Source organism: Lathyrus oleraceus, chromosome 3 (genome assembly GCF_024323335.1).
Source record: "Lathyrus oleraceus cultivar Zhongwan6 chromosome 3, CAAS_Psat_ZW6_1.0, whole genome shotgun sequence".
Taxonomy (NCBI): domain Eukaryota; kingdom Viridiplantae; phylum Streptophyta; class Magnoliopsida; order Fabales; family Fabaceae; genus Lathyrus; species Lathyrus oleraceus.
In genome coordinates, this window is record NC_066581.1 from 512,527,397 (window position 1) to 512,671,575 (window position 144,179).

The 144,179-nt window shown below is 33.5% G+C and overlaps 2 protein-coding genes, 6 long non-coding RNA genes and 2 pseudogenes across 12 annotated transcripts; all 10 read left to right on the plus strand.

Moving 5' to 3' along the window:
• Positions 1 to 45,008: 45,008 nt before the first annotated feature.
• Positions 45,009 to 45,965, plus strand: LOC127128518 (uncharacterized). Its single transcript, XR_007805936.1, has 3 exons — positions 45,009 to 45,086; positions 45,287 to 45,469; positions 45,843 to 45,965. It is a non-coding gene; the product is annotated as an uncharacterized LOC127128518 (long non-coding RNA).
• Positions 45,966 to 55,111: 9,146 nt separating this feature from the next.
• On the plus strand, positions 55,112 to 75,841 carry LOC127128514 (dihydropyrimidinase-like; annotated as a pseudogene).
• On the plus strand, positions 67,149 to 70,081 carry LOC127128515 (RING-H2 finger protein ATL5). The gene is made up of 3 exons (XM_051057866.1): positions 67,149 to 68,762; positions 69,107 to 69,210; positions 69,515 to 70,081. The coding sequence occupies exons 1-3, from the start codon at positions 68,601 to 68,603 to the stop codon at positions 69,597 to 69,599; spliced, it is 351 nt and encodes a 116-aa protein (XP_050913823.1). The 5' UTR covers positions 67,149 to 68,600; the 3' UTR covers positions 69,600 to 70,081.
• Positions 73,204 to 73,860, plus strand: LOC127128519 (uncharacterized). The gene is made up of 2 exons (XR_007805937.1): positions 73,204 to 73,420; positions 73,694 to 73,860. It is a non-coding gene; the product is annotated as an uncharacterized LOC127128519 (long non-coding RNA).
• Positions 75,842 to 76,358: 517 nt separating the features above from the next.
• Positions 76,359 to 77,858, plus strand: LOC127128517 (uncharacterized). The gene is made up of 4 exons (XR_007805935.1): positions 76,359 to 76,464; positions 76,556 to 76,601; positions 77,474 to 77,597; positions 77,742 to 77,858. It is a non-coding gene; the product is annotated as an uncharacterized LOC127128517 (long non-coding RNA).
• A 2,031-nt stretch (positions 77,859 to 79,889) lies between these two features.
• On the plus strand, positions 79,890 to 83,894 carry LOC127128520 (uncharacterized). Its single transcript, XR_007805938.1, has 4 exons — positions 79,890 to 80,462; positions 81,235 to 81,291; positions 81,486 to 83,242; positions 83,363 to 83,894. It is a non-coding gene; the product is annotated as an uncharacterized LOC127128520 (long non-coding RNA).
• Positions 83,895 to 94,280: 10,386 nt separating this feature from the next.
• LOC127128516 (RING-H2 finger protein ATL5) lies at positions 94,281 to 95,821 on the plus strand. The gene is made up of 3 exons (XM_051057867.1): positions 94,281 to 94,923; positions 95,268 to 95,371; positions 95,676 to 95,821. Exons 1-3 carry the CDS (start codon positions 94,762 to 94,764, stop codon positions 95,758 to 95,760), a joined length of 351 nt encoding a protein of 116 aa, XP_050913824.1. The 5' UTR covers positions 94,281 to 94,761; the 3' UTR covers positions 95,761 to 95,821.
• Positions 95,822 to 97,143: 1,322 nt separating this feature from the next.
• Positions 97,144 to 100,415, plus strand: LOC127131897 (dihydropyrimidinase-like; annotated as a pseudogene).
• Positions 100,416 to 104,357: 3,942 nt separating this feature from the next.
• On the plus strand, positions 104,358 to 115,491 carry LOC127128521 (uncharacterized). 5 transcript variants are annotated; one of them, XR_007805943.1, is made up of 5 exons: positions 104,358 to 105,165; positions 107,622 to 107,674; positions 107,869 to 107,886; positions 113,618 to 114,226; positions 114,423 to 114,670. It is a non-coding gene; the product is annotated as an uncharacterized LOC127128521 (long non-coding RNA). The 5 variants fall into 5 exon arrangements; XR_007805939.1 differs by lacking the exon at positions 104,358 to 105,165 and adding an exon at positions 106,502 to 106,574 and having other exon boundaries at positions 107,396 to 107,674; XR_007805942.1 differs by lacking the exons at positions 104,358 to 105,165; positions 113,618 to 114,226 and adding an exon at positions 106,502 to 106,574 and having other exon boundaries at positions 107,396 to 107,674; positions 107,869 to 108,495.
• A 20,061-nt stretch (positions 115,492 to 135,552) lies between these two features.
• On the plus strand, positions 135,553 to 143,388 carry LOC127128524 (uncharacterized). The gene is made up of 3 exons (XR_007805946.1): positions 135,553 to 135,775; positions 139,866 to 140,011; positions 143,288 to 143,388. It is a non-coding gene; the product is annotated as an uncharacterized LOC127128524 (long non-coding RNA).
• The last annotated feature ends 791 nt before the right edge of the window (positions 143,389 to 144,179 follow it).

The window sequence follows — 144,179 nt, forward strand, 5'->3', positions numbered from 1 at the left end:
TACATAAGTTCCTACGGCTAAAGCAACAACCTTTGCTCCATTGCCAACTCGTAGGTCGACTTCACCTTTTGTCAAATCTCTACTCCTTTTTAGTCCCTGCACATTTGTACAAATGTGAGAACCGCATCTAGTATCTAATACCCATGATGCTGAAGTAGATAAATTAATTTCAATAACAAAAATACCTGAAGTTGAAGTCTCTACTCCATTCTTCTTATCTTCCAGGTACTTTGGGCAGTTTCTCTTCCAGTGTCCGGTCTTACCGCAATGGAAGCAGGTGCCTTCTTTTGCTATGCCTCCACTAGGCTTTAAAGCAGTAACGGTGGGTTTGGGTTTGGCAACTTCCTTGCCTTTCCCTTTATCACCCTGCTTAGTGGGCCTTTTGTTCTGTCTCTTTCCATTTCCGATCATCAGAATGGACTTCCCTTTTGACTTCAGATTCTGCTCAGCAGTTCTTAACATGGCGAGCAGTTCAGGAAGAGATTTGTCCATATCATTCATATTGAAATTTAGGACAAATTGACTGAATCTATCTGGCAACGATTGCAAGATCAAATCAGTCGCAAGTTCCTTTCCGAGGGGAAAACCCAATCTCTCAAGGTTTTCCACATACCCAATCATCTTGAGCACATGGGGACCTACAAGGGCTCCCTCAGCTAACTTGCTTTGAAAAAGGGCTTTTGAAACTTCAAACCTCTCATACCTCGCTTGCTCTTGATAGAGCATCTTCAGGTGTTCGATCATATCGAACGCTGCCATGTTCTCATGTTGCTTTTGCAATTCTGAGTTCATGGTAGCTAGCATGAGACAAGCAGTTTCATTGGCATCATCGACATGCTTCTTATAAGCATCTCTTTCTGCCTTAGGTGCAGAACTAGGAGGTTCCTTTTCAGGAACAGGTTTCTCCAAGACATACAACTTTTTATCATGTTTGAGGACAATCCTCAGGTTTCGGTGCCAATCCAGAAAATTTGTCCCAGACAATTTTTCTTTGTCAAGGATTGATCGCAAGATATTGTTAGAGGTGTTTGTTGTCATGGTAATTTACATAATAATTAATGAAAATATAAGTATCATTGATATAATTAATTAGGCTTTTAATTAAATATGCTCCCACTATTTTACTCAAAACAAATGACCCTCATCATTTGATTCGGAAAATCCCGTTGGAAGATTTTCTAGTGGGTCGAGATCCATATTTCACTTCGTTCTAAGTCCGCGTAGGCGGATTACACAAAACTAGGTTATTTAGGTAGGAACTCCTTCCAATTGTATCTAATACAACTCTCGAATATTTTAGTTGGGTGAATAACTCCTTATTTCAATCCATCACATGGATAATTCCCAACTCTTGCTTCTAAACATATATAATCTTATTATAATGTGTTTAGTCAAGTTTGACCCATTGTTTTAACAATTGGATATTACAATTATCCCATCTCACTTTACTAATATAGAACATGCATCTCGCGTAGGCGAAACCTACATTATCTGATACTAGTCTTGATGACTGTTAAAACTTGGAAAGCATAAACTTAATATTTAATTTGAGAGAAATTGCAATTATTCTGATCTCACCGGCTTATTTATCATATAAATCGTCTCTCACATGCATCAACAAACATACACATGTATCAACATACATATATAATGAAACAGTTTTGGCCCCTAGCGCAATTGTTCTCCCAAGTCAATGAGAGAACCTAAGCTAACCTAATAACGATCTAAGCTTCTCCAAACAAGATCTTCAAGGTTGTCCTCCTTTGGCACTGACTTCTTTGCTTTCTTCATAACATTACATTACATAAAGAAACTCGTTTTACATACGAGGGAGTGAGATGAGAAAAGAAGTTACATTGAGAGATTAAAAGAGAGGCACGACACGCAGGTCGTATTTTAAAACCCAAAACAAAATAAAGGAAAACTAAGGCCATAACCGATCACCACAAGACAATAATAAACACATTATTGTTATTATTAATTCTTTTAATTAATTAAAACCAAATTAAATCTCGACAACCGATCACATTACGCAGAGTTAGCCGAACAGGTGAATTTTGCCTTGCGTTAACCGGTTAACCATATGCGTTAACCGGTTAACACTGTTTGAAAATCTGTTCATAATTTGTATTCTGTTTTGCGTTAACCGGTTAACCAAATACGTTAACCGGTTAACACTGTTGAAAAACTGTTAGAAAGTTGTATTTCGTTTTGTGTTAACCAATTAACCATATACGTTAACCGGTTAACACTGTTTGAAAATCTTTTAGAAAACAGTATTCCGTCTTGCGTTAACCGGTTAACCATATGCGTTAACCGGTTAACACTGTACGAAAATTTGTTAGAAAGCACAACTCTTATGCAGTCACAACCCCAATCGCATAACTCTTTGACAACACAACCCTTGTGTCGTCACTAACCCTGATGCACCAATTTCAGATCGTCAAACACATCTCGATTGTTGATTCAGTATGATTGATCAACATGTCATTGCTTCACCATACTAATGTCGGATCAAGAAGCAAACGACCATTGATCGCTAAAAGGAAAACAACCATTGAGTGTTTGAATGAATGAAACAAGAACACTATATCATATATAATGTATTTTGCATCAGGATTACTTATATCATATATATAATTTGATCGATCTCAATTTAATCTTTGATTCATTCTGTTTTAATCGTATTAATACAGAAAAATAAACAGTTATCAGATTCATGGTTTCGTAAGTGGCTCTGATACCACTTAAGGAGAATTGTCATCCAAGGCGCAGCGGAATTTAAAAATTTCTCCATTTAGTGATCCTTACAAATGGGCATGATTAGTGATAGAATCGTTACCTCTTGTGGCGATCACGAACGTTGAACGATGACAACGTCTCTACTCGGTCCACACGAACGCATTCCTTCAATCTCAATGCTAGCTGCTACGAATGAAGGCTTTGATTGAGAGAGAGAGAAACGGAATGCAAGAGTGACAATGCTTCTACCCAAGGGTTCTATTTATAGAACCACTTGTGTGGGCTTCAAGCTAAAAAGCCCACTTAAGTGTATTTTGGCCCATATCTTATAATATGCCCAAAATCACTTAAGTGTGTGGTACCTTACCATATTTCGTATTCCACTTAAGTGCACCGTACCTTACGGTGTTCCTTAGTTACTCTATTTCTCATCAATCCGTCCTTTGTGTGTGACCCTGTAGGTTTTCGCAATGTTGGCAATTATATTAAATCACGCATTTAACATAATAAACAGTGAGCGGTATCTAGCAACACATCATGGCTACCCAAGACACGAAAATGTCATATGATCTGACAAATCCTTCTGTGATAATAATTATGTGTATAATTACCCTTTTCCCTTATATCTATATTGAACATAAGGCATAGACCGTGTCATCCTTGTCCAGTTCAATATTGGGCCTATAGACATTTATCCTGTTACGCAGGATGGGCAAATTCCATCTAGGTCACTCATGTCCCTTAGCATGCTTCATGGAGTACCCATCAACTGTCTTTATGGTTATCCAGTTACGGACAATGTTGGATCAGCAATAAAGCACTCGACTCTACATCTAGGGTCCATAGTGGTTTCAGGTCGAAGAGTGGTATACACCATTATCACAATGAGAATAACTTATGACACTTTGCATAACATTCTATATAGTATTCTCATAGCGGGTCATTCCAGTATGAATATTACTCTTAATATTCATACCTATGTTTAAGACTTGATAACTCTTTATCCATGATCCATGAGACGTGATCATCAGTCTACAAACATAATAGTCTTCATGCTTTAATGTTATCCCACTTTACAATAAAGCTTGAATACGGATACTTTAAGAATAGTGTCCTTATGTTTAATGTGATCTCATGATTAAGTCATACTTGATACATTAAACGGACTATCTATACCAAGGACTTTATTAAACAAACATAATAAAGTATCAGAGCCACTTACGAAACCATGAATCTGATAATCGTTTATTTTCTGTATTAATACGATTAAAGACAGAATGAATCAAAGATTAAATTGAGATCGATCAAGTCATATATATGATATATGTAATCCTGATGCAAAATACATTATATATGATATAGTGTTCTCGTTTCGTTCATTCAAACACTCAATGGTTGTTTTCCTTTGAGCGATCAATGGTCGTTTGCTTCTTGATCCGACATTAGTATGGTAGAGCAATGACGTGTTGATCAATCATACTGAATCAACAATCGAGATGTGTTTAACGGTCTGAAATTGGGGCATCAGGGTTAGTGACGGCACAAGGGTTGTGTTGTTAGAGAGTTATGCGATTAGGGTTGTGACTGCACAAGAGTTGTGCTTTCTAAACGCTTTTTTGAACAGTGTTAACCGGTTAACGCATATGGTTAACCGGTTAACGCAATACGAAATAAACATTTTAAGTTTTTCAAACAGTGTTAACCGGTTAACGCATTTGGTTAACCGGTTAACGCAAGACAGAATACAGTTTTCCAAGAGATTTTCAAACAGTGTTAACCGGTTAACGCATTTGGTTAACAGGTTAACGCAAGGCAGAAAACAATTTTGAACATATTTTCAAACAGTGTTAACTGGTTAACGCATATGGTTAACCAGTTAACGCAAGGCAAAATTCACCCGTTCGGCTAACTCTGTGTAATGTGATCGGTCGTCGAGATTTAATTTGGTTTTAATTAATTAAAGGAATTAATTAATACTAATAATGTGTTTATTATTGTCTTGTGGTGATCGATTATGGCCTTAGTTTTCCTTTATTTTGTTTTGGGTTTTAAAATACGACCTGTGTGTCGTGCCTCTCTTTTAATCTCTCAATGTAACTTCTTTTCTCATCTCACTCCCTCGTATGTAAAACGAGTTTCTTTATGTAATGTAATGTTATGAAGAAAGCAAAGAAGTCAGTGCCAAAGGAGGACAACCTTGAAGATCTTGCTTGGAGAAGCTTAGATCGTTATTAGGTTAGCTTAGGTTCTCTCATTGGCTTGGGAGAACAATTGCGCTAGGGGCCATAACTGTTTCATTATATATGTATGTTGATGCATGTGTATGTATGTTGATGCATGTGAGAGACGATTTATATGATAAATAAGCTGGTGAGATCAGAATAATTGCAAATTCCCTCAAATTAAATATTAAGTTTATGCTTTCCAAGTTTTAACACTCATCAAGACTAGTATCGGATAATGTAGGTTTCGCCTACGCGAGGTGTAACAGCCCAATTTTTAGGAATTAATTCTTATATTATTTTATTATATTATATTTAATTATTTGGAGTATTAAGTAATTAAGCGGTGGTGAGGTAGTATAATAGTGGATTAATTAATTTAATTAGTGTGGTAATTAATTATTTAGTTAATATGAGAAATAATTAAATAATTATAAATTAACCTAGTGTGCATAGTGAGTGGTTAATTATTTGAATTTAAATAGAGGTATTTAAATATTAAGTATTATTGGGCCTAGTGAGTAAATTAGATGGATGTCATGATTTAAGCCCAACTAGAATACCATTATAAATAGTAAGAGGTGAGGGAAGTGGGAATCAGAATTCACTTGAGCATTGAAGGCAATAGAGAAAGAGGAGAGGAAAAGTAAAGAGGAGCTAGGGTTTCCATCAAATTGACAAGGTAAGGGGGGAATCCTTATTATTATGGGTTAGTATGATTGGGTCAATGGGTAGGAACATGTTTTAGGTTGAAATCCTTAATTGGCGTGGTTTTGGGATTATTAGATCTTGATAAATACTCTTGAATTGTGATGATTAAATTATGATAAAACTGTGAATTAATATATATTTGGATGAGTCATAATTTTCTGAACGTGTAGCTTTTTACGGAATCGAAATCGGAGGTCCGGAAGTCCTCCAACGATGAAAACCGCGGAAAATTCTGCATGCTGTCCGTCACACTCGCGGCCTGTTTTTATGTTTTATTGTCGAAATCGTTTTGGTCATAACTTTTGATCCGTAAGTCCAAATCGAGTGCCGTTCAAAGCGTTGGATAGCTGAAACAGAGGGCTATAACTTTGTTTCAGGAATAAAATAATTTTGGAGATTATTTCATGGACGTTCTGGGGGTTGAAGACAATGAAACTTATGTTAGAAAATTTAATAAACAATAACTTTTAGTAATGCCTTCGTGCACGGTTTTGATCATAATTTTTAACTCGTAAATCCGATTTTGGTGGCGTTTGAAGCGTTAGAAAGCTACTGCTCATACCTAAAACATGGTATTGATTGTTAATATGTTTTAATAATATTCACATGCCTACAGTATTGATAAATATATTAGGTTATACGTTTGGTTGATGAATCGTTGCATTGTTGTAATATGATTGCGTGATAATTATGTTGTTATGTCGATGATGTTAAGATGTTGATGAGTTGTTGTTGTTTGTTGATATTATTCTTGTGGTAACATGAATTGGTTAATTGCATATGTGTTAGTATGTGTGCATTCATTCATAGCATGGTCGACTTTATTGTGGAAGTGGTGAAACGGTGGGTTCACATGGTATTAGACGTTGATCCTTGAATGGAAATAGACGTAGCAGACGTTAATCCTTAATTGGGATTAGGCGTAGTATTAAGCGGTGATCTTTCATTGGAAACAGACGTAGTGCTTTGGTCTTGTCCGGATCGGAAGCGTGGCTTGGATTCTAGATATTGAATCGAAAAACGGTGAAACTTTGGGTTTACATTGAGGTACCGCATGCATGGAGTCACATTGTCTTGCATTGAGTCGTTTATGGTTATGTGATCATTGAATGCATGTATTGATGTGGGTGTGATTTACGTTTGAAATATGTGAGATGATTGTGGTTAATATTTTGAAATGATTATACAAAGTGTGATGAATTCTTGAATTGTTGTTTTCATTCATTGTGCCTTATTATGCTATTTCATAATGATTTAGAATTCTCACCCTTTCTGTTTGAATGTTACCTTTACATGGGTATCGTGCAGATACTACAGAGTAGTATTGCTGGAGTAGGTGGACGGTAGCTCACTCAAGATTAGCTGGAGAGTTTCCGTAGTTAGTTTGAAATTTGGTAATGAGTCAATGCTCTGGTCATGTAACACTGGGTAGATTAGTGGTATTGAACTCGTATCTTATTTGGATATGTTTTATGCTTATTTTAATTTGAAGTGATTATTGAGAGATGATCATGGTATGGGACATGGATCATCTTATGAAATACATGAGTATTCTTTATTTTCCGCTGCGAACGCATATTGCTTGAATATTCATGATGAGTGAAATGTGTTATTTTGAATGACCAGGTGTATTGTTGGTTTTTGAAAGCTTTTAACTTTTGAAAATGTCGATGTGACGCCCTTTTCTTTATATGCGTGCTTATTTACTCTGATTATATGCTAAATAATTTGGGGTAGAAAAAGGGGGGTTACACGAGGTGCATGTCCTATATTAGTAAGGTGCGATGGGATAATTGTAATATCCAATTGTTAAAACAATGGGTCAAACTTGACTAAACAAATTATAATAAGATTATATATGTTTAGAAGCAAGAGTTGGGAATTATCCATGTAATGGATTGAAATAAGGAGTTATTCACCCAACTAAAATATTCGAGAGTTGTATTAGATACAATTGGAAGGAGTTCCTACCTAAATAACCTAGTTTTGTGTAATCCGCCTACGCAGACTTAGAACGAAGTGAAATATGGATCTCGACCCACTAGAAAATCTTCCAACGGGATTTTCCGAATCAAATGATGAGGGTCATTTGTTTTGAGTAAAATAATGGGAGCATATTTAATTAAAGGCCTAATTAAATATGTCAATGATACTTATATTTTCATTAATTCTTATGTAGATTACCATGACAACAAACACCTCTAACAACATCTTGCGATCAATCCTTGACAAACAGAATCCGTAGGAGTTCCATGCCAAACATGTCTGCAATTGGAAAACTCCGATCCATCTTGTTCTCGTCTCAAAATCAAGTGTTCTAATCTTTCAGTTAATTTTTGTATTTTAGAATTAATGACCTTATGAAACTGGTTGAAAGGAGAAGAAAACATGTTTCGCACCTTAATAGTAGGAGTTAGGGTTTGACATGGAGCTTCCACTTGTCGTAATGCCTCAGTGTTGATTTGGTGAAACAGTGTGTCAACTTGATATACAAGATCTATCAGCAAATCCAACCATTTGGTGTCCTCGGCATAATGATGAAGTACAGGTTGAACCCTCGCGAGTGTTTTCTTCAGCTTTATCAACAATGAAACGTCAACCTCTGTATCTTGGAAGTCAGTAGAAATGATATATTCTATGCTTCTGCACAAATGAACAATGGACGATATGTCCTTGATCTTGAAATGCCTATTTATAACATTAATACTAAAAGGATGAAACCTAATGAGTTAAATCCAACTTGCCTTTGGCATTGTCGATTAGGCCACATAAATGAGAAACGCATTTCCAAACTCCATAAAGATGGACTGTTGGACTCTTTTGATTATGAATCATATGAGACATGCAGATCTTGTTTAATTGGAAAGATGGCAAAGTCTCCATTCACAGGAAAAGGTGAAAGAGCTAATGATCTTTTGGCCCTCATACATACTGATGTATGTGGACCACTGAACATACCAGCCAGAGGAGGTTTTCAGTACTTCATCACATTTACTGATGATTTCAGTAGATATGGTTATGTGTATTTAATGAAACACAAATCAGAGTCCTTTGAAAAGTTCAAGGAATTCAAGAATGAAGTACAAAACCAACTAGGTATGAATATTAAAACTCTTCGATCAGATCGAGGTGGTGAGTATTTAAGCCTAGAGTTTGATGACCATCTGAAAGAGTGTGGGATCCTATCCCAACTTACTCCTCCTGGAACACCCCAATGGAATGGTGTATCTGAGATAAAAAATCGAACCCTGTTAGACATGGTCCGATCCATGATGAGTCACGCCGATCTTCCAAACTCCTTTTGGGGACATGCATTATTGACAACAGCTTACACACTTAACCGTGTTCCATCCAAAAAGGTTGAGAAGACACCATATGAGATATGGAGTGGTAAGAAACCACATATGTCTTACATGAAGATTTGGGGTTGCGAAGTTTATGTGAAACAACAAATTTCAACTAAGCTTGAGCCCAAATCTGACAAATGCTTATTTGTGGGGTATCCTAAAGAAACAAGAGGGTATTACTTCTACAATCCTTCAGAGGGCAAAGTGTTTGTCGCTCGAACTGAAGTTTTCCTAGAAAAGGATTTTGTTTCCAAAGGAATCAGTGGGAGGAAAGTAGAGCTTGAAGAAATTCAAGAATCACAAAGCATCAATACACCTATGGAGGAATTAGAGCAGGAAACACAAGTAGTTGTGGAAGAGCAACCTGCTCAAGTAGAACAAGACCAACGTAGGTCAAGTAGGATACGTCACCTACTTGAGAGATGTGGATATCTCATAACAGATCAAGGTAATGTATTACTCATGGATCAAGATGAGCCTGTGACCTACCAAGAGGCCATAACTGGTCCCGAGTCTGAGAAGTGGCTAGAAGCCATGAAATCTGAAATGGATTCCATGTACACAAACCAAGTTTGGACCTTGGTAGAGCCTCCTGTAGGAGTCAACCCTATAGGATGCAAGTGGGTCTTCAAAAAGAAGACTGACATGGATGGTAAGGTACATACCTATAAGGCAAGACTGGTTGCAAAAGGATATAAACAAATTCATGGGGTTGACTATGATGAAACCTTTTCACTAGTTGCAATGCTTAAATCTGTTCGGATTTTACTTGCTATCACTGCATATCATGATTATGAAATATGGCAGATGGATGTCAAAACTGCTTTCCTTAATGGGAATCTTCTTGAGGATGTGTACATGACACAACCTGAAGGATTTGACATACCAGAAGAAGCCCAAAAGATATGTAAGTTACAATGGTCAATCTATGGATTGAAGCAAGCTTCCAGAAGCTGGAATCTTCGTTTTGATGAAACAGTAAAACAATATGGATTCATCAAGAACGAATATGAGCCTTGTGTCTACAAGAAGGTTAGTGGGAGCATGATCATTTTCCTGGTATTATATGTAGATGACATATTACTCATTGGAAACGATATCCCTACCCTGCAACAAGTAAAGTCTTGGTTGGGGAAATGCTTTTCTATGAAGGACCTAGGTGAAGCAGCTTATATATTAGGAATCAAAATCTATAGAGATAGATCACAAAAACTACTTGGCCTAATTCAGAGTACGTACGTAGACAAAGTGCTGAGACGCTTTAATATGCATGATTCCAAGAAAGGATTCATACCTATGCAACATGGCTCGTGTCTATCAAAAACACAATCCCCTTAAACTGAGGAAGAAAGGGATCGCATGAATAAGATTCCATATGCATCTGCAATAGGATCTATCATGTATGCCATGTTATGTACTCGACCAGATGTCTCGTATGCTTTAAGTATAACGAGTAGGTACCAATCTGATCCTGGTGATGCCCATTGAGTAGCTGTCAAGAATATCCTTAAGTACTTGAGAAGGACTAAGGACTCATTCTTGATATATGGAGGTCAGGAAGAGTTGGTTGTACTTGGATACACCGATGCTAGCTTCCAGACAGATAAGGATGACTTTAGATCGCAATCTGGTTATGTGTTTTGTTTAAACGGTGGTGCTGTGAGCTGGAAAAGTTCAAAGCAAGATACAGTTGTTGATTCTACAACCGAGGCTGAGTATATTGCTGCCTCAAGTGCAGCAAAGGAAGTTGTTTGGATCAAAAAGTTCATTAGTGAACTTGACATAGTTCCTAGCATTGTGGATCCCCTTGGTCTCTATTGTGATAACAATGGTGCTATCGCACAAGCTAAGGAGCCTAGATCTCACCAACGATCCAAACACATACTTAGACGTTATCACTCATTCGAGAGATAATAGATAGAGGAGATGTGAAAATATGTAGAGTACCTACACTCGACAATATTGCTGACCCACTGACAAAGCCTCTTGCGCAGCAGAAGCATGATGGCCATACTAGATCTATGGGCATTAGGGATATGCCTGATTGGCTCTAGTGCTAGTGGGAGATTGTTTGTGTAAGCCCTAGAGGCCAATACTTTTGGTACTTGTATCGAATTATTTATTAATAATAAAAGGCATTTTTTCTTTATTATGTTTGTTTAATAAAGTCCCTGGAATAGATAGTCCGTTTAATGTATCAAGTATGACTTAATCATGAGATCACATTAAACATAAGGACACTATTCTTAAAGTATCCGTAGTCAAGCTTTATTGTGAAGTGGGATAACATTAAAGCATGAAGACTATTATGTTTGTAGACTGATGATCACGTCTCATGGATCATGGATAAAGAGTTATCAAGTCTTAAACATAGGTATGAATATTAAGAGTAATATTCATACTGGATTGACCCGCTATGAGAATACTATATAGAATGTTATGCAAAGTGTCATAAGTTATTCTCATGATGATAATGGTGTATACCACTCTTCGACCTGAAACCACAATGGACCCTAGATGTAGAGTCGAGTGCTTTATTGCTTATCCAACGTTGTCCGTAACTGGATAACCATAAAGACAGTTGATGGGTACTCCACGAAGCATGCTAAGGGACATGAGTGACCTAGATGGAATTTGCCCATCTTGCGTAACAGGATAAATGTCTATGGGCCCAATATTGAACTGGACAAGGATGACACGGTCTATATCTTGTGTTCAATATAGACATAAGGGCAAAAGGGTAATTATACACATAATTATTATCACAGAAGGATTTGTTAGATCACATGACATTTTCGTGTCTTGGGTAGCAGTGATGTGTTGCTAGATACCGCTCTCTGTTTATTATGTTAAATGTGTGATTTAATATAATTGCCAATGTCGCGAAAACCTACAGGGTCACACACAAAGGATGAATTGATGAGAAATAGAGTAACTAAGGAACACCGTAAGATACGGTTCACTTAAGTGGAATACGAAATATGGTAAGGTACCACACGCTTAAGTGATTTTGGGCATATTATAAGATATGGGCCAAAATACACTTAAGTGGACTTTTTAGCTTGAAGCCCACACAAGTGGTTCTATAAATAGAACCCTTGGGTAGAAGCATTGTCACTCTTGCATTTCGTTTCTCTCTCTCTCAATCAAAGCCTTCATTTGTAGCAGCTAGCACTGAGATTGAAGGAATCCGTTCGTGTGGACTGAGTAGAGACGTTGTCATCGTTCAACGTTCGTGATCGCCACAAGAGGTAACGATTCTATCACTGATCATGCCCATTCGTAAGGATCACTAAATGGAGAAATTTTTAAATTCCGTTGCGCCTTGGATGGCAATTCTCCTTCACTTTTATTTCCCAATGTTATCTTGCATCCAGATGTTAGGTAAGGTATGCTCTTTTATTTCCCAATATTATTTTGAATCCATATGTTAGGTTAGGTATGTTCTTTTGTTTCCCAATATTATTTTGAATCCATATGTTAGGTTACGTATGTTCTTTTGTTTCCCAATATTATTTTGAATTCATCTGTTAGGTAAGGTATGTCATTTTATTTCCCTAAACTGTTTGAATCTATCTGTTAGGTTAGGTATGCTCTTTTGTTTCCCAAAACAGTTTTTGCTGATTTTATGGTAGTCTGTCATCGGTTCCATGAGATTTAGAATTGAGGTTAATCTCGATTTAGAAAGCACAGACAAGCTACCATGACTAGTCTTGATCACTTGTGGTTCGATGAGTAGTCTTGATCACTTGGAACGGACAAGTAAAGCGGTTCGATGAGTAGTCTTGATCACTCGGAAAGCGGTTAGAATCGTTGGGTTGGATTAAATTGCAGCATGGCTTTGGAGCTAGTTCTTCTAGTTCAGCTCTTTCACACTCCTCACAGGTTTTCTGAAGATTATGTGGTTATTAATATTTTTAGTATGTCTTACATTTATATTTCCAACTCCAAAATTGCACTTTGGCCTTTTCTACCCAATTAGTGATGCTTGTTGTTTTATTGTGCTAGAGATCTAATTAAATATAACTGAAAAAGGATTTGGGCAAGGTAGGGTTTGACACACCCTTTTGTTAATACATATAAGCCATGCTTCATAGTTTCTGAATTGTAGTTTTCCTTCAATCTGGTTGCGCGAATTTGTCATTGTCTCACTCATCTTTACTAGTTGACTTAATATATCATGTTATGGTTTTATGGATAATCTTTCTCAATTATTATTATTATTTGATTATGCAATTGTGAACTTGTCATCGTCTGCTGGAGGATATCTAAGGTAGTATGCTCTTTTATTTTCCAATATTATTTTGAATTCATTACTAACTTGATTGTGGGAGTCTTTGCAGGTACGATACCTTTGTTGTGCTATGCTCATGAGTATGATGAAATAGAAAGGAAATGCAACATCTCAAAAGCATGGTAGGAAGTTTACCTTTGATTTGGGTTGCTGCTCATGCTTAACATGCTGCTAGAGTTATGTCATTGCTTCAATTGATCCAATTATACAAGCTTCTTGCTTCTGTTTTGTGATCTTTTTGTTATGTATACTGCACATATATTATGGAGAAGTGCTATTGTTTAAATATATGGGGAGTAGCTCAGGAGTTTTATGTGCCGTTCTTGGAGGTTTGTTTGGGCGGTATTGTATTTTGTTTTTGAAATGTGATTGTTAACTTGTTGTGGACATGTGGGCCATAAAGAGATTATTGTAAATTTCGAAGAATATTTCTCCGATTTTTTAAGTGTTATTTTTTGGTTTTTTTATGTATATTAAAAAAATTAATTATTATTATTATTTTTTAAATAATAATTCTTTTTTATTTATAATATTTTTAATTATTTTTTAGATACATTTTTTTTCTTTTTAATAATATTTAAAAATAATTTTGATAAAAATACAATTAATAATATCTTAAACTACAAATGACAATTAAAAGAAAATAATACTTAAGAAAGAACGATAGAATATATAGCATGTAATGATTTTGTATTTCTAAATGCGGACCAATTGATTTCTCCCAACAAAATGTTGTGGATGAAATCAGACCTCAAAGATCAATCCACCAACCTATTATCTATGAAAATTGGGATTGTCGGATTTCTTTTGCACTAATGTATAAAAGAATTATGTTGACAACTATTTCTCTTCTGTAGTCTAAGAAAGCTTAATGCATGGTTGACTTAATATACGTTTGTTATGGTTTTATGGATAATTATTATTTGCGTTAATATTTATATATAGAATATTTTATAATAAAATAGAATACATCGTAACATACTTCTGGGATAATCTTTCTCAATTATTATTATTTGTGTTAATATTTACACAGAGAATATTTTATAATAAAATATAATATACTGTAGCATATTCCTTAGGTAATCTTTTTCAATTATAATTATTGCATTAATATTTATATATAAATATTTCATAATAAAATAAAATATATTGTAGCATATTCCTATAAATTTCACTTTACAATATAATTTTTATAGTGTTATTCATAAATACGATTTTTTCAAATGTCTGTCCGTTTCTCATATTTTAAAATTGTATTTAGAGTTTATTGAGTGGAAATCTTTCATCCTGCTATATCCTATTGATCCACTGTCTTTCGATGATAATTTATTTTCGATAAACTATATTTCAACTCTGATTTTCCTTCCTTTCACTATTGTAATTCTTCTAATTCAAACAGATCCTTTTTCACCTAGTTCACATGATATTTTCTATCTTCAAATACTCATGTCTGACCCTCAGAATTTCATTCCAAACTACGATGATTTACTGATGGTATCAGAATTAATAGAGCTCAAATTTTATAACTCCGGTTGCACATAATTGTAATTCATCTATTTTCCTTTCTCAATCATCTTCTCTTGGATCTTGGGTACTTGGGTCTTGTGCATATGGTCAGGTTACCGATAATAAAAGTATTTTATCTTTCCTCTCTGTTGGCTCATATTTTCGACGCCCATTAAGGATTACCAAAAGTGGAAATTATATGCACAACTGTTTTCGGCCATGAAGTAATATTCGACCAGTTGGAGGTGATTCGACTGGGCTAGGTGAATAAGGATCAACATACAACTGAGATTCCAGAGGGATTTTTTAGAGAAAACGGTTGAAAACGGTTTTCGATCAAAGATTCAAAATTCAAATAAGGAAGGGAACTTTGCCTTCATCAGAAACCGTGAGAGCACACATGGAGCATAGTGGATGAATGCGCGCATGCAAGGCTCTATGTGTCTCGACGTGATTGAAGAACCATCAAATCGGTTATCTCGATCCAATATAAATATAGGGCCTTAGTTCTAGAAAAGTGTGTGTCAAATTGTGTACAAATATCTGTAAATTTACCAAGTATTTGTGTGAAGAAGAATCGTAAAACACGGAATGTACGTTGTCTGTACCATTGTTAGTTTTTTTAAAGCAATATAAATTTGTCTTTACTTTTTTCCAGAAATATACTTCCTTACTTCTTCATTTCAAACACCCTCTTTTTACTTTTTCGTTTGCACTTTTAAGATTTCCTTGTTTTTTCCTTGCTTTCAACACTTACTTTACAGTTTTAAGATTCATGCACTTTCGACATTTACTTTGTCATTTATAAATTCTTTACAACTTCTTTCGTTCACATCACCTTTTTTTATTAGTTTTCAAACTCTTATTTGACGCTTATTATTGAGCATTCGTTACTACCACATTTCATTTCAAAACAACTAGCACATGTCCTAGGATCAATCTGATCGATCCTGCACGTAACCAAATTTAGAAATTTGGAAGATCAGCGGTTGTTTACCGATTTTCAAGGTAAACACTCTCTACCTTTGATTTCTTACCTACTATAACTTATGTCAATGATTCTCAAATCAGATCCGAAGAAATTGGTATTGTTCAAGTTCTACCTTTTCTCTTTATTACTTTTGTTCTCTATGTACCTAATACTCCATCTAATTTACTTGCATTCAGTCATTTAACTCGTTCTTGTTGGTGCACAAGGTGATAAAGATGAGTAATTAATAGGATATAGAAGAGAGAATAATAACAAACTTCCACTATTCTTGAAATAGTTACAAAATGGTTGCACACAAAAATGCACACACACTGCAAAAGGAATAAAAGGTACAATTTGTTCTCACCACTCACTTGCTTAAATACAAGTAGGACTTTAGGGAAATACTAAAATATCCTCTAACAAACTTTGTCTATAAGTTTCTCAAAATATGAATTAATTATAACACCATCCCTTTCATCTTAACCAAAACTAACAACACCAATTTCATCCCTCAAGTGGAGAAATTGATCACTCTTGATCGCCTTCGTCAAAATATTTGCCAGCTGCTTCTAGGTGCTACTGTGGACAATTTCTAGCACTCCATTCTAAACCTGATTTCTCAGAAAATGATGGTGTTATACCATGCAACACTGGGTGCTTGGCAAGATTGATTGCAGACTTGTTATCAATCATCAACTTTAGAGGCTTGGTTACCTTAATCTTTATATCCTGTAGTAAATTCAAAAGCCACACAGCTTGACATGCAGACACAATATATTCACAGGTTGACAAAGAAACAGTTGGTTGCTTCTTGGAACACTAAGAAATATGACTTCCCATAAATTTAAACAAGTATCTAGAAGTACTTCTTTTGTCAACTCTATCTCCACACCAATCAAAATCTCAGAAGTTCTGAGCAAGTTTTAACACCAGAAGGGAACAAAACTCCATACTCAGAGTTCCCTTTATATACCTCAGAATTCTGACAACAACTTGGTAATGAGACCACTTAGGTTTACTCATAAACCTACTCACCATTCCAACTGCATAGCAAATTCAGACCTGGTATTACACAAATACCTTAGAGACCCTACCAACTGCTTGAACATTGTCGAATCTACATCATCACCATCAAAATAAGAATCCAATTTATGATTTGTATCAACAGGTGTGACAACAACTTTACAACTCAGCAACTCAAACCTCTTCAGAAGCTCAAGTTCCTATTCCAACTGATGTAAAATTATGCCTTTCTCATAGTACATAATCTCCATCCTTAGAAAATAAACCATATTTCCTAGATCATTCATCTCAAACTCATTCATCAGCTCCTTCTTGAACTTAGCTATCTCATGTTCACAACTTCCTGTTAGAAATATGTCATCAACATACAGACACACCAAAATCATATTGCCTGCAGAAGTATGTTGAACATAGACACCATACTCCATCTCACATTTCCAAAATCCATGCTTCTTGAAAATTGAATCAATTTTCATATTCCAAGCTCTAGGGGTTTGCTTCAGTCCATACAAGGCTTTATGTAATTTGCACACCATGCCTTCCTGATTCTTTTTCTCAAACCCAGGAGGTTGTGACACATAAACCTCTTTTTCTAATGGACCATTAAGAAAAACATATTTCACATCTAAATGCATCATAGGCTAATTCTTGTTAACAGTTATAACAATCACTAACCTGATTGTTTCATGTCTTGTTACAGGCGCAAACACTTCAAAGTAATCTAACCCAGGTTTCTGCAGAAAACCTATTACAACTAACCTTGCTTTGTGCTTTCCAATTGATCCATATGGCTTTAGCTTTACCTTATAAACCCATCTCATGTTGATGGCTTCTTGTTCTTTGGAAGTTTTGTCAGCTTCCAAGTCTTGTTTCTCTCTGTGGCATAAAGTTCTTCTTTCATGGTCTTCAGCCAGACTTTCTGCTTGAGAGCTTCTTCCGTACTCACAGGTTCAGAGTCTACTAACATAACACACTGAATATTTTCCCTTTTGAATCTACCTCAGTATCTTGCAGCATGTCAAACTCTGCAAACCTTCTCAAAATGTTTCCGATTCTTTGGGGACTCTGAACTTGTTCAGAACCTTCTGATTCTGGAATAGTATCAGATGTTGGAACTCCAGAAGTACCGACTTCAGAAGCATGACCACCTTCAGAGTCTGGAATATTCCCAAAATCTTGACTACCACCAGAATCTGAATGACCATCAGAATCTGGATCAGAATCAGATTCTTCCTCAGAGTCATTTCCGCCTTCTAATTCTGACTCACTCTCAGAATCATTTTTAGGCTCTGGCTCATCTTCAGAATCATAATCAATATCTTCAGAAGTTAATTCTGCACCGGAGTTGGATTGAGACTTGCTCAAATCCCATACTTTTGACTCTTTCACAACAACATCTCTGTTGACTTCAACCTTATTAGTGAATGGACAGTAAAGCTTATAAGCACTTGTATTGTGATATCCCACCACTAACATCACCTTGCTTCTAGCATCTAACTTCTTTCTAGTAGCATCTGGAACATGTTTATAACAGACATAACCAAATACTCTGAAATGACTCACACTTTTCTTATCTCCACTCCACCTCTCAAAAGGAACAATTTCCTTCAGCTTCTTAGTTGGACACATGTTGATCACATATGTTGCAGTGGCAACAACTTCTCCCCACAAAGTGTTAGGAAGCTTATTCTCCTTCAGCATGCTCCTTATCATATCAAGAAAAGTTGGGTTTCTCCTTTCAGCAAGAACATTGTGTTGACGAGTATATGGAGCAGTCACTTCATGCTCAATTTCATTCTCCTTACATAACTTCTTGAACTCTATAGAGTTATACTCACCTCCACCATCAGTTCTAAGAATCTTCAGAGTTTGACCACTCTGTTTCTCAGCCTTGATTCTGAATTTCTTAAATTCACCAAACACCTTGTGTTTTAACTTTACAAGGGATACCCATGTGGTCCTTGTGAACTTATCCATAAATGACACAAAGTATTTATTCCCTCCTAGTGAAAGTCCTGGAAATGGTCCACACACATCAGAATGCACTACTCCCAAAGCATGTTTTGCGCTTGGATCTACTTCTGATGCAAATGGAAGTTTTGGTTGCTTCCCTATCATGCACACATTTCCTGACTTTTCTAGTTTCATAATTGCAGGAATTCCACGTACTATTTTCTTTGAATTCAGATGCCCTAAGCTTTTGAAGTTCAAATGACCAAATCTTTTGTGACATAACTCACTTTCCTTCATAACACTTGTTGCGCTAAGACATTCAAAGTCTGCAGTTTTAACATTCACCTTGAATAATATATTCCTTCCCTATTTTGATTCCATAATCAACTTCTGATTACAGTCATGCAGCTTCAAAAGACTGTCCTTCATGGTAACTGAGAATCCATTCTCAATTATATGACCTACACTCATCAGATTGCTCTTCATGCCAGGGACATACCATACATTTTAAATTAACCTAGATTTTTCATTATTCATAATCACTCTAACATTCCCAATTCCTTCAGCATTCAGATACTTATCATCAACACATCTGATATTGGTCCTTTTCCCAGAGTCAAAATCAACCAGCCATTTCTTATTTCCAGTAAAATGGTTTGAACAACCAGTGTCCATATACCACCAGTCTTCTAGAGACACACTATCAGAATCATAAGCCATTAATAACACATGTTCATCATCAGAATTTTTGGCTATATTCGCTTCTTCATATTTCCTCTCCTTGTTTGACCAACAATCTGCAGCTAAGTGGCCAAACTTCTTACAACAATAACATTAAACTTTTCTCTTGTCATACTTCTCCTTTCGCTTCTGACTTCTAGAAGTTGAGGTTTCTGACTTCTGAGGCCTACCATGTCTTTTCTTGGCTTCTGACCAAGACTACTTTTGGACTTTCTTGACAAAAAAAACTTTCAGAGCCTGTTCCACCTCTCTCTCAGAGGTTCTTTCAGTCAGACGCAACTCTTGCGCCTCTAGACTACTTTGTAGCTCTTCTATTCTCATGGTGGTCAGATCCTTATAATGTTCAATTACTACAATGATGTAATCAAGCTAAGGAGTAAGAGATCTAAGTACCTTCTCAATGATAATTTTCTTAGAGAGATTTTCTCCACATGACTTCATCTCATTTGTGATCAGAATCACTCTGGAGATGTAGTCAGGTACCTTCTCATTGTTCTTCATGATGAGATTCTCATACTGCTTTCATAGAGACAAAAGCTTCACCTTATTCACTGATGCATCATCGTCGTAGCACCGCACCAGTGTGTCTCACGCAACTTTCACCGCCGTTAAATCAACGATTTTCTCAAACACGTTCACATGCACACACTGATGGATGTAGAACAACACCATTTGATCCTTCTTCCTCAGATCACGTTGAGCTTTTCTCTACGCACCTGTTGCATTTTCTAGAAGTACAACCTGAAAGTAACCTTTGTTGATAAGATCAAGAACATCTTGAGCTCCAAACAACATACACATCTGAATCATCCAACGGTTCCAATTCTTTCCATCGAACACTGGAAGCTTAGTACTCAGATTACCGTTTCCATTCATTTTCAAACTTGTAGAATACAGTCAGATCTCATCTAACACAATGTTTCCCAATCCCGCATAATCAAGATATGTGATTCTATTACGATTCTGAACATAGATTCAACATGAAATCTCAGAATAGAAATCAATCACACAATGTCTCACCGTTTCACCTGTGTTTCTCGTGGTGTTTCCCTATGGATCTAAACCAGGCTCTAGATACCAATTGTTGGTGCACAAGATGATAAAGTTGAACAATGAACAAGAGAGAGAAGAGAGAATAATAACAAACTTCCATTACTCTTGAAATGGTTACAAAATGGTTGCACGGAAAAATGCACACACATTGCAAAAGGAATAAAAGGTACAATTTGTTCTCACCACTCACTTGCTTAAATACAAATGAGAGTTTAGGGAAATACTAAAATATCTCTAACAAACGTTGTCTACAAGTTTCTCAAAATATGAATTAATTCTAACATTTTCCTTGATTGTATTATCACATTCACTAATAATAATGTTACCCTGTAGGACCAGAGACCGGGTCGGACGATTGGCACTGAATCTGAGTCTCAAGGCCTTTAATACTTGTTGGTGTCATCTAAGACATGATTAACCAAATATTCTCCACTCACTATCCATGTTGAATTAGGTCATCCAGGTTTTTCCGAACTACAAAAGTTGGTGACAAATTTATCAAAGGTATCTAATTTACATTGTTAGTCATGTTAGTTCGGGAAACACAGTCGTAGTCAATTTTCCAATCGAGTCAATAAACGATCTTCGTCCCCTTTTTCTTTAGTTCACTTCGATGTTCGGGTCTTTCGCATATTGTATCTACTCTTGAGTCGAGGTATTTTGTCACCTTTATTGATGATTTTTCACGTTGAACGTGGTTTTATATAATGAAGAATATATATGAATTACTTTCTATTTTTGAATAATTTTATCAAGAAATAAAAACTCAATTTGGCGTGACTATTCATACCTTAAGAAATGATAATGCTCACGAATACTTATCCAAACAATTTCAAACTTTTATGTCCAACAATGGTATACTCCACCAAACATCTTTCCCTCATACACCTTAACAAAATGGGGTAGCCAGACGCAAAAATATGCATCTCGTAGAAACCGCTTGAACCCTAATTCTCCATGGTAATGTTCCATTCCGATTATGGGGGGGATGTTATGCTAATGGAATGTTACCTTATAAACCTCATGCCCTCGTGTGTCCTTAACGATAATATCCCTCACTAAATTATGTTTCCTCATTCCCCCTTCACCTAATTCCTCCTCGTGTCTTCGAGTATACATATTTTGTTCACAATCTCTCTCCTGGACTTGATGATTTATCAGCTCGATTACTTAAGTGTGTCTTTCTTGGTTATCATCAATCACTAAAAAATTTATCGTTTATATTTTCCTACTCTACAATTATAACTCATATCAGCCGTTGTTACCTTCTTTGAGTTTGTTTCATATTTCGAGTTCATTCACGTAACTCCAGAACCCCTTCAAGAAATTACTCCCACACCTCTTCTGAATGTTATTAATATCCTGTCTACCATTATTCTCAATCAGTCCAAGGAGCTTGATCCACTAGATATCACTTCAGTTGATCCTCAAACTTCTCGACAACTACAAACATATCACCGTCATCACTCAACATCTCTCATACTTGTTTGCGAGGTCATTGCAGACTCTCCTTTAAGGTTGTCTCCATCAACAGATTTGATCTTGCAGCCTGAGCTAGATTTTCTGATTGCCCTGTGAAAAGGTATACGTCAAACACGAAATTCCTCTCCATATTATATTAATGTATTCTAGCACCATTTTCCCATTTACATTATACTTGTATGTCTTCTTTGTCTTCTATTTCTATTCTTAACACTCCAGGTGAAGCATTATCTCACCCCTGAGTGGAGGTAATCAATGATTGACGAGATATATTATCTCTAAATAGTGGTACATGGGAATTGGTTCCTCTACCCCCTAAGAAGTCGTTGGTAGGTTGTCGTTGACTTTATATTGTGAAGGTCGGTCTATATGGTAAGATTAATCGATTTAAAGCTTATTTGGTAGCCAAAGGATACACTCAGATTTTTGGGTTGGATTACAGTGATACTTTTTCACCTGTAGCCAATATACGATCAGTTAGATTTCTTCTCACCATTCGACGATGCCTTCTTCATCAACTTGACATAAAAAAAATGCATTTTTACATGGTGATCTTGAAGAGGTTATATGGACCAACTGTTGGTGTAAGCCCTAGAGGCCAATATTTTTGGTACTTGTATTGAATTATTTATTAATAATAAAAGGCTTTTTCTTTATTACGTTTGTTTAATAAAGTCCCTAGAATAGTTAGTCCGTTTAATGTATCAAGTGTGACTTGATCATGAGACCACATTAAACATAAGGACACTATTCTTAAAGTATCCGTAGTCGAGCTTTATTGTGAAGTGGGATAACATTAAAGCATTGAGACTATTATGTTTGTAGACTCATGATCATATCTCATGGATCATGGATAAAGAGTTATCAAGTCTTAAACATAGGTATGAATATTAAGAGTAATATTTATACCGGATTGACCCGCTATGAGAATACTATATAGAAAGCTATGCAAAGTGTCATAAGTTATTCTCATGGTGATAATGGTGTATGCCACTCTTCGACCTGAAACCACTATGGACCCTAGATGTAGAGTCGAGTGCTTTATTGCTGATCCAACATTGTCCGTAACTGGATAACCATAAAGATAGTTGATGGGTACTCCACAAAGCATGCTGAGGGACATGAGTGTCCTAGATGGAATTTGCCCATCCTGCGTAACAGGATAAATGTCTATGGGCCCAATATTGAACTGGACAAGGATGACACGGTTTATACCTTGTGTTCAATATAGACATAAGGGTAAAGGGGTAATTATACACATAATCATTATCACAGGAGGTTTTGTCAGATCACATGACATTTTCGTGTCTTGGGTAGCAGTGATGTGTTGCTAGATACCGCTCACTGTTTATTATGTTAAATACGTGATTTAATATAATTACCAACGCCACGAAAACCTATAGGGTCACACACAAAGGAAGGATTGATAAGAGATAAAATAATTGAGGAATACCATAATGTATGGCGCCCTTAAGTAGAATACGAAATATGGTAAGGTACCAAATACTTAAGTGATTTTGGCATATTATGAGATATGGGCAAAATGCACTTAAGTGGGCTTTTTAGCTTGAAGCCCACACAAGTGGTTCTATAAATAGAACCCTTGGGTAGAAGCATTGTCACTAAGACAGACAACACAACTGAAGAGTTGGAATTTCGTATCTCTCACTCTCTCACTCAAAGCCTTCATTCATAACAGCTAGCACTGCGATTGAAGGAATCCGTTCGTGTGGACTGAGTAGAGACATTGTCATCGTTCAACGTTCGTGATCGCCACAAGAGGTAACGATTCTATCACTGATCATGCCCATTCGTAAGGATCACTAAATGGAGAAATTTTTAAATTCCGCTACGCCTTGGATGGTAATTCTCCTTCACCAACCACATGGGTTTGTTGCTCAGAGGGAGTCATCGACCATGGTTTGTAGGCTACACGGGTCTCTTTATGGTGTTAAGCAATCTCCAAAAGTTTGGTTTGGCAGATTAAGTACTATAGTATAACAGTTTGGTATAGTCCGTAGTGAAGCCGACCATTATGTTTTTTTTATCATCACTCATCCCAAGAGTGTATTAATCTCATTGTGTATGTAGATGATATTTTCATAATTTTTAGTGATTAATAGGGGGTATTCTAGTTAAAATAACATCTATCGAATAAACTTCAGATGAAAACCCTTGGTAAACTCCAATTTTTTTTTTGGGTATTGAGGTAGTCCAATCTAAAGATGATATGGTAATTTCTCCGCAGAAATATGCTATGAATACTTTTGAAGAAACAAGTTTGTAGAATGTTAAACCAGCTAATACTCTTACGGATCCAAGTGATAAAATCCTACCCAATCAGGGGGAGCTTCTATCTAACTTAAGGATGTATAAGAGATTAGTTGGAAATTTGAATTATCTCATAGTCACACGTCTCAACATTTATTTTCCAGTTAGTATGGTAAGCTAGTTCTTAAACTCTCCTTTCCAAGAACACATGAACGTTGTTTTCTGGATTCTGAGATACATCAAAGGTTCTTCAGGAAAAAGGTCTCATTTATGAAAATAAAGGACATACTCAGATAGTTGGATATTCTGACACTGATTGGGAAAACCCACTCATTGTTATACGATCTACCTCTGAGTATTGTGTACTTGTTGGAGGAAACCTAATATCCTATAAAAGTAAGAAACAAAAAATAGTTGCAAGATCAAGTGTTGAGGTAGAATATAAGGTTATGACACTAGTAACATGTGAGCTCGTTTGGTTGAATCAGCTGCTCAAAGAACTTCGATTTGAAAAAACAAGACCAATAACACTTATTTGTGATAACCAAGTTGCATTACATATTGCTTCGAATCCAGGTTCCATGAGAGGACCAAACATTGTCAGAGAGAAGATAGAATCAGGCGACATTGTCACAAGTTTTGTCAACTCTAATGATCAATTAACAGATGTGTTTACAAAATCCTTACGAGGTCCTAAAACTAATTATATATATGGCAAGCTTAGTGCATTTGACTTATGTGCTCAAGTTTGAGGGGGGAGTGTTAATATTTATATATAGAATATTCTTTAACCTATCTAGAAAAGAATAGAATAGAATATACCATTGCATATTCCTTATGTAATTAATATAATACATTGTAAATCTCACTATATAATACAATCTCACTATATAATACAATCTCCATATGTTATTTAGAGATATTGTTTATTTAAGTGTCTCTCACTCTCATATTTCAACAATTTGACTATGAAATTGTGAAATTATCATGATTTATTGGAGGATGTCTAAGGTTTTTTTTACTAATATTATTTTGAATTTACAACTAAGATGATGTCAGAGTTCTTGTAGGTACAACACCTTTGATATGTTCATGATGAGTACCATCAAAATCAGCCTTGAAGTCGTTAGAGATAATGTTGTTCTGTTTGTAACTCTGATTTGGTTTGAGTTTCTTGACTTGATGCAAGAATTATATAGACCCAACGTATTAGTTCATAGGTTGATTTCATTTTTTTTAGGTAATATGTCCTCTTTTTATAAAAATGTGAAGTCTTTTCTTGATTTGAATACTTTTTTATTTAAGGACTTTTTGTCCGTCTTCTTGTGGTAAGCTTATTTATACCATAATAAAGTTAATATTTTTCAGAAGTAAATTGGTCTTCTGTGCAGATATGGATCCAATTGACTTAAAACAAAACATATACTTACTATTAGTATTAAATATTTTTTCTTCCTTTGCAAGATTTATAACAATGCATGCGTGTAGTTTTTTTTAAAATATGATGAGGCTCATTATATAAAATTTTGTTGCTTTTAACTATTTCTCTTTTGTAATTCGTATTAGTATAATACTACAAAAATTTGTTCACAAAATCAGTGAATTTGTTTTCATCTATGTGATTTCCTTGTGTTATCTACCTGTGCCTCTATTTGTTATGATAAAAAGTGTATGTATAGTAAAGCTTTTCACTAAGAGATTGCACGATAATATTTTTAACACAACAAAAAAACAATTTATTAATTCTACTTTGCAAGTTATCTCGTAAGCTAAATTTGTAAAAAAAAAAATTAAGCATTTCTTATCGACTTCTTCAATTCTAAATGACATTTGAAAAAAAATTAAGCATTTCTTATCGACTTCTTCAATTCTTTAGAAGTTTGAAGAGGAAGAGAGATAACTTTGAAAAAATAGAAAGAACCAGATAAAAAGAATGAAACAATTTAGATGAAGAGGTTATCGGTGAATTTAGTTTTATTTTGGAGTTTAAAATTTGTATTAAGGAAGGAATTTGAAGAGATTTAATATATTGTTAAAATATAATTTATATTGTTATAAATATTTTAAAAATTAAAAATACATTAATGATGAAGATTCATTTATTATTATATTATATAAAATTATATTTTGAAAAAAATAAGAGTTAACCAATATAAATTTTTTTATTTTATAAATTATGCGCTCAAATTTTAAAAATATCAATTCTTGAAAATATATATATATTATGAATGTAAAATATTCTTACACGGTCTCCTAACAAAGGACGTGTCTCCCGTCAAATCATCCTTTTAATTTTAAAATATTAATATAATATTATAGTTTTATTAGATGATTATGTAAATTGTTTTACACGAACAATGTACTACTTTAATTTCAAACTTTAAATGAATATATTTTTACCCCCACTCTTTGATTTATCAATTGTTGTCAACTTATACGGTATCATTTGTCTTTATTTAAGGCAAATTCTTAAGTACCTTTGTTGTTTGAGAGGGCACCAAAGCCCATATGATAGGAATATATAGGTGGCACTTGTTTAAAAAAAATAATTTCATTTTTATTATACTCCCATTATGTTATGTAATCAGAAACAGTTTCTGACACTTGACAATGTGAATATCAAGATCTACTTTCTCTGACTTTATTTATAAATAAAAGAATTTTAATTTTTTTAATTTTAAATATAAGTAAATATTAATAAATCTAAACATAATTAATATCTTTATTCTAAAATTAATTAATACATTAATTATTTAATATTGTTAGTGGACGATAATTTAGTTTAAAAAATTAATAATTATGTATTTGTTTTAAATAAATTCGAGACAATTAAATATATTTGATTATCATTCTTAATAAATGTAAAATTTATAGTTTTTATTTATAAATCATACTTGAAATAGCATTCAATATTATGAATCAATGTGAAAGAATATTCTTGAACTAACGTAATTCGCAGTTAAAAGAATGAAAATATTTCATCATATTCACATATTTCTTTGGCAATCGTAAAGGAAGAAATAATCAAATATATATTTTATTTAGGGGTAAAAAATTAAACTTATATCTTATGTATTTTGTTGTTAAATTTAAAGTTATGTTAAAATTAATTTATGATCACGAACGATTTAAGAATGGTCTTGAAACAAATCAAACAATCCTCAAATGAGTAAAAAATTGCGACGGGTGATGGAAAATAATGAACAATATTAGGTAGGACAACGTGGCGGGTCGATTTTTATCTTTCGAAACTCAAATCCAATCTTAAAACAATCCATGTTTCTGCTCTAATCCCTATCCGGACCGAAGAATTAAAACTCAAATTTGTCTCAAAGGGATTCGGATATCCCCACTTCACCACCATTTTATTTATAAAATCAATTTTTTAAATAAAAATATTTATTTTTCTAAAATTAAATTACATTAAAAAATAATAAAATAAAAATATATCAAAAACTTTTCATACATACGTTTCAAATATTTTAAATAATAAATATAAATTAAAATATCAAAACATTAACCACATGTTTAATACTATAAATTATCAAAACTAAAATAATAAAATAAACGGACGAGTTCGATAATGGATTCAAGAAGAGTACTTGTGTCCATATTATCCGACTCGTTCCTATATTTTATATTTGGGAAAAACTCAAATCCAAACTTATTCAAAATGAGTTTTTCCCGTCGAATTCGGGACGAGTTCAAGTGGATACTCGATGTATGTATATGTACGTATTATGTTACCATGCTTAGATAGAAGAAGAAACGTTACTTTGCAATTTAAAAAAACTAAATAATTAATTTTAAAGAAAATAGAATATGCAGTATAAATTACACTGTTAACCAATCTTATGATTGCATGATTTATTTTTATTTAACGATAGTTTAATAATACTATAATTTTCACAAATCATACTATAATTTTCAAATTAATAATATAACATGATTGCATGATTTATTTTTATTTAACGATAATTTAAAACTAATTTACAAAATACATTACCATTAAACTCTTGATTTAACAATGTTGTTTGTTCTACTAACTTGTTGTCTTTCATATAAGTGGATTCTTTTAATCAGTACAACTCACTCGAATATGAGTACCCCATTAAAAATTTAGGTATCAAAGTGTTCACGTAATTTTAAATACGTTCTCGTTTCATAGATGAGATAGAGAGAGGGGGAATGGTTATGAAATCTAATAGTATACTTTTCATTTTTTTTATGGAAGATGTTTGATAAAAATAAATCTAGATTAAGTAAAATATCTTTCTTTGAAGATGAAGTATAGTTTTTACCATATTATTTATAATTTTTTATTTATAAGATAAATATATTTGATAAGTGTAATTTTTTACAAGTTTATAATTTATTTTTATTATTTTTTAACATTTCATATCTTAATTCAAGTAATTTATTATTTATTATTTTTTCTCTTAATTTTATTATAAATTAATTAATTAATTTAGCATAAATATTTAGGTCATCTCATTTTTAGAAAGTAGTTCAATCACTAATTTTATAAAATAATATAAATTTAATTAATTATTTTTTACTTATTCTAGTACAAAATTGAATACCGATGAGATGTAGATATGAATCTCTCCGGTACGAAAGTGCAGATCTCCGGTATGACAAAACAAGGAGAGTTTTTTTTACCAAAATACCCCTGATTTTTAAAAAATTCTCAAAATAATTCTGATTCAAAAAAATTCCCAATATACCCCATTTTTTAGAGGAGGCGACAGACCAATTGGTGACTGCGCTTAAACTTATAGAGGAGGCGCCAATTGGATTGTCTAGTGCTCTTTGTGTTGTCGATCCAATTGGCGCCTATGTGTTAAGCTTTAAGGGAGACGCCAATTGGATTGGCACCTGTGTGTGTTTTGTAATTTTTTTAAAAAACATTCTACATGATAGACAAAGTCGAAATTAGACTAATTCATATTAATATTAATACCCATTTACACAAAAAAGACTGATGTTGATGACCGGGATCACCTAACCGACCTCCGGTCCCACATCCCCTAACTACCCGAACTCGTGGCCCTAACCCATGTTGATGATTCACCTAGGTGTTTGAGTATTTGAGGACCCAGGAACATCACCATCAACTACAGGAGATTGCCTCAGATAGTCAGACAAATCAGCTTAGTATTGTGTATGCATCGAAGGGATACCGTCATAGCTGAGTTCATGACCCATGCCAGAGTAGTTGGGTTGTGTTTGAGTTGTTGGAGGGCGATCGAGACGACTGAAGGGAGACATTGGTGTGAATGATGCATCGAGGAAATGTTGAAATGATTGTTGTGGTATTTGGTAGACATATGGTTGTTGAAGGTTTTGGTTTTGAGATGTTTGGGCTTCTTGGCTATGGTATGAGGAGGGACAGTTGGTGTTAAATGATCGTTGAGTGTTTTGGCTAAGGCGGCTATGGTAGGGTGATGTGTTGGGTGCATAGCGATGTTGGGTCTCTTGATGATGATCTAGTTGTTGGTGGTGGTACGTGGTATGCTCTTGGTATTGTGGTTGAGTGTATGGTATGTTAGGGTTATATGTTTGTGTGTTTGTGGATCAGAAAGTTTGATGGATAAGGGGTTGTGAGTAGCCGGTCTGACAATGTTGTTGAGGGTTAGATGTTGAGCCTTCTGGTGTGTAAGTTGCCTGGCGTGGGTCGTATAGGTACATATCCTCAACGATGACCTTAAATCCAACCGATTTGTACCAAACCATATAATTACGACTTGGTTTTTCTTCAGTTGGCATCACATCGTCAGTTAAGATATGGTCATGGCGGTGCTTCCATTTGCGACACTCAGATCTAGCGAAGCTTTGCCATGGGTTAAAGTTCCATTGGTCGTTAATTTTGCGTAGATGTCATTCTCATAGGTTTTCTGGGGGATCTAGGATGTGTTGAAGCATATCGAACTGCAATTTAACACGATCACTATTGTGCATCTCCATAGTGGTGAATCTTATGATCGGTGTCTTACTATCTACATCCAACAATCATCACAAATTCATTTGCACCAAAAAATTAATTTTCGTCTGCACAAGAAATATTACAATGTCATCTTCACCAAAATATACTATCAATGCTCACTGCAATGGTGAGACATATGAGTCTGAGTTATACGGATTTTGTTTTCGAAATACCGATACTATCCGACTTACGATCAAGAGAAATTCAAATTTCTTGCATTTGAAAAAACGAATTGAATCCTGCATAAGATCTGGTCTTGTGTCAAATACCACGTATCAAAATCCATTTTTTTAGAACAGTCAATGCAATTTTTTCCCGATGAAGGTACGGGATGATGAAGATGTTGAATATATGTTTGTTAGTCACGAACATTCTAGTTGCAACTCTATTGAGTTGTATATTACTCTTCAACCAAGTATACCATCTCAACAATCTCAAATAACTAATCAAGTTGAATCTGATGAATTTGATTCAGAAAACTCAGATGACGCCGATCCAGAAGCAGAAGTCAACGTTATTGATGAAGAAGAAGAAGAGACCAAGATACAGGTCAATCATATGTTGAACAACAACATTGAAGATGATGATCAACCAGCGACATTACCTCCAAGTCATGTATAAAATAATCCTCAATGCACGACGATGAAACATCCAACAATGTTTTTTATAATCCATATCCATGATCAGAGGGTGAGTTAAAAGTGGGAGACATGTTTCGCACTAAAGAAGAATGTGTGCGAGCTATCAAAAATTTTCACATGAATAACTCTGCTGATTTCACTGTGAAACGCACTGATTCGAGAAGGTACGTCATCGAATGTCATAACATCCTTTGTAAGTTTTGGTTGACTGCATCTCACAAAAAGAGAAGCGACTATTGGGAGATAGCTTCTATAGACCCACCTCACAGTTGCATTGCAACTAACGTTGAACAAGATCACCGTAAATTAAGCGATGCATTGATATGTCAAGACATTTTTCCGCTTGTTAACAAAGACCCATCAGTGAATGTGAGTATAATAATATCTCATATCGTCACAAGATATAATTATACTCCATCTTACAAGAAAACATGGATTGCAAGGACAAAGGCTGTTGAACATGTATTCAGAAACTGGGAGGATTCATACAAAGAATTGCCACGGTTTTTATGGGCCCTAATAACATACGTACCAGGAACTATTGCAATTATGGAGACATTGCCAGCATTTACGCCAGACGGAACATGTGTTGCTGGAAATAAAATCTTTCACCGCCTCTTTTGGGCGTTTGAACTGTGCATCAAAGGTTTTGCATTTTGCAAACCTATTATTCAAATTGATGGGACATGGTTATACGACAAATACAAGGGTACTTTGCTTATGGATGTTTCACAATACGGCAACAACAATGTCTTTCCCATTGCCTTTGCTCTGGTTAAAGGTGAAATCGCTGGTGGTTGGGGTTTCTTTCTTCGATATCTCAGAACACATGTCGCTCCACAAGCCAATCTCTATTTGATTTTAGATAGACATGTTGCCATTTAGAGTGCTTACAATAACCATGATAATAAATGACATGATCCTCCTTCTACCCATGTCTATTGCATTAGACATATCACACAAAAATTCATGTGTGCAATCAAAGATAAGAACCTTCGCAAAAAAGAGGTGAATGTTGGGTATGCTCTAACTCAACCGTCATTTCAATATTACCGTGATGAAATTAGATTGTCTAATGCAGATGCAAGAAGATTGGTGGATAACATACCAGTAGAGTAGTGGATAAGGGCATTTCACGGAGGTTGTTGATGGGGCCACATGACAACAAACCTTGTGGAATGCATGAATGACGTATTCAAAGGCATTAGAAATCTACCAACAACCGCTTTAGTCAGAACAACCTATTATAGGTTGGCTTCTACCTTCGCAACCAGAGGTGAAAGATGGAGTGTAATGTTAATGTCGGGTTAAATATTCAGTGAATGTTGTATGAAAGTTATGAAAGAGGAAAGTATCAAAGCTATCACACACGCGGTTACAGTCTTTGACCGTCATAGGCAAAAATTCAGCGTATAGGAAACAATGGACCACAATGAGGGGAGGCCAAATTTATCCTATGTTGTCAAACTAAACAGAAGTTGGTGCAATTGTGGAAAGTTTCAGGCCTTCCGTATTCCTTACTCCCATGTCATTGCGGCATACGCACATACTCGCCAGAACACTTACAACAATCTATCTGATGTTTACAGGGCCATTACTGTCATGAATGTGTATAACAAAAGCTCCTCAGTGCCTACTAATGGAGGAATACTGACCTCCATATGAAGGTGACATAGTTTGGCACAATGATGAGATGCGAAGAAAGAAAAAAAGGACAGCCAAACAACATGCGTATTAGAACAGAAATGGATACGAATGATAAAATGATAAGACTATATAGTATATATCATCAACCAGGACACAATAAGAACAATTGTCCCAATCTAGGAGCAACATCTGCATCATAAGATAGTATCTCCTTTTAATTTTTGTAACCTTGGATTTTTATATATCTTTATCTTTTTGTTACAACAAGGTTAACAACAAACATCACTACAACATAAGAAAACTTAAAACATATCATTTCTAACTGATTGCAATAATCCAGCTGATGTCATCTCGTCCAAACATCATTTCCCTAGCATCCTTATCAGTTTTGACTCGCACCCAACCAAATATACTATCTAGTCTCTAAATACTTCTAATTTTCCCCCTTCTGGTATTTTTCCATCTAACCAACGAATCAACTCCCTCTTCAGTTGATCGAAACTACATATGTTCCAAAAGAGCATCAACATCAGAGGTTTGTCTCTCGAATAAATCACTTTTCCATAGTGGCGACGAACACGAAACATGTTTGCAATACGATAAAATGAGATGTGGAAAAATGATTCACACAACACCTCTATTTATAATACAAAAAATTGTACATTACACTGAGGTGTCAGACCAATTGACACCTCCTCTACCAAATATAACATGGGCGCCAATTGGATTGGAAACACCATGTATTGTAGCCAATCTAATTGACACCTCCTCTCTAAGTTTAAGAGCAGGCGCCAATTGGTCTGGCGCCTCCTCTAAAAAGTGGGGTAGATTGAGAGATTTTTTGAAATCAGGGTTATTTTGGGATTTTTTTTAGAAACCAGGGGTATTTGGGTAAAATTTTTGAACACGGGTGTGTTTGCAAGATTAACACTTCAACGCCAAAGTCAGTTAGACCAGACTTTCAAATTGAGTGAAAATGTATCTCTTATGGAACATATACGAGTTTATATGTGACGAATGGTGAAAACCACTTCCTATTGACGCAAAGAGGAATGCGAGAGATTATTAGATTGAATCCAATGAATGATGATGAACAAGTAGCTCGGGCATGTTATGTGGCCTTCTGACGAGGGTCATCATGTTCGTCGTTCTCCTATAAGGATATTATGGATTGGGTTTTTGGTGTTTGGCCAGTCTTGTTGAGCTGTTTGGCTGGCCTTGAACAATAACCATAAGTCCTTGATATCATGTATGAACCTAGGGTTGTGACAGAGGCTTTGAGGCCGAACTCAAGACCGTTTTTTTATCACAGTGTACTTGGATTGGTCCCAGGGAGACAAGGTCGAAAACATGTTTAGTGGAAATAGGTGACCTCGAGAACACGCACATTAAATTTTTGTCTTGTAATATAAATATTTTTCTATGTAACTTCTCCACATGGCCTTAGGCTCGTAATGTTGGGGAGTTGCGACATTATTATAACAATCGAATGCACTCAAGTTCCTTTACGGGATTGAGGCTAATTTTGAGTCATTGGTATTATACTAAATCTTAATTGTAGATCTTCACTTCCTAGTTAGCTATAAAAAATATATCAAAACATCATAAGTTGCTCTTTTCGTTCCTTTTGAAACAAAGATTTATGTCTCCATTTATTCATGTAATATCAGTTTTATAAGTGATTTGTTATTTGTTTCTTTCGACCTTTACTCTAGATTAGGGAACATTTATTAAACTTTGCAGTTTTCTCAAGGAAATACCTTTTTTCTCTACCTTATAAGTTATTTCCATTTATTTCTAGCTGTTGACAATATAGGAAACCCAAACATTGCTTTCATGGAATTGTCTAGTAGGTATGATATAAGTGATGCTTCTCCGTGAATTAGAGTCTAGACCCTGGAATACTAGAAATGTCTCATTTATAAGTAAGGTATCTTTCTGTAGACTTTATAAACATTAGAGATAGTTTTTGCATAGTATGGGTCTCTAGAGGGTATATTGAAGGGTTGCATGGTCCAGAGGACTATATGGTTAGCTTATTTAGGATTGACATCATGGAATTTTGGACATATTTTTTTATTTCCATGAAATTCTCATAACAAACTTAAAGATGGTAGGGAACATCAGAATGAATTAAAGGTCCGTGATTATATTAAGGCATTTAAGTGTCAGTATAGTCGGGAATCAAATGATGATAAGGTTAGGTGGTGGACTAAGTCAAAAACTCCATTTTGGAAGATGTAAATGGAATCAAAACCCACATCTCATAAATGATGGGGATGTGGACTTAAAAATAGGAAGCAGATGATTCACCGATAATATCAATATTGTCCCTAACCTTCTTGGAACAAGGTTACGTAATTATGTATCTCTCTAACAGTACTGGAAAACATAATTCCATGGTGAAACTTATCGATCATGTCTACAGTAGAGTACATGGATACAATATCTCGAACATGAATATGCTTGTTTTTTCTAGGTGCAGGGAAGGAGAAGTTTTTACTACGTGCGTTTCTAGAAAAAAATAAAGAAGAAGAAAAAGGGGTTTCCAAAATATTATAGGAGAAACCAAGTGGTACAAGCTATGCAGTTACCTAATGGTGTAACTTCCAGGAGAAGTGAGAAAACCCTTACATCTAAAAGATGCGTGAAAGAAATCGAGAACATTGATTCTAAAAAAAATGCCATCATGAGATTCATTAAATGCCATTCACGGTCTTTACCACCAAAGTACTTAAACTTTTAGTAGTGATTGATGTTTTCAAATTTTAGGGATCTAACCTAAAATAAGGTGAACCCTTCTAGTTCATTCACTAAAAGAAGAGTCACCTTCGACTGATATACTCGTCCCAGAGTTGAGGCACTCGCCTTTACATAGTGTCGCCTTCGCCTGAGGGGCTCACCCCAAAGTTGAGGGGCTCATCTTTAAGTATAGTCACCTTCAGCTAAGGGACTCGCCCTAAGTCGAGGGGCTTGCCCACTTTCAGCATAAAGGCATAGCCGACCTATGGAATACCTCTTAAGGAAAAGGGCTCACTTTGAATAAGGGGCTTAAAATCTTTTTGTACTTAGTAAAGCCCTTGTTCTTGAGGGATTATGTAGTGTTTATTTGTGAAGGTCCTAAATTAGGGCTTCATCGCCCCAAAATTGTATCAACCAGACGACATATTAAGGAATCGTCTAGAGGTACCGATGATATGTAAAGATGTCATTCAAAGGAGAGGGAGCCCTCCACTACCTCTAGAAGATAGGTGGTCAATAAAACTTCCCCATTAGGGGGAGCGGATACCACCTTATGGGATTATCCCAAACCCTGGGCCCAAAGGGCCTATGTAAATACTTCTCCCCTAGGGGAGGAAATGACAGATCTTAAGCAATACACATAATTACATCTTAAAGCATAATGCTTATCAAAGATCATATTTCATATGATCACACCTCTCAAAAGCTTATACCTAGGCACATTATCCATCAACAAGGCCTCTCACCTCACCTGAACAGGACCCATAAACCGCCATAAAACACCACCAAATAAGGCTTCTAACTATCGTGGGCAAACCCTAACCACGTACGATTGTTATAAACCTACTAAGAATTATGAGTTCCTCTTCCCTTACAAGAGCAACACACACTTGTAAGATGTGGACTTAAAGCAACAGGAGGAAGATAGATTTGTTTGGTGGATATATCCTAGGGGATTTTTCGGTAAAATCTAACTACCATATGCTTTATGATACACTGAATGTAGGTGCAAAAATGGTAGATATTTTGCATCAGGAATTGGATAAGTTGTGGAAATTGAAAGTGAAAAGTAAGATTCTTATCTTTGGTTGGAGAATATTGCTTGATAGATTGCAAATTATAGTGGAACTAGCTAAAGGGAGTGTGATTAGTGGCAAACAAAAATTAATTTGTCCTCTTTGCTTCAGAGAAGAGGAATCAACTCACCACCTGTTTGTGAATTGCACTTTTTTAAACCAGGCATTGAAGGATGTTTATGTAAGGATTAGATTGGTTTCGTCTGGGCTTGTAGGCTTAATTGCAAAAAGTCTCAGGTCATTTTAGCAGAAAGCTTAAAGGAATGTTCAAGAAAGGCATTAGTGATTTATTGTGAAGGTTTATTTGATGGTCAATCTGGTTGTGTAACGAAGTGTTTTTTTATTAGGGCTTTAAAGATGTGGTCAAGATATTGGATCATGTAAAGTTGTCTTTTTTAGAATTGTTTGTCACTAGTTACAAAAGAGTTTGGTGCTTGTCTTTTGTCATATTGAGGCACTAATCCTTGGTCTTGTATTGTAAGGGTTATTTAGGGTCTGTTTGAAACACTTTTCAATTTTAGTTCTTAAAATTTGTTTTTCAAATTTATTTTAAAAAACTATTTTTAAGAAAATTAAAAAAAAAATTGTTTGATAAACTAGTTTTTAGAAACTGTTTTAAAAATATGAAAATGAAAAAACTTGTATGATAGTCTAATTTTTTAATAGTATTTTAAGAAGAAAATAAAAATATATATTTTGTCATCTACTTTTAAAATCTATTTTATTTTATAAAATATTACAAACTTAAGAAAATTAATTGATATTTGTTCGAATACAAATATTTGGGTTAAAACAATTTTTTTAATTTTACAAATCACATAACACTTGTTTGATGAATATTTTTTTTTATTTTTTTAATTACTATTTTTAATAATGTTTCTCTTAAACAAAATAGGAATTAATTATTTTTATTTTTTTAATTACTATTTTTAATAACGTTTCTCTTAAACAAAATAGAAATTAATTATTTTTAATAACTTTGATAATTTTTAATAGTTAAAATTTTTTTAAAATATATAAAGTTGTAATGACTATGAAGAATGTGATATAAAGTATGGAGGAAACCAAATTTTTTTTAAATAAATTATAAGAACATTAAAAAAAGAAAAAAAAATAGTATTAATAAGATTTAGCTATATAATATTTTAAAGTCGAAGAGATAAATTCAATGTTTTAGAAATTACATTGGACCTGTCGATTGAACCGATGAATAAAAAATCAAAGGGGTCATTGGTATGGTTCAATTGGTGGATCAGATAAGCTATTAATAAGTGAGAATTGGCCAAACTGATCAAAATCGATAAAAAATGAAGAATGAATGATTTTTAAAAATCGACGGATTAATTGCTTGCTTTTTTTCCACAATATACGACTCCACTTTGATAAAAAAAAATAAAATATAATAAGATTTTACTTAAAACTTAATTGGAACACCTTTCACCCCTTAAATCTAATTTGTATGCATTATTTAGTTATTCGAGTTGATTTTATTTAAATTTGTATTATGTACTATTTTGTTGTGTACGATGATTATGTTTAGAATTTGAGTTTAAAGAATGAATTTGTTAAATTATGATATTTTAAAATCTTGAAATTTTATAGGTGTCGTGATTTTTTTAGAGACTTAATCATTTGGTTCGACCAATTTAATAACTATACATTTTCTTCGTATAGACTAGTTTATTCAACCGAATTATCTAGATTAATCTGGATTAATGATGCAGTTCGACCAATAACACAGTGGTTCAACTAATAAATTAGTGATTAAGTACTCTTATTAATTTGATGACCAATCTAATTTTCAAAATAGTGAATAAATTTATTTGAAATGAATTTTTATTACTTTGAGAATTTAAAATAAAATTAAAAAATATAATAATAATTAGAAAAAAAAAAGTAAAAAAGTGGGGTTGCACGTTTAATAGAATAAAAAGTTATATAGTGAAAATAATTAAGAAATACAAAAAAAGCATACATGAATTAAAAAATCATATTTTTTAAAATATGTTTTTTTTTATCTTATTTTAAAAATATAAAAATTATTAAAATTACATTAATAACCAATTATAAATTTTATGTGTTTTTTCTTCAAGTTTTATAATACTAAAAATTGAAAAATAAAAAGCAAAATACAACTAAGCTGTTTCACTTTTTTGCTTTTAAAAATTGGAAAAAAAAACGGGTTTTTAAAAACATTTTTACAAAACATTATATTCAAACAAATTTTTATATTTTAAAATTTTAAAAACTAAAAAGAATTTTTAAGATGTATTTCAAACATGCACTTGGTGTTATCTTGTTTTTGGAATAAGTATCACTTATGCTCTTTTAATATTATCTTTGTTTATAAAAAATAAATTCTAATATTTCACATTTAATTAACAAATATGAGTATAATACAATAAAAAAACACGCAAAACCAATTTTAAAAATTAACAAATTGCAGTTAGGTTTTGGCATGTTATAAATTTGAATTGAAACCAAATTTGAGAGATGTGATTTTCAATACCAAACTTGCAATTTGGTTTTGACACGTTTGTTCAAAGTTTTATAATTGGAGTAAAGCTCATTTATTATATTTTAAGTTTGTATTAACTTTTTTCCTTTTGGATTGAGTATCTCTATTACTCTATTAACTCAATTGCTTATAAAAAAAACTACACCACAAAACCAAGTGATAATCTAAGATACTTTTTAAATTTTCAATTGGATTAATTAGTTTTTATTAATGTGCCGCTTATTTTATATTTTTTTTATAAGAAAGTCTTATATTTAACATGAAAGTTAGTCTACATCATCCTCACTTTATATTAGGGAAAGGTACATGCAACTTCTCACTAAAAACTGGTATATATTTTCTTAGGGAACCTTTAATACAATAAAGTTAGATATTAATATTTATTTATTAAGTGTGTAATTTTTTTATAGATGCATATAAAAAATTACACTAGAGTTTCACTTTCTTATGATTAAAATATATTTATGATTTGATTTGATGACTGTAATTTTGGACAAAATTATCTAAAATAAGAAATGATAAATGTTATTATATATTTTATCTGAATTTTGTCTGAAGACAAATTTGAAAGATAATATTTTAAATATTGACTATCTTTGTAATATGTTAAATTTTTTTAAAGATGTAATATAATTTTAAAATAAAATATTTTGATTGAAATTTTTGTTTTAAATTACTCGGAGATATTCATGTGATTTAATATTTTAAAAAATCATAACAATGTCTAATCTTACGTGAGACATTTCTATCAAGCTATCTCATATGATTCTGGATTTGATTATTTTTCCTTTTAAAAAATTGAAATTTTTTAAAATGAGATTTATAAAAATATTAAATTTTGTTTAAATTTGTTTTTTTATAAATTAAGAGATTAATATTTATATCCTGTAATATAAATATATATTATTAAAAATTAAAATATAATTGAAATTATAATTTTTTAAAAGACACATCTCATTTATTTTTATGAAAATTTATTTAAAATAATTTTTTAAAGTATTAATATTCATAAAAAGTTATATTAAAATGATAAAATATTTAAAATAGTATTATAAAAATAAATATTCAGACGAATTTTTTATTTGAAACATTTTTAAAGGTATTAAACAATCACTATCATTGATTCTCAAACAAATTTAAATATTTTACTAACAAAACCGAATAAAAACAGTCTCTCTCGTTGATCCTCATTTTTTTGGACAAGTTTCTAAACCCATCATAATAAATAAATAAAATATTATAGAAACAACTATTTGGGTCTTGAATTTATGAAGCGATGGGAATATATTTCTATAGGATATTATAATTGTAAATATTTTTTCATGAGTCACTTTATTTGGAGTTATATTATAGTTTGTTGTAAGTTTAGAAAATGTACGTCGCTAGTATCCAAAAATTCATAATTAGAAATACAGACGACAATATAGATGACAAACATTATCAAAAATTTACGCTGAGAATATGAAAGGTCTTTTTGGCAAATAAGAAATTAATGAGAGTTTTAAAATACTTTTTTTTTAATTTTTCAGAATTTTCATTTCATTCTATAAATATAGATTTGTTGAAAAATTCGGTATTTTTTGCATCATTATCATTTTGAATATAAAATAAGCACTAGATTTTGTATGAATTTGTTTTTAGTAAAAAACTTACAAAGGTTAGATAAGTAAAATGATTTATCATGTTATAAGACAATAGATTAAGTAAAGAACACCAATCTCAACCTAAGACTTCTTTTTGCATTTACGATTCATCCTAAAGATGTCATGTTGTTCTACTAATTGCGTACTTTAATTTTGATTAAAATTTCATTCAATTTGGTGGAGAGGTGAGAAAGTTATTTGAGGTAGAAATGAGTTTATTGGAGTCGGGCTTAGGGCTCGTGGTCTCATTTTCGTGCATGCCTGAGGTTGACGACGGAGATGTGGCAGGATTTGGTTGGCTATTGTGGTGTTTTGTCCGTTTGTGTTTTAATGAAATATGATAGGTTGATGAATGTTACACATGATAAAACGTGACAACACATTTTATTTCACTTTTATTTTTCTGATTTACTTTGTAGACTGGGTCATGTGCAACTTGTTTTTCCCACCCCCCTTTATTTTGGCCCATTTCCATTACAACTGGTTGCTTCTTCTTAAATTTGCTAGCATGCACGCCCTGTTTCTTTTTATTTATAATTGTTTCTCTTCCTTTTTAAACTTATATTTAAATACTTCCTTTTATCCAAAAAAATCCTTTAAAAAATTCATGAATGGTATTTTTCTTAGATGAAACGAGTTTGTAAAAATATATGGATGCATGAGTTTTTTTTTTCATTTAGGGAATCATAATACTTGTCGTTTATTGTAGGTATTTCAAAAACGTGTAAGAGTACTTAAGAGTAAAAGACACGATCTTTCCGTATAGTCCTACAATTACATGAAAATAAATGCAATATGCTAAGTTTATTCATGCATATGGATGCCATGCAATATCATGTATATGTTATGAAGACATGGATGATGAAGTCTTAAACGACCTACATGGGTTTCTTATGGTGGAAGGGTTATAATTGCTTTCTAATTAGTGAAAGTCACACATGATGTCTCTAGAGTTTAAACAAGGCTCCTACAACCACATATCCTATTTAGGAATATTATCACCAATAACGGACTAGCCATGATATGATAATACTTACAAAAAATATACTCTAGGCGAGATCTTCGTGCTAACCAAGAGAGATGTACGTCTCGAAGGTCAATATTACACAACCTTTAAACTTAATAACAAATATACAATTCTAAACAAGGTTCTTATACTCACTGACCCTATTGGGAATATTTCCATAATAACGGGATAACCGCTAAACGACAATACCGTCAAGAGGATTTACTCCATGTCAGGTTTTCATGCCGACCAAGCGAGATGTGCATCCCAAAGGCCAACACTACACAACCTCGATCTAAATCTTAATTTATTTAGACTCAGGTATAAAGTCACACTCCAAAGCATGTGTAACGTGAAGACAAATAAAAACCCCAAAATTAATACATTCAAATCATATAATAAATAAATAAAAATAAAAATAACTGGTGAGTTAAAGAAACCAAACAACAATAAAATACAAAAGCAAACATAAGAACATAAATATAGGAGGAGAAGTAAGGATAAATGAGGATCATACTTTTGCAAAATTAATTATGCTAGGTTTGACTCTCTAAAGGTCTTAAGTGAAATCGTCAGTTGTTGTGGCCTAAAATATTCGAGACGTGCTCAAAAAAAATAAAGTCACCATCAAAGTTTATTTGAAAAGGAAAAACACTGATAAAACCCTTAAAGAACAAAAAGATAGTCGTCACAATCAAATTTAGGTTCGGGAATCAATTATGCGTAGAGAATGTATTAACACCCTATGACATTTGTTTAATAAACAGTTACATTTAGTTAATTTTATGAAAAAAATATTAACATTATTAAATCTATTTTCTCCTAATCGTTTAACACAAAAGAAATCATATTTACAAACAAAGGGGAAACTGTTTTATTTATTTATTAATGTGCTTAACAAGATTTGATTCTTACTCCTACGTATCTCCCGATACGATGGAGAATTCCAAACTATTTAGTTCTTGTGTAGAAAAATATTGTGTGTTGGTTGATTGTAAAGAAAAAATGTTTGATCGCGCTAAGGTGGAAAGAAAGTCATTTGATCGGTAATGATTGATTTTTTAGGAAGAAGACAAGTGTTACAATGGGCAAGGAGTACGACTTGTGTTGGAACACTTAGAAAAAACGAATGTACGTCCCCGATTAATATTTTTTAATCCAATTTTTATTTATAAAAAGAAAGTTTTAAATCAATTGAGTTACATTCTCTTAAAGGAGGACACACATTTGAATAACATGTACAATAAGCACTCCAAAGTTCAAAGGGATGTACATCTAATTAAAAATCATGTAAAATAATGGATTTGAAAATAAAGTTATTAAAAAAAATTTGACATAGAGAAGAGCCTTGAACAAGCGAGAATAAAAAGGATGTATACTCCAATTTTAATTTATAAAAAAGATGATATTAAAAATAATTAAGTTGTAGGAAATTCGACAATTAAAATAAAAATAGATGTATGATAATTAAATTAATTATGTTATCAATAAATTAATATTATTATAAATAACTTCTTATGAAAAAAGATTTAACAGTAAGTTGTATACATTGTATCTGAATATTCAGGATTATAAATGGGTAATTTTTAATTCAATTTTAATTTATAAAAAAATGAGATTCAAAATTAAGCCTTAGAAAATTCGAGAACTAAAATAGATGTATCATTATCAATAAATTCATATTATTATAAGTAACTTCTTGATGTAAAAATTATGAAGTTTAGTTATCATAATAGCTATTTAATACTATAATTTAATAGGGGTGTGCAAAAATATGGTTAACCAAATTATATTACTAAACTGAATTGCATTGCACCATAAAATAACTAAACCACTTGAATGGTTAATGAACTGAACCATTTAAATTAACCAATTATAATTAAGTTTAAAACCGGTTCATAACCAGTTTTCTTTTATAAACTGTTTTAGTTATAATTTTTTTTAATAAAAAAAAGAAAAATTATTGAGAGTGAAAAAAAAATAGAAATTAAAAATATTTATAATTATGAAAAGTAAAAAATATTTTATTGAAAATTAAAAATAAAATTATAAAAAAAATATAGCTTTTTTAGAAAAAAAATCTGAAAATAAAATATTTTGTATTCAATAAAATAAAAAATAATTTTTTTCTGAAAATAAATTTTTTGTATTCATTAAAAAAATATAATTTAATTTGAAATAAAAAAAATATTTTTTTAGAAAAAAAATTGAAATAAAAAAATTCTGAATTTTTTTTTTTGAAATATAAAAATTTCAGAATAAATAATTTTTGTTTTTTTCCCAAAATTTTTGAAATATAAAAATAAATTTTTTTTTATTTTTCCAAAAATAAAATTCAAAAAAAATTTATTCTGGATTTTTTCCCCGAAAATTTAAAATTAAAATATTTTTTTTAAATTTTTTTTGCATGAAATTTTAAAAATATCTATTCAGATTTTTTTTTTCAAAAAAGTAAAAATTTTAATTAATTTTTATAAATAAAAGTTTTTTTTTTAAATAAATATTTTCAAATATTCTTTTTTTTTAAATTAATTATTTTTTATGAAATTAAAAAAATTGATTTTAAAAGAGTTCAAATTATAAAATTGGTTTATAATTGCAAACTGATTATAAACTAGTTTATAAATACAAACCGGTTATAAACTAATTTTAAACTGAATTGAAACCATTTTAGCAATTAACTGCATTTTTTGTAAAATGGTTATTATAAACTGAACTGAACTATAAATATGGTTTGGTTCAGTGCAGTTCATGAACCACGAACACCCCTATTTAATACCTAGCGAGTGTTTGTTTCTAGCACCGCCTTAAATAAACTGAATCCGCGTGAATGATTGAGTAGCCGTTGCGCCCAAATCCACCGAACATTACCAATACAACAAACAATCAACGTTGTTTCAATCTTTCTAATAATCTTGTTTCTCAATCTTGGTTATTCTCAATCTTTCTGTCTTCTCAATCTTTTCGTCTTCTCAATCTTTCCGTCTTCTCAATTTTTCTGTGTTCTCTTCTGAACAATTGACAATAACAACAACTTTGTTTCGACCTCTCATTTCACTCTAATAATCTTTTTCTCAATCTTTGATGTGTTCTGTTCTGATGGACTCACCACATTCATCACCATGATCATGCTCAACAAGCTGCTAGAGTGTTCAAGAACTGGTTCCTGGGTCAGGCGGAGTTTGAAGTGTGGAGTCATGCCTCAACCCCAGTGATTCGGTTGATCGAAGATGACGCAAACAATGGAAATTGTGAGTTATTCTTCATCTATTTTAATGCTGTTACTATTCTTGTGTCACGATGACTAGGATCAAACTCCTTCTTTAGGTAAAGTAACTAGAAATAGAATGAATTTAGTATGTATGGTTGAGTATGAATTCCTAACTGTATCTTGTTCTTTTTCCTTTTTCACAGACTTGTTGGTCAATGTCAGTCTTTGCAGGCAGTTACCACAACCTTGGTATGCTCACATCATGAATATATCAAAATCAGTCTTAAAGTCATTACAGGTAATAATCTTCTTGTGTTTTCTCTTTTCATTTGGTTTATGCAGTGGTGAGGGATTTTTTCTTCTATAAATTGTGTTAATTACACTGTCCCTTTCTTACATTCAAGATGAGAAACTTTTACTTGATCTTGCTTCATATTTTCCTAACATTTGTGTTGACACATTCAGCGCCTAAAGGATCTCTTATAACCAACGTTCCAGGCTTCAATGGATCTCTACCTTCAAAGCACTATGGAGGGTATGTAACAATAGATGAAAGTCATGGTAAGAACTTGTATTACTATTTTGTTCAATCAGAAGGCGATTCATCAAAGGACCCTATTGTTCTATGGCTGAATGGTGGACCAGGATGTTCTAGTTTTGATGGTTTTGTATATGAACATGGTAATAAGTCTAACTATTTTTCACTATCATTTTCATTTTGTAATTGTTTCTCAAATCAAATAAATGTAGAGTGAAAATTCATTTTAATATCCAAAACAATTTTTTTATTGTAATATCTAATCTAATATATTATATAAACAATGTGTTCCATTGGTGATGTGTTTCAGGTCCTCTTAATTTTGACAAACCTGTCAATGGATCCTTGCCTAAGTTGCATCTCAATCCATACAGTTGGTCAAAGGTTAGTCATTTTTAATAATAATAATCAGAAATTCAATCTATTAAATTAGTATTTGTAGTATTTAAAATATATGATTTTAGTCTAAATATTAGACTAAACATTTTGAATAATTTTTAATGTGTTTTCTTGCAGGTTTCCAACATTATATATTTGGACTCACCCGTTGGAGTAGGATTTTCGTATTCGAAAAATACATCTCAGTACGAAACTGGAGATGAAAAGACTGCGACTGATTCACATACTTTTCTCCTCAAAGTAAGAAAAAAATTTCTAAAAGATTTGCATCAACAATTCCTTAATCATTGCTCTTGCCATATTGTTAACATATCTACTTTATTTTTGAACAAACAAGTGGTTTTAATTATATCCTGAGTTTCTTGCAAACCCCTTATACCTTGCTGGAGAATCTTATGCTGGAGTTTATGTGCCTACTCTTGCTCAGAAAGTAGTACAAGGTATTAATAAATGTGGTTATGTCATGAAAATGTTGAATTAAATTAATGTACTAGAAAAATAATAACTAATATGCATTATTATTTGTTTGATGTTGTTTAGGAATTGAAGCTAGTATCAAACCTAAACTGAATTTCAAGGTATATATTTTGCCATTCAGTGATTATACATTATTATAGTTTTTTTTTTTACTTTTGTTGCTTAAATATAAAGGTATTTGAATTTGTAGGGTTATTTGATTGGAAATCCTGTTGCTGATGAACAGTTTGATGGCAATGCTCTTGTTCCTTTTGCACACGGAATGGGTCTGATCTCTGATCAAATACTCGAGGTATAAATAAAATATTTAAGAGTCTCATGATTTTTGAACTGTACTGAATCAAACAACATTCGTATGATTGATGTTATGTTATGTGTTACAGAACATAACAAAAGAATGCAACGGGACTTTCTATGCAACAAACTCTAGTGACTGTAACCATTGGTTGTCGAACCTTAATGATGTATGTAAATCGATTACATTATCATTATTACTGTCAATTCATATTTTCTGATTTGTATGACTTCCAAATCATATTTTCTGATTTGTACAAATTTGCTTTAGTGGTTTTTCTTCAATGAAGTTACAACATGGCTACAGTTCATTTAAAATTAGCCATCTTCTTCTTGTGTCGTCTATAAGAAAAATTGCACGGTTGACTTAATATATCCTTGTTATGGTTTTATGTACAATCTTTCTCAATTATTATTATTTGATTGTGCAATTGTGAAGTTGTTATGATCTGCTTGTGATTAGTATGTTCTTTTATTTACCAAAATTATTTTGAATTCATAACTAACTTGATCGTCGGAGTTTTTGCAAGTACTACACCTTTGGTGTGTCATGCTATGCTCATGAGAATGATGAAAGAGAAAGGAAATGCAACATCTTAAAAGCATGGTAGGAAGTTTACCTTTGATTTGAGCTGCTGGCCATGCTTAACAGTCCGGTCTTCAACCGAGCTGAGTGAATGAGATTCATTTTGGTGGTTGGAGATGTTGGGTTCAGGGACAATTTTAGTGACAACTGTTATTGGATTTGGCATGAGTGCCACTTTCATTGTTTTTGTTTGTACAAGAATCATTTGTGGAAGACTTAGAGGTGGTGTTGAATCTAGGATGATGTATCAGATTGAATCAGGATATGATATAGAACAGGTAATTCCACTTTCCATCTCCTTTATTTTGTTGTTTTTGGACTCTTTGTTCTGTTTTTTTTAATTAATCTTTTTTCAATACTACAATCTCAGTTTTATTTGGTTATGAGGACTTCTAGATTATGAATCTGATCCAATACTTGAAGTGTATGTTGAATAAGGAAATCTGTGTCGCACCTCGAAAAATGCGATTCCTCGCGATGGTCGCGGAAAAATTAGTTCAAACAGAGTCGCCACCGAACTTTATTTATCCCAATGAAGGAATAGGAAAATATCGATAAAACCTTTTAGAAAATAGAATAATGGTCGTCGCAACCATATTCAGGTTCGGGAGTCGATTACGCAAGGGGAAGGTATTAGCACCCCTCACGTCCGTTGTACTCAACGGGAACCTTTTAGTCCAATTTGCTATTTGAATATTAGTTTACTGTTATTTGTTTTTCTTCGGGTAATTAGAATTGATGATAGATATGGGTGAAGACCTCAGGAGGGGGAAATAGGAGGTTTTTTATTAGTGTGCTCGCGAAGATACAACAATCTCCTGCCTACGTATCCTTATGGTGCAATAAGGAAATCAGAGCATTCGTAGTTCGGGGTACTACGAATATTTGGTGTCTTTTAATGAACGACTGTGTAGATCGCGTCCTAAAGGCTAAACGCTGGCTTGTCTACTCTCGGCGGAGGCTTAAGCGTTGGTTTGTTGTGCGCATTAGAAAGGATTAACAGTGTTCTTTTGAAGAGAATTTTTAAGTTGTTGGTCGCACGGGGGCGAAGGATTAAATTTGATTTGTGAAAGTGTCTTGAAGAATTCGATTGGTTTTGATTGGATGACGAAGATTCGAGCAATGTGGCGTACGCCAATTATTCGAATAATCGAGAGATAATGAAGCGGATGCTCACTATTCTCCTTTTCATTCAAAGATTAATTATTAAAATAAAGCTTTTAGAATTTATAATTAATTGATGGAGTAATCTTAGTTTTAAGGAGTTTTGGGTTTTAATTAAATGACAAAAATTCGAGCAATATGGCGTACGCCAATTATTCGAATAATCGAGAGATAATGGAGCGGATGCTCATTAATCTCCTTTTCATTTAAAGATTAATTTAAATAGTGCTTTTAGAATTTGTAATTAATTTGAGAAAATAATCTTAATTTTATAGAATTTTTAGGGTTTTAATTAAATGACGACAATTCGAGCAATATGGCGTACGCCAATTATTCGAATAGTCGAGAGGTAGTAAAGCGGAAGCTTACTATTCTCCTTTTCATTCAAAATTAAATTATTAAATAATTTTAAGAGAATATTAGAATAGTTAAATTGGGAAAATGATTTTAATTTTATAGAGTTTTTTAAGGTTTTAATTAAATGACGACAATTCGAGCAATATGGCGTACGCCAATTATTCGAATAGTCGAGAGGTAGTAAAGCGGAAACTTACTATTCTCCTTTTCATTCAAAATTAAATTATTAAATAATTTTAAGAGAATATTAGAATAGTTAAATTGGGAAAATGATTTTAATTTTATAGAGTTTTTTAAGGTTTTAATTAAATGACGACAATTCGAGCAATATGGCGTACGCCAATTATTCGAATAGTCGAGAGGTAGTAAAGCAGAAGCTTACTATTCTCCTTTTCATTCAAAATTAAATTAAGAAATTCTTAAAAGTTTTCTCTCATAATGATTTCTAATATTTAATCAATATAGGATTAATCGATAAAACGACTTAGTCAAAGGTTAATTAATTAATAGAGTTCAACTAAGCACCTAAATAACTTAATTAATAGTCATTCAAATGGACAAATAAATTGATTAATTATCATTAAAATAATTAACAAGATTACCCACTTAAATGTAATTTATTTACTTAACTTAAAGAAATATTTAGAAAGATAAACAAACGGTGCTTATTAGCAAATTGTGTTTGGTCCAAAAGGCGAGTAACCTATTCTTTGTTGCAAATCGCAGGGGGGTAAGAACAAATTCAAGATGATGTAGAAAGAAAAACTGGATTTAAATCTGGCCCAATCTTTATTAACTACTAAAATAAATAATAAAGTAAAAAAAAAGAATAAAGCAAAAGAGGCGGGAGCCTCATCTTTCAAGATAGTCGTTCCATTTCTCAACATAGGAACCGACAAGTTCATAAATATATTCCCTTTAATCTATGCATTAAAAACCAAACAAATAATAATTAAAAAATGGTGCATTAAAACATGAATGTACAGTAACGTTATCACTCAAAAGACGCTTGAAAAGTTCATTATCCCAGCATCAGATGTATTATTAGTGAGGAAAAACAAAGTGTGAGCATAAACAAAAAGCCTTCGCTAAACTCTCTCTCTCTTAAAACGATTTCCTCTGTTCCAAAACCCACCTCACCGTTGAGGCAAACCGTGCAACCACGGCGGTGCCGTCACGAGACTCGGAAACCACCACCAAATTCCTAATCAAACAAACAATCCTAACCCAGATTTAAACCAGCAAAATCCAAAGAGCCAGATTCGGAAAACAAACACAATCAGAAACCTGGGTTTTCAGCTCAAAATCAAAACCATGGTAACAACAATTTTATGCAATAATCATGGGGTTTGCGTTTTGTGAGGCGATGTGAACAAGATGGTAATATCAAATCATGCAAAGGGGAAATGTTAAATACCAAATCGGAGCTAGTCCGACGTTTCAAATCCGGCAAGGTGAGGTAAATGATCCTTAGCGTCCTTCAAGGTTCTTTCTTCCTCTCGAACTTTCCGTCTTCTTCGCTTCCTCTTTAACGATTTGGGTTTGTTTCGGTTTTGACAGGGGCTTAGCTCGAGCTTGTTGAGCTTCGGTGTGAAAATCTCAACTAGTTCAAAACGGAGCTTTTTAATGAGGGTTTTGGAATGATTTCTCCAGAGTAACGGCGCAGAAATTCGGATCCCTACTTCATCCCTGGAGGTCCTTATTTATAGCGTTTTTGTACGAGGTTCAATCTTTCCTCTCTTTCATGAGCTGTCAAATTGGTGGGAGAATCATTCCGTTAGCAAGATTTTTCCTCAGATTTGGTGGTCCTCCAAATTGATGTGGTCCTTCCAAAGGTAAGGTTTTGTCTGTAGTGAATTTACAATAACCCTCTCTTTTTACTTTTCACTGCAGTAGTTGTTCTATTTTAACCACGTATTGATTTTTGTAACAGGTTTTTTTACTGATATTTGTCTACTGTTATTTTGGTTATGGATATGCGCACAGTAGCAATACTCCAGTTTGACTTAAGGTTCGTCCATCATGGCTTATAACTGACTCAAACTTTCCTGCATTACCCTGTCTATTGGTTGTGATAAGCAGTTTTTTTTCAATGTGTTCTTGCAATTTTCTTGAAGTTTTAACTGATTGCTTCATGTTTTCCATCTGTTACTTGTGGTTGAACGCTTTGGCCTGCTGAGACCTACTGTTGTGGTGATGCTTGGTATAGCACACTGCCTTGGGATTGATTGCAGACTTTAGATAGCGGACTTGAAAACTCATAGTAAGTATGCATTTCCATTCATGAATATTGGTTTGATTTGCATTTGTGTTCATGTTTCACACATGCCTTGAATTACAAGATCTCGGTCCTGTATTACAGTATATTATCTCAAGCGTTTCACTTGTGGCATACGTTTTGTAACAGGGTTCGGACGGCCGTACCATGCTTGGTTCATCCATATTCATGCATTGGAGTGTTCTTGGCAAAATGGTACTTACGGCTTTTATTTTGTGACTGAATTTGGACTGAATGATTAAGTCCTGATGGTTGGTTTCTCTCACATGTTGTAGGACATGTTTGGTTTTGGTTGAAGGATGAGGTAGGCCATTAGAATTTATGCGTTTGGTGTTGGTCTGAGCATGGTATTAGTTAGGTTAGATGCTGGTTTGATGCTGGTTTTTTGACAGGTAGGTAGACGGCATGGTTATGTGATGGATAGACTTGCATCATGATGCCGTAACATGTCGGTATCTGTTTTAAACCTTGCACAATGAGTATTTCTGCAGTTTGTACCTTACTGTTGTGATGATACTTGGTGTAAGGTTTTTTTTGAGCTGTGATGACGCATTTGATTTCGACTCAATGGCTTTTGCTGCTTTTTTAACGAATCTTGGCGTGACTGCTTTCCCATGATATACTTGGTAATGTTGTGACTATTTGACAGTGAGTGCAGGTTCACGACGCATTGATACATGATGTCCAAGTTTTGACTTCTGTTTCAAAGGAGCGGCCATTCTTATGCTGCTAAGCGTGGAAACTCATCCTGATGTGGCATCCGGTAATGACTTAAAATACTGTCTTGTTTGAGTATCCAAACTGCAATGTGCTGTACAATTTTCTCGTAGCTAGAACTTTCCTAGATGTGCTAATGTTACCTGTTTTAATATCAGGAAACCGAGCTCCAGTCCGTGCCAGTCCGTGCCTAGAAATGCATCTTTTGGAATATCTCAAGAACGAGTGCCATGCTATTCTGCATCAACTAATACAATCCTGTTTCAACCTTTGGTGATTCCTTGGAATATCCCGAACCAAGAGACGGCATGAGACTCTCGTGGTTGATTGACCAAGTTGTTTTAATCATGACTTTGTTGGTTCGTAATGTTTATGTCTTGGGCCATGGCTCTGTCAGTGTAATTTATAGTTTATGCCCCCTCAATACTGGATTTCAATAATTTTCAACAGAAAGAAAACTGTCTCGTATTATCGAAACAATGGATTGTAACTATTCTAGTCATGAATTCCAAATAGGAAAGGGCTACATTTTTCTTCTTTCAGTGGGTAGCGTTTAAACACCAATGCCTAATGTAAACCAACACACGCATGTACAGTTGTTTCTTTTTGTTATGCACCATTCTTAGAATTTGACATAGGACTTTTAAACAGTACAGGCGCCATTCCTTCTTTCCAAATGCATGGGGTTTAAAATGCCACTAAGTGATAGATAGGTCTTTCGGGTGTTTTTTCAAGATGAATAAAATATGGACTTTGATGATGCGCATCCTTGCTAATGGCTTATCAACAAACTTGCCAATAAACAAACGAAAATACCATCATAACCAAACCGTGCGTCACCCTTTGGGGCACTATGGACTCCTTAGTGAAATATGACCAAAATCCACAATATAAAGAGACATGAGAATTATGACTTGGCGTATAATAAAACCTCGTTATTAAGATGATGATCAAGAAGGACTACTCTCCTCTTTTTGGTGAAATTCTCAAGCCTTTGAGTGTGTGCATCATGCTTTATGGTTGTAAACAAACAACCAGAGTTCAAAAATAAACTCGGACAAAATCGGGGTATTACAATCTGCAATTGTTTGTTGTTTTTTAATTTCCGAGTCTGATGCAAATGCTGCATTCTATTTACATTGAATATTAAGAGATTGTGGTTTTAAGCTGCAAATAGGCTGTTTTCTGGTTTATGTAATTTTGTAACTTAGCAGGTTTTGGTGATTTAGTTTTTGATTTTTCATTGTTTCCTGATAGCCAGAACATCATGTTAACGACCCTGATTCTGAACCAGTTCTGCTTGAAGCAATCCCCACTTTGAAGTTCAATCAAGAGGCTTTCAGTTCCATTGAAGATACACAGTTAAGTCCTTTTTATTAATTCTAACTCATACAGAATAAGTTCCTCATATTTTCGTTAACATCAGATACAGGGTAAGACTTGGTTGTTGTTGTATCAGATACATGATAGATTAAGGGTCTAGTTGAATCGATTTATAGGAGCTTATCTATTGATATAAACACTCTTCAAAATTATTTTATATGATAAGCGACGATGTTATAAGTGCTTAAATAAGTTGTTTATCTAGACAGGTCCGTGATAGATTAATAAGTTAATGAAAAAAAGAACCAGTGAATAGATAAATAACCGAGTTTGCTTCTACAGGTGTGTAATATGTTTGGCGGACTACAAAGAAAGAGAAATATTGCGAATCATGCCGAAATGCGGCCACACTTTTCATCTTTGTTGAGATGCGGTTAGAACTGTTTTGTCTCATTAACAACACCCAAGAAGCCATCGATGCTAAAAGAACGAGGAAAATCGCAATCTTGATGTCATTTAGATAGTAACTAACAACTTTTTATTCTTTTCAAATTGATTTTAATGTTATTTTGAATCTATGCTTGTGTCATGATGAGTAGGATGAAACTCCTTCTTCAGGTAATGTATCTGTATTTTTGCACTTACTGTGTGATCTAACAATCAAATTATTTTTCCCACTCATTTCTTACATACGATAATCAGGTTGCAGTTTAGGATACAAAGTAACTTGAAATAGAAAGATATTTAGTATGTTGTTCTTTTTCCTTTTTCACAGACTTCCCATAAAGGTTAGTGTCACTCTTTTATGCTTATAATTCCATCATGTCTTGCGAATTTCTTTACTCTAAAATGTTACTCTTAGTGTCTGTTCATGTCACAAGTCTTACTATATTGTCAGAGTCTTTGCAGGCAGGTACCCCAACCTTGCTATGCACGTGTCATGAATAGATTAAAATCAGTCTTGAGGTCCTTATGAGGTAATGTTCTTGTGTTTGCCTCTTTTCATTTTGTTTTTACTATATATATACACAAGGTGATTGTTTTGTTATAAATACTGCACAAAATATTGTGGCGAAATGCTACTTTCCGAATACAGTGAGTGGTTGAGTTCTGCAGTTTGTTTTGAGCTATTTCTGACACTTTCTTTTATTATACTGGTGTCAGTGGTATTGTTTTCATTTTGAAATGTAATTCTGGAGTCCTAACACCAAACCGTATTAGATTTTTCTTGACAGAGAGTGGTTAGTCCTACCAAGGTTTCATGATTTGCTCACTTTACTGTGACATGTCATCACTGTACTAAAGCTGCTTTGGGGATAAGGATGCTTGACCAAGTGCGTGTTAACTCATTGCTATCTTTATTTGTTATAGATTGATGAACTATTTGATGGTTTTGTTTTATTTCCCAACATTATTTTGAATCCATTATTAACATGATCGTCGGAGACATTGTAGGTACCACACCCTTGCTATGAATATTTCACAAATAGATCAAAAACAATCTTGAGGTCATCAGAGATGATGTTCTTCTGTTTGCCTCTTTTGATTTGGTTTGATTTGTTTGTGCTCAACATATTATTCAGGTTCATTCGTTCATTTCATTTTTTGAATTAATATGTACAATTTTTCTAAAAATGTGAAGCCTTTTTTTGATTTGAACATTTTTTCACTCGTCTTAAGGACTTTTTGTTGGCTTTCTTGTAGTGAGCTATTTACTTTTCAATGCTTACATTTATAATGTTTTGTGGATTTTGTAGGAGGATAACTTGGAAGAGTTTGGTGAATATTAAAATAATAGAGTTAATACCTATTATGTCGTTGCATTGTTAAATTGTTTGTTCCGCATGTATCTTTCATGTGTCTGTTTATGTTCTATAGAATGCATACATGCTAATGTTGATGTTTTGATATTGTTTCTATTTCAATTATTCCTTCATGAATGATCGTTTGATTATTTATGAGTTTGGCTTTAGATTATTTCTTCCATTGTTTGATTTTGAATAGGGTTTGTATTTTTATTGTTGGAAGCTGTTGTATTAATCAATGAATGATGTGAATCTAAATTCTGATATAACAATATGATTTAGTTCAATCTCCTAAGCTTTGTTTATTTTATTAACAGAAAACAATTAACTACACTTGTTTGCATTTTCCAGGAGTAACTAGAAATAGAATGCAAATATCTAATGGTGTCCGACACCGACCCATATCTACACCTCTTATCAGCGAGTTTTGAATTTGGATTTTGAAATTCAGTTTTGTGAAGCTGGAATCGGATACGGAGACTCTTCCTGTGGACCTTCAATTCCATCATCATCCAAGTTGTTGATCAAAGGCGGTACTGTGGTTAATGCTCACCATCAACAAATCGCCGATGTTTATATTGAAGACGGTGTCATCGTTGCTGTTAATCCAACTATCACTGTATTATTTCTCAAATGAATCATTCTTAACTTGCAATTATTTACTCCAAGACACTTATCATGTTAAAATGAACACAATTCTTAAGAAATGAAAATAGAAAGTGTTTTCACAGATTTTGTATTCAACTTTATGCTTTCTGTCCTAGGATTTTTTACTTTTGTAATTTCGGTATTGCCAGGTTGGAGATGAGGGGCGTGTCATAGATGCTACTGGCAAGTTTGTTATGCCAGGTTAGACCTTTGATTTTTAATCTTACAACACTTCCAATGATGATTCTTTCTGGGTTTATAACTATGTAGTACTTACACCTATGCGGTTGCGACAATTTTTTAAAACCTGGCTTATATTTGACACTTTAGGTTGAAGGTGTGTCTCGGTGACTAACATTTATATGACACTGACACTGACACGTGTGGATACATACGATCAATGATCACTTCCATTTCAACGTATTATTGTTGATGCCTACCTGTCAGGGTTGATATCATGTTTGGTGTTTGTGTTTGAATTGGTATTTCGTAGGCTCTTATTAGTTCTTTGAGGTTTTACCATCGGAGTGCTCCACTTCATATCTAGGGTGAAAATGTATTCTTATAAAAGCAATCCATTCTTAGCAATAATTAAGAATAGTGAAGAGTGTGTGTGAAATTCAAAGGAGCGCTATGTCCCTCTTATGCAGACCAATGTGGGACCAATTGAAGTTCTTTAAGAACTACATCATTGGTGTGAAAAGTGAGTGATTTACTTAATTAAAAGTGTTGTGGCATAGTTGAGTCCACTTAGTCAACCTAAGATGGGTTCTATTGTTGTTGATGATCTAACACCTATACAATAGTTAAATGCTTCTTACACGAATCACCGTAGCGATGTCACTTGTATGCATGAATTTAGTTTCTTACATTCCATCTTGATGTCAATTTGACATCATCATCATCAGATTTTGACATACCATATGATTGCATCTTTTTGTTTACTAACAGGAGGCATTGATCCTCATACTCATCTAGAGTTTGAGTTTATGAACACTGTAACGAAGGATGAGTTCTTCAGTGGCCAGGCCGCAGCATTGGCTGGTGGGACGACAATGCCCATTGACTTTGCCATACCAATTGATGGGAGTTTAACGGCCGGTTTCAAAGCCTATGAAAAGAAGGCGAAGAAGTCTTGCATGGATTATGGTTTCCATATGGCTATTACCAAATGGGATGAAACAGTTGCAAGAGAAATGGAGCTCATGGTCAAGGAGAAAGGTTATAATTTTACTTCCTTTTTGCATTTTAGATAATTTGGTTTATTATGAGGCAATAACCCTGTGGAAGGGCTCTGAGGAATTTATTTCACGTAGTAAGTACATCTTTGTTTTCTGATTGTAGGTATCAATTCTTTTAAGTTTTTCATGGCTTACAAAGGAGCTCTTATGATCGGTGATGAGCTTCTTCTACAAGGACTTAAAAAGTGCAAGTCTCTCGGTGCCTTAGCCATGGTCCATGCAGAAAACGGAGATGCGGTGGATGAAGGGCAAAAGAAGATGATAGAGCTTGGAATAACTGGACCCGAGGGACATGCTCTTTCAAGGCCTCCAGTGGTTAGTCTCATTTTTGCTCTTTTTAATAAATAGTTTACTGAATAATAGAATTGAAGAGAATAATGGAATACAGATACTGATCATGTCTGGTTTCATTTCATCGTCTAGTACTCTAGACTATTTTATTACGTCATAATGATATTTTCTCCTCATTTTTCAGCCACCCCTTTACATCTCTGACAATCACACTTAGTCGACTTACTTCACAGTGCACTGGATTTAGGTGCTTATGCTTGAGCCAAATTATCTGCTTTTAGCTACCCTTGTCAAAATTTGCATGCTGCTAAGTTGTAATCACTCTAGTTCTACATTCATTCTGATCAATTTTTTTTATCTCTGTTGATGAATCTCATTTAGCTGGTACATGATCAGAATCATTAGATTGATTACTTGTTTTGTTGTATTCTGAGATTACTGTGAAGTTTAAAATCTAAATACCTGTTAGTATGGCTCATAATACATTTCTTTATTTGACTTGGAACCTTAACATGTGTAGTTAGAAGGAGAGGCAACTGCTCGTGCTATTCGCTTAGCAGATTTGTAAACACTCCTTTGTATGTGGTTCATGTCATGAGCATTGATGCAATGGAAGAAATTGCGAAAGCCAGGACATCAGGTTCTTAACTTCAATCCTAGTAATGTATTCCAGATTATGTAGAGAAAGCATGCAATTACAACATTTTTAAGTTAGACATTTTTAAGTTTTACTGAACTTAATTTTAGTAATCTTCCCTACTTGTTTACTGTTTCCATCTTGACCTTAAGTGCTTTTGTTCCCAAATGACTTAGGGTCTGTTTGGATAAAAAGCTTATTTGCAGCTTATAGCACAAGTGCTTATCAAAATAAGCGCTTATGAATAAGCTCGCATAAGTTATTTTTATAACAAAAGATAAAATAAATTTAAATTGTTTTTATATATGTTATAAGTTGTTTTCATTAGCTATCTTGAAGAACTCCGTAAAAATTAGTTCAACAAAATTTTATGAAAAATGTCATAAGTTGTTTTGATTAAGTCTCTCAAACGATAATAGAAAACAATGAAGGATAATACTAACATTATGAATTTTGTTAATTGCTCTGAAGCATCCACACCTCTTATCAACGGCATGTCTGGTGTCCGACACCGACCCATATCTACATTCAATTTATTCATTTTTTTCAAATTATTACTGGTGTCGACGTGTCAGTGTCGTGTCCTGCGTCCGTATTCTATATGTTAATTGTATTATATAGAGATTTTAAGTGCCTTGTCCGGGTTATTATTATCCATATGTAGTAACCGTGTCTTTAATAGATATTGATGCGTATCAACTTGAAAAGTTGCAAATTGTTTTTAACTCATTTCAGATCCAGTAATCTCCGATGCCCTTGGTGGAATTCTTGTTGGTTTAGTTACTAGCCATGATGGCGGTGTTGAAAACGTAACGTTTATTGTAGGAAACAAATTTTTTGCAGTTACTGAAATATGATTCCGTTTTGTATGACTTCCAAAAAATATGATTCCGTTTTGTATGACTTCCAAAAAATATGATTCCGTTTTGTATGACTTCCAAAATCATATTTTCTAATATACATAATTTATGGAGATATATTATTATATTTCTATATTGGCGGAGCTGTAGAGGTAGTAACTGCACAAACTCTCGGTATTTAAATGAGTTATTGATAATTTCATACTGGACCATATGAATTTGTTGAGGAACTTTACAGTTACTGAATATGATTCCATTTTGTATGACTTCCAAAATCATATTTTCTGATTTGTACAAATTTGCTTTAGTGGTTTTTCTTCAATGAAGTTACAACATGGCTACAGTTCATTTAAAATTAGCCATCTTCTTGTGTCGTCTATAAGAAAAATTGCACGGTTGACTTAATATATCCTTGTTATGATTTTATGGACATTCTTTCTCAATTATTATTATTTGATTATGCAATTGTGAAGTTGTTATGATCTGCTTGTGATTAATATGTTTTTTTATTTACCAAAATTATTTTGAATTCATAATCGTCGTAGTTTTTGCAGGTACCACACCTTTGGTGTGTCATGCTATGCTCATGAGTATGATGAAACAGAATGGAAATGCAACATCTTAAATGCATGGTAGGAAGTTTACCTTTGATTTGAGCTGCTGGCCATGCTTAACAGTCCGGTCTTCAACCGACCTGAGTGAATGAGATTCATTGACATGGGGGGCCTTCTGAAACATTGGAAATGGGCAGAGGCTGAAAACTTTGGGTGTCAGGCTGTGTTTGAAGTGGGGAGTCATGCCTCAAATATAAATTCTGGTGTCCCTAGTGAAAGTTGAAGCAAAACATTGGAAATTTGAGTTGTTCTTCATAATGCCTATTAAGCTCACGAGATCTTGCGAAAGAAATGGGAGAAGGTGTGTAGAGAAAATAAAAGGCGGGGAGGGGACTGGGTGTATAAAATTTGAGAGCTTTCAACTTAGCTTTGGTTTGGTATTGGCTCTTGAGGTTGCATGTAGAAAAACAAACTCAGTTTTTGAAAACCAGAATTTCATGTATATATCTGGACCCAACATATTATTCAAACAAGTTTATTTGACAGTAATATATAAGACAATTATTGCCCTTTTGTAATTTGTACAAGTAAAGTAGAAACTTTGAATTTTGTTTGAAATCGTGATTTCCGTTTTTGATTTGGTTCTCACAATATAGAAAAGTTACTTTAACTTGTTGGTATCTAGAAATAGGATGTTTGGTTTAGTAGGACTTTCTAATTGTATCTTGTTCTTTTTCCTCTTTCAAAAGACTTCCCATAAAGGTCAATGTCACTCTTTTATGCTTATAACATCATGCGTTTTTATAATTCCGTCTTTTTGTTTACTCTAAAATGTTACTCTTTTTATTTTTCAAAATTATTTTAAAGTGATAACTAACTTGTTCGTCCGAGTCTTTGTAGGAAGGTATGTATGCTCTTGTCATGAATAGATCAAAATGAGTCTTGTGGTCATTTAAGGTAATGTTCTTCTATGGCCTATTTTCATTTGGTTTTTAGAATGTATGTTAAGTCATTGTTTTGTTACAAATAGTAAATACTGCACAAACCTATAATAAATATTGGACTGTTTGTGACACTTTTTTTTTATACTATTCGGGTAAGGATTGTATTGTGTTTTGATTTCACTGTTTTTTTTGTCATATTTGATAGGGAGAGCCAGTAGTTGAGGTTACAAATGAAGGTGTTGATGCTGCAGGGCATACAATTGGTACAACTTTGGAGGTCATTTCCAACTTAGGAAGGTTCTCAACCCCAAGAATGTGATCAAACCAACATCACTAGCTAAAGATTATTTTGAATCCATAACTAACTTGATCGTCCGATACTTTGTAGGTACCACACCTTTGCTATGATCATGTCAGTCTTGAGGCCCTTAGAGGTAATGTTCTTATGTTTGCCTCTTTTAATTTGGTTTGATTTGTTTGTGCTCAACAAATTATTCAGGTTCATTCGTTGATTTGTTTATTAATATGTACAAGTTTTATAAAAACGTGAAGCCTTTTCTTGACTTGAACATTTTTTCAGATATTATTCAGATTTCTTTTTTAACTATGCAATGATTAAATGAACTTGTTCTTTGTCTAAATTCAATATTTCTTCCATATTAAATCTGACTGCCTTACTTCACTTGTTCAGTTTATTTTTTCTGAATTTATAGTAATTTGTGACCTTTTCCATGAGATATAGAAAGTGATGCAAGGAACCTTTGATTTGGAAGCATAATTCGTTCTGCACCCCAGCTATTTTGCATATAGAGTTTCATGCATTACATTAGATTAAATCACATAAATTTTATAATTAATCTGTAGAACCTACACCTCCAATCAAAGGTGTGTCCAATGTCAGACACGTGTTGGTTTCTGTTTCTGACACTGACTTACCACATTCAAATTATTTATTTTTTTAAGTTAATACTGGTGTTGATGTGTCATTCTCGTGTCCCATGCTCGTATTGTATAAAAAAGTTTGAAATCCATAATATGAAATTTCCAGTGCCTTGTTCTGGTCATTGTTATCCATATGTTGTAAATGTGTCTTTAATAGATATTGATGTACATCAACTTGAAAATTTGCATATTGTTTATAATTCATTTCAGATCCTAGTAACTTTCAACTATGACTACCAAAATCTTTTTATTGGGACTTTAGGTAAAAAGTCATCCTGCATATTATTGTTGTTAATTTATTGTTTATAATATGTTCTGATTTGTACAAATTTGTTGAAGTGGTTTTCCTTTAAATGGGTGTTGCAGGGACTTATCATCGTCTCAGTTTTATTCGATACAACATCTTGCTCTCATACACCTTAACAAAATGGGGTAGCCGGACGTAAAAATATGCGTCTTGTAGAAACCGCTTGGACCCTACTTCTCTATGGTAATGTTCCATTCTGGTTCTGGGGGATATTATGCTAATATGGCATGTTACCTTATAAACCTCATGCCCTCGCCTGTCCTTAACAACAATATCCCTCACTTAATTTTGTTGTTTCCTTATTCCCCCCTTCACCCAATTTCTCCAGGTGTCTTCGAGTCTACAATATTTGTTAAAGTAAATGCCGTGACGGTGACGGTACCAGTGATCACCCATGGTTCTCTTTCTCTCTCTTTCAGGTTACTCCTACCCTATCTCATATCGGAACATTGGGGACAATGTTCGGTTTAAGTGTGGGAGGAGATTTTTATCGTTTTTTATTGCTTTTCTTTATTTTTAGTATGTTTTGTGCGTTTTTAGTTGTTCGCTTTTCCTTTTAATAAAATAACATGGTTTGACGAGTCATCTGTGTAGTGTATCCATATTTCTCCCATTTCTTTAACCTTACCAAAAAAAATTTGTGAGCAAAGAAAACAGTGCATCTTGAATATTCAGGCTATAAGACAGGTTTATGACGGGATGTAAAAGACTTGGAAATTTTTTTCTAAAAATCGGTATTGTCTTAACACCGCAGGCTTCATGATTATAAGAGTCGATCCCGATACCCCATATGTTGTGGTCCCAATTTTTGTTCTAAATAAGTCCTTAAGTAGTTTATCCTTGCAGTCAGCTCCGGCTTAAGCATGCTCTACGTAGGGGACCGATGAAAATAAGTGAATGATCAAAAAAAAATTTCTGCTTTGTTCTTAAGTCATATGAAAATTTGGGCTAGGTGACTCTCACACGGTCATTTAACCCAGTAAACTAAAGACATATGCGAAACATGCAGAAGAAAAAATATATATATATATATATATATATATATATAAGAATATGCCTATTGTTAGTTGGTTCAGAGGTATCTGGTGCTGAACTTGGTAGGGTGGATTACGATCCAATCCCCCACAACTGCAAATTGGGTTAAATAAAAGGGTTACACCAATTTATGTACCAGAGCCCTATGCTTAGAATATATATATATATATATATATATATATAAAAGAATATGCCTATTGTTAGTTGGTTCAGAGGTATCTGGTGCTGAACTTGGTAGGGTGGATTACGATCCATCCCCCACAACTGCAATTTAGGTTAAATAAGGGGTTACACCAACTTATGTACCAGAGCCCCATGCTTAAGATCATAGTCACTAACCGGTCACTTTACTATGAGTATGTACGGATAACGGGCTTAATGTGATTGCACCTGAATGAAAAGGACTTGAAGAAAACGAAAAGAAGGCCTAAGTATGGTGGGGTAATGTGGATTGATTTATAGAAACCGCTTGGACCCTACTTCTCTACGGTAATGTTCCATTCTGGTTCTGAGGGATATTATGCTAATATGACATGTTACCTTATAAACCTCATGCCCTCGTCTGTCCTTAACAACAATATCCCTCACTTAATTTTGTTGTTTCCTTATTCCCCCTTCACCCAATTCCTCCTCGTGTCTTCGAGTCTACAATATTTGTTGAAGTAAATGCTCGTGACGGTGACGGTACCGGTGATCACCCATGGCTCTCTTTCTCTCTCTCTTTCAGGTTATTTCTACCCTATCTCATATCGAAACAATGGGGACAATGTTCGATTTAAGTGTGGGAGGAGATTTTTATCGTTTTTTATTGCTTTTCTTTATTTTTAGTATGTTTTGTGCATTTTTAGTTGTTTGCTTTTCATTTCAATAAAATAACATGTGTTTGACGAGTCATCTGTGTAGTGTATTCGTATTTCTCCCGTTTCTTTAACCTTACCAAAAAAATTGTGAGCAAAGAAAATAGTGCATCTTGAATATTCAGGCCATAAGACAGGTTTATGACAGGATGTAAAAGATTTGGAAAAACTTTTTCTAAAAATCGGTATTGTCTTAACACCGTAGGCTTCATGATTATAAGAGTCGATCCCGATACCCCATATGTTGTGACCCCAATTTTTGTTCCAAATAAGTCCTTAAGTAGTTTATCCTTGCAGTCAACTCTGGTTTAAGCATGCTCTACGTAGGGGACCGATGAAAATAAGTGAATGATCACAAAAAAAAATTCCTGCTTTGTTCTCAAGTCATATGAAAATTCAGGCTAGGTGACTCTCACACGGTCATTTAAACCCAGTAAATAAAGACATATGCGAAACATGCAGAAGAAAAATAAAAAATTAATATTATATATAAGAATATGCCTATTGTTGGTTGGTTCAGAGGTATCTGGTGCTGAACTTGGTAGGGTGGATTACAATTCAATCCCCCACAACTGCAAATTGGGTTAAATAAAGGGGTTACACCAACTTATGTACCAGAGCCCCATGCTTAAAATCATAATCACTAACCGGTCACTTTACTATGAGTATGTACGGATAACGGGTTTAATGTGATTGCACCTGAATGAAAAGGACTTGAAGAAAACGAAAAGAAGCCTACGATCGCATTACCCCACCATAAGTCTTTTTGCCTTGAATTAACTCTAGTTGATACTGTTTTTCTTGCATAAACTATAACGAATTTTGCTTGAGGACAAACAAAGATTTAAGTGTGGGAGAATTTGATCACACTGAATCACACCGTATTTTTCACTCGGAATTCACATGTTTATTAGGACTTTATTATCATTTTGTTTGTATTATGCTCTCTTTTATGTTGTTTTCAGATATTTAGCTCTTTCGGGATCCTTTTAGAAGAAACGAAGCAAAAAAACCAAAAATAAGGTTTTTTCGGCAAATATTATACACATGGCGTTGCACATGGCGGGCGCTATAGGAGAAGCCATGACTCATCAGCCCTCAACCAGGGGGTAATCCGTCACATCGGGGGGTTATCTCACTTTAGTGAGATTGAGTTGAGTCACTTTTTATTTTATCGCTTTTATTTATTTTACTTGTCTTGCTTTATTTTATTTAATTTCTATCTCGCTTTACTTTATTTAATTTCTTTCTACGCTTTACTTTATTTAATTTCTGCCTACGCTTTACTTTATTTAATTTCTATCCACGCTAGTTTTTTCTTAAAATATGATGAGGCTCATCATATGAATTTTGTTGCTTTTAACTACTTCTCTTTTGTAATTTGTATTAGTATAAGACTACAAATATTTGTTCACAAAATCAGTGAATTTGTTTTCGTCTACGTGATTTCTTTGTGCTATCTACCTATGTCCACTAAATTATGGACTTTGGAATCCTGTTGCCTCTATTTGTTATGATAAAAAGTGCATGTATAATAAAGTTTTTTACTAAGAGATTGCACAACAATGTTTCCCTCACCACTGTAGAAAACACGCTTACGGTTAATGGATGAAATTATTTAGCTTGGTGAGATGCGATTAGAACTGTTTCGTCTCATCAAAAACACTCAAGAAGCCATGCATGCTGAAAGAAAGAGGAAAAGCAATCTTGATGTCATTTAGATAATAACTAACAACTTTTTATTCATTTCAATTGATTCTGTTAGGTATGTTGTTTTATTTCCCCTATGTTATCCATCTTTTACTATTCTTGTGTCACGATGACTAGGATCAAACTCCTTCTTTAGGTAAAGTAACTAGAAATAGAATGAATTTAGTAATTTGGTTGAGTATGAATTCCTAACTGTATCTTGTTCTTTTTCCTTTTTCACAGACTTGTTGGTCAATGTCAGTTTTACTTGATTGTCAGAGTCTTTGCAGGCAGTTACCACAACCTTGGTATGCTCATATCATGAATATATCAAAATCAGTCTTAAAGTCATTACTGGTAATAATCTTCTTGTGTTTTCTCTTTTCATTTGGTTTTTACAATATATGCAAGGTGATTGTTTTGTTATAAATACTAAATACTGCACAAATGCTACTTTCCAAATACAATGAGCTGTTTCTGGCACTTACTTTTTTTATAGTGGTGTGGGTGGTATTGTGTTTTCATTTTGAAACGTGCTTGTGGAGTCCGAACCCCAAACTGTATTAGATTTTTCTTGAGGAGAGTGGCTAGTCCTACAAGGAGGTTTGATGATTTTCTCACTTCACTATGACACCACACCACTATACTAAACCTGTTATCTCTATTTGTTATAGAATGATTGCTGTTAAATAATATGCTCTTTGTTTAGGAAAATCTTGTACTTAAGGTTAACCTTTTCAACCGTCTTCCATGTATTACTAATAGATAGCTGATTCATCATACTGTGTCATAATTTAATTAATTCTCTGTATTTTATGTTTGCTATACTAATAGTTTATAGTGTGGTGGTAGATTTTGATATCATTATACCATGTATAGATTACATGTAATGTAACACCTGACTTGTTTTAGCCTTAACTACTGCAACAAGCATCTTGAGTGATCATGACATGATTGACTTGTTTCTTTTGGTCATATTAGATATGGAGAGCTAACAGTTGAGGTCACAAATGAAGGCGTTGATGTTGCAGGGCATGCAGTTGGTTCATCTTCGGAGTGTGATCAAACCTGCATCACTGGGAAAAGCCTTTGCCCAAGCAAGCTTATGGTTAATCTTTCTGAATTATTATCATTGGATTGTGCGTTGTTGGTTATATTGTTTTATTATTTCCCATTATTTTGAATCCATTATTAACTTGATCGTTGGAGACATTGTAGGTACCACACCCTTGCTATGAATATGTACAATTTTTTAATAAAAATGTGAAGTCTTTTTTTTATTTGAACATTTCTTCACTCGTCTTAATGACTTTTTGTTGGCTTTCTTGTAGTGAGCTTATTTACTTTTCAATGCTTACATTGATAATGTTTTGTGGATTTTGTAGGAGGACAACTTGGAAGAGTTTGGTGAATATTAAAATAATAGAGTTAATACCTATTATGTCGTTGCACATATCTTTCATGTGTCTGTTTATGTTCTATAGAATGCATACATGCTAATGTTGATGTTTTGATATTGTTTCTATTTCAATTATTCCTTCATGAATGATCGTTTGATTATTTATGAGTTTGGCTTTAGATTATTTCTTCCATTGTTTGATTTTGAATAGGGTTTGTATTTTAATTGTTGGAAGCTGTTGTATTAATCAATGAATGATGTGAATCTAAATTCTAATATAACAATATGATTTAGTTCAATCTCGTAAGCTTTGTTTATTTTATTAACAGAAAACAATTAACTACACTTGTTTGCATTTTCCAGGAGTAACTAGAAATGCAAATATCTAATGGTGAAGGATAATACTAACATTATGAATTTTGTTTCAGGCCCCGCCAAGGGAGCAGGTGTATGTGACATTTTTCGTATTGAGTTTCATGCACTTCATTAGATAAAATGAACTTGTTCTTTGTCTAATTTCAGTATTTTTGGTCATTGTTATCCATATGTGGTAACTGTGTCTTTAATAGATATTGATGTACATCAACTTGAAAAATTGCATATTGTTTATAATTCATTTTAGTTCCCAGTCATTTCCAACTATGACTACCAAAATCTTTTTATTATTACTTCAATGTGGTTACAATATGTAGGTAAAAAGTTATCCCGCATATTTTCTGATTTGTACTAATTTGTTGAAGTGGTTTTCCTTCAAATGTGGTTGCAGGGATTTGTCATTGTCTCAGCTTTACTCGATACAACATTGCTACAGTTCATTTAAAATTATCCATCTCCTTCTGCAATCTATAAGAAAATTGCACGGTTGACTTAATATACCCTTGTTATGGTTTTATAGATAATCTTTCTCAATATTTGAATATGCAATTGTAAACTTTTCATGATCTGCGGGAGAATATCTAAGATACTATGTTCTTTTATTTACAATATTGTTTTGAATTCATAACTTGACCGTCGGAGTTTTTGCAGGTACCACACCTTTGCCGTGTCATGCTATGTTCATGAGTATGATGAAACAGAAAGGAAATGGTAGGAAGTTTGGTTTGCTGTGATCGGTTCCATGAGATTTTGTTACAGGCCCCGCCCAGGGAGCAAGCGTATGTGACATTTTCATTGTATTAGATTGTGTTGATCCTACTATTGCTAGCAATTTAAGGCATCCCATGATTCACCATTTTGCAGGGATAGGTTTTTTTCGGACTTACCCTTAAGTTTTCTTCAATGCAATGATTAAATAAACTTGTTCTTTGTCTAATTTCAGTATTTCTTCCATATTAAATTTAGCTGCCTTACTCACTTGTTCAGGTCATTTTTGCTGATTTTATGGTAATCTGTGATCGGTTCCATGAGATATAGAAAGTGATGCAGGTCACCTTTGATTTGGAAGCATAATCCGGTCTGCATCCCAGCTCTTTCTCATTCTCGTATTGAGTTTCATTCTAGTAGATGGAAAGTGTTACCATTTTTTCAAATTGTTTAGGTCGAGTGCCCGTAATTTCCAATGCAAATTGTTTTTAATTCAAGTCAGATCCCAGTAATTTCCAATGTTCTTAGGTCGAATTCTTGTTGGTTTAGTTACTAGCCATGATGGTAACGTCAGATTCTATGCATTTGAAGATGTTAGTTTTATTATGGTGTGGGTAGGAATAGAACCATCAACCTCAACTCTCGCACTCCATCCTCAAACCACCAAGCCAAGTTTATATCTCTATATATAATGATATGGTTTAGTTTTGTCTTAGCATTTAGGAGCTTTAATCTACATTCTAATATACATAATTTATGGAGATATATTATTATATTTCTATATTGGCGGAGCTGTAGAGGTAGTAACTGCACAAACTCTCGGTACTTAAATGAGTTATTGATAATTTCATACTGGACCATATGAATTTGTTGAGGAACTTTACAGTTACTGAATATGATTCCATTTTGTATGACTTCCAAAATCATATTTTCTGATTTGTACAAATTTGCTTTAGTGGTTTTTCTTCAATGAAGTTACAGCATGGCTACAGTTCATTTAAAATTAGCCATCTTCTTCTTGTGTCGTCTATAAGAAAAATTGCACGGTTGACTTAATATATCCTTGTTATGGTTTTATGTACAATCTTTCTCAATTATTATTATTTGATTGTGCAATTGTGAAGTTGTTATGATCTGTTTGTGATTAGTATGCTCTTTTATTTACCAAAATTATTTTGAATTCATAACTAACTTGATCGTCGGAGTTTTTGCAGGTACTACACCTTTGGTGTGTCATGCTATGCTCATGAGAATGATGAAAGAGAAAGGAAATGCAACATCTTAAAAGCATGGTAGGAAGTTTACCTTTGATTTGAGCTGCTGGCCATGCTTAACAGTCCGGTCTTCAACCGAGCTGAGTGAATGAGATTCATTTTGGTGGTTGGAGATGTTGGGTTCAGGGACAATTTTAGTGACAACTGTTATTGGATTTGGCATGAGTGCCACTTTCATTGTTTTTGTTTGTACAAGAATCATTTGTGGAAGACTTAGAGGTGGTGTTGAATCTAGGATGATGTATCAGATTGAATCAAGATATGATATAGAACAGGTAATTCCACTTTCCATCTCCTTTATTTTGTTGTTTTTGGACTCTTTGTTCTGTTTTTTTCAATTAATCTTTTTTCAATACTATAATCTCAGTTTTATTTGGTTATGAGGACTTCTAGATTATGAATCTGATCCAATACTTGAAGTGTATGTTGAATAAGGAAATCTGCAATTGTTTGTTGTTTTTTAATTTCCGAGTCTGATGCAAATGCTGCATTCTATTTACATTGAATATTAAGAGATTGTGGTTTTAAGCTGCAAATAAGCTGTTTTCTGGTTTATGTAATTTTGTAACTTAGCAGGTTTTGGTGATTTAGTTTTTGATTTTTCATTGTTTCCTGATAGCCAGAACATCATGTTAATGACCCTGATCCTGAACCAGTTCTGCTTGAAGCAATCCCCACTTTGAAGTTCAATCAAGAGGCTTTCAGTTCCATTGAAGATACACAGTTAAGTCCTTTTTATTAATTCTAACTCATACAGAACAAGTTCCTCATATTTTCGTTAACATCAGATACGGGGTAAGACTTGGTTGTTGTTGTATCAGATACATGATAGATTAAGGGTCTAGTTGAATCGATTTATAGGAGCTTATCTATTGATATAAACACTCTTCAAAATTATTTTATATGATAAGCGACGATGTTATAAGTGCTTAAATAAGTTGTTTATCTAGACAGGTCCGTGATAGATTAATAAGTTAATGAAAAAAGGAACCAGTGAATAGATAAATAACCGAGTTTGCTTCTACAGGTGTGTAATATGTTTGGCGGACTACAAAGAAAGAGAAATATCACGAATCATGCCGAAATGCGGCCACACTTTTCATCTTTGTTGAGATGCGGTTAGAACTGTTTTGTCTCATTAACAACACCCAAGAAGCCATCGATGCTAAAAGAACGAGGAAAATCGCAATCTTGATGTCATTTAGATAGTAACTAACAACTTTTTATTCTTTTCAAATTGATTTTAATGTTATTTTGAATCTATGCTTGTGTCATGATGAGTAGGATGAAACTCCTTCTTCAGGTAATGTATCTGTATTTTTGCACTTACTGTGTGATCTAACAATCAAATTATTTGTCCCACTCATTTCTTACATACGATAATCAGGTTGCAGTTTAGGTCCTATACAATGCATTCATACAAAGTAACTTGAAATAGAAAGATATTTAGTATGTTGTTCTTTTTCCTTTTTCACAGACTTCCCATAAAGGTTAGTGTCACTCTTTTATGCTTATAATTCCATCATGTCTTGCTAATTTCTTTACTCTAAAATGTTACTCTTAGTGTCTGTTCATGTCACAAGTCTTACTATATTGTCAGAGTCTTTGCAGGCAGGTACCACAACCTTGCTATGCACGTGTCATGAATAGATTAAAATCAGTCTTGAGGTCCTTATGAGGTAATGTTCTTGTGTTTGCCTCTTTTCATTTTGTTTTTACTATATATATACACAAGGTGATTGTTTTGTTATAAATACTGCACAAAATATTGTGGCGAAATGCTACTTTCCGAATACAGTGAGTGGTTGAGTTCTGCAGTTTATTTTGAGCTATTTCTGACACTTTCTTTTATTATACTGGTGTCAGTGGTATTGTTTTCATTTTGAAATGTAATTCTGGAGTCCCAACACCAAACCGTATTAGATTTTTCTTGACAGAGAGTGGTTAGTCCTACCAAGGTTTCATGATTTGCTCACTTTACTGTGACATGTCATCACTGTACTAAAGCTGCTTTGGGGATAAGGATGCTTGACCAAGTGCGTGTTAACTCATTGCTATCTTTATTTGTTATAGATTGATGAACTATTTGATGGTTTTGTTTTATTTCCCAACATTATTTTGAATCCATTATTAACATGATCGTCGGAGACATTGTAGGTACCAGACCCTTGCTATGAATATTTCATAAATAGATCAAAAACAATCTTGAGGTCATCAGAGATGATGCTCTTCTGTTTGCCTCTTTTGATTTGGTTTGATTTGTTTGTGCTCAACATATTATTCAGGTTCATTCGTTCTTTTCATTTTTTGAATTAATATGTACAATTTTTCTAAAAATGTGAAGCCTTTTTTTGATTTGAACATTTTTTCACTCGTCTTAAGGACTTTTTGTTGGCTTTCTTGTAGTGAGCTATTTACTTTTCAATGCTTACATTTATAATGTTTTGTGGATTTTGTAGGAGGATAACTTGGAAGAGTTTGGTGAATATTAAAATAATAGAGTTAATACCTATTATGTCGTTGCATTGTTAAATTGTTTGTTCCGCATGTATCTTTCATGTGTCTGTTTATGTTCTATAGAATGCATACATGCTAATGTTGATGTTTTGATATTGTTTCTTATTCAATTATTCCTTCATGAATGATCGTTTGATTATTTATGAGTTTGGCTTTAGATTATTTCTTCCATTGTTTGATTTTGAATAGGGTTTGTATTTTTATTGTTGGAAGCTGTTGTATTAATCAATGAATGATGTGAATCTAAATTCTGATATAACAATATGATTTAGTTCAATCTCCTAAGCTTTGTTTATTTTATTAACAGAAAACAATTAACTACACTTGTTTGCATTTTCCAGGAGTAACTAGAAATAGAATGCAAATATCTAATGGTGTCCGACACCGACCCATATCTACACCTCTTATCAGCGAGTTTTGAATTTGGATTTTGAAATTCAGTTTTGTGAAGCTGGAATCGGATACGGAGACTCTTCCTGTGGACCTTCAATTCCATCATCATCCAAGTTGTTGATCAAAGGCGGTACTGTGGTTAATGCTCACCATCAACAAATCGCCGATGTTTATATTGAAGACGGTGTCATCGTTGCTGTTAATCCAACTATCACTGTATTATTTCTCAAATGAATCATTCTTAACTTGCAATTATTTACTCCAAGACACTTATCATGTTAAAATGAACACAATTCTTAAGAAATGAAAATAGAAAGTGTTTTCACAGATTTTGTATTCAACTTTATGCTTTCTGTCCTAGGATTTTTTACTTTTGTAATTTCGGTATTGCCAGGTTGGAGATGAGGGGCGTGTCATAGATGCTACTGGCAAGTTTGTTATGCCAGGTTAGACCTTTGATTTTTAATCTTACAACACTTCCAATGATGATTCTTTCTGGGTTTATAACTATGTAGTACTTACACCTATGCGGTTGCGACAATTTTTAAAACCTGGCTTATATTTGACACTTTAGGTTGAAGGTGTGTCTCGGTGACTAACATTTATATGACACTGACACTGACACGTGTGGATACATACGATCAATGATCACTTCCATTTCAACGTATTATTGTTGATGCCTACCTGTCAGGGTTGATATCATGTTTGGTGTTTGTGTTTGAATTGGTATTTCGTAGGCTCTTATTAGTTCTTTGAGGTTTTACCATCGGAGTGCTCCACTTCATATCTAGGGTGAAAATGTATTCTTATAAAAGCAATCCATTCTTAGCAATAATTAAGAATAGTGAAGAGTGTGTGTGAAATTCAAAGGAGCGCTATGTCCCTCTTATGCAGACCAATGTGGGACCAATTGAAGTTCTTTAAGAACTACATCATTGGTGTGAAAAGTGAGTGATTTACTTAATTAAAAGTGTTGTGGCATAGTTGAGTCCACTTAGTCAACCTAAGATGGGTTCTATTGTTGTTGATGATCTAACACCTATACAATAGTTAAATGCTTCTTACACGAATCACCGTAGCGATGTCACTTGTATGCATGAATTTAGTTTCTTACATTCCATCTTGATGTCAATTTGACATCATCATCATCAGATTTTGACATACCATATGATTGCATCTTTTTGTTTACTAACAGGAGGCATTGATCCTCATACTCATCTAGAGTTTGAGTTTATGAACACTGTAACGAAGGATGAGTTCTTCAGTGGCCAGGCCGCAGCATTGGCTGGTGGGACGACAATGCCCATTGACTTTGCCATACCAATTGATGGGAGTTTAACGGCCGGTTTCAAAGCCTATGAAAAGAAGGCGAAGAAGTCTTGCATGGATTATGGTTTCCATATGGCTATTACCAAATGGGATGAAACAGTTGCAAGAGAAATGGAGCTCATGGTCAAGGAGAAAGGTTATAATTTTACTTCCTTTTTGCATTTTAGATAATTTGGTTTATTATGAGGCAATAACCCTGTGGAAGGGCTCTGAGGAATTTATTTCACGTAGTAAGTACATCTTTGTTTTCTGATTGTAGGTATCAATTCTTTTAAGTTTTTCATGGCTTACAAAGGAGCTCTTATGATCGGTGATGAGCTTCTTCTACAAGGACTTAAAAAGTGCAAGTCTCTCGGTGCCTTAGCCATGGTCCATGCAGAAAACGGAGATGCGGTGGATGAAGGGCAAAAGAAGATGATAGAGCTTGGAATAACTGGACCCGAGGGACATGCTCTTTCAAGGCCTCCAGTGGTTAGTCTCATTTTTGCTCTTTTTAATAAATAGTTTACTGAATAATAGAATTGAAGAGAATAATGGAATACAGATACTGATCATGTCTGGTTTCATTTCATCGTCTAGTACTCTAGACTATTTTATTACGTCATAATGATATTTTCTCCTCATTTTTCAGCCACCCCTTTACATCTCTGACAATCACACTTAGTCGACTTACTTCACAGTGCACTGGATTTAGGTGCTTATGCTTGAGCCAAATTATCTGCTTTTAGCTACCCTTGTCAAAATTTGCATGCTGCTAAGTTGTAATCACTCTAGTTCTACATTCATTCTGATCAATTTTTTTTATCTCTGTTGATGAATCTCATTTAGCTGGTACATGATCAGAATCATTAGATTGATTACTTGTTTTGTTGTATTCTGAGATTACTGTGAAGTTTAAAATCTAAATACCTGTTAGTATGGCTCATAATACATTTCTTTATTTGACTTGGAACCTTAACATGTGTAGTTAGAAGGAGAGGCAACTGCTCGTGCTATTCGCTTAGCAGATTTGTAAACACTCCTTTGTATGTGGTTCATGTCATGAGCATTGATGCAATGGAAGAAATTGCGAAAGCCAGGACATCAGGTTCTTAACTTCAATCCTAGTAATGTATTCCAGATTATGTAGAGAAAGCATGCAATTACAACATTTTTAAGTTAGACATTTTTAAGTTTTACTGAACTTAATTTTAGTAATCTTCCCTACTTGTTTACTGTTTCCATCTTGACCTTAAGTGCTTTTGTTCCCAAATGACTTAGGGTCTGTTTGGATAAAAAGCTTATTTGCAGCTTATAGCACAAGTGCTTATCAAAATAAGCGCTTATGAATAAGCTCGCATAAGCTATTTTTATAACAAAAGATAAAATAAATTTAAATTGTTTTTATATATGTTATAAGTTGTTTTCATTAGCTATCTTGAAGAACTCCGTAAAAATTAGTTCAAAAAATTTTATGAAAAATGTCATAAGTTGTTTTGATTAAGTCTCTCAAACGATAATAGAAAACAATGAAGGATAATACTAACATTATGAATTTTGTTAATTGCTCTGAAGCATCCACACCTCTTATCAACGGCATGTCTGGTGTCCGACACCGACCCATATCTACATTCAATTTATTCATTTTTTTCAAATTATTACTGGTGTCGACGTGTCAGTGTCGTGTCCTGCGTCCGTATTCTATATGTTAATTGTATTATATAGAGATTTTAAGTGCCTTGTCCGGGTTATTATTATCCATATGTAGTAACCGTGTCTTTAATAGATATTGATGCGTATCAACTTGAAAAGTTGCAAATTGTTTTTAACTCATTTCAGATCCAGTAATCTCCGATGCCCTTGGTGGAATTCTTGTTGGTTTAGTTACTAGCCATGATGGCGGTGTTGAAAACGTAACGTTTATTGTAGGAAACAGATTTTTTGCAGTTACTGAAATATGATTCCGTTTTGTATGACTTCCAAAAAATATGATTCCGTTTTGTATGACTTCCAAAAAATATGATTCCGTTTTGTATGACTTCCAAAATCATATTTTCTAATATACATAATTTATGGAGATATATTATTATATTTCTATATTGGCGGAGCTGTAGAGGTAGTAACTGCACAAACTCTCGATATTTAAATGAGTTATTGATAATTTCATACTGGACCATATGAATTTGTTGAGGAACTTTACAGTTACTGAATATGATTCCATTTTGTATGACTTCCAAAATCATATTTTCTGATTTGTACAAATTTGCTTTAGTGGTTTTTCTTCAATGAAGTTACAACATGACTACAGTTCATTTAAAATTAGCCATCTTCTTGTGTCGTCTATAAGAAAAATTGCACGGTTGACTTAATATATCCTTGTTATGATTTTATGGACATTCTTTCTCAATTATTATTATTTGATTATGCAATTGTGAAGTTGTTATGATCTGCATGTGATTAATATGTTTTTTTATTTACCAAAATTATTTTGAATTCATAATCGTCGTAGTTTTTGCAGGTACCACACCTTTGGTGTGTCATGCTATGCTCATGAGTATGATGAAACAGAATGGAAATGCAACATCTTAAATGCATGGTAGGAAGTTTACCTTTGATTTGAGCTGCTGGCCATGCTTAACAGTCCGGTCTTCAACCGAGCTGAGTGAATGAGATTCATTGACATGGGGGGCCTTCTGAAACATTGGAAATGGGCAGAGGCTGAAAACTTTGGGTGTCAGGCTGTGTTTGAAGTGGGGAGTCATGCCTCAAATATAAATTCTGGTGTCCCTAGTGAAAGTTGAAGCAAAACATTGGAAATTTGAGTTGTTCTTCATAATGCCTATTAAGCTCACGAGATCTTGCGAAAGAAATGGGAGAAGGTGTGTAGAGAAAATAAAAGGCGGGGAGGGGACTGGGTGTATAAAATTTGAGAGCTTTCAACTTAGCTTTGGTTTGGTATTGGCTCTTGAGGTTGCATGTAGAAAAACAAACTCAGTTTTTGAAAACCAGAATTTCATGTATATATATGGACCCAACATATTATTCAAACAAGTTTATTTGACAGTAATATATAAGACAATTATTGCCCTTTTGTAATTTGTACAAGTAAAGTGGAAACTTTGAATTTTGTTTGAAATCGTGATTTCCGTTTTTGATTTGGTTCTCACAATATAGAAAAGTTACTTTAACTTGTTGGTATCTAGAAATAGGATGTTTGGTTTAGTAGGACTTTCTAATTGTATCTTGTTCTTTTTCCTCTTTCAAAAGACTTCCCATAAAGGTCAATGTCACTCTTTTATGCTTCTAACATCATGCGTTTTTATAATTCCGTCTTTTTGTTTACTCTAAAATGTTACTCTTTTTATTTTTCAAAATTATTTTAAAGTGATAACTAACTTGTTCGTCCGAGTCTTTGTAGGAAGGTATGTATGCTCTTGTCATGAATAGATCAAAATGAGTCTTGTGGTCATTTAAGGTAATGTTCTTCTATGGCCTCTTTTCATTTGGTTTTAAGAATGTATGTTAAGTGATTGTTTTGTTACAAATAGTAAATACTGCACAAACCTATAATGAATATTGGACTGTTTGTGACACTTTTTTTTTATACTATTCGGGTAAGGATTGTATTGTGTTTTGATTTCACTGTTTTTTTTGTCATATTTGATAGGGAGAGCCAGCAGTTGAGGTTACAAATGAAGGTGTTGATGCTGCAGGGCATACAATTGGTACAACTTTGGAGGTCATTTCCAACTTAGGAAGGTTCTCAACCCCAAGAATGTGATCAAACCAACATCACTAGCTAAAGATTATTTTGAATCCATAACTTACTTGATCGTCCGATACTTTGTAGGTACCACACCTTTGCTATGATCATGTCAGTCTTGAGGCCCTTAGAGGTAATGTTCTTATGTTTGCCTCTTTTAATTTGGTTTGATTTGTTTGTGCTCAACAAATTATTCAGGTTCATTCGTTGATTTGTTTATTAATATGTACAAGTTTTATAAAAACGTGAAGCCTTTTCTTGACTTGAACATTTTTTCAGATATTATTCAGATTTCTTTTTTAACTATGCAATGATTAAATGAACTTGTTCTTTGTCTAAATTCAATATTTCTTCCATATTAAATCTGACTGCCTTACTTCACTTGTTCAGTTTATTTTTTCTGAATTTATAGTAATTTGTGACCTTTTCCATGAGATATAGAAAGTGATGCAAGGAACCTTTGATTTGGAAGCATAATTCGTTCTGCACCCCAGCTATTTTGCATATAGAGTTTCATGCATTACATTAGATTAAATCACATAAATTTTATAATTAATCTGTAGAACCTACACCTCCAATCAAAGGTGTGTCCAATGTCAGACACGTGTTGGTTTCTGTTTCTGACACTGACTTACCACATTCAAATTATTTTTTTTTTAAGTTAATACTGGTGTTGATGTGTCATTCTCGTGTCCCATGCTCGTATTGTATAAAAAAGTTTGAAATCCATAATATGAAATTTCCAGTGCCTTGTTCTGGTCATTGTTATCCATATGTTGTAAATGTGTCTTTAATAGATATTGATGTACATCAACTTGAAAATTTGCATATTGTTTATAATTCATTTCAGATCCTAGTAACTTTCAACTATGACTACCAAAATCTTTTTATTGGGACTTTAGGTAAAAAGTCATCCTGCATATTATTGTTGTTAATTTATTGTTTATAATATGTTCTGATTTGTACAAATTTGTTGAAGTGGTTTTCCTTTAAATGTGGTTGCAGGGACTTATCATCGTCTCAGTTTTATTCGATACAACATCTTGCTCTCATACACCTTAACAAAATGGGGTAGCCGGACGTAAAAATATGCGTCTTGTAGAAACCGCTTGGACCCTACTTCTCTATGGTAATGTTCCATTCTGGTTCTGGGGGATATTATGCTAATATGGCATGTTACCTTATAAACCTCATGCCCTCGCCTGTCCTTAACAACAATATCCCTCACTTAATTTTGTTGTTTCCTTATTCCCCCTTCACCCAATTTCTCCAGGTGTCTTCGAGTCTACAATATTTGTTAAAGTAAATGCCGTGACGGTGACGGTACCAGTGATCACCCATGGTTCTCTTTCTCTCTCTTTCAGGTTACTCCTACCCTATCTCATATCGGAACATTGGGGACAATGTTCGGTTTAAGTGTGGGAGGAGATTTTTATCGTTTTTTATTGCTTTTCTTTATTTTTAGTATGTTTTGTGCGTTTTTAGTTGTTCGCTTTTCCTTTTAATAAAATAACATGTGTTTGACGAGTCATCTGTGTAGTGTATCCATATTTCTCCCATTTCTTTAACCTTACCAAAAAAAATTTGTGAGCAAAGAAAACAGTGCATCTTGAATATTCAGGCTATAAGACAGGTTTATGACGGGATGTAAAAGACTTGGGAAATTTTTTTCTAAAAATCGGTATTGTCTTAACACCGCAGGCTTCATGATTATAAGAGTCGATCCCGATACCCCATATGTTGTGGTCCCAATTTTTGTTCTAAATAAGTCCTTAAGTAGTTTATCCTTGCAGTCAGCTCCGGCTTAAGCATGCTCTACGTAGGGGACCGATGAAAATAAGTGAATGATCAAAAAAAAAATTTCTGCTTTGTTCTTAAGTCATATGAAAATTTGGGCTAGGTGACTCTCACACGGTCATTTAACCCAGTAAACTAAAGACATATGCGAAACATGCAGAAGAAAAAAAAAATATATATATATATATAAGAATATGCCTATTGTTAGTTGGTTCAGAGGTATCTGGTGCTGAACTTGGTAGGGTGGATTACGATCCAATCCCCCACAACTGCAAATTGGGTTAAATAAAAGGGTTACACCAATTTATGTACCAGAGCCCTATGCTTAGAATATATATATATATATATATATATATATATATATAAAAGAATATGCCTATTGTTAGTTGGTTCAGAGGTATCTGGTGCTGAACTTGGTAGGGTGGATTACGATCCAATCCCCCACAACTGCAATTTAGGTTAAATAAAGGGGTTACACCAACTTATGTACCAGAGCCCCATGCTTAAGATCATAGTCACTAACCGGTCACTTTACTATGAGTATGTACGGATAACGGGCTTAATGTGATTGCACCTGAATGAAAAGGACTTGAAGAAAACGAAAAGAAGGCCTAAGTATGGTGGGGTAATGTGGATTGATTTGTAGAAACCGCTTGGACCCTACTTCTCTACGGTAATGTTCCATTCTGGTTCTGAGGGATATTATGCTAATATGACATGTTACCTTATAAACCTCATGCCCTCGTCTGTCCTTAACAACAATATCCCTCACTTAATTTTGTTGTTTCCTTATTCCCCCTTCACCCAATTCCTCCTCGTGTCTTCGAGTCTACAATATTTGTTAAAGTAAATGCTCGTGACGGTGACGGTACCGGTGATCACCCATGGCTCTCTTTCTCTCTCTCTTTCAGGTTATTTCTACCCTATCTCATATCGAAACAATGGGGACAATGTTCGATTTAAGTGTGGGAGGAGATTTTTATCGTTTTTTATTGCTTTTCTTTATTTTTAGTATGTTTTGTGCATTTTTAGTTGTTTGCTTTTCATTTCAATAAAATAACATGTGTTTGACGAGTCATCTGTGTAGTGTATTCGTATTTCTCCCGTTTCTTTAACCTTACCAAAAAAATTGTGAGCAAAGAAAATAGTGCATCTTGAATATTCAGGCCATAAGACAGGTTTATGACAGGATGTAAAAGATTTGGAAAAACTTTTTCTAAAAATCGGTATTGTCTTAACACCGTAGGCTTCATGATTATAAGAGTCGATCCCGATACCCCATATGTTGTGACCCCAATTTTTGTTCCAAATAAGTCCTTAAGTAGTTTATCCTTGCAGTCAGCTCTGGTTTAAGCATGCTCTACGTAGGGGACCGATGAAAATAAGTGAATGATCACAAAAAAAATTCCTGCTTTGTTCTCAAGTCATATGAAAATTCAGGCTAGGTGACTCTCACACGGTCATTTAACCCAGTAAATAAAGACATATGCGAAACATGCAGAAGAAAAATAAAAAAATTATATATATATATATATAAGAATATGCCTATTGTTGGTTGGTTCAGAGGTATCTGGTGCTGAACTTGGTAGGGTGGATTACGATTCAATCCCCCACAACTGCAAATTGGGTTAAATAAAGGGGTTACACCAACTTATGTACCAGAGCCCCATGCTTAAAATCATAATCACTAACCGGTCACTTTACTATGAGTATGTACGGATAACGGGTTTAATGTGATTGCACCTGAATGAAAAGGACTTGAAGAAAACGAAAAGAAGCCTACGATCGCATTACCCCACCATAAGTCTTTTTGCCTTGAATTAACTCTAGTTGATACTGTTTTTCTTGCATAAACTATAAAGAATTTTGCTTGAGGACAAACAAAGATTTAAGTGTGGGAGAATTTGATCACACTGAATCACACCGTATTTTTCACTCGGATTTCACATGTTTATTAGGACTTTATTATCATTTTGTTTGTATTATGCTCTCTTTTATGTTGTTTTCAGATATTTAGCTCTTTCGGGATCCTTTTAGAAGAAACGAAGCAAAAAAACCAAAAATGAGGTTTTTTCGGCAAATATTATACACATGGCGTTGCACATGGCGGGCGCTATAGGAGAAGCCATGACTCATCAGCCCTCAACCAGGGGGTAATCCGTCACATCGGGGGGTTATCTCACTTTAGTGAGATTGAGTTGAGTCACTTTTTATTTTATCGCTTTTATTTATTTTACTTGTCTTGCTTTATTTTATTTAATTTCTATCTCGCTTTACTTTATTTAATTTCTTTCTACGCTTTACTTTATTTAATTTCTGCCTACGCTTTACTTTATTTAATTTCTATCCACGCTAGTTTTTTCTTAAAATATGATGAGGCTCATCATATGAATTTTTGTTGCTTTTAACTACTTCTCTTTTGTAATTTGTATTAGTATAATACTACAAATATTTGTTCACAAAATCAGTGAATTTGTTTTCGTCTACGTGATTTCTTTGTGCTATCTACCTATGTCCACTAAATTATGGATTTTGAATCCTGTTGCCTCTATTTGTTATGATAAAAAGTGCATGTATAATAAAGTTTTTTACTAAGAGATTGCACAACAATGTTTATAACATAACAATTTTTTCTTATGAATTCTACTTTGCAAGTTGTCTCGTAAACTAAATTTGTAAAAAAAAAAAACTATAATTTATATAGATAATTCATTCATAAAAAGTAAATTTGTTGGTATCATCCAAAGGTACCTAAAAATACTATGTTTGGTTCGGTAGGACTTTCTATCTGTATGTTGTTCTTTTTCCTTCTTCAAAGACTTCCCATAAAGGTCAATGTCACTCTTTTATGCTTATAACGTCATGTGTTGTTATAATTTCGTCTTTTTGTTTACTCTAAAATGTTACTCTTTTTATTTCCCAAAATTATTTTGAAGTGATAACTAACTTGTTCGTCCGAATCTTTGTAGGACGGTATGTACGCTCTTGTCATGAATAGATCAAAATGAGTCTTGAGGTCATCACAGGTAATGTTCTTCTATTGCTTTTTTTCATTTGATTTTTACAATAAATGCAAAGTGATTGTTTTGTTACAAGTAGTAAATACTGCACAAATCCATAAGAAATATTGAGCAGTTTCTCGCACTTTCTTTTTTATAATATACTGATAAGGGTTGTATTGTGTTTTGATTTCACTGTTTCTTTTGGTCATATTTGATAGGGAGAGCGAGCAGTTGAGGTTACAAATGAAGGTGTTGATGCTGCAGGGCATACAATTGGTACATCTTTGAAGGTCGTGATCAAACTTAGGAAGGTTCTCAACCCCAAGAGTGTGATCAAACCAACATCACTAGCTAAAGATTATTTTGAATCCATAACTAACTTGATCATCCGATACTTTGTAGGTACCACACCTTTGCTATGACCATGTCAGTCTTGAGGTCCTTAGAGGTAATGTTCTTCTGTTTGCCTCTTTTAATTTGGTTTGATTTGTTTGTGCTCAACAAATTATTCAGGTTCATTCGTTGATTTCATTTATTAATGTACAAGTCATATAAAGTCGTGAAGCCTTTTCTTGACTTGAACATTTTCTCAGATATTATTCAGGTCTTTTTTGAACTATGCAATGATTAAATGAACTTATTCTTTGTTTAAATTCAATATTTCTTCCATATTAAGTTTGGCTGCCTTAGTTCACTTGTTCAGTTTATTTTTCCTGAATTTATAGTAATTGGTGACCGGTTCCATGAGAATAGAAAGTGATGCAGGGAGCCTTTGATTTGGAAGTATAATTCGGTCTGCATCCCAGCTATTTTTCATATAGAGGTTCATGCATTTCTTTAGATTATATCACATAAATTTGTTAATTGATTTGTAGTACCTACACCTCCGATCAAAGGTGTGTCCAATGTCAGGCATGTGTTGGTTCCTGACACTGACACATCCACATTCAATTGATTAATTTTTTCAAATTATTATTGGTGTTGACGTGTCACTGTCGTGTCCCATGTCCGTATTGTATAGGTTAATTTATTAATTAGTGCGTAAAGAAAAGTTTGAAATCTATAATATGAAATTTCCAGTGCCTTGTTCTGGTCATTGTTATCCATATGTGGTAACTGTGTCTTTAATATATATTGATGTACATCAACTTGAAAAATTGCATATTGTTTATAATTCATTTCAGATCCCAGTAATTTGCAACTATGACTACCAAAATCTTTTTATTATTACTTCAATGTGGTTACAATATGTAGGTAGAAAGTTATCCTGCATATTTTCTGATTTGTACTAATTTGGTGAAGTGGTCTTCCTTCAAATGTGGTTGCAGGGATTTGTCATTGTCTCAGCTTTACTCGATACAACATTGCTACAGTTCATTTAAAATTATCCATCTCCTTCTGCAATCTATAAAAAAAATTGCACGGTTGACTTAATATACCCTTGTTATGGTTTTATGGATAATCTTTCTCAATATTTGAATATGCAATTGTAAACTTGTCATGATCTGCGGGAGAATATCTAAGATACTATGTTCTTTTATTTACAATATTATTTTGAATTCATCACTTGACCGTCAGAGTTTTTGCAGGTACCACACCTTTGCCGTGTCATGCTATGTTCATGAGTATGATTAAACAGAAAGGAAATGGTAGGAAGTTTGGTTTGCTGTGATCGATTCCATGAGATTTAGAAAGTGATGCAGGGACGCCTTTGATCATGCTCAACAAGCTGCTAGAGTGTTCAAGAACAGAAGCAGCCTGCGGTCTACCCTATTGGAAGCACCATCCGTTCTTCAACCCAACTACGAGTGGATGAGTGTCATTGACTCGAGGGCCTGCTGGAACATTGGAAATGGGCAAAGGGTGAAAATGTTGGGTGACAACTGGTTCCTGGGTCAGGTTGAGTTTGAACTGTGGAGTTCTTCCTCAACCCTAGTGATTCGGTTAATCGAAGATGACGCAAACAATGGAAATTGTGAGTTATTCTTCATCTATTTTAATGCTGATTAAGAAAAAAAAGATAGAGTTCTTAGATGATGAGATTCCTCATATGATCACACTATCGTCACCCCATCATACTCCTTCACCACTGCAGAAAACACGCTTACCGTTAATGAATGAAATTATTGAGCTTGGTGAGATGCGGTTAGAACTGTTTCGTCTCATTAACAACACCCAAGAAGCCATCGATGCTGAAAGAACGAGGAAAATCGCAATCTTGATGTCATTTAGATAGTAACTAACAACTTTTTATTCATTTCAAATTGATTTTAATGTTATTTTGAATCTATGCTTGTGTCATGATGAGTAGGATGAAACTCCTTCTTTAGGTAATGTATCTGTGTTTTTGCACTTACTGTGTGATCTAACAATCAAATTATTTGTCCCACTCATTTCTTACATATGATAATCAGGTTGCAGTTTAAGTCCTATACAATGCATTCATACAAAGTAACTTGAAATAGAAAGATATTTAGTATGTTGTTCTTTTTCCTTTTACACAGACTTGCCATAAAGGTTAGTGTCACTCTTTTATGCTTATAATTCCATCATGTCTTGCTAATTTCTTTACTCTAAAATGTTACTCTTAGTGTCTGTTTATGTCACAAGTCTTACTATATTGTCATAGTCTTTGCAGGCAGGTACCACAACCTTGCTATGCACGTGTCATGAATAGATTAAAATCAATCTTGAGGTCCTTATGAGGTAATGTTCTTGTGTTTGCCTCTTTTCATTTTGTTTTTACTATATATATATACACAAGGTGATTGTTTTGTTATAAATACTGCACAAATATTGTGGCGAAATGCTACTTTCCGAATACAGTGAGTGGTTGAGTTCTGCAGTTTATTTTGAGCTATTTCTGACACTTTCTTTTATTATACTGATGTCAGTGGTATTGTTTTCATTTTGAAATGTAATTCTGGAGTCCCAACACCAAACCGTATTAGATTTTTCTTGACAGAGAGTGGTTAGTCCTACCAAGGTTTCATGATTTGCTCACTTTTATGTGACATGTCATCACTGTACTAAAGCTGCTTTGGGGATAAGGATGCTTGACCAAGTGCGTGTTAACTCATTGCTATCTTTATTTGTTATAGATTGATGAACTATTTGATGGTTTTGTTTTATTTCCCAACATTATTTTGAATCCATTATTAACATGATCGTCGGAGACATTGTAGGTACCAGACCCTTGCTATGAATATTTCATAAATAGATCAAAAACAATCTTGAGGTCATCAAAGATGATGTTCTTCTGTTTGCCTCTTTTGATTTGGTTTGATTTGTTTGTGCTCATTCGTTTATAGAAAACTATAGAAAACTACTCTTCATCTAACGATCTAGATCAGCTACAGCAGGAACTATATCTACAACATGATGATGGTTGTGCATGGATAAAAAAAAAGGGTCATGAAATGGTTAATTCCAGGAAGATCTAGGGTTCTGATAATTTCTTTTCTTCTTCTTTCAGCTTATGTTACTTCTTCTCAGCAACACACCGACCAAAAAACAACACCAGCTTCAACTTCAAGTAATGAAACCAAAGGAGTTGATGCTAATCACCATGCTAAAGTATTTTATAAACACACTTGGCCAGTAAGAGTGTTCAATATTCACAAATACTTCATAAAAATTTCACATGTGTATGAGATTATTTTTTAGGGTTATGTGTATATATATACATATAAGCATGTGGATATATACTGAATTGATAATCTTTGTGGTGCATGCAGGTGATGAAATTTGGGTAGAGAATAATAGTTGGTACCATAATTGGATTTCTAGGATCATCATTTGGAACTGTGGGAGGTGTTGGTGGAGGTGGCATATTTGTTCCCATGCTTACTCTTATTATTGGATTCGATGCAAAATCAGCAACAGCAATATCAAAATGTAAGTATAGGTTGCTTCTTTTTCCTCATGATGAATGCTTATATTTTTATATATTATAAAATAAATAAAAAGTTGTGAAAAAAAAAGTAAATAATTGGCAATAAAAGATAATTTTATTTTCTAAGTAATGCAACATCTTAAATAATTACGTACTACTTTGTTGTCATGTTGTACCAGCATGAAATACAACATTGTTAAGTAACTTTTTTTCTTTAGGTAGTTTCCATTTTATTTGGTAGAATATCTTTGTTCCTTTTTATTTAACGTAACTGTTTTATAACAACATGATCAAGAATAATAATATCTTTTATCTATTTAGTAGACTTCCTCTCTAAGCTGGGCTTACAATGTTTCATGTTGAACCTCTTTAGATGATGCACAAATATATTATTTAGGTTCATTCGTTTATTTTATTTTTTGAATTAATATGTACAATTTTTCTAAAAATGTGAAGCCTTTTTTTGATTTGAACATTTCACTCGTCTTAAGGACTTTTTGTTGGCTTTCTTGTAGTGAGTTTATTTACTTTTCAATGCTTACTATTGTAATTGTATCTCTGTGTGTCTGATATGATCACACATGGTGTATATTTATATGCAAATAGGGAATATACAATAGGAAATAATATCAATTACAGTTATGACTAATTGAATATCAATCAATACTAATTGATTGATAACATATTCTTAACACTCCCCCTCAAGCCGGATCGTATATATTGTATGATCCGAGCTTGTTACAAATATAATTCACTCGAGAACCCTTGAGAGACTTGGTAAACATATCAGCCAATTGATCTTCAGATTTTACAAATTCCGTGGTTATTTCTCCCGACAGTACCTTGTCTCTTACATAGTGACAATCTATTTCTATGTGCTTGGTCCGTTCATGGAAAACCGGATTGGACGCAATGTGGAGTGCCGCTTGATTGTCGCATATGAGTTTTGTGTTCTGAAGGTCACCGAGCTTAAGTTCTGAGAGCAAATTCTTAAGCCAAGCAAGTTCTTTTGAGGCTGCTGCCATAACCCGATATTCAGCTTCAGCACTAGATAATGCAACTGTGTTTTGTTTCTTGCTTCTCCATGAGATCATATTTCCTCCAATAAGAACACAATATCCAGAAGTGGATCTCCTATCCGACGGTGATCCTGCCCAATCTGCATCTGAGTAACAAGTGATTTTAGCATCACCCTTATCTTCATATAATAAGCCTTTTCCTGGTGCATTCTTTATATATCTGAGAATCTGAATAACGGCATTCCAATGAGTATCACAAGGAGCATTAAGGAATTGACTCACAATACTCACTGCAAAAGTAATATCCGGTCTGGTGACGGTAAGATAATTGAGTCTACCCACTAGACGTCGATATCTTCCTGGGTCTTTCAACAATTCCCCCTGACCCGGAAGAAGCTTGACATTGGGATCCATAGGAGTATCAATCGGACGACAGTCAAGCATACCAGTTTCAGTTAGGATGTCTAATGCATACTTACGTTGGTTAATTGCAATGCCTGATGAGGACTGTGCAACCTCAATACCTAAAAAGTATCTGAGTGGACCCAAATCTTTTGTCTGAAAGTTTTTGAAAAGATGAGTTTTGAGTCGCTGAATACCAACTGTATCGTCTCCAGTGATAACAATGTCATCAACATAAACCACAAGAAAGATGTGTTGTCCGTTGGAAGAGTGAAGGAAGAAAACAGAATAATCTGCTTCACATCTAGTCATACCAAACTGTATCAAGGCAGAGCTGAAGCGACCAAACCAAGCACGTGGAGATTGTTTTAGCCCATAAAGAGATCGATTGAGCCGACAAACAAATCTTGAATTACCAGGAATAGTAAAACCTGGAGGTTGATCCATATACACTTCCTCCTCCAATTCTCCGTGTAAGAATGCATTTTTAATATCCAACTGATGAAGCGACCAATGATTAATAGCAGCCAATGCAAGGAAGAGACGGACTGAACTAATCTTGGCCACTGGAGAAAAGGTGTCACCATAATCAAGGCCAAATATTTGTGTGTATCCCTTGGCTATCAAACGAGCTTTAAAACGATCAATCTGACCATCTGGTCCAATTTTCACTGTATAAACCCATCGACAACCCACTGTAGTTTTGTCTGGAGGTAAAAGAACAATGTCCCAAGTGTTATTTGAATGCAATGCAGTCATTTCTTCCACCATTGCCTGACACCAATTGGGATCAGCCATAGCTTCACCTGTAGACTTAGGAATAGACACAAAATCCCAAGCAGACACAAAAGAAACATAGGAAGTAGATAGACGGTCATAATTTAAAGCACATACATATTTAGGATTTGGATTATGAGATCGAATACCTTTTCGTAATGCTATTGGAAGGTCAAGTTCAGGTGATGTAGCTGGAGGAACAATTGGAGTAGGAGATGGTGCTGGTGGATCAATATCATCTCTAACTGCCGATGGACGCGTTGTGCGTCGCTGATATACCTGCAAAGGAGGTTTAATGGGTGTGGGGAAGACAGAAGGGATATCTTGATCTTCTAAATTACAAATCTCCTGGGAGGACGAAGAGGCAGAGAAAAAAGGAGAACCTTCAAAAAATGTTACATCGGAAGAGACAACGTACCGTTGAAGTTGAGGACAAAAACAACGATATCCCTTTTGTATACGTGAGTAGCCTAGAAAAATACATTTGAGAGATTTAGCGGAAAGTTTGTCTTTACCTGGATTAAGATCATGAACAAAGCATGTGCAACCAAACACACGAAGGGGAATGGGGTAGAGATCGTGTTCCGGATTCAAGATAGAGTATGGAATCTGATCTTGAAGGACCGAGGAAGGCATTCGGTTGATAAGGTGACATGCGGTGAGGAGAGCATCACCCCAAAAAAGAGAGGGTACATTGTGGTGAAGAAGAAGAGTCCGTGCAGTTTCAACTAAATGACGATTCTTCCGTTCAGCAACACCGTTCTGTTGTGGTGTATGAGCACACGGTGATTGGTGAATAATTCCCTGTAATGTTAAAAAAGATTGAAACTGGGATGACATATATTCACGAGCATTATCTGTGCGTAAAATTTTAATGGTGGTATTAAATTAGTTTTTAATTTCAGCATAAAACTCTTGGAATATACGGAAAACATCTGAACGATTTTTCATTAGAAATAACCAAGTGCATCGTGAGTAATCGTCGATGAACCATATTGTAATTGTATCTCTGTGTGTCTGATATGATCACACATGGTGTATATTTATATGCAAATAGGGAATATACAATAGGAAATAATATCAATTATAGTTATAACTAATTGAATATCAATCAATACTAATTGATTGATAACATATTCTTAACACTTAATGTTTTGTGGATTTTGTAGGAGGATAACTTGGAAGAGTTTGGTGAATATTAAAATAATAGAGTTAATACCTATTATTTCGTTGCACTTACTGTTTGTTCCGCACGTATCTTTCATGTGTCTGTTTATGTTCTATAGAATGCATACATGCTAATGTAGATGTTTTGATATTGTTTCTATTTCAATTATTCCTTCATGAATGATCGTTTGATTATTATGAGTTTGACTTTAGATTATTTCTTCCATTGTTTGATTTTGAATAGGGTTTGTATTTTAATTGTTGGAAGTTGTTGTATTAATCAATGAATGATGTGAATCTAAATTCTAATATAACAATCTAATTTAGTTCAATCTCCTAAGCTTTGTTTATTTTATTAACAAAAAACAATTAACTACACTTGTTTGCATTTTCCAGGAGTAACTAGAAATAGAATGCAAATATCTAATGGTGAAGGATAATACTAACATTATGAATTTTGTTAATTGCTCTGAAGCATCCACACCTCTTATCAACGGCATGTCTGGTGTCCGACACCGACCCATATCTACATTCAATTTATTCATTTTTTCAAATTATTACTGGTGTCGACGTGTCATTGTCGTGTCCTGCGTCCGTATTCTATATGTTAATTGCATTCAATATAGAGATTTTAAGTGCCTTGTCCGGGTTATTATTATCCATATGTAGTAACCGTGTCTTTAATAGATATTGATGCGCATCAACTTGAAAAGTTGCAAATTGTTTTTAACTCATTTCAGATCCAGTAATCTCCAATGCCCTGTTGGAATTCTTGTTGGTTTAGTTACTAGCCATGATGGCGGTGTTGAAAACGTAACGTTTATTGTAGGAAACAGATTTTTTGCAGTTACTGAAATATGATTCCGTTTTGTATGACTTCCAAATCATATTTTCTGATTTGTACAAATTTGCTTTAGTGGTTTTTCTTCAATGAAGTTACAGCATGGCTACAGTTCATTTAAAATTAGCCATCTTCTTCTTGTGTCGTCTATAAGAAAAATTGCACGGTTGACTTAATATATCCTTGTTATGGTTTTATGGACAATCTTTCTCAATTATTATTATTTGATTGTGCAATTGTGAAGTTGTTATGATCTGCTTGTGATTAGTATGTTCTTTTATTTACCAAAATTATTTTGAATTCATAACTAACTTGATCGTCGGAGTTTTTGCAGGTACCACACCTTTGGTATGTCATGCTATGCTCATGAGTATGATGAAACAGAAAGGAAATGCAACAACTTGAAACTTCCAGTACATTGTTCTGGTCATTGTTATCCATATGTGGTAACTGTGTCTTTAATAGATATTGATGTACATCAACTTGAAAAATTGCATATTGTTTATAATTCACTTCAGATCCCAGTAATTTCCAACTATGACTACCAAAGTCTTTTTATTATTACTTCAATGTGGTTACAATATGGGGGTAAAAAGTTATCCGGCATATTTTCTGATTTGTACTAATTTGCTGAAGTGGTTTTCCTTCAAATGTGGTTGCAGGATTTGTCATTGTCTCAGCTTTACTCGATACAACATTGCTACAGTTCATTTAAAATTATCCATCTCCTTCTGCAATCTATAAGAAAAATTGCACGGTTGACTTAATATGGTTTTATGGATAATCTTTCTCAATATTTGAGTATGCAATTGTAAACTTGTCATGATCTGCGGGAGAATATCTAAGATACTATGTTCTTTTATATACAATATTATTTTGAATTCATAACTTGACCGTCATAGTTTTTGCAGGTGCCACACCTTTGCCGTGTCATGCTATGTTCATGAGTATGATGAAACAAAAAGGAAATGGTAGGAAGTTTGGTTTGCTGTGATCGGTTCCATGAGATTTAGAAAGTGATGCAGGGACGCCTTTGATCATGCTCAACAAGCTGCTAGAGTGTTCAAGAACAGAAGCAGCCTGCGGTCTACCCTATTGGAAGCACCATCCGTTCCTCAACCCAACTACGAGTGGATGAGTGTCATTGACTCGAGAGCCTGCAGGAACATTGGAAATGGGCAGAGGGTGAAAATGTTGGGTGACAACTGGTTCCTGGGTCAGGCTTAGTTTGAAGTGTGGAGTCATGCCTCAACCCTAGTGATTCGGTTGATCGAAGATGACGCAAACAATGGAAATTGTGAGTTATTCTTCATCTATTTTAATGCTGATTAAGAAACAAAAGATAGAGTTCTTAGATGATGAGATTCCTCACATGATCACACTATCGTCACCTCATCCTACTCCCTCACCACTGTAGAAAACACGCTTACGGTTAATGGATGAAATTATTTAGCTTGGTGAGATGCGATTAGAACTGTTTCGTCTCATCAAAAACACTCAAGAAGCCATGCATGCTGAAAGAAAGAGGAAAATCGCAATCTTGATGTCATTTAGATAATAACTAACAACTTTTTATTCATTTCAATTGATTCTGTTAGGTATGTTGTTTTATTTCCCCAATGTTATCCATCTGTTACTATTCTTGTGTCACGATGACTAGGATCAAACTCCTTCTTTAGGTAAAGTAACTAGAAATAGAATGAATTTAGTATGTATGGTTGAGTATGAATTCCTAACTGTATCTTGTTCTTTTTCCTTTTTCACAGACTTGTTGGTCAATGTCAGTTTTACTTGATTGTCAGAGTCTTTGCAGGCAGTTACCACAACCTTGGTATGCTCACATCATGAATATATCAAAATCAGTCTTAAAGTCATTACTGGTAATAATCTTCTTGTGTTTTCTCTTTTCATTTGGTTTTTACAATATATGCAAGGTGATTGTTTTGTTATAAATACTAAATACTGCACAAATGCTACTTTCCAAATACAATGAGCTGTTTCTGGCACTTACTTTTTTTATAGTGGTGTGGGTGGTATTGTGTTTTCATTTTGAAACGTGCTTGTGGAGTCCCAACCCCAAACTGTATTAGATTTTTCTTGAGGAGAGTGGCTAGTCCTACAAGGAGGTTTGATGATTTTCTCACTTCACTATGACCCCACACCACTATACTAAACCTGTTATCTCTATTTGTTATAGAATGATTGCTGTTAAATAATATGCTCTTTGTTTAGGAAAATCTTGTACTTAAGGTTAACCTTTTCAACCGTCTTCCATGTATTACTAATAGATAGCTGATTCATCATGCTGTGTCATAATTTAATTAATTCTCTGTATTTTATGTTTGCTATACTAATAGTTTATAGTGTGGTGGTAGATTTTGATATCATTATACCATGTATAGATTACATGTAATGTAACACCTGACTTGTTTTAGCCTTAACTACTGCAACAAGCATCTTGAGTGATCATGACATGATTGACTTGTTTCTTTTGGTCATATTAGATATGGAGAGCTAACAGTTGAGGTCACAAATGAAGGCGTTGATGTTGCAGGGCATGCAGTTGGTTCATCTTCGGAGTGTGATCAAACCTGCATCACTGGGAAAAGCCTTTGCCCAAGCAAGCTTATGGTTAATCTTTCTGAATTATTATCATTGGATTGTGCGTTGTTGGTTATATTGTTTTATTATTTCCCATTATTTTGAATCCATTATTAACTTGATCGTTGGAGACATTGTAGGTACCACACCCTTGCTATGAATATGTACAATTTTTTAATAAAAATGTGAAGTCTTTTTTTTATTTGAACATTTCTTCACTCGTCTTAATGACTTTTTGTTGGCTTTCTTGTAGTGAGCTTATTTACTTTTCAATGCTTACATTGATAATGTTTTGTGGATTTTGTAGGAGGACAACTTGGAAGAGTTTGGTGAATATTAAAATAATAGAGTTAATACCTATTATGTCGTTGCACATATCTTTCATGTGTCTGTTTATGTTCTATAGAATGCATACATGCTAATGTTGATGTTTTGATATTGTTTCTATTTCAATTATTCCTTCATGAATGATCGTTTGATTATTTATGAGTTTGGCTTTAGATTATTTCTTCCATTGTTTGATTTTGAATAGGGTTTGTATTTTAATTGTTGGAAGCTGTTGTATTAATCAATGAATGATGTGAATCTAAATTCTAATATAACAATATGATTTAGTTCAATCTCGTAAGCTTTGTTTATTTTATTAACAGAAAACAATTAACTACACTTGTTTGCATTTTCCAGGAGTAACTAGAAATGCAAATATCTAATGGTGAAGGATAATACTAACATTATGAATTTTGTTTCAGGCCCCGCCAAGGGAGCAGGTGTATGTGACATTTTTCGTATTGAGTTTCATGCACTTCATTAGATAAAATGAACTTGTTCTTTGTCTAATTTCAGTATTTTTGGTCATTGTTATCCATATGTGGTAACTGTGTCTTTAATAGATATTGATGTACATCAACTTGAAAAATTGCATATTGTTTATAATTCATTTTAGTTCCCAGTCATTTCCAACTATGACTACCAAAATCTTTTTATTATTACTTCAATGTGGTTACAATATGTAGGTAAAAAGTTATCCCGCATATTTTCTGATTTGTACTAATTTGTTGAAGTGGTTTTCCTTCAAATGTGGTTGCAGGGATTTGTCATTGTCTCAGCTTTACTCGATACAACATTGCTACAGTTCATTTAAAATTATCCATCTCCTTCTGCAATCTATAAGAAAAATTGCACGGTTGACTTAATATACCCTTGTTATGGTTTTATAGATAATCTTTCTCAATATTTGAATATGCAATTGTAAACTTTTCATGATCTGCGGGAGAATATCTAAGATACTATGTTCTTTTATTTACAATATTGTTTTGAATTCATAACTTGACCGTCGGAGTTTTTGCAGGTACCACACCTTTGCCGTGTCATGCTATGTTCATGAGTATGATGAAACAGAAAGGAAATGGTAGGAAGTTTGGTTTGCTGTGATCGGTTCCATGAGATTTTGTTACAGGCCCCGCCCAGGGAGCAAGCGTATGTGACATTTTCATTGTATTAGATTGTGTTGATCCTACTATTGCTAGCAATTTAAGGCATCCCATGATTCACCATTTTGCAGGGATAGGTTTTTTTCGGACATACCCTTAAGTTTTCTTCAATGCAATGATTAAATAAACTTGTTCTTTGTCTAATTTCAGTATTTCTTCCATATTAAATTTAGCTGCCTTACTCACTTGTTCAGGTCATTTTTGCTGATTTTATGGTAATCTGTGATCGGTTCCATGAGATATAGAAAGTGATGCAGGTCACCTTTGATTTGGAAGCATAATCCGGTCTGCATCCCAGCTCTTTCTCATTCTCGTATTGAGTTTCATTCTAGTAGATGGAAAGTGTTACCATTTTTTCAAATTGTTTAGGTCGAATGCCCGTAATTTCCAATGCAAATTGTTTTTAATTCAAGTCAGATCCCAGTAATTTCCAATGTTCTTAGGTCGAATTCTTGTTGGTTTAGTTACTAGCCATGATGGTAACGTCAGATTCTATGCATTTGAAGATGTTAGTTTTATTATGGTGTGGGTAGGAATAGAACCATCAACCTCAACTCTCGCACTCCATCCTCAAACCACCAAGCCAAGTTTATATCTCTATATATAATGAAATGGTTTAGTTTTGTCTTAGCATTTAGGAGCTTTAATCTACATTCTAATATACATAATTTATGGAGATATATTATTATATTTCTATATTGGCGGAGCTGTAGAGGTAGTAACTACACAAACTCTCGGTACTTAAATGAGTTATTGAAAATTTCATACTGGACCATATGAATTTGTTGAGGAACTTTACAGTTACTGAATATGATTCCATTTTGTATGACTTCCAAAATCATATTTTCTGATTTGTACAAATTTGCTTTAGTGGTTTTTCTTCAATGAAGTTACAGCATGGCTACAGTTCATTTAAAATTAGCCATCTTCTTCTTGTGTCGTCTATAAGAAAAATTGCACGGTTGACTTAATATATCCTTGTTATGGTTTTATGTACAATCTTTCTCAATTATTATTATTTGATTGTGCAATTGTGAAGTTGTTATGATCTGTTTGTGATTAGTATGTTCTTTTATTTACCAAAATTATTTTGAATTCATAACTAACTTGATCGTCGGAGTTTTTGCAGGTACTACACCTTTGGTGTGTCATGCTATGCTCATGAGAATGATGAAAGAGAAAGGAAATGCAACATCTTAAAAGCATGGTAGGAAGTTTACCTTTGATTTGAGCTGCTGGCCATGCTTAACAGTCCGGTCTTCAACCGAGCTGAGTGAATGAGATTCATTTTGGTGGTTGGAGATGTTGGGTTCAGGGACAATTTTAGTGACAACTGTTATTGGATTTGGCATGAGTGCCACTTTCATTGTTTTTGTTTGTACAAGAATCATTTGTGGAAGACTTAGAGGTGGTGTTGAATCTAGGATGATGTATCAGATTGAATCAAGATATGATATAGAACAGGTAATTCCACTTTCCATCTCCTTTATTTTGTTGTTTTTGGACTCTTTGTTCTGTTTTTTTCAATTAATCTTTTTTCAATACTATAATCTCAGTTTTATTTGGTTATGAGGACTTCTAGATTATGAATCTGATCCAATACTTGAAGTGTATGTTGAATAAGGAAATCTGCAATTGTTTGTTGTTTTTTAATTTCCGAGTCTGATGCAAATGCTGCATTCTATTTACATTGAATATTAAGAGATTGTGGTTTTAAGCTGCAAATAAGCTGTTTTCTGGTTTATGTAATTTTGTAACTTAGCAGGTTTTGGTGATTTAGTTTTTGATTTTTCATTGTTTCCTGATAGCCAGAACATCATGTTAATGACCCTGATCCTGAACCAGTTCTGCTTGAAGCAATCCCCACTTTGAAGTTCAATCAAGAGGCTTTCAGTTCCATTGAAGATACACAGTTAAGTCCTTTTTATTAATTCTAACTCATACAGAACAAGTTCCTCATATTTTCGTTAACATCAGATACGGGGTAAGACTTGGTTGTTGTTGTATCAGATACATGATAGATTAAGGGCCTAGTTGAATCGATTTATAGGAGCTTATCTATTGATATAAACACTCTTCAAAATTATTTTATATGATAAGCGACGATGTTATAAGTGCTTAAATAAGTTGTTTATCTAGACAGGTCCGTGATAGATTAATAAGTTAATGAAAAAAGGAACCAGTGAATAGATAAATAACCGAGTTTGCTTCTACAGGTGTGTAATATGTTTGGCGGACTACAAAGAAAGAGAAATATCGCGAATCATGCCGAAATGCGGCCACACTTTTCATCTTTGTTGAGATGCGGTTAGAACTGTTTCGTCTCATTAACAACACCCAAGAAGCCATCGATGCTGAAAGAACGAGGAAAATCGCAATATTGATGTCATTTAGATAGTAACTAACAACTTTTTATTCATTTCAAATTGATTTTAATGTTATTTTGAATCTATGCTTGTGTCATGATGAGTAGGATGAAACTCCTTCTTTAGGTAATGTATCTGTGTTTTTGCACTTACTGTGTGATCTAACAATCAAATTATTTGTCCCACTCATTTCTTACATACGATAATCAGGTTGCAGTTTAGGTCCTATACAATGCATTCATACAAAGTAACTTGAAATAGAAAGATATTTAGTATGTTGTTCTTTTTCCTTTTTCACAGACTTCCCATAAAGGTTAGTGTCACTCTTTTATGCTTATAATTCCATCATGTCTTGCTAATTTCTTTACTCTAAAATGTTACTCTTAGTGTCTGTTCATGTCACAAGTCTTACTATATTGTCAGAGTCTTTGCAGGCAGGTACCCCAACCTTGCTATGCACGTGTCATGAATAGATTAAAATCAGTCTTGAGGTCCTTATGAGGTAATGTTCTTGTGTTTGCCTCTTTTCATTTTGTTTTTACTATATATATACACAAGGTGATTGTTTTGTTATAAATACTGCACAAATATTGTGGCGAAATGCTACTTTCCGAATACAGTGAGTGGTTGAGTTCTGCAGTTTGTTTTGAGCTATTTCTGACACTTTCTTTTATTATACTGGTGTCAGTGGTATTGTTTTCATTTTGAAATGTAATTCTGGAGTCCCAACACCAAACCGTATTAGATTTTTCTTGACAGAGAGTGGTTAGTCCTACCAAGGTTTCATGATTTGCTCACTTTACTGTGACATGTCATCACTGTACTAAAGCTGCTTTGGGGATAAGGATGCTTGACCAAGTGCGTGTTAACTCATTGCTATCTTTATTTGTTATAGATTGATGAACTATTTGATGGTTTTGTTTTATTTCCCAACATTATTTTGAATCCATTATTAACATGATCGTCGGAGACATTGTAGGTACCACACCCTTGCTATGAATATTTCACAAATAGATCAAAAACAATCTTGAGGTCATCAGAGATGATGTTCTTCTGTTTGCCTCTTTTGATTTGGTTTGATTTGATTTGGTTTGGCTTTAGATTATTTCTTCCATTGTTTGATTTTGAATAGGGTTTGTATTTTAATTGTTGGAAGCTGTTGTATTAATCAATGAATGATGTGAATCTAAATTCTGATATAACAATATGATTTAGTTCAATCTCCTAAGCTTTGTTTATTTTATTAACAGAAAACAATTAACTACACTTGTTTGCATTTTCCAGGAGTAACTAGAAATAGAATGCAAATATCTAATGGTGTCCGACACCGACCCATATCTACACCTCTTATCAGCGAGTTTTGAATTTTGATTTTGAAATTCAGTTTTGTGAAGCTGGAATCGGATACGGAGACTCTTCCTGTGGACCTTCAATTCCATCATCATCCAAGTTGTTGATCAAAGGCGGTACTGTGGTTAATGCTCACCATCAACAAATCGCCGATGTTTATATTGAAGACGGTGTCATCGTTGCTGTTAATCCAACTATCACTGTATTATTTCTCAAATGAATCATTCTTAACTTGCAATTATTTACTCCAAGACACTTATCATGTTAAAATGAACACAATTCTTAAGAAATGAAAATAGAAAGTGTTTTCGCAGATTTTGTATTCAACTTTATGCTTTCTGTCCTAGGATTTTTTACTTTTGTAATTTCGGTATTGCCAGGTTGGAGATGAGGGGCGTGTCATAGATGCTACTGGCAAGTTTGTTATGCCAGGTTAGACCTTTGATTTTTAATCTTACAACACTTCCAATGATGATTCTTTCTGGGTTTATAACTATGTAGTACTTACACCTATGCGGTTGCGACAATTTTTTAAAACCTGGCTTATATTTGACACTTTAGGTTGAAGGTGTGTCTCGGTGACTAACATTTATATGACACTGACACTGACACGTGTGGATACATACGATCAATGATCACTTCCATTTCAACGTATTATTGTTGATGCCTACCTGTCAGGGGTGATATCATGTTTGGTGTTTGTGTTTGAATTGGTATTTCGTAGGCTCTTATTAGTTCTTTGAGGTTTTACCATCGGAGTGCTCCACTTCATATCTAGGGTGAAAATGTATTCTTATAAAAGCAATCCATTCTTAGCAATAATTAAGAATAGTGAAGAGTGTGTGTGAAATTCAAAGGAGTGCTATGTCCCTCTTATGCAGACCAATGTGGGACCAATTGAAGTTCTTTAAGAACTACATCATTGGTGTGAAAAGTGAGTGATTTACTTAATTAAAAGTGTTGTGGCATAGTTGAGTCCACTTAGTCAACCTAAGATGGGTTCTATTGTTCTTGATGCTCTAACACCTATACAATAGTTAAATGCTTCTTAAACGAATCACTGTAGCGATGTCACTTGTATGCATGAATTTAGTTTCTTACATTCCATCTTGATGTCAATTTGACATCATCATCATCAGATTTTGACATACCATATGATTGCATCTTTTTGTTTACTAACAGGAGGCATTGATCCTCATACTCATCTAGAGTTTGAGTTTATGAACACTGTAACGAAGGATGAGTTCTTCAGTGGCCAGGCCGCAGCATTGGCTGGTGGGACGACAATGCCCATTGACTTTGCCATACCAATTGATGGGAGTTTAACGGCCGGTTTCAAAGCCTATGAAAAGAAGGCGAAGAAGTCTTGCATGGATTATGGTTTCCATATGGCTATTACCAAATGGGATGAAACAGTTGCAAGAGAAATGGAGCTCATGGTCAAGGAGAAAGGTTATAATTTTACTTCCTTTTTGCATTTTAGATAATTTGGTTTATTATGAGGCAATAACCCTGTGGAAGGGCTCTGAGGAATTTATTTCACGTAGTAAGTACATCTTTGTTTTCTGATTGTAGGTATCAATTCTTTTAAGTTTTTCATGGCTTACAAAGGAGCTCTTATGATCGGTGATGAGCTTCTTCTACAAGGACTTAAAAAGTGCAAGTCTCTCGGTGCCTTAGCCATGGTCCATGCAGAAAACGGAGATGCGGTGGATGAAGGGCAAAAGAAGATGATAGAGCTTGGAATAACTGGACCCGAGGGACATGCTCTTTCAAGGCCTCCAGTGGTTAGTCTCATTTTTGCTCTTTTTAATAAATAGTTTACTGAATAATAGAATTGAAGAGAATAATGGAATACAGATACTGATCATGTCTGGTTTCATTTCATCGTCTAGTACTCTAGACTATTTTATTACGTCATAATGATATTTTCTCCTCATTTTTCAGCCACCCCTTTACATCTCTGACAATCACACTTAGTCGACTTACTTCACAGTGCACTGGATTTAGGTGCTTATGCTTGAGCCAAATTATCTGCTTTTAGCTACCCTTGTCAAAATTTGCATGCTGCTAAGTTGTAATCACTCTAGTTCTACATTCATTCTGATCAATTTTTTTATCTCTGTTGATGAATCTCATTTAGCTGGTACATGATCAGAATCATTAGATTGATTACTTGTTTTGTTGTATTCTGAGATTACTGTGAAGTTTAAAATCTAAATACCTGTTAGTATGGCTCATAATACATTTCTTTATTTGACTTGGAACCTTAACATGTGTAGTTAGAAGGAGAGGCAACTGCTCGTGCTATTCGCTTAGCAGATTTGTAAACACTCCTTTGTATGTGGTTCATGTCATGAGCATTGATGCAATGGAAGAAATTGCGAAAGCCAGGACATCAGGTTCTTAACTTCAATCCTAGTAATGTATTCCAGATTATGTAGAGAAAGCATGCAATTACAACATTTTTAAGTTAGACATTTTTAAGTTTTACTGAACTTAATTTTAGTAATCTTCCCTACTTGTTTACTGTTTCCATCTTGACCTTAAGTGCTTTTGTTCCCAAATGACTTAGGGTCTGTTTGGATAAAAAGCTTATTTGCAGCTTATAGCACAAGTGCTTATCAAAATAAGCGCTTATGAATAAGCTCGCATAAGCTATTTTTATAACAAAAGATAAAATAAATTTAAATTGTTTTTATATATGTTATAAGTTGTTTTCATTAGCTATCTTGAAGAACTCCGTAAAAATTAGTTCAAAATTTTTTATGAAAAATGTCATAAGTTGTTTTGATTAAGTCTCTCAAACGATAACAGAAAACAATGAAGGATAATACTAACATTATGAATTTTGTTAATTGCTCTGAAGCATCCACACCTCTTATCAATGGACACCGACCCATATCTACATTCAATTTATTCATTTTTTTCAAATTATTACTGGTGTCGACGTGTCAGTGTCGTGTCCTACGTTCGTATTCTATATGTTAATTGTATTATATAGAGATTTTAAGTGCCTTGTCCGGGTTATTATTATCCATATGTAGTAACCGTGTCTTTAATAGATATTGATGCGCATCAACTTGAAAAGTTGCAAATTGTTTTTAACTCATTTCAGATCCAGTAATCTCCGATGCCCTTGGTGGAATTCTTGTTGGTTTAGTTAGTAGCCATGATGGCGGTGTTGAAAACGTAACGTTTATTGTAGGAAACAGATTTTTTGCAGTTACTGAAATATGATTCCGTTTTGTATGACTTCCAAAATCATATTTTCTAATATACATAATTTATTGAGATATATTATTATATTTCTATATTGGCGGAGCTGTAGAGGTAGTAACTGCACAAACTCTCGGTACTTAAATGAGTTATTGATAATTTCATACTGGACCATATGAATTTGTTGAGGAACGTTACAGTTACTGAATATGATTCAATTTTGTATGACTTCCAAAATCATATTTTCTGATTTGTACAAATTTGCTTTAGTGGTTTTTCTTCAATGAAGTTACAGCATGGCTACAGTTCATTTAAAATTATCCATCTTTTTGTGTCGTCTATAAGAAAAATTGCACAGTTGACTTAATATATCCTTGTTATGGTTTTATGGACATTCTTTCTCAATTATTATTATTTGATTATGCAATTGTGAAGTTGTTATGATCTCCTTGTGATTAATATGTTCTTTTATTTACCAAAATTATTTTGAATTCATAACTAACTTGATCGTCGTAGTTTTTGCAGGTACCACACCTTTGGTGTGTCATGCTATGCTCATGAGTATGATGAAACAGAATGGAAATGCAACATCTTAAAAGCATGGTAGGAAGTTTACCTTTGATTTGACCTGCTGGCCATGCTTACCAGTCTGGTCTTCAACCGAGCTGAGTGAATGTTCTTGTCATGAATATATCAAAATGAGTCTTGTGGTCATTACAGGTAATGTTCTTCTATGGTCTCTTTTCATTTGGTTTTTAGAATGTATGCTAAGTGATTGTTTTGTTACAAATAGTAAATACTACACAAATCTATAAGAAATATTGGACTGTTTCTGGAACTTTCTTTTTTATATTATTCGGGTAAGGGTTGTATTGTGTTTTGATTTCACTGTTTCTTTAGGTCATATTTGATAGGGGGAGCCAGCAGTTGAGGTTACAAATAAAGGTGTTGATGCTGCAGGGCATACAATTGGTACATCTTTGGAGGACATTTCCAACTTAGGAAGCTTCTCAACCCGAAGAGTGTGATCAAACCAACATCACTAGCTAAAGATTATTTTGAGAATAACATCTATCGAATAAATTTCAGACGAAAGACCTTGGTAAACTCCTATATTTTTTGGGTATAGAGGCAGTCCAATCTGAAGATGATATGGTAATTTTTTCGGGGAAATATGCTATGGATACTTTTGAAGAAACAAGTTTGTAGATAATGCATTCATAGAAAGTAAGTCACTTTAACTTGGTGGTATCATCCAAAGGTAACTAGAAATACTATGTTTGGTTTGGTTGGACTTTCCAACTGTATGTTGTTCTTTTTCTTTTTTCAAAGACTTCTCATAAAGGTCAATGTCACACTTTTATGTTTATAACATCATGTTTTGTTATAATTTCGTCTTTCTGTTTACTCTAAAATTTTACTCTTTTTATTTTCCAAGATTATTTTGAAGTGATGACTAACTTGTTCGTCGGAGTGTTTGTTGGAAAGTATGTACGCTCTTGTAATGAATAGATCAAAATGAGTCTTGAGGTCATTACAGGTAAAGTTCTTCTATTGCTTCTTTTCATTTGGTTTTTACAATAAATACAAAGTGATTGTTTTGTTACCAGTAGTAAATACTGCACAAATCCATAACAAATATTGAGGAGTTTCTCGCATTTTCTTTTTTATATTATACTGATAAGGGTTATATTTTGTTTTGATTTCACTGTTTCTTTTGGTCATATTTGATAGGGAGAGCCATTTGTTAAGGTTACAAATGACGGTGTTGATGCTGCAGGGTATATAATTGGTACATCTTTGGAGGTCGTGTTCAAACTTAGGAAGGTTCTCAACCCCAAGAGTGTGATCAAACCAACATCACTAGCTAAAGATTATTTTGAGAATTACATCTATCGAATAAATTTCAGATGAAAGGCCTTGATAAACTCCTATATTTTTTGGGTATTGAGGTAGTGCAATCTAAAGATTATATGGTAATTTCTCCGGGAAAATATGCTATGGATACTTTTGAAGAAACAAGTTTGTAGATAATGCATTCATAGAAAGTAAGTCACTTTAACTTCTTGGTATCGTCCAAAGGTAACTAGAAATACTATGTTTGGTTTGGTAGGACTTTCTAACTGTATGTTGTTCTTATCTCTTTTTCAAAAACATCCCATAACGGTCAATGTCACTCTTTTATCCTTATAACATCATATGTTGTTATAATTTCGTCTTTTTGTTTACTCTAAAATGTTACTATTTTTATTTCCCAATATTATTTTGAAGTGATAAGTAACTTGTTCGTCGTAGTGTTTGTAGGAAGGTATGTACGCTCTTGTCATGAATAAATCAAAATGAGTCTTTAGGTCATTATAGGTAATGTTCTTCTATTGCTTCTTTTGATTTGGTTTTTAAAATAAATTCAAAGTGATTGTTTTGTTACCAGTAGTAAATACTGCACAAATCCATAACAAATATTGAGCAGTTTCTTGCATTTTCTTTTTTATATTATACTGGTAAGAGTTGTATTTTGTTTTGATTTCACTGTTTCTTTTGGTCATGTTTAATAGTGAGAGCCAACCGTTGAGGTTACAAATGAAGGTGTTAATGTTGCAGGGCATACAATTGGTACATCTTTGGTGGTCATGTTCAAACTTAGGAAGGTTCTCAACCCCAAGAGTGTGATCAAACCAACATCACTAGCTAAAGATTATTTTGAGAATAACATCTATCGAAGAAATTTCAGACGAAAGACCTTGGTAAACTCCTATATTTTTTGGGCATTGAGGTAGTCCAATCTAAAGATGATATGGTAATTTTTTCGGGGAAATATGCTATTGAGACTTTTGAAGAAACAAGTTTGTAGATAATGCATTCATAGAAAGTAAATCACTTTAACTTGTTGGTATCGTCTAAAGGTAACTTGAAATACTATGTTTGGTTTGGTAGGACTTTCTAACTGTATGTTTTTCTTTTTCCTTTTTCAAAGACTTCCCATAAAGGTCAATGTCACTCTTTTATGCTTATAACATCATGTGTTGTTATAATTTCGTCTTTTTGTTTACTCTAAAATGTTACTCTTTTTATCTCCCATGATTATTTTGAAGTGATAACTAACTTGTTCGTCGGAGTGTTTGTAGGAAGATATGTACGCTCTTGTCATGAACAGATCAAAATGAGTCTTGAGGTCATTACAGATAATTTTCTTCTATTGCTTCTTTTTATTTGATTTTTACAATAAATGCAAAGTGATTGTTTTGTTAACAGTAGTAAATACTGCACAAATCCATAACAAATATTGAACAGTTTCTCGCATTTTCTTTTTTATATTATACTGGTAATAGTTGTATTGTGTTTTGATTTCATTGTTTCTTTTGGTCATATTTGATAGGGAGAGTCAGCCGTTGAGGTTACAAATGAAGGTGTTGATGCTTCAGGGCATAAAATTGGTACATCTCTGGAGGTCGTGTTCAAACATAGGAAGGTTCTAAATCCCAAGAGTGTGATCAAACCTAAATCATTAGCTAAAGATTATTTTGAAAATAACATCTATTGAATAAATTTATGACGAAAGATCTTGGTGAACTCTTATATTTTTTGGGTATTGAGGTAGTTCAATTTAAAAATGATATGGTAATTTCTATGGTGAAATATGCTATGGATACTTTTAAAGAAATAAGTTTGTAGATAATGCATTCATAGAAAGTAAGTCACTTTAACTTGTTGGTATCATCCAGAGGTAACTAGAAATACTATGTTTGGTTTGGTAGGACTTTCTAACTGTATGTTGTTCTTTTTCCTTTTTCAAAGACTTACCATAAAGGTCAATGTCACTCTTTTATGCTTATAACATGATGTGTTGTTATAATTTCGTCTTTTTGTTTATTCTAAAATGGTACACTTTTTATTTCCCAATCTTATTTTGAAGTGATAACTAACTTGTTCTTCTGAGTGTTTCTTGGAAGGTATGTACGCTCTTGTAATGAATAGATCAAAATGAGTCTTGAGGTCATTACAGGTAATGTTCTTCTATTGCTTCTTTTCATTTGGTTTTTACAATAAATGCAAAGTGATTGTTTTGTTACAAGTAGTAAACACTGCACAAATCCATAACAAATATTGAGTAGTTTCTCGCTTTTTCTTTTTTATATTATACTGGTAAGGGTTGTATTATGTTTTGATTTCACTGTTTCTTTTGGTCATATTTGAAAGGGAGAGTTAGCCGTTGAGGTTACAAATGAAGGTGTTGATGCTGCATAACATACAATTGGTACATCTTTGGAGGTCGTGTTCAAAATTAGGAAAGTTCTCAACCCCAAGAGTGTGATCAAACCAACATCACTAGCTAAAGATTATTTTGAGAGTAACATCTATCGAATAAATTTCAGACGAAAGACCTTGGTAAACTCCTATATTTTTTGGGTATTGAGGTAGTCCAATTTAAAGATGATATGGTAATTTCTATGGGGAAATATGCTATGGCTACTTTTGAAGAAACAAGTTTGTAGATAATGCATTCATAGAAAGTAAGTCACTTTAACTTGTTGGTATGATCCACAGATAACTAGAAATACTATGTTTGGTTTGGTAGGACTTTCTAACTGTATGTTGTTCTTTTTCCTTTTTCAAAGACTTCCCATAAAGGTCAAGGTCACTTTTTTATGCTTATAACATCATGTGTTGTTATAATTTCGTCTTTTTGTTTACTCTAAAATGTTACTCTTTTTATTTCCCAAGATTATTTGGAAGTGATAACTAACTTGTTCGTCGGAGTGTTTGTAGGAAGGTATGTACGCTCTTGTCATGAATAGATCAAAATGAGTCTTGAGGTCATTACAGGTAATGTTCTTCTTTGCTTCTTTTCATTTGGATTTTACAATAAATGCAAAGTGATTGTTTTGTTACAAGTAGTAAACACTGCACAAATCCATAACAAATATTGAGTAGTTTCTCGCATTTTCTTTTTTATATTATACATGAATGAATTGTATTGTGTTTTGATTTCACTGTTTCTTTTGGTCATATTTGATAGGGAGAGCCAGCCGTTGAGGTTAGAAATGAAGGCGTTGATGCTGCAGGGCATACAATTGGTACATCTTTGGAGGTCGTGTTCAAACTTAGGAAGGTTCTCAACCCCAAGAGTGTGATCAAACCAACATCATTAGCTAAAGATTATTTTGAGAATAACATCTATTAAATAAATTTATGACGAAAGATCTTGGTAAACTCTTATATTTTTTGGGTATTGAGGTAGTTCAATTTAAAGATGATATGGTATTTTCTATGGGGAAATATGCTATGGCTACTTTTGAAAAAACAATTTTGTAGATAATGCATTCATAGAAAGTAAGTCACTTTAACTTGTTGGTATCCTCCAGAGGTAACTAGAAATACTATGTTTGGTTTGGTAGGACTTTCTAACTGTATGTTGTCCTTTTTCTTTTTTCAAACACTTCACATAAAGGTCAATGTTACTCTTTTATGCTTATAACATCATGTGTTTTTATAATTTCGTCTTTTTGTTTACTCTAAAATGTTACTCTTTTTATTTCCGAAGATTATTTGGAAGTGATAACTAACTTGTTCGTCGGAGTGTTTGTAGGAAGGTATGTACGCTCTTGTCATGAATAGATCAAAATGAGTCTTGAGGTCATTACAGGTAATGTTCTTCTATTGCTTCTTTTCATTTGGTTTTTACAATAACTGCAAAGTGATTATTTTGATACAAGTAGTAAACACTGCAAAAATCCATAACAAATATTGAGTAGTTTCTCGCTTTTTCTTTTTTATATTATACTGGTAAGGGTTGTATTGTGTTTTGATTTCACTGTTTCTTTTGGTCATATTTGAAAGGGAGAGCCAGCCGTTGAGGTTACAAATGAAGGTGTTAATGCTGTAGGGCATACAATTGGTACATCTTTGGAGGTCGTGTTCAAAGTAAGGAATGTTCTCAACCCCAAGAGTGTGACCAAACCAACAGCTAAAGATTATTTTGAGAATAACATCTATCGATTAAATTTCAGACGAAAGACCTTGGTAAGTTCCTATATTTTTTGGGTATTGAGGTAGTCCAATCTAAAGATGATATGGTAATTTCTTCAGGGAAATATGTTATTGAATCTTTTGAAGAAACAAGTTTGTAGATAATGCATTCATAGAAAGTAAGTCACTTGAACTTGTTGGTATCATCCAAAGGTAACTAGAAATACTATGTTTGGTTTGGTAGGACTTTCTAACTGTATGTTGTTCTTTTTCCTTTTAAAAAGACTTACCATAAAGGTCAATGTCACTCTTTTATACTTATAACATCATGTGTTTTTATAATTTCGTCTTTTTGTTTATTCTAAAATGTTACACTTTTTATTTCCCAAGATTATTTTGAAGTGAAAACTAACTTGTTCGTCGGAGTGTTTCTAGGAAGGTATGTACGCTCTTGTCATGAATAGATCAAAATGAGTCTTGAGGTCATTACATGTAATGTTCTTCCATTGCTACTTTTCATTTGGTTTTTACAATAAATGCAAAGTGATTGTTTTGTTACAAGTAGTAAATACTGCACAAATCCATAACAAATATTGAGCAATTTCTCGCATTTTCTCTTTTATATTATACTTGTAAGGGTTGTATTGTGATTTGATTTCACTTTTTCTTTTGGTCATATTTGAAAGGGAGAGCCAGCCGTTGAGGTTTCAAATGAAGGTGTTGATGCTGCAGGGCATACAATTGGTACATCTTTGGAGGTCGTGTTCAAACTTAGGAAGGTTCTCAACCCCAAGAGTGTGATCAAACCAACATCACCCGCTAAAGATTATTTTGAGAATAACATCTATCTAATAAATTTCAGACGAAAGACCTTGGTAAACTCCTATATTTTTTGGGTATTGAGGTAGTCCAATCTAAAGATGACATGGTAATTTTTTCGAGGAAATATGCTATGGATACTTTTGAAGAAACAAGTTTGTAGATAATGCATACATAGAAAGTAAGTCAGTTTAACTTGTTGGTATCATCCAAAGGTAAGTAGAAATACTATGTTTGGTTTGGTAGGACTTTCTAACTGTATGTTGTTCTTTTTCCTTTTTTAAAGACTTCCCATAAAGGTCAATGTCACACTTTTATGCTTATAACATAATTTGTTGTTATACTTTCGTCTTTTTGTTTACTCTAAAATGTTACCGTTTTTAGTTCCTAAGATTATTTGGAAGTGATAACTAACTTGTTCGTCGGAGTGTTTGTAGGAAGGTATGTACGCTTTTGTCATGAATAGATCAAAATGAGTCTTGAGGTTATTACAGGTAATCTTCTTCTATTGCTTCTTTTCATTTGGTTTTTACAATAAATGCAAAGTGATTGTTTTATTACAAGTAGTAAACACTGCACAAATCCATAACAAATATTGAGTAGTTTCTCGCATTTTCTTTTTTATATTATACTTGTATGGGTTGTATTGTGTTTTGATTTCACTATTTCTTTTGGTCATATTTGATAGGGAGAGCAGACCGTTTAGGTTACAAATGAAGGTGTTGATGCTGCATAGCATACAATTGGTACATCTTTGGAGGTCGTGTTCAAACTTAGGAAGGTTCTCAACCCCAAGAGTGTGATCAAACCAACATCACTAGCTAAAGATTATTTTGAGAATAACACCTATCGAATAAATTTCAGACGAAAGACCTTGGTAAACTCTTATATTTTTTGGGTATTGAGGTAATCCAATTTAAAGATGATATGGTAATTTTTATGGGGAAATATGCTATGGCTACTTTTGAAGAAACAAGTTTGTAGATAATGCATTCATAGAAAGTAAGTCACTTTAACTTGTTGGTATGATCCACAGATAACTAGAAATACTATGTTTGGTTTGGTTGGACTTTCTAACTGTATGTTGTTCTTTTTCCTTTTTCAAAGACTTCCCATAAAGGTCAATGTCACTTTTTTATGCTTATAACATCATGTGTTGTTATAATTTCGTCTTTTTGTTTACTCTAAAATGTTACTCTTTTTATTTCCCAAGATTATTTGGAAGTGATAACTAACTTGTTCGTCGGAGTGTTTGTAGGAAGGTATGTACGCTCTTGTCATGAATAGATCAAAATGAGTCTTGAGGTCATTACAGGTAATGTTCTTCTATTGCTTCTTTTCATTTGGTTTTTACAATAAATGCAAAGTGATTGCTTTGTTACAAGTAGTACACACTGCACAAATCATAAACAAATATTAAGTAGTTTCTCGCATTTTCTTTTTTCTATTATACATGTATGAGTTGTATTGTGTTTTGTTTTCACTGTTTCTTTTGGTCATATTTGATAGGGAGAGCCAGCCGTTGAGGTTAGAAATGAAGGTGTTGATGCTGCAGGGCATACAATTGGTACATCTTTGGAGGTCGTGTTCAAACTTAGGAAGGTTCTCAACCCCAAGAGTGTGATCAAACCAACATCATTAGCTAAAGATTATTTTGAGAATAACATCTATTAAATAAATTTATGACGAAAGATCTTGGTAAACTCTTATATTTTTTGGGTATTGAGGTAGTTAAATTTAAAGATGATATGGTATTTTCTATGGGGAAATATGCTATGGCTACTTTTGAAGAAACAAGTTTGTAGATAATGCATTCATAGAAAGTAAGTCACTTTAACTTGTTGGTATCATCCAGAGGTAACTAGAAATACTATGTTTGGTTTGGTAGGACTTTCTAACTGTATGTTGTTCTTTTTCTTTTTTCAAACACTTCCCATAAAGGTCAATGTCACTCTTTTATGCTTATAACATCATGTGTTTTTATAATTTCGTCTTTTTGTTTACTCTAAAATGTTACTCTTTTTATTTCCCAAGATTATTTAGAAGTGATAACTAACTTGTTCGTCGGAGTGTTTGTAGGAAGGTATGTACGCTCTTGTCATGAATAGATCAAAATGAGTCTTGAGGTCATTACAGGTAATGTTCTTCTATTGCTTCTTTTCATTTGGTTTTTACAATAAATGCAAAGTGATTATTTTGTTACAAGTAGTAAACACTGCAAAAATCCATAACAAATATTGAGTAGTTTCTCGCTTTTTCTTTTTTATATTATACTGGTAAGGGTTGTATTGTGTTTTGATTTCACTGTTTCTTTTGGTCATATTTGAAAGGGAGAGCCAACCGTTGAGGTTACAAATGAAGGTGTTAATGCTGCAGGGCATACAATTGGTACATCTTTGGAGGTCGTGTTCAAACTTAGGAAAGTTCTCAACCCCAAGAGTGTGATCAAACCAACAGCTAAAGATTATTTTGAGAATAACATCTATCGAATAAATTTCAGACGAAATACCTTGGTAAACTCATATATTATTTGGGTATGGAGGTAGTACAATCTAAAGACGATATGGTAATTTCTTCAGGGAAATATGCTATAGATACTTTTGAAGAAACAAGTTTTGTAGATAATGCATTCATAGAAAGTAAGTCACTTGAACTTGTTGGTATCATCCAAAGGTAACTAGAAATACTATGTTTGGTTTGGAAGGACTTTCTAACTGTATGTTGTTCTTTTTCCTTTTTCAAAGACTTACCATAAAGGTCAATGTCACTCTTTTATACTTATAACATCATGTGTTTTTATAATTTCGTCTTTTTGTTTATTCTAAAATGTTACACTTTTTATTTCCCAAGATTATTTTGAAGTGAAAACTAACTTGTTCGTCGGAGTGTTTCTAGGAAGGTATGTACGCTCTTGTCATGAATAGATCAAAATGAGTCTTGAGGTCATTACAGGTAATGTTCTTCCATTGCTACTTTTCATTTGTTTTTTACAATAAATGCAAAGGGATTGTTTTGTTACAAGTAGTAAATACTGCACAAATCCATAACTAATATTGAGCGGTTTCTCGCATTTTCTCTTTTATATTATACTTGTAAGGGTTGTATTGTGATTTGATTTCACTTTTTCTTTTGGTCATATTTGATAGGGAAAGCCAGCCATTGAGGTTTCAAATGAAGGTGTTGATGCTGCAGGGCATACAATTGGTACATCTTTGGAGGTCGTGTTCAAACTTAGGAAGGTTCTCAACCCCAAGAGTGTGATCAAACCAACATCACCCGCTAAAGATTATTTTGAGAATAACATCTATCTAATAAATTTCAGACGAAAGACCTTGGTAAACTCCTATATTTTTTGGGTATTGAGGTAGTCCAATCTAAAGATGACATGGTAATTTTTCCGAGGAAATATGCTATGGATACTTTTGAAGAAACAAGTTTGTAGATAATGCATACATAGAAAGTAAGTCAGTTTAACTTGTTGGTATCATCCAAAGGTAAGTAGAAATACTATGTTTGGTTTGGTAGGACTTTCTAACTGTATGTTGTTCTTTTTCCTTTTTTAAAGACTACCCATAAAGGTCAATGTCACACTTTTATGCTTATAACATCATTTGTTGTTATAATTTCGTCTTTTTGTTTACTCTAAAATGTTACTCTTTTTATTTCCCAAGATTATTTGGAAGTGATAACTAACTTGTTCGTCGGAGTGTTTGTAGGAAGGTATGTACGCTCTTGTCATGAATAGATCAAAATGAGTCTTGAGGTCATTACAGGTAATGTTCTTCTATTGCTTCTTTTCATTTGGTTTTTACAATAAATGAAAAGTGATTGTTTTGTTACAAATAGTAAACACTGCACAAATCCATAACAAATATTGAGTAGTTTCTCGCATTTTCTTTTTTATATTATACTGGTATGGGTTGTATTGTGTTTTGATTTCACTATTTCTTTTGGTCATATTTGATAGGGAGAGCAGACCGTTTAGTTTACAAATGAAGGTGTTGATGCTGCATGGCATACAATTGGTACATCTTTGGAGGTTGTGTTCAAACTTAGGAAGGTTCTCAACCCCAAGAGTGTGATCAAACCAACATTACTAGCTAAAGATTATTTTGAGAATAACACCTATCGAATCAATTTCAGACGAAAGACCTTGGTAAACTCTTATTTTTTTTGGGTATTGAGGTAGTCTAATTTAAAGATGATATGGTTATTTCTATGGGAAAATATGCTATGGCTACTTTTGAAGAAACAAGTTTGTAGATAATGCATACATAGAAAGTAAGTCACTTTAACTTGTTGGTATCATCCAGAGGTAACTAGAAATACTATGTTTGGTTTGGTTGGACTTTCTAACTGTATGTTGTTCTTTTTCCTTTTTCAAAGACTTCCCATAAAAGTCAATGTCACTCTTTTATGCTTGTAACATCATGTGTTGTTATAATTTCGTCTTTTTGTTTACTCTAAAATGTTACTCTTTTTATTTCCCAAGATTATTTGGAAGTGATAACTAACTTGTTCGTCGGAGTATTTGTAGGAAGGTATGTACGCTCTTGTCATGAATAGATCAAAATGAGTCTTGAGGTCATTACAGGTAATGTTCTTCTATTGCTCCTTTTATTTGGTTTTTACAATAAATGCAAAGTGATTGTTTTGTTACAAGTAATAAACACTGCAAAAATCCATAACAAATATTGAGTAGTTTCTCGCATTTTCTTTTTTATATTATACATGTATGAGTTGTATTGTGTTTTGTTTTCACTGTTTCTTTTGGTCATATTTGATAGGGAGAGCCAGCCGTTGAGGTTAGAAATGAAGGTGTTGATGCTGCAGGGCATACAATTGGTACATCTTTGGAGGTCGTGTTCAAACTTAGGAAAGTTCTTAACCCCAAGAGTGTGACCAAACCAACAGCTAAATATTATTTTGAGAATAACATCTATCGAATAAATTTCAGACGAAAGACCTTGGTAAACTCCTATATTTTTTGGGTATTGAGGTAGTCCAATCTAAAGATGATATGGTAATTTCTTCAGGGAAATATGCTATTGATACTTTTGAAGAAACAAGTTTGTAGATAATGCATTCATAGAAAGTAAGTCACTTGAACTTGTTGGTATCATCCAAAGGTAACTAGAAATACTATGTTTGGTTTGGTAGGACTTTCTAACTGTATGTTGTTCTTTTTCCTTTTTCAAAGACTTACCATAAAGGTCAATGTCACTCTTTTATACTTATAACATCATGTGTTGTTATAATTTCGTCTTTTTGTTTATTCTAAAATGTTACACTTTTTATTTCCCAAGATTATTTTGAAGTGAAAACTAACTTGTTCGTCAGAGTGTTTCTAGGAAGGTATGTACGCTCTTGTCATGAATAGATCAAAATGAGTCTTGAGGTCATTACAGGTAATGTTCTTCCATTGCTACTTTTCATTTGGTTTTTACAATAAATGCAAAGTGATTGTTTTGTTACAAGTAGTAAATACTGCACAAATCCATAACAAATATTGAGCGGTTTCTCGCATTTTCTCTTTTATATTATACTTGTAAGGGTTGTATTGTGATTTGATTTCACTTTTTCTTTTGGTCATATTTGATAGGGAGAGCCAGCCGTTGAGGTTTCAAATGAAGGTGTTGATGCTGCAGGGCATACAATTGGTACATCTTTGGAGGTCGTGTTCAAACTTAGGAAGGTTCTCAACCCCAAGAGTGTGATCAAACCAACATCACTCGCTAAAGATTATTTTGAGAATAACATCTATCTAATAAATTTCAGACGAAAGACCTTGGTAAACTCCTATATTTTGGGTATTGAGGTAGTCCAATCTAAAGATGACATGGTAATTTTTCCGAGGAAATATGCTATGGATACTTTTGAAGAAACAAGTTTGTAGATAATGCATACATAGAAAGTAAGTCAGTTTAACTTGTTGGTATCATCCAAAGGTAAGTAGAAATACTATGTTTGGTTTGGTAGGACTTTCTAACTGTATGTTGTTCTTTTTCCTTTTTTAAAGACTTCCCATAAAGGTCAATGTCACACTTTTATGCTTATAACATCATTTGTTGTTATAATTTCGTCTTTTTGTTTACTCTAAAATGTTACTCTTTTTATTTCCCAAGATTATTTGGAAGTGATAACTAACTTGTTCGTCGGAGTGTTTGTAGGAAGGTATGTACGCTTTTGTCATGAATAGATCAAAATGAGTCTTGAGGTTATTACAGGTAATGTTCTTCTATTGCTTCTTTTCATTTGGTTTTTACAATAAATGCAAAGTGATTGTTTTGTTACAAGTAGTAAACACTGCACAAATCCATAACAAATATTGAGTAGTTTCTCGCATTTTCTTTTTTATATATACTGGTATGGGTTGTATTGTGTTTTGATTTCACTATTTCTTTTGGTCATATTTGATAGGGAGAGCAGACGTTTAGGTTACAAATGAAGGTGTTGATGCTGCATGGCATACAATTGGTACATCTTTGGAGGTCGTGTTCAAACTTAGGAAGGTTCTCAACCCCAAGAGTGTGATCAAACCAACATCACTAGCTAAAGATTATTTTGAGAATAACACCTATCGAATAAATTTCAGACGAAAGACCTTGGTAAACTCTTATATTTTTTGGGTATTGAGGTAGTCCAATTTAAAGATGATATGGTAATTTCTATGGGGAAATATGCTATGGCTACTTTTGAAGAAACAAGTTTGTAGATAATGCATTCATAGAAAGTAAGTCACTTTAACTTGTTGGTATGATCCATAGATAACTAGAAATACTATGTTTGGTTTGGTTGGACTTTCTAACTGTATTTTGTTCTTTTTCCTTTTTCAAAGACTTCCCATAAAGGTCAATGTCAAATTTTTATGCTTATAACATCATGTGTTGTTATAATTTCGTCTTTTTGTTTACTCTAAAATGTTACTCTTTTTATTTCCCAAGATTATTTGGAAGTGATAACTAACTTGTTCGTCGGAGTGTTTGTAGGAAGGTATGTACGCTCTTGTCATGAATAGATCAAAATGAGTCTTGAGGTCATTACAGGTAATGTTCTTCTATTGCTTCTTTTCATTTGGTTTTTACAATAAATGCAAAGTGATTGTTTTGTTACAAGTAGTAAACACTGCACAAATCCATAACAAATATTGAGTAGTTTCTCGCATTTTCTTTTTTATATTATACATGTATGGGTTGTATTGTGTTTTGTTTTCACAGTTTTTTTTTTGGTCATATTTGATAGGGAGAGCCAGCCGTTGAGGTTAGAAATGAAGGTGTTGATGCTGCAGGGCATACAATTGGTACATCTTTGGAGGTCGTGTTCAAACTTAGGAAGGTTCTCAACCCCAAGAGTGTGATCAAACCAACATCACTCGCTAAAGATTATTTTGAGAATAACATCTATCTAATAAATTTCAGACGAAAGACCTTGGTAAACTCCTATATTTTTTGGGTATTGAGGTAGTCCAATCTAAAGATGATATGGTAATTTTTCCGGGAAATATGCTATGGATACTTTTGAAGAAACAAGTTTGTAGATAATGCATTCATAGAAAATAAGTCACTTTAACTTGTTGGTATCATCCAAAGGTAACTAGAAATACTATGTTTGGTTTGGTAGGACTTTCTAACTGTATGTTGTTCTTTTTCCTTTTTCAAAGACTTCCCATAAAGGTCAATGTCACTCTTTTATGCTTATAACATCATGTGTTTTTATAATTTCGTCTTTTTGTTTACTCTAAAATGTTACTCTTTTTATTTCCCAAGATTATTTAGAAGTGATAACTAACTTGTTCGTCGGAGTGTTTGTAGGAAGGTATGTACGCTCTTGTCATGAATAGATCAAAATGAGTCTTGAGGTCATTACAGGTAATGTTCTTCTATTGCTTCTTTTCATTTGGTTTTTACAATAAATGCAAAGTGATTGTTTTGTTACAAGTAGTAAACACTGCATAAATCATAAACAAATATTAAGTAGTTTCTCGCATTTTCTTTTTTATATTATACATGTATGGGTTGTATTGTGTTTTGTTTTCACTGTTTCTTTTGGTCATATTTGATAGGGAGAGCCAGCCGTTGAGGTTACAAATGAAGGTGTTGATGCTGCAGGGCATACAATTGGTACATCTTTGGAGGTCGTGTTCAAACTTAGGAAGGTTCTCAACCCCAAGAGTGTGATCAAACCAACAACTAGCTAAAGATTATTTTGAGAATAACATCTATCGAATAAATTTCAGACGAAAGACCTTGGTAAACTCCTATATTTTTTGGGTATTGAGGTAGTTCAATTTAAAGATGATATGGTAATTTCTATGGGAAATATGCTATGGATACTTTTGAAGAAACAAGTTTGTAGATAATGCATTCATAGAAAGTAAGTCACTTTAACTTGTTGGTATCATCCAAAGGTAACTAGAAATACTATGTTTGGTTTGGTAGGACTTTCTAACTGTATGTTGTTCTTTTTCCTTTTTCAAAGACTTCCCATAAAGGTCAATGTCACTCTTTTATGCTTATAACATCATGTGTTTTTATAATTTCGTCTTTTTGTTTACTCTAAAATGTTACTCTTTTTATTTCCCAAGATTATTTTGAAGTGAAAACTAACTTGTTCGTCGGAGTGTTTGTAGGAAGGTATGTACGCTCTTGTCATGAATAGATCAAAATGAGTCTTGAGGTCATTACAGGTAATGTTCTTCTATTGCTTCTTTTCATTTGGTTTTTACAATAAATGCAAAGTGATTGTTTTGTTACAAGTAGTAAACACTGCACAAATCCATAACAAATATTGAGTAGTTTCTCGCATTTTCTTTTTTATATTATACTGGTAAGGGTTGTATTGTGTTTTGATTTCACTGTTTCTTTTGGTCATATTTGATAGGGAGAGCCAGCCGTTGAGGTTACAAATGAAGGTGTTGATGCTGCAGGGCATACAATTGGTACATCTTTGGAGGTCGTGTTCAAACTTAGGAAGGTTCTCAACCCCAAGAGTGTGATCAAACCAACAAGCTAAAGATTATTTTGAGAATAACATCTATCGAATAAATTTCAGACGAAAGACCTTGGTAAACTCCTATATTTTTTGGGTATTGAGGTAGTCCAATCTAAAGATGATATGGTAATTTTTTAGGGAAATATGCTATGGATACTTTTGAAGAAACAAGTTTGTAGATAATGCATTCATAGAAAGTAAGTCACTTTAACTTGTTGGTATCATCCAAAGGTAACTAGAAATACTATGTTTGGTTTGGTAGGACTTTCTAACTGTATGTTGTTCTTTTTCCTTTTTCAAAGACTTCCCATAAAGGTCAATGTCACTCTTTTATGCTTATAACATCATGTGTTGTTATAATTTCGTCTTTTTGTTTACTCTAAAATGTTACTCTTTTTATTTCCCAAGATTATTTTGAAGTGATAACTAACTTGTTCGTCGGAGTGTTTGTAGGAAGGTATGTACGCTCTTGTCATGAATAGATCAAAATGAGTCTTGAGGTCATTACAGGTAATGTTCTTCTATTGCTTCTTTTCATTTGGTTTTTACAATAAATGCAAAGTGATTGTTTTGTTACAAGTAGTAAACACTGCACAAATCCATAACAAATATTGAGCAGTTTCTCGCATTTTCTTTTTTATATTATACTGGTAAGGGTTGTATTGTGTTTTGATTTCACTTTTCTTTTGGTCATATTTGATAGGGAGAGCCAGCCGTTGAGGTTTCAAATGAAGGTGTTGATGCTGCAGGGCATACAATTGGTACATCTTTGGAGGTCGTGTTCAAACTTAGGAAGGTTCTCAACCCCAAGAGTGTGATCAAACCAACATCACTAGCTAAAGATTATTTTGAGAATAACATCTATCGAATAAATTTCAGACGAAAGACCTTGGTAAACTCCTATATTTTTTGGGTATTGAGGTAGTCCAATCTAAAGATGATATGGTAATTTCTCCGGGAAATATGCTATGGATACTTTTGAAGAAACAAGTTTGTAGATAATGCATTCATAGAAAGTAAGTCACTTTAACTTGTTGGTATCATCCAAAGGTAACTAGAAATACTATGTTTGGTTTGGTAGGACTTTCTAACTGTATGTTGTTCTTTTTCCTTTTTCAAAGACTTCCCATAAAGGTCAATGTCACTCTTTTATGCTTATAACATCATGTGTTGTTATAATTTCGTCTTTTTGTTTACTCTAAAATGTTACTCTTTTTATTTCCCAAGATTATTTGGAAGTGATAACTAACTTGTTCGTCGGAGTGTTTGTAGGAAGGTATGTACGCTCTTGTCATGAATAGATCAAAATGAGTCTTGAGGTCATTACAGGTAATGTTCTTCTATTGCTTCTTTTCATTTGGTTTTTACAATAAATGCAAAGTGATTGTTTTGTTACAAGTAGTAAACACTGCACAAATCCATAACAAATATTGAGTAGTTTCTCGCATTTTCTTTTTTATATTATACTGGTAAGGGTTGTATTGTGTTTTGATTTCACTGTTTCTTTTGGTCATATTTGATAGGGAGAGCCAGCCGTTGAGGTTACAAATGAAGGTGTTGATGCTGCAGGGCATACAATTGGTACATCTTTGGAGGTCGTGTTCAAACTTAGGAAGGTTCTCAACCCCAAGAGTGTGATCAAACCAACATCACTAGCTAAAGATTATTTTGAGAATAACATCTATCGAATAAATTTCAGACGAAAGACCTTGGTAAACTCCTATATTTTTTGGGTATTGAGGTAGTCCAATCTAAAGATGATATGGTAATTTCTTCGGGGAAATATGCTATGGATACTTTTGAAGAAACAAGTTTGTAGATAATGCATTCATAGAAAGTAAGTCACTTTAACTTGTTGGTATCATCCAAAGGTAACTAGAAATACTATGTTTGGTTTGGTAGGACTTTCTAACTGTATGTTGTTCTTTTTCCTTTTTCAAAGACTTCCCATAAAGGTCAATGTCACTCTTTTATGCTTATAACATCATGTGTTGTTATAATTTCGTCTTTTTGTTTACTCTAAAATGTTACTCTTTTTATTTCCCAAGATTATTTTGAAGTGATAACTAACTTGTTCGTCGGAGTGTTTGTAGGAAGGTATGTACGCTCTTGTCATGAATAGATCAAAATGAGTCTTGAGGTCATTACAGGTAATGTTCTTCTATTGCTTCTTTTCATTTGGTTTTTACAATAAATGCAAAGTGATTGTTTTGTTACAAGTAGTAAATACTGCACAAATCCATAACAAATATTGAGTAGTTTCTCGCATTTTCTTTTTTATATTATACTTGTAAGGGTTGTATTGTGTTTTGATTTCACTGTTTCTTTTGGTCATATTTGATAGGGAGAGCCAGCCGTTGAGGTTACAAATGAAGGTGTTGATGCTGCAGGGCATACAATTGGTACATCTTTGGAGGTCGTGTTCAAACTTAGGAAGGTTCTCAACCCCAAGAGTGTGATCAAACCAACATCACTAGCTAAAGATTATTTTGAGAATAACATCTATCGAATAAATTTCAGACGAAAGACCTTGGTAAACTCCTATATTTTTTGGGTATTGAGGTAGTCCAATCTAAAGATGATATGGTAATTTTTTCGAGGAAATATGCTATGGATACTTTTGAAGAAACAAGTTTGTAGATAATGCATTCATAGAAAGTAAGTCACTTTAACTTGTTGGTATCATCCAAAGGTAACTAGAAATACTATGTTTGGTTTGGTAGGACTTTCTAACTGTATGTTGTTCTTTTTCCTTTTTCAAAGACTTCCCATAAAGGTCAATGTCACTCTTTTATGCTTATAACATCATGTGTTGTTATAATTTCGTCTTTTTGTTTACTCTAAAATGTTACTCTTTTTATTTCCCAAGATTATTTGGAAGTGATAACTAACTTGTTCGTCGGAGTGTTTGTAGGAAGGTATGTACGCTTTTGTCATGAATAGATCAAAATGAGTCTTGAGGTTATTACAGGTAATGTTCTTCTATTGCTTCTTTTCATTTGGTTTTTACAATAAATGCAAAGTGATTGTTTTGTTACAAGTAGTAAACACTGCACAAATCCATAACAAATATTGAGTAGTTTCTCGCATTTTCTTTTTTATATTATACTGGTATGGGTTGTATTGTGTTTTGATTTCACTGTTTCTTTTGGTCATATTTGATAGGGAGAGCCAGCCGTTGAGGTTACAAATGAAGGTGTTGATGCTGCAGGGCATACAATTGGTACATCTTTGGAGGTCGTGTTCAAACTTAGGAAGGTTCTCAACCCCAAGAGTGTGATCAAACCAACATCACTAAAGATTATTTTGAGAATAACATCTATCGAATAAATTTCAGACGAAAGACCTTGGTAAACTCCTATATTTTTTGGGTATTGAGGTAGTCCAATCTAAAGATGATATGGTAATTTCTTCGGGGAAATATGCTATGGATACTTTTGAAGAAACAAGTTTGTAGATAATGCATTCATAGAAAGTAAGTCACTTTAACTTGTTGGTATCATCCAAAGGTAACTAGAAATACTATGTTTGGTTTGGTAGGACTTTCTAACTGTATGTTGTTCTTTTTCCTTTTTCAAAGACTTCCCATAAAGGTCAATGTCACTCTTTTATGCTTATAACATCATGTGTTGTTATAATTTCGTCTTTTTGTTTACTCTAAAATGTTACTCTTTTTATTTCCCAAGATTATTTTGAAGTGATAACTAACTTGTTCGTCGGAGTGTTTGTAGGAAGGTATGTACGCTCTTGTCATGAATAGATCAAAATGAGTCTTGAGGTCATTACAGGTAATGTTCTTCTATTGCTTCTTTTCATTTGGTTTTTACAATAAATGCAAAGTGATTGTTTTGTTACAAGTAGTAAACACTGCACAAATCCATAACAAATATTGAGTAGTTTCTCGCATTTTCTTTTTTATATTATACTGGTAAGGGTTGTATTGTGTTTTGATTTCACTGTTTCTTTTGGTCATATTTGATAGGGAGAGCCAGCCGTTGAGGTTACAAATGAAGGTGTTGATGCTGCAGGGCATACAATTGGTACATCTTTGGAGGTCGTGTTCAAACTTAGGAAGGTTCTCAACCCCAAGAGTGTGATCAAACCAACATCACTAGCTAAAGATTATTTTGAGAATAACATCTATCGAATAAATTTCAGACGAAAGACCTTGGTAAACTCCTATATTTTTTGGGTATTGAGGTAGTCCAATCTAAAGATGATATGGTAATTTCTCCGGGGAAATATGCTATGGATACTTTTGAAGAAACAAGTTTGTAGATAATGCATTCATAGAAAGTAAGTCACTTTAACTTGTTGGTATCATCCAAAGGTAACTAGAAATACTATGTTTGGTTTGGTAGGACTTTCTAACTGTATGTTGTTCTTTTTCTTTTTCAAAGACTTCCCATAAAGGTCAATGTCACTCTTTTATGCTTATAACATCATGTGTTGTTATAATTTCGTCTTTTTGTTTACTCTAAAATGTTACTCTTTTTATTTCCCAAGATTATTTAGAAGTGATAACTAACTTGTTCGTCGGAGTGTTTGTAGGAAGGTATGTACGCTCTTGTCATGAATAGATCAAAATGAGTCTTGAGGTCATTACAGGTAATGTTCTTCTATTGCTTCTTTTCATTTGGTTTTTACAATAAATGCAAATTGATTATTTTGTTACAAGTAGTAAACACTGCAAAAATCCATAACAAATATTGAGTAGTTTCTCTCATTTTCTTTTTTATATTATACTGGTAAGGGTTGTATTGTGTTTTGATTTCACTGTTTCTTTTGGTCATATTTGATAGGGAGAGCCAGCCGTTGAGGTTACAAATGAAGGTGTTGATGCTGCAGGGCATACAATTGGTACATCTTTGGAGGTCGTGTTCAAACTTAGGAAGGTTCTCAACCCCAAGAGTGTGATCAAACCAACAGCTAAATATTATTTTGAGAATAACATCTATCGAATAAATTTCAGACGTAAGACCTTGGTAAACTCCTATATTTTTTGGGTATTAAGGTAGTCCAATCTAAAGATGATATGGTAATTTCTTCAGGGAAATATGCTATTGATACTTTTGAAGAAACAAGTTTGTAGATAATGCATTCATAGAAAGTAAGTCACTTGAACTTGTTGGTATCATCCAAAGGTAACTAGAAATACTATGTTTGGTTTGGTAGGACTTTCTAACTGTATGTTGTTCTTTTTCCTTTTTCAAAGACTTCCCATAAAGGTCAATGTCACTCTTTTATGCTTATAACATCATGTGTTGTTATAATTTCGTCTTTTTGTTTACTCTAAAATGTTACTTTTTTATTTCCCAAGATTATTTTGAAGTGATAACTAACTTGTTCGTCGGAGTGTTTGTAGGAAGGTATGTACGCTCTTGTCATGAATAGATCAAAATGAGTCTTGAGGTCATTACAGGTAATGTTCTTCTATTGCTTCTTTTCATTTGGTTTTTACAATAAATGCAAAGTGATTGTTTTGTTACAAGTAGTAAATACTGCACAAATCCATAACAAATATTGAGCAGTTTCTCGCATTTTCTTTTTATATTATACTTGTAAGGGTTGTATTGTGTTTTGATTTCACTTTTTCTTTTGGTCATATTTGATAGGGAGAGCCAGCCGTTGAGGTTTCAAATGAAGGTGTTGATGCTGCAGGGCATACAATTGGTACATCTTTGGAGGTCGTGTTCAAACTTAGGAAGGTTCTCAACCCCAAGAGTGTGATCAAACCAACATCACTAGCTAAAGATTATTTTGAGAATAACATCTATCTAATAAATTTCAGACGAAAGACCTTGGTAAACTCCTATATTTTTTGGGTATTGAGGTAGTCCAATCTAAATATGACATGGTAATTTTTTCGAGGAAATATGCTATGGATACTTTTGAAGAAACAAGTTTGTAGATAATGCATACATAGAAAGTAAGTCAATTTAACTTGTTGGTATCATCCAAAGGTAAGTAGAAATACTATGTTTGGTTTGGTAGGACTTTCTAACTGTATGTTGTTCTTTTTCCTTTTTTAAAGACTTCCCATAAAGGTCAATGTCACACTTTTATGCTTATAACATCATTTGTTGTTATAATTTCGTCTTATTGTTTACTCTAAAATGTTACTCTTTTTATTTCCCAAGATTATTTGGAAGTGATAACTAACTTGTTCGTCGGAGTGTTTGTAGGAAGGTATGTACGCTTTTGTCATGAATAGATCAAAATGAGTCTTGAGGTTATTACAGGTAATGTTCTTCTATTGCTTCTTTTCATTTGGTTTTTACAATAAATGCAAAGTGATTGTTTTGTTACAAGTAGTAAACACTGCACAAATCCATAACAAATATTGAGTAGTTTCTCGCATTTTCTTTTTTATATTATACTGGTATGGGTTGTATTGTGTTTTGATTTCACTATTTCTTTTGGTCATATTTGATAGGGAGAGCAGACCGTTTAGGTTACAAATGAAGGTGTTGATGCTGCATGGCATACAATTGGTACATCTTTGGAGGTCGTGTTCAAACTTAGGAAGGTTCTCAACCCCAAGAGTGTGATCAAACCAACATCACCCGCTAAAGATTATTTTGAGAATAACATCTATCTAATAAATTTCAGATGAAAGACCTTGGTAAACTCCTATATTTTTTGGGTATTGAGGTAGTCCAATCTAAAGATGACATGGTAATTTTTCCGAGGAAATATGCTATGGATACTTTTGAAGAAACAAGTTTGTAGATAATGCATTCATAGAAAGTAAGTCACTTTAACTTGTTGGTATCATCCAAGGTAACTAGAAATACTATGTTTGGTTTGGTAGGACTTTCTAACTGTATGTTGTTCTTTTTCCTTTTTCAAAGACTTCCCATAAAGGTCAATGTCACTCTTTTATGCTTATAACATCATGTGTTGTTATAATTTCGTCTTTTTGTTTACTCTAAAATGTTACTCTTTTTATTTCCCAAGATTATTTGGAAGTGATAACTAACTTGTTCGTCGGAGTATTTGTAGGAAGGTATGTACGCTCTTGTCATGAATAGATCAAAATGAGTCTTGAGGTCATTACAGGTAATGTTCTTCTATTGCTTCTTTTCATTTGGTTTTTACAATAAATGCAAAGTGATTGTTTTGTTACAAGTAGTAAACACTGCACAAATCCATAACAAATATTGAGTAGTTTCTCGCATTTTCTTTTTTATATTATACTGGTATGGGTTGTATTGTGTTTTGATTTCACTGTTTCTTTTGGTCATATTTGATAGGGAGAGCCAGCCGTTGAGGTTACAAATGAAGGTGTTGATGCTGCAGGGCATACAATTGGTACATCTTTGGAGGTCGTGTTCAAACTTAGGAAGGTTCTCAACCCCAAGAGTGTGATCAAACCAACATCACTAGCTAAAGATTATTTTGAGAATAACATCTATCGAATAAATTTCAGACGAAAGACCTTGGTAAACTCTTATATTTTTTGGGTATTGAGGTAGTCCAATCTAAAGATGATATGGTAATTTCTATGGGGAAATATGCTATGGATACTTTTGAAGAAACAAGTTTGTAGATAATGCATTCATAGAAAGTAAGTCACTTTAACTTGTTGGTATCATCCAAAGGTAACTAGAAATACTATGTTTGGTTTGGTAGGACTTTCTAACTGTATGTTGTTCTTTTTCCTTTTTCAAAGACTTCCCATAAAGGTCAATGTCACTCTTTTATGCTTATAACATCATGTGTTGTTATAATTTCGTCTTTTTGTTTACTCTAAAATGTTACTCTTTTTATTTCCCAAGATTATTTAGAAGTGATAACTAACTTGTTCGTCGGAGTGTTTGTAGGAAGGTATGTACGCTCTTGTCATGAATAGATCAAAATGAGTCTTGAGGTCATTACAGGTAATGTTCTTCTATTGCTTCTTTTCATTTGGTTTTTACAATAAATGCAAAGTGATTATTTTGTTACAAGTAGTAAACACTGCAAAAATCCATAACAAATATTGAGTAGTTTCTCGCATTTTCTTTTTTATATTATACTGGTAAGGGTTGTATTGTGTTTTGATTTCACTGTTTCTTTTGGTCATATTTGATAGGGAGAGCCAGCCGTTGAGGTTACAAATGAAGGTGTTGATGCTGCAGGGCATACAATTGGTACATCTTTGGAGGTCGTGTTCAAACTTAGGAAGGTTCTCAACCCCAAGAGTGTGATCAAACCAACAAGCTAAAGATTATTTTGAGAATAACATCTATCGAATAAATTTCAGACGAAAGACCTTGGTAAACTCCTATATTTTTTGGGTATTGAGGTAGTCCAATCTAAAGATGATATGGTAATTTCTTCGGGGAAATATGCTATGGATACTTTTGAAGAAACAAGTTTGTAGATAATGCATTCATAGAAAGTAAGTCACTTTAACTTGTTGGTATCATCCAAAGGTAACTAGAAATACTATGTTTGGTTTGGTAGGACTTTCTAACTGTATGTTGTTCTTTTTCCTTTTTCAAAGACTTCCCATAAAGGTCAATGTCACTCTTTTATGCTTATAACATCATGTGTTGTTATAATTTCGTCTTTTTGTTTACTCTAAAATGTTACTCTTTTTATTTCCCAAGATTATTTTGAAGTGATAACTAACTTGTTCGTCGGAGTGTTTGTAGGAAGGTATGTACGCTCTTGTCATGAATAGATCAAAATGAGTCTTGAGGTCATTACAGGTAATGTTCTTCTATTGCTTCTTTTCATTTGGTTTTTACAATAAATGCAAAGTGATTGTTTTGTTACAAGTAGTAAACACTGCACAAATCCATAACAAATATTGAGTAGTTTCTCGCATTTTCTTTTTATATTATACTGGTAAGGGTTGTATTGTGTTTTGATTTCACTTTTCTTTTGGTCATATTTGATAGGGAGAGCCAGCCGTTGAGGTTACAAATGAAGGTGTTGATGCTGCAGGGCATACAATTGGTACATCTTTGGAGGTCGTGTTCAAACTTAGGAAGGTTCTCAACCCCAAGAGTGTGATCAAACCAACATCACTAGCTAAAGATTATTTTGAGAATAACATCTATCGAATAAATTTCAGACGAAAGACCTTGGTAAACTCCTATATTTTTTGGGTATTGAGGTAGTCCAATCTAAAGATGATATGGTAATTTTTCGGGGAAATATGCTATGGATACTTTTGAAGAAACAAGTTTGTAGATAATGCATTCATAGAAAGTAAGTCACTTTAACTTGTTGGTATCATCCAAAGGTAACTAGAAATACTATGTTTGGTTTGGTAGGACTTTCTAACTGTATGTTGTTCTTTTTCCTTTTTCAAAGACTTCCCATAAAGGTCAATGTCACTCTTTTATGCTTATAACATCATGTGTTGTTATAATTTCGTCTTTTTGTTTACTCTAAAATGTTACTCTTTTTATTTCCCAAGATTATTTGAAGTGATAACTAACTTGTTCGTCGGAGTGTTTGTAGGAAGGTATGTACGCTCTTGTCATGAATAGATCAAAATGAGTCTTGAGGTCATTACAGGTAATGTTCTTCTATTGCTTCTTTTCATTTGGTTTTTACAATAAATGCAAAGTGATTGTTTTGTTACAAGTAGTAAACACTGCACAAATCCATAACAAATATTGAGTAGTTTCTCGCATTTTCTTTTTTATATTATACTGGTATGGGTTGTATTGTGTTTTGATTTCACTGTTTCTTTTGGTCATATTTGATAGGGAGAGCCAGCCGTTGAGGTTACAAATGAAGGTGTTGATGCTGCAGGGCATACAATTGGTACATCTTTGGAGGTCGTGTTCAAACTTAGGAAGGTTCTCAACCCCAAGAGTGTGATCAAACCAACATCACTAGCTAAAGATTATTTTGAGAATAACATCTATCGAATAAATTTCAGACGAAAGACCTTGGTAAACTCCTATATTTTTTGGGTATTGAGGTAGTCCAATCTAAAGATGATATGGTAATTTCTATGGGGAAATATGCTATGGATACTTTTGAAGAAACAAGTTTGTAGATAATGCATTCATAGAAAGTAAGTCACTTTAACTTGTTGGTATCATCCAAAGGTAACTAGAAATACTATGTTTGGTTTGGTAGGACTTTCTAACTGTATGTTGTTCTTTTTCCTTTTTCAAAGACTTCCCATAAAGGTCAATGTCACTCTTTTATGCTTATAACATCATGTGTTGTTATAATTTCGTCTTTTTGTTTACTCTAAAATGTTACTCTTTTTATTTCCCAAGATTATTTGGAAGTGATAACTAACTTGTTCGTCGGAGTGTTTGTAGGAAGGTATGTACGCTCTTGTCATGAATAGATCAAAATGAGTCTTGAGGTCATTACAGGTAATGTTCTTCTATTGCTTCTTTTCATTTGGTTTTTACAATAAATGCAAAGTGATTGTTTTGTTACAAGTAGTAAACACTGCACAAATCCATAACAAATATTGAGTAGTTTCTCGCATTTTCTTTTTTATATTATACTGGTAAGGGTTGTATTGTGTTTTGATTTCACTGTTTCTTTTGGTCATATTTGATAGGGAGAGCCAGCCGTTGAGGTTACAAATGAAGGTGTTGATGCTGCAGGGCATACAATTGGTACATCTTTGGAGGTCGTGTTCAAACTTAGGAAGGTTCTCAACCCCAAGAGTGTGATCAAACCAACATCACTAGCTAAAGATTATTTTGAGAATAACATCTATCGAATAAATTTCAGACGAAAGACCTTGGTAAACTCCTATATTTTTTGGGTATTGAGGTAGTCCAATCTAAAGATGATATGGTAATTTCTTCGGGGAAATATGCTATGGATACTTTTGAAGAAACAAGTTTGTAGATAATGCATTCATAGAAAGTAAGTCACTTTAACTTGTTGGTATCATCCAAAGGTAACTAGAAATACTATGTTTGGTTTGGTAGGACTTTCTAACTGTATGTTGTTCTTTTTCCTTTTTCAAAGACTTCCCATAAAGGTCAATGTCACTCTTTTATGCTTATAACATCATGTGTTGTTATAATTTCGTCTTTTTGTTTACTCTAAAATGTTACTCTTTTTATTTCCCAAGATTATTTTGAAGTGATAACTAACTTGTTCGTCGGAGTGTTTGTAGGAAGGTATGTACGCTCTTGTCATGAATAGATCAAAATGAGTCTTGAGGTCATTACAGGTAATGTTCTTCTATTGCTTCTTTTCATTTGGTTTTTACAATAAATGCAAAGTGATTGTTTTGTTACAAGTAGTAAACACTGCACAAATCCATAACAAATATTGAGTAGTTTCTCGCATTTTCTTTTTTATATTATACTGGTAAGGGTTGTATTGTGTTTTGATTTCACTGTTTCTTTTGGTCATATTTGATAGGGAGAGCCAGCCGTTGAGGTTACAAATGAAGGTGTTGATGCTGCAGGGCATACAATTGGTACATCTTTGGAGGTCGTGTTCAAACTTAGGAAGGTTCTCAACCCCAAGAGTGTGATCAAACCAACATCACTAAAGATTATTTTGAGAATAACATCTATCGAATAAATTTCAGACGAAAGACCTTGGTAAACTCCTATATTTTTTGGGTATTGAGGTAGTCCAATCTAAAGATGATATGGTAATTTCTCGGGGAAATATGCTATGGATACTTTTGAAGAAACAAGTTTGTAGATAATGCATTCATAGAAAGTAAGTCACTTTAACTTGTTGGTATCATCCAAAGGTAACTAGAAATACTATGTTTGGTTTGGTAGGACTTTCTAACTGTATGTTGTTCTTTTTCCTTTTTCAAAGACTTCCCATAAAGGTCAATGTCACTCTTTTATGCTTATAACATCATGTGTTGTTATAATTTCGTCTTTTTGTTTACTCTAAAATGTTACTCTTTTTATTTCCCAAGATTATTTGGAAGTGATAACTAACTTGTTCGTCGGAGTGTTTGTAGGAAGGTATGTACGCTCTTGTCATGAATAGATCAAAATGAGTCTTGAGGTCATTACAGGTAATGTTCTTCTATTGCTTCTTTTCATTTGGTTTTTACAATAAATGCAAAGTGATTGTTTTGTTACAAGTAGTAAACACTGCACAAATCCATAACAAATATTGAGTAGTTTCTCGCATTTTCTTTTTTATATTATACTGGTATGGGTTGTATTGTGTTTTGATTTCACTGTTTCTTTTGGTCATATTTGATAGGGAGAGCCAGCCGTTGAGGTTACAAATGAAGGTGTTGATGCTGCAGGGCATACAATTGGTACATCTTTGGAGGTCGTGTTCAAACTTAGGAAGGTTCTCAACCCCAAGAGTGTGATCAAACCAACATCACTAGCTAAAGATTATTTTGAGAATAACATCTATCGAATAAATTTCAGACGAAAGACCTTGGTAAACTCTATATTTTTTGGGTATTGAGGTAGTCCAATTTAAAGATGATATGGTAATTTCTTGGGGAAATATGCTATGGCTACTTTTGAAGAAACAAGTTTGTAGATAATGCATTCATAGAAAGTAAGTCACTTTAACTTGTTGGTATCATCCAAAGGTAACTAGAAATACTATGTTTGGTTTGGTAGGACTTTCTAACTGTATGTTGTTCTTTTTCCTTTTTCAAAGACTTCCCATAAAGGTCAATGTCACTTTTATGCTTATAACATCATGTGTTGTTATAATTTCGTCTTTTTGTTTACTCTAAAATGTTACTCTTTTTATTTCCCAAGATTATTTGAAGTGATAACTAACTTGTTCGTCGGAGTGTTTGTAGGAAGGTATGTACGCTCTTGTCATGAATAGATCAAAATGAGTCTTGAGGTCATTACAGGTAATGTTCTTCTATTGCTTCTTTTCATTTGGTTTTTACAATAAATGCAAAGTGATTGTTTTGTTACAAGTAGTAAACACTGCACAAATCCATAACAAATATTGAGTAGTTTCTCGCATTTTCTTTTTTATATTATACTGGTAAGGGTTGTATTGTGTTTTGATTTCACTGTTTCTTTTGGTCATATTTGATAGGGAGAGCCAGCCGTTGAGGTTACAAATGAAGGTGTTGATGCTGCAGGGCATACAATTGGTACATCTTTGGAGGTCGTGTTCAAACTTAGGAAGGTTCTCAACCCCAAGAGTGTGATCAAACCAACATCACTAGCTAAAGATTATTTTGAGAATAACATCTATCGAATAAATTTCAGACGAAAGACCTTGGTAAACTCCTATATTTTTTGGGTATTGAGGTAGTCCAATCTAAAGATGATATGGTAATTTCTTGGGGAAATATGCTATGGATACTTTTGAAGAAACAAGTTTGTAGATAATGCATTCATAGAAAGTAAGTCAGTTTAACTTGTTGGTATCATCCAAAGGTAAGTAGAAATACTACGTTTGGTTTGGTAGGACTTTCTAACTGTATGTTGTTCTTTTTCTTTTTTCAAACACTTCCCATAAAGGTCAATGTCACTCTTTTATGCTTATAACATCATGTGTTGTTATAATTTCGTCTTTTTGTTTACTCTAAAATGTTACTCTTTTTATTTCCCAAGATTATTTTGAAGTGATAACTAACTTGTTCGTCGGAGTGTTTGTAGGAAGGTATGTACGCTCTTGTCATGAATAGATCAAAATGAGTCTTGAGGTCATTACAGGGAATGTTCTTCTATTGCTTCTTTTCATTTGGTTTTTACAATAAATGCAAAGTGATTGTTTTGTTACAAGTAGTAAACACTGCACAAATCCATAACAAATATTGAGTAGTTTCTCGCATTTTCTTTTTTATATTATACTGGTAAGGGTTGTATTGTGTTTTGATTTCACTGTTTCTTTTGGTCATATTTGATAGGGAGAGCCAGCCGTTGAGGTTACAAATGAAGGTGTTGATGCTGCAGGGCATACAATTGGTACATCTTTGGAGGTCGTGTTCAAACTTAGGAAGGTTCTCAACCCCAAGAGTGTGATCAAACCAACAGCTAAATATTATTTTGAGAATAACATCTATCGAATAAATTTCAGACGTAAGACCTTGGTAAACTCCTATATTTTTTGGGTATTGAGGTAGTCCAATCTAAAGATGATATGGTAATTTCTCCGGGAAATATGCTATGGATACTTTTGAAGAAACAAGTTTGTAGATAATGCATTCATAGAAAGTAAGTCACTTTAACTTGTTGGTATCATCCAAAGGTAACTAGAAATACTATGTTTGGTTTGGTAGGACTTTCTAACTGTATGTTGTTCTTTTTCCTTTTTCAAAGACTTCCCATAAAGGTCAATGTCACTCTTTTATGCTTATAACATCATGTGTTGTTATAATTTCGTCTTTTTGTTTACTCTAAAATGTTACTCTTTTTATTTCCCAAGATTATTTTGAAGTGATAACTAACTTGTTCGTCGGAGTGTTTGTAGGAAGGTATGTACGCTCTTGTCATGAATAGATCAAAATGAGTCTTGAGGTCATTACAGGTAATGTTCTTCTATTGCTTCTTTTCATTTGGTTTTTACAATAAATGCAAAGTGATTGTTTTGTTACAAGTAGTAAATACTGCACAAATCCATAACAAATATTGAGTAGTTTCTCGCATTTTCTTTTTATATTATACTGGTAAGGGTTGTATTGTGTTTTGATTTCACTTTTCTTTTGGTCATATTTGATAGGGAGAGCCAACCGTTGAGGTTACAAATGAAGGTGTTGATGCTGCAGGGCATACAATTGGTACATCTTTGGAGGTCGTGTTCAAACTTAGGAAGGTTCTCAACCCCAAGAGTGTGATCAAACCAACATCACTAGCTAAAGATTATTTTGAGAATAACATCTATCGAATAAATTTCAGACGAAAGACCTTGGTAAACTCCTATATTTTTTGGGTATTGAGGTAGTCCAATCTAAAGATGATATGGTAATTTTTCCGGGGAAATATGCTATGGATACTTTTGAAGAAACAAGTTTGTAGATAATGCATTCATAGAAAGTAAGTCACTTTAACTTGTTGGTATCATCCAGAGGTAACTAGAAATACTATGTTTTGTTTGGTTAGACTTTCTAACTGTATGTTGTTCTTTTTCCTTTTTCAAAGACTTCCCATAAAGGTCAATGTCACTTGTTTATGCTTATACCATCATGTGTTGTTATAATTTCGTCTTTTTGTTTACTCTAAAATGTTACTCTTTTTATTTCCCAAGATTATTTGGAAGTGATAACTAACTTGTTCGTCGTAGTGTTTGTAGGAAGGTATGTACGCTCTTGTCATGAATAGATCAAAATGAGTCTTGAGGTCATTACAGGTAATGTTCTTCTATTGCTTCTTTTCATTTGGTTTTTACAATAAATGCAAAGTGATTGTTTTGTTACAAGTAGTAAACACTGCACAAATCCATAACAAATATTGAGTAGTTTCTCGCATTTTCTTTTTTATATTATACTGGTATGGGTTGTATTGTGTTTTGATTTCACTATTTCTTTTCGTCATATTTGATAGGGAGAGCAGACCGTTTAGGTTACAAATGAAGGTGTTGATGCTGCATGGCATACAATTGGTACATCTTTGGATGTCGTGTTCAAACTTAGGAAGGTTCTCAACCCCAAGAGTGTGATCAAACCAACATCACTAGCTAAAGATTATTTTGAGAATAACATCTATCGAATAAATTTCAGACGAAAGACCTTGGTAAACTCTTATATTTTTTGGGTATTGAGGTAGTCCAATTTAAAGATGATAAGGTAATTTCTAGGGGGAAATATGCTATGGCTACTTTTGAAGAAACAAGTTTGTAGATAATGCATTCATAGAAAGTAAGTCACTTTAACTTGTTGGTATCATCCAGAGGTAACTAGAAATACTATGTTTGGTTTGGTAGGACTTTCTAACTGTATGTTGTTCTTTTTCCTTTTTCAAAGACTTCCCATAAAGGTCAATGTCACTCTTTTATGCTTATAACATCATGTGTTGTTATAATTTCGTCTTTTTGTTTACTCTAAAATGTTACTCTTTTTATTTCCCAAGATTATTTGGAAGTGATAACTAACTTGTTCGTCGGAGTGTTTGTAGGAAGGTATGTACGCTCTTGTCATGAATAGATCAAAATGAGTCTTGAGGTCATTACAGGTAATGTTCTTCTATTGCTTCTTTTCATTTGGTTTTTACAATAAATGCAAAGTGATTGTTTTGTTACAAGTAGTAAACACTGCACAAATCCATTTCAAATATTGAGTAGTTTCTCGCATTTTCTTTTTTATATTATACTGGTAAGGGTTGTATTGTGTTTTGATTTCACTGTTTCTTTTGGTCATATTTGATAGGGAGAGCCAGCCGTTGAGGTTACAAATGAAGGTGTTGATGCTGCAGGGCATACAATTGGTACATCTTTGGAAGTCGTGTTCAAACTTAGGAAGGTTCTCAACCCCAAGAGTGTGATCAAACCAACAGCTAAATATTATTTTGAGAATAACATCTATCGAATAAATTTCAGACGTAAGACCTTGGTAAACTCCTATATTTTTTGGGTATTAAGGTAGTCCAATCTAAAGATGATATGGTAATTTCTTCAGGGAAATATGCTATTGATACTTTTGAAGAAACAAGTTTGTAGATAATGCATTCATAGAAAGTAAGTCACTTGAACTTGTTGGTATCATCCAAAGGTAACTAGAAATACTTTGTTTGGTTTGGTAGGACTTTCTAACTGTATGTTGTTCTTTTTCCTTTTTCAAAGACTTACCATAAAGGTCAATGTCACTCTTTTATACTTATAACATCATGTGTTGTTATAATTTCGTCTTTTTGTTTATTCTAAAATGTTACTCTTTTTATTTCCCAAGATTATTTTGAAGTGAAAACTAACTTGTTCGTCGGAGTGTTTGTAGGAAGGTATGTACGCTCTTGTCATGAATAGATCAAAATGAGTCTTGAGGTCATTACAGGTAATGTTCTTCCATTGCTACTTTTCATTTGGTTTTTACAATAAATGCAAAGTGATTGTTTTGTTACAAGTAGTAAATACTGCACAAATCCATAACAAATATTGAGCGGTTTCTCGCATTTTCTCTTTTATATTATACTTGTAAGGGTTGTATTGTGATTTGATTTCACTTTTTCTTTTGGTCATATTTGATAGGGAGAGCCAGCCGTTGAGGTTTCAAATGAAGGTGTTGATGCTGCAGGGCATACAATTGGTACATCTTTGGAGGTCGTGTTCAAACTTAGGAAGGTTCTCAACCCCAAGAGTGTGATCAAACCAACATCACTCGCTAAAGATTATTTTGAGAATAACATCTATCTAATAAATTTCAGACGAAAGACCTTGGTAAACTCCTATATTTTTTGGGTATTGAGGTAGTCCAATCTAAAGATGACATGGTAATTTTTCCGAGGAAATATGCTATGGATACTTTTGAAGAAACAAGTTTGTAGATAATGCATACATAGAAAGTAAGTCAGTTTAACTTGTTGGTATCATCCAAAGGTAAGTAGAAATACTATGTTTGGTTTGGTAGGACTTTCTAACTGTATGTTGTTCTTTTTCCTTTTTTAAAGACTTCCCATAAAGGTCAATGTCACACTTTTATGCTTATAACATCATTTGTTGTTATAATTTCGTCTTATTGTTTACTCTAAAATGTTACTCTTTTTATTTCCCAAGATTATTTGAAGTGATAACTAACTTGTTCGTCGGAGTGTTTGTAGGAAGGTATGTACGCTTTTGTCATGAATAGATCAAAATAAGTCTTGAGGTTATTACAGGTAATGTTCTTCTATTGCTTCTTTTCATTTGGTTTTTACAATAAATGCAAAGTGATTGTTTTGTTACAAGTAGTAAACACTGCACAAATCCATAACAAATATTGAGTAGTTTCTCGCATTTTCTTTTTTATATTATACTGGTATGGGTTGTATTGTGTTTTGATTTCACTATTTCTTTTGGTCATATTTGATAGGGAGAGCAGACCGTTTAGGTTACAAATGAAGGTGTTGATGCTGCATGGCATACAATTGGTACATCTTTGGAGGTCGTGTTCAAACTTAGGAAGGTTCTCAACCCCAAGAGTGTGATCAAACCAACATCACTAGCTAAAGATTATTTTGAGAATAACACCTATCGAATAAATTTCAGACGAAAGACCTTGGTAAACTCTTATATTTTTGGGTATTGAGGTAGTCCAATTTAAAGATGATATGGTAATTTCTATGGGGAAATATGCTATGGCTACTTTTGAAGAAACAAGTTTGTAGATAATGCATTCATAGAAAGTAAGTCACTTTAACTTGTTGGTATGATCCACAGATAACTAGAAATACTATGTTTGGTTTGGTGGACTTTCTAACTGTATTTTGTTCTTTTTCCTTTTTCAAAGACTTCCCATAAAGGTCAATGTCAAATTTTTATGCTTATAACATCATGTGTTGTTATAATTTCGTCTTTTTGTTTACTCTAAAATGTTACTATTTTTATTTCCCAAGATTATTTGGAAGTGATAACTAACTTGTTCGTCGTAGTGTTTGTAGGAAGGTATGTACGCTCTTGTCATGAATAGATCAAAATGAGTCTTGAGGTCATTACAGGTAATGTTCTTCTATTGCTTCTTTTCATTTGGTTTTTACAATAAATGCAAAGTGATTGTTTTGTTACAAGTAGTAAACACTGCACAAATCCATAACAAATATTGAGTAGTTTCTCGCATTTTCTTTTTTATATTATACTGGTATGGGTTGTATTGTGTTTTGATTTCACTATTTCTTTTGGTCATATATGATAGGGAGAGCAAACCGTTTAGGTTACAAATGAAGGTGTTGATGCTGCATGGCATACAATTGGTACATCTTTGGATGTCGTGTTCAAACTTAGGAAGGTTCTCAACCCCAAGAGTGTGATCAAACCAACATCACTAGCTAATGATTATTTTGAGAATAACACCTATCGAATAAATTTCAGACGAAAGACCTTGGTAAACTCTATATTTTTTGGGTATTGAGGTAGTCCAATTTAAAGATGATAAGGTAATTTCTATGGGGAAATATGCTATGGCTACTTTTGAAGAAACAGGTTTGTAGATAATGCATTCATAGAAAGTAAGTCACTTTAACTTGTTGGTATGATCCACAGATAACTAGAAATACTATGTTTTGTTTGGTTAGACTCTCTAACTGTATGTTGTTCTTTTTCCTTTTTCAAAGACTTCCCATAAAGGTCAATGTCACTTGTTTATGCTTATACCATCATGTGTTGTTATAATTTCGTCTTTTTGTTTACTCTAAAATGTTACTCTTTTTATTTCCCAAGATTATTTGGAAGTGATAACTAACTTGTTCGTCGAGTGTTTTGTAGGAAGGTATGTACGCTCTTGTTATGAATAGATCAAAATGAGTCTTGAGGTCATTACAGGTAATGTTCTTCTATTGCTTCTTTTCATTTGGTTTTTACAATAAATGCAAAGTGATTGTTTTGTTACAAGTAGTAAACACTGCACAAATCCATTTCAAATATTGAGTAGTTTCTCGCATTTTCTTTTTTATATTATACATGTATGGGTTGTATTGTGTTTTGTTTTCACTGTTTCTTTTGGTCATATTTGATAGGGAGAGCCAGCCGTTGAGGTTACAAATGAAGGTGTTGATGCTGCAGGGCATACAATTGGTACATCTTTGGAAGTCGTGTTCAAACTTAGGAAGGTTCTCAACCCCAAGAGTGTGATCAAACCAACATCATTAGCTAAAGATTATTTTGAGACTAACATCTATTGAATAAATTTATGACGAAAGATCTTGGTAAACTCTTATATTTTTTGGGTATTGAGGTAGTTCAATTTAAAGATGATATGGTAATTTCTGCGGGGAAATATGCTATGGCTACTTGTGAAGAAACAAGTTTGTAGATAATGCATTCATAGAAAGTAAGTCACTTTAACTTGTTGGTATCATCCAGAGGTAACTAGAAATACTATGTTTGGTTTGGTAGGACTTTCTAATTGTATGTTGTTCTTTTTCTTTTTTCAAACACTTCCCATAAAGGTCATTGTCACTCTTTTATCCTTATAACATCATGTGTTTTTATAATTTCGTCTTTTTATTTACTCTAAAATGTTACTCTTTTTATTTCCCAAGATTATTTAGAAGTGATAACTAACTTGTTCGTCGGAGTGTTTGTAGGAAGGTATGTACGCTCTTGTCATGAATAGATCAAAATGAGTCTTGAGGTCATTACAGGTAATGTTCTTCTATTGCTTCTATTCATTTGGTTTTTACAATAAATGCAAAGTGATTATTTTGTTACAAGTAGTAAACACTGCAAAAATCCATAACAAATATTGAGTAGTTTCTCGCTTTTTCTTTTTTATATTATACTGGTAAGGGTTGTATTGTGTTTTGATTTCACTGTTTCTTTTGGTCATATTTGAAAGGGAGAGCCAGCCGTTGAGGTTACAAATGAAGGTGTTAATGCTGCAGGGCATACAATTGGTACATCTTTGGAGGTCGTGTTCAAACTTAGGAAAGTTCTCAACCCCAAGAGTGTGACCAAACCAACAGCTAAAGATTATTTTGAGAATAACATCTATCGAATAAATTTCAGACGAAAGACCTTGGTAAACTCCTATATTTTTTGGGTATTGAGGTAGTCCAATCTAAAGATGATATGGTAATTTCTTCAGGGAAATATGCTATTGATACTTTTGAAGAAACAAGTTTGTAGATAATGCATTCATAGAAAGTAAGTCACTTTAACTTGTTGGTATCATCCAAAGGTAACTAGAAATACTATGTTTGGTTTGGTAGGACTTTCTAACTGTATGTTGTTCTTTTTCCTTTTTCAAAGACTTACCATAAAGGTCAATGTCACTCTTTTATGCTTATAACATCATGTGTTGTTATAATTTCGTCTTTTTGTTTACTCTAAAATGTTACTCTTTTTATTTCCCAAGATTATTTTGAAGTGAAAACTAACTTGTTCGTCGAAGTGTTTGTAGGAAGGTATGTACGCTCTTGTCATGAATAGATCAAAATGAGTCTTGAGGTCATTACAGGTAATGTTTTCTATTGCTTCTTTTCATTTGGTTTTTACAATAAATGCAAAGTGATTGTTTTGTTACAAGTAGTAAATACTGCACAAATCCATAACAAATATTGAGCGTTTCTCGCATTTTCTCTTTTATATTATACTGGTAAGGGTTGTATTGTGTTTTGATTTCACTTTTTCTTTTGGTCATATTTGATAGGGAGAGCCAGCCGTTGAGGTTTCAAATGAAGGTGTTGATGCTGCAGGGCATACAATTGGTACATCTTTGGAGGTCGTGTTCAAACTTAGGAAGGTTCTCAACCCCAAGAGTGTGATCAAACCAACATCACTAGCTAAAGATTATTTTGAGAATAACATCTATCGAATAAATTTCAGACGAAAGACCTTGGTAAACTCCTATATTTTTTGGGTATTGAGGTAGTCCAATCTAAAGATGATATGGTAATTTTTCCGAGGAAATATGCTATGGATACTTTTGAAGAAACAAGTTTGTAGATAATGCATTCATAGAAAGTAAGTCACTTTAACTTGTTGGTATCATCCAAAGGTAACTAGAAATACTATGTTTGGTTTGGTAGGACTTTCTAACTGTATGTTGTTCTTTTTCCTTTTTCAAAACTTCCCATAAAGGTCAATGTCACTCTTTTATGCTTATAACATCATGTGTTGTTATAATTTCGTCTTTTTGTTTACTCTAAAATGTTACTCTTTTTATTTCCCAAGATTATTTGGAAGTGATAACTAACTTGTTCGTCGGAGTGTTTGTAGGAAGGTATGTACGCTTTGTCATGAATAGATCAAAATGAGTCTTGAGGTCATTACAGGTAATGTTCTTCTATTGCTTCTTTTCATTTGGTTTTTACAATAAATGCAAAGTGATTGTTTTGTTACAAGTAGTAAACACTGCACAAATCCATAACAAATATTGAGTAGTTTCTCGCATTTTCTTTTTTATATTATACTGGTATGGGTTGTATTGTGTTTTGATTTCACTGTTTCTTTTGGTCATATTTGATAGGGAGAGCAGACCGTTTAGGTTACAAATGAAGGTGTTGATGCTGCATGGCATACAATTGGTACATCTTTGGATGTCGTGTTCAAACTTAGGAAGGTTCTCAACCCCAAGAGTGTGATCAAACCAACATCACTAGCTAAAGATTATTTTGAGAATAACATCTATCGAATAAATTTCAGACGAAAGACCTTGCTAAACTCCTATATTTTTTGGGTATTGAGGTAGTCCAATCTAAAGATGATATGGTTATTTCTCCGGGGAAATATGCTATCGATACTTTTGAAGAAACAAGTTTGTAGATAATGCATTCATAGAAAGTAAGTCACTTTAACTTGTTGGTATCATCCAGAGGTAACTAGAAATACTATGTTTTGTTTGGTTAGACTTTCTAACTGTATGTTGTTCTTTTTCCTTTTTCAAAGACTTCCCATAAAGGTCAATGTCACTTTTTTATGCTTATAACATCATGTGTTGTTATAATTTCGTCTTTTTGTTTACTCTAAAATGTTACTCTTTTTATTTCCCAAGATTATTTGGAAGTGATAACTAACTTGTTCGTCGGAGTGTTTGTAGGAAGGTATGTACGCTCTTGTCATGAATAGATCAAAATGAGTCTTGAGGTCATTACAGGTAATGTTCTTCTATTGCTTCTTTTCATTTGGTTTTTACAATAAATGCAAAGTGATTGTTTTGTTAAAAGTAGTAAACACTGCACAAATCCATAACAAATATTGAGTAGTTTCTCGCATTTTCTTTTTTATATTATACTGGTATGGGTTGTATTGTGTTTTGATTTCACTGTTTCTTTTGGTCATATTTGATAGGGAGAGCAACCGTTGAGGTTACAAATGAAGGTGTTGATGCTGCAGGGCATACAATTGGTACATCTTTGGAGGTCGTGTTCAAACTTAGGAAGGTTCTCAACCCCAAGAGTGTGATCAAACCAACATCACTAGCTAAAGATTATTTTGAGAATAACATCTATCGAATAAATTTCAGACGAAAGACCTTGGTAAACTCCTATATTTTTTGGGTATTGAGGTAGTCCAATCTAAAGATGATATGGTAATTTCTCCGGGGAAATATGCTATGGATACTTTTGAAGAAACAAGTTTGTAGATAATGCATTCATAGAAAGTAAGTCACTTTAACTTGTTGCTATCATCCAAAGGTAACTAGAAATACTATGTTTTTTGGTAGGACTTTCTAACTGTATGTTGTTCTTTTTCCTTTTTCAAAGACTTCCCATAAAGGTCAATGTCACTTTTTATGCTTATAACATCATGTGTTGTTATAATTTCGTCTTTTTGTTTACTCTAAAATGTTACTCTTTTTATTTCCCAAGATTATTTTGAAGTGATAACTAACTTGTTCGTCCGAGTGTTTGTAGGAAGGTATGTACGCTCTTGTCATGAATAGATCAAAATGAGTCTTGAGGTCATTACAGGTAATGTTCTTCTATTGCTTCTTTTCATTTGGTTTTTACAATAAATGCAAAGTGATTGTTTTGTTACAAGTAGTAAACACTGCACAAATCCATAACAAATATTGAGCAGTTTCTCGCATTTTCTTTTTTATATTATACTGGTAGGGTTGTATTGTGTTTTGATTTCACTGTTTCTTTTGGTCATATTTGATAGGGAGAGCCAGCCGTTGAGGTTACAAATGAAGGTGTTGATGCTGCAGGGCATACAATTGGTACATCTTTGGAGGTCGTGTTCAAACTTAGGAAGGTTCTCAACCCCAAGAGTGTGATCAAACCAACATCACTAGCTAAAGATTATTTTGAGAATAACATCTATCGAATAAATTTCAGACGAAAGACCTTGGTAAACTCCTATATTTTTTGGGTATTGAGGTAGTCCAATTAAAGATGATATGGTAATTTCTCCGGGGAAATATGCTATGGATACTTTTGAAGAAACAAGTTTGTAGATAATGCATTCATAGAAAGTAAGTCACTTTAACTTGTTGGTATCATCCAAAGGTAACTAGAAATACTATGTTTGGTTTGGTAGGACTTTCTAACTGTATGTTGTTCTTTTTCCTTTTTCAAAGACTTCCCATAAAGGTCAATGTCACTCTTTTATGCTTATAACATCATGTGTTGTTATAATTTCGTCTTTTTGTTTACTCTAAAATGTTACTCTTTTTATTTCCCAAGATTATTTTGAAGTGATAACTAACTTGTTCGTCGGAGTGTTTGTAGGAAGGTATGTACGCTCTTGTCATGAATAGATCAAAATGAGTCTTGAGGTCATTACAGGTAATGTTCTTCTATTGCTTCTTTTCATTTGGTTTTTACAATAAATGCAAAGTGATTGTTTTGTTACAAGTAGTAAACACTGCACAAATCCATAACAAATATTGAGCAGTTTCTCGCATTTTCTTTTTTATATTATACTGGTAAGGGTTGTATTGTGTTTTGATTTCACTGTTTCTTTTGGTCATATTTGATAGGGAGAGCCAGCCGTTGAGGTTACAAATGAAGGTGTTGATGTTGCAGGGCATACAATTGGTACATCTTTGGAGGTCGTCTTCAAACTTTGGAAGGTTCTACACCCCAAGAGTGTGATCAAACCAACATCACTAGCTAAAGATTATTTTTAGAATAACATCTATCGAATAAATTTCAGACGAAACAACTTTTTAAACTCCTATATTTTTTGGGTATTGAGGTAGTCCAATCTAAAGATGATATGGTAATTTCTTCGGGAAATATGCTATGGATACTTTTGAAGAAACAAGTTTGTAGATAATGCATTCATAGAAAGTAAGTCACTTTAACTTGTTGCTATCATCCAAAGGTAATTAGAAATACTATGTTTGGTTTGGTAGGACTTTCTAACTGTATGTTGTTCTTTTTCCTTTTTCAAAGACTTCCCATAAAGGTCAATGTCACTCTTTTATGCTTATAACATCATGTGTTGTTATAATTTCGTCTTTTTGTTTACTCTAAAATGTTACTCTTTTTATTTCCCAAGATTATTTTGAAGTGATAACTAACTTGTTCGTCGGAGTGTTTGTAGGAAGGTATGTACGCTCTTGTCATGAATAGATCAAAATGAGTCTTGAGGTCATTACAGGTAATGTTCTTCTATTGCTTCTTTTCATTTGGTTTTTACAATAAATGCAAAGTGATTGTTTTGTTACAAGTAGTAAATACTGCACAAATCCATAACAAATATTGAGCAGTTTCTCGCATTTTCTCTTTTATATTATACTGGTAAGGGTTGTATTGTGTTTTGATTTCACTGTTTCTTTTGGTCATATTTGATAGGGAGAGCCAGCCGTTGAGGTTACAAATGAAGGTGTTGATGCTGCAGGGCATACAATTGGTACATCTTTGGAGGTCGTGTTCAAACTTAGGAAGGTTCTCAACCCCAAGAGTGTGATCAAACCAACATCACTAGCTAAAGATTATTTTGAGAATAACATCTATCGAATAAATTTCAGACGAAAGACCTTGGTAAACTCCTATATTTTTTGGGTATTGAGGTAGTCCAATCTAAAGATGATATGGTAATTTCTCCGGGAAATATGCTATGGATACTTTTGAAGAAACAAGTTTGTAGATAATGCATTCATAGAAAGTAAGTCACTTTAACTTGTTGGTATCATCCAAAGGTAACTAGAAATACTATGTTTGGTTTGGTAGGACTTTCTAACTGTATGTTGTTCTTTTTCCTTTTTCAAAGACTTCCCATAAAGGTCAATGTCACTCTTTTATGCTTATAACATCATGTGTTGTTATAATTTCGTCTTTTTGTTTACTCTAAAATGTTACTCTTTTTATTTCCCAAGATTATTTTGAAGTGATAACTAACTTGTTCGTCGGAGTGTTTGTAGGAAGGTATGTACGCTCTTGTCATGAATAGATCAAAATGAGTCTTGAGGTCATTACAGGTAATGTTCTTCTATTGCTTCTTTTCATTTGGTTTTTACAATAAATGCAAAGTGATTGTTTTGTTACAAGTAGTAAACACTGCACAAATCCATAACAAATATTGAGCAGTTTCTCGCATTTTCTTTTTATATTATACTGGTAGGGTTGTATTGTGTTTTGATTTCACTGTTTCTTTTGGTCATATTTGATAGGGAGAGCCAGACCGTTGAGGTTACAAATGAAGGTGTTGATGCTGCAGGGCATACAATTGGTACATCTTTGGAGGTCGTGTTCAAACTTAGGAAGGTTCTCAACCCCAAGAGTGTGATCAAACCAACATCACTAGCTAAAGATTATTTTGAGAATAACATCTATCGAATAAATTTCAGACGAAAGACCTTGGTAAACTCCTATATTTTTTGGGTATTGAGGTAGTCCAATCTAAAGATGATATGGTAATTTCTCCGGGAAATATGCTATGGATACTTTTGAAGAAACAAGTTTGTAGATAATGCATTCATAGAAAGTAAGTCACTTTAACTTGTTGGTATCATCCAAAGGTAACTAGAAATACTATGTTTGGTTTGGTAGGACTTTCTAACTGTATGTTGTTCTTTTTCCTTTTTCAAAGACTTCCCATAAAGGTCAATGTCACTCTTTTATGCTTATAACATCATGTGTTGTTATAATTTCGTCTTTTTGTTTACTCTAAAATGTTACTCTTTTTATTTCCCAAGATTATTTTGAAGTGATAACTAACTTGTTCGTCGAGTGTTTGTAGGAAGGTATGTACGCTCTTGTCATGAATAGATCAAAATGAGTCTTGAGGTCATTACAGGTAATGTTCTTCTATTGCTTCTTTTCATTTGGTTTTTACAATAAATGCAAAGTGATTGTTTTGTTACAAGTAGTAAACACTGCACAAATCCATAACAAATATTGAGCAGTTTCTCGCATTTTCTCTTTTATATTATACTGGTAAGGGTTGTATTGTGTTTTGATTTCACTGTTTCTTTTGGTCATATTTGATAGGGAGAGCCACCGTTGAGGTTACAAATGAAGGTGTTGATGCTGCAGGGCATACAATTGGTACATCTTTGGAGGTCGTGTTCAAACTTAGGAAGGTTCTCAACCCCAAGAGTGTGATCAAACCAACATCACTAGCTAAAGATTATTTTGAGAATAACATCTATCGAATAAATTTCAGACGAAAGACCTTGTAAACTCCTATATTTTTTGGGTATTGAGGTAGTCCAATCTAAAGATGATATGGTAATTTCTCCGGGGAAATATGCTATGGATACTTTTGAAGAAACAAGTTTGTAGATAATGCATTCATAGAAAGTAAGTCACTTTAACTTGTTGGTATCATCCAAAGGTAACTAGAAATACTATGTTTTGTTTTGTAGGACTTTCTAACTGTATGTTGTTCTTTTTCCTTTTTCAAAGACTTCCATAAAGGTCAATGTCACTCTTTTATGCTTATAACATCATGTGTTGTTATAATTTCGTCTTTTTTTTACGCTAAAATGTTACTCTTTTTATTTCCCAAGATTATTTTGAAGTGATAACTAACTTGTTCGTCCGAGTGTTTGTAAGAAGGTATGTACGCTCTTGTCATGAATAGATCAAAATGAGTCTTGAGGTCATTACAGGTAATGTTCTTCTATTGCTTCTTTTCATTTGGTTTTTACAATAAATGCAAAGTGATTGTTTTGTTACAAGTAGTAAACACTGCACAAATCCATAACAAATATTGAGCAGTTTCTCGCATTTTCTTTTTATATTATACTGGTAAGGATTGTATTGTGTTTTGATTTCACTGTTTCTTTTGGTCATATTTGATAGGGAGAGCCAGCCGTTGAGGTTACAAATGAAGGTGTTGATGCTGCAGGGCATACAATTGGTACATCTTTGGAGGTCGTGTTCAAACTTAGGAAGGTTCTCAACCCCAAGAGTGTGATCAAACCAACATCACTAGCTAAAGATTATTTTGAGAATAACATCTATCGAATAAATTTCAGACGAAAGACCTTGTTAAACTCCTATATTTTTTGGGTATTGAGGTAGTCCAATCTAAAGATGATATGGTAATTTCTCCGGGGAAATATGCTATGGATACTTTTGAAGAAACAAGTTT

Coding starts and splice junctions, on each gene's coding strand:
- LOC127128516 (XM_051057867.1), top strand. CDS start 94,762: ATGTTGGGTTCAGGGACAATTTTAGTGACAACTGTTATTGGATTTGGC. Junction 94,924..95,267: donor CAAGATATGATATAGAACAG/GTAATTCCACTT, acceptor GTTTCCTGATAG/CCAGAACATCATGTTAATGA. Junction 95,372..95,675: donor AGTTCCATTGAAGATACACA/GTTAAGTCCTTT, acceptor TTGCTTCTACAG/GTGTGTAATATGTTTGGCGG.
- LOC127128515 (XM_051057866.1), top strand. CDS start 68,601: ATGTTGGGTTCAGGGACAATTTTAGTGACAACTGTTATTGGATTTGGC. Junction 68,763..69,106: donor CAAGATATGATATAGAACAG/GTAATTCCACTT, acceptor GTTTCCTGATAG/CCAGAACATCATGTTAATGA. Junction 69,211..69,514: donor AGTTCCATTGAAGATACACA/GTTAAGTCCTTT, acceptor TTGCTTCTACAG/GTGTGTAATATGTTTGGCGG.